The sequence below is a fragment of the Lepus europaeus genome, chromosome 7 (assembly GCF_033115175.1).
Source record: "Lepus europaeus isolate LE1 chromosome 7, mLepTim1.pri, whole genome shotgun sequence".
NCBI lineage: Eukaryota > Metazoa > Chordata > Mammalia > Lagomorpha > Leporidae > Lepus > Lepus europaeus.
The window spans coordinates 96762616-96864971 of NC_084833.1; the positions used below are offsets into that span (position 1 = coordinate 96762616).

At 41.9% G+C, this 102356-nt stretch overlaps 2 protein-coding genes, 1 non-coding gene and 1 pseudogene across 3 annotated transcripts; 2 read left to right on the top strand and 2 right to left on the bottom strand.

The window, feature by feature from the left end:
* Positions 1-391: 391 nt before the first annotated feature.
* Positions 392-57634, bottom strand: C7H11orf65 (chromosome 7 C11orf65 homolog). The gene is made up of 9 exons (XM_062198353.1): positions 57570-57634; positions 49780-49869; positions 41298-41390; positions 24198-24251; positions 23867-24067; positions 22687-22817; positions 7895-8065; positions 4181-4236; positions 392-540 (listed from the first exon to the last, which is right to left on the bottom strand). The coding sequence occupies exons 2-9, from the start codon at positions 49858-49860 to the stop codon at positions 392-394; spliced, it is 936 nt and encodes a 311-aa protein (XP_062054337.1). The 5' UTR covers positions 49861-49869; positions 57570-57634.
* LOC133763897 (membrane protein BRI3-like) lies at positions 56625-60108 on the top strand (annotated as a pseudogene).
* An 11735-nt stretch (positions 60109-71843) lies between these two features.
* On the bottom strand, positions 71844-96861 carry POGLUT3 (protein O-glucosyltransferase 3). Its single transcript, XM_062196968.1, has 8 exons — positions 96657-96861; positions 88710-88907; positions 82737-83023; positions 79073-79289; positions 77467-77663; positions 76057-76251; positions 74349-74453; positions 71844-72701 (listed from the first exon to the last, which is right to left on the bottom strand). The coding sequence occupies exons 1-8, from the start codon at positions 96859-96861 to the stop codon at positions 72576-72578; spliced, it is 1530 nt and encodes a 509-aa protein (XP_062052952.1). The 3' UTR covers positions 71844-72575.
* On the top strand, positions 82292-82399 carry LOC133764916 (U6 spliceosomal RNA). The gene has a single exon (XR_009866485.1). It is a non-coding gene; the product is annotated as a U6 spliceosomal RNA (small nuclear RNA).
* Positions 96862-102356: the final 5495 nt, after the last annotated feature.

The following is a 102356-nucleotide window of genomic DNA, read 5'->3' on the forward strand; positions in this document are numbered from 1 at the left end:
TTAGGAAGCATGAGAGAGGGAAGAATTAGTACTCTCTGGATGTGGGATAAATGCCCAAGCAGCTCTGCCTTGCACAGAATAAGGAGGGAAAAATCAGCAAATGAGATTTTTTGCACCTAAATAGTGTATCTTTATTTCAGTATAAATGCTAGGATACTACAATTTCTTAGGAATACCAGAAATAATTTCCATATCTCACTTGACCATTGTACTCAGCCCAATGTTCTGTTTCTGTTCTATTTTATTTATTAGGCTAGGATCTGGACTAAGTGTATGTGCGTACATATATACATACACACATAAATACACAGGTCATTCCAGTCACAACAACTGTCTCCTGGCTGTAATTGATGGGTTCAGGGCTTGGATGGCTATACCTAGGAAAGAATATTTATATTCCATATGTGGAATCAGGCGTTACTCTAAAATTTGGTTGTTTGTAAATATTTTCATAGAAATGATCATAAGGTACTTCCATTCGTAGCTCCGGTATATCTTCAAGATCATATGTATCTTTCTGTGCTTCCTCAAACCTGAAACCTAAAGAGAAATGACCACCAGTTAGAAAGATGACAGATGTGTAACACAGACACAGACTCATTCTGCCTGCTGCTATATAACAGAAAAGCCCTATTGCATTTCCCTTCTCACTATTGAACAGTTTTCTTTATATCCTATTTAAGTGAAACCATAAATGCCCCAGATTTTTGAGTTCATCCTATTTTCACTAACATATGTCATCATCCATCCCTACAAAAGGCTCTGCTAGACCTGAGTTTCAGGTTTGATCTACCAGTAAGGAGCTGTGTAAGTCGGTGCAAGTTATAAAACACTTAATCAGATCTCCTGTTGACACTCAAAAGCACCTTGCTGAATTCCCTCCTTCCTTCCCCTAATCTTCCCATTCTTACCAATAGGCTTCAGCCACGAAAATTAGGTTAGTAAATGACCATTTCTTAATTTGTTTTCACAAGTATCACCACCAAGCTGGCCTAAATCAGTTTCAGCTAGACTGAGACTGACCAGCTAAGTGCAAAAAGAAGGATTATGGCCAAAAATGATACTTGGGACCAAAGTGGTGGTCCCACCACAGAACCAAAACTTGGAGAATGAGTGAAACAGAAGAGCTAGCCAGACGGCCATAGGCAATGCAGGGTCTGCAGCTGAAGACATCTGATGATGGGGCTCTTCCTTGTCCCCATCCATACATCAGGAATTTTCTCCTGACCTGTTAGCATCCCAGCTTCTTTCCTTACTCCATAAAACTTTGCCCAGAACCCCACTGGGGAGGCAGACTGCAGTTTTTACCCTCTCTGTGTTGTTGGCCACATACACCAAGCCAAAGCCCTTATTTCATCTTTGTGAGAATTGTGATGGAGCCCCTAAAGAACTTAGCATAGTGTTTGACATTTAGTTAGTGTTCTGTAATTATTCACCAACAGGTCTTTATTCACAAATAAAGAGATGTCTCATCCTTCTCCAGAGCTAAGAGTTCCCAAATATGCTTGAGATTTGACCTTCTCTTGTTTCTTGAAAAAGTGGCACACTTTCTCTTCTCCAGTGCCGACGTCTTCACTGGCTCCACTACTTAAAATATCTTCCACTTGGTCTTACGCTCCTTCCAATTGCTATGCTGTATCTTTCCTTCTTTTTACTGTAATCTCTTGTCATATACACACATATATGTTAAGTATAATATATACATATATTAAATATAATATATATTTTATATGTATATGACTTGACTCATTTATATTGTTTCCAGTTTTTATAATTGTCATTCCTTTACATTCTTTGAGTTGCCATTGAGAAGCTACTAAGTGCTACAAACTGAGCATTCAGGAGCAAACAAAAGGGCTCCCTGCTTTAGATAGTTACCTAAAATTGACCTCTAGAGGCCATCGCTTCCTTTAGCCCCCAAAGTGGAAACTGCATGGTGTGTTGGAGCAGCAGACAGGCGGTCAGTGACATGGGGTGCTACAAGCGAGGGGAAGAGTGGCACATGCAAGGCTGGAAAGCTGGGACACAACCATAGCCAGAAGCCACTTTAGAATTTTCTCCCAAGTGGAAAGCTATGAGGGGCAGCAGAGCACAGGTTCTGAGCTAGTCTATCTCATTTCAAATCCTGGCACTCCCATGAACTGCGATGAAGTAACTGTATCCACTTTGCTCCTCAGTACAATGCAGATACTAGAGCTTGTCTCGCTGTGTAGTTTGGAACATCAAGCGAGTTAATATGTAAAGCACGTCTATGTCACAATTGCTAAAGAGTTTGTTAAATAAATCCAAGTGTTTCAATTGTGCCGATTTAAATTTGTAAAAGGTCACCACAGGGGCCAGTACTGCAGCACCCTGGGTTAAACCACGACCTCCAGCAATGGCATCCTGCATGGGCTTCAGTTCGAGTCCCAGCTGACCCCACTTCCAATCCAGCTCCCTGCTAATGCACCCGGGAAACCAACAGAAGATGACCCAAGTGCCTTGTCCCTTGCCACCTACATGGGAGACCCAGAAGAAGCTCCTGGCTCCAGCTTGGCACAACTCTGGCTGTTGCGGCCATTTGGGAAGTGAACCAGCAGATGGAAGACCTCTCTCTCTCTCTCTCTCCTATCTGTAACTCTGCCTTTCAAATAAATAAAATAAATCTTTTTAAAAAATCCTTTAAAAAAAAAAAAGTCACCATATGTTGTGTGGCGAATGGGCTGAGAAAGCATTTGGCCACCATACAAGCCTGTGGAGAGTTGATGGCATACTGGAGTGCTGGTAATGAGTTACAAACAAGTGGGTAGAGGGGCTGGCACTGTGGCATAGTGCGTAAAGCCACTGCCTGCAGTGCCTGCATCCCATATGGGCACTGGTTCGAGACCCAGCTGCTCCACTTCCAATCCAGCTCTCTGCTATGGCGTGGAAAAGCAATGGAAGATGGCCGAAGTCCTTGGGCCCCTGCACTCGCGTGGAGACTCAGAAGAGGCTCCTGGTTTCTGACTTTGGACCGGTGCAGCTCCGGCCGTTGCAGCCAATTGGGGAGTGAATGCCTCTCCTCTCTGTGTTTAATTCTAACTTTCAAGCAAAATAAATAAATCTTTAAAGAAAAAAAAAAGTGGGTAGATGGATAGATTAATTCTAATGATAGTGCACATTTATGGAGTGTATCACATCATGTGCGGAGCACCAGTCTAAGCTCTTTATGTCTATTACTCATTACTTTGCAACAACCTATGAGCAAGGTGCTACTTGTTGCTTTTATTTTGTAGATGAAAAACTGAGCAACTAGCTGGTCCCAGATCACACAGGCAGCCAACAGTAGAGCCAAAATCAAACCCAGGTTGTATGAAAGAGATTTCACAATTACGTCTCTACTTTACTACTTCTCAAATGATAACAGGACGGAGTTTGTATACTTAGATAATAACCACAAGTAGGCTATGTGGAACTATAGCTATTTCTGGGGGTGTGCTGACACACTTCCTAAAAATGCTGCCACTTTCAGATTTTAGTGTTGTGGACCACCAGTGGGACAAAAGTAGAATAGAACCCCAAAAATATTTTGAGGCACTTAATTTGCCAAATGAAATTTGCTCACTAAAAATTACTACTGAGAGGCCAGCGCTGTGGCACAGCAGGTTAAACCTCTAGCCTGCAGTGCTGGCATCTCATATGGGCACTGGTTCAAGTCCCAGCTACTCCACTTCTGATCCAGCTCCCGGCTAATGCACCTAGGAAAGCAGTGAAAGATGGCCCAAGTGCTTGGGCCCTGCACCCCTGTGGGAGACCTGGAGGAAGCTCCTGGCTCCTGGCTTCGGATTGGCTCAGCTCTGGCCATTGTGGCCATTTGGGGAGTGAACCAGTGGATGGGAGATCTGTTTCTATCTCTATATATAACTCTGTATTTCAAATAAAATAAATATTTTTAAAAATTACTACTGAAACCTTAAAATATGTAACCATAAAAGCATTCACTTTTTAAAAACTATTTTCTCCAACTCTAAATAAAATAGAATGTTTTTCTCTTCCCAAATAACAGTCTTACCCATAAAGGTAAAATGACTTGGCCAGTTCATTTGTATTTATACACTGGCAGGGTACTGATGTGGTAAAGGCTTAGAATATACACATGTGCATAATACATCATTTTGGCTCACAGGAATTTTCCCATCAACCACTGCTAAAAGTCACCTACCTTGAAAGTTAACTGAAGAGTTGCTTGTGGCAATTTCCTTCCAGTTGGCAATATACCTAATTAGATTATATAAGCATTCATTAAATCACATTGATTCATTAGTAAGTAATAAATTGATTTATTAGCATATACTTAGATTACTTTAATTATTCCACTTTCTCTTAGAAATCTAAAGTTAATGGTGACAAATTCACTAGTATCAGGGTTTAATTCTTAGGACTTTCTCGTTTCCTAGTAGTTTGCATGAACCTAAGGCAGCCTGCAAGACAAAAAGTTAAAGTAGGTATAAAAATGGAACCTGCCATCTACCTTATTAGTGTTCTTTTGTCTTCCTCTACCACATCTCATTTTATCCAGTTTCATTCCTACAAGATCATGTTCTCATGTGAATGCCTACTAATGTATTAGTTAATAATTCTAACTGTAAAATATAGACAGAAAACTCTCAGGGAAAAATAGCAAAAACTTTTTCCTGGGTTCTGGATTGTCAAACCTACTGTTTCTGATATCTCAAGGAAATGTAAAGCATGTAGTTTATGGCCTTATTAGAACAAGAGTTTAGTCTTTGCAGTATCCAGAAAATAAAAGGATAACATTCAAGTAGGGAAAATGCAGCTGTCAGCTCAGCTTCCCAGAGACTGACAAAGCGTAGTTCAGGAAGAGTGGAATATGGAAGAACTTGAGATGATGAACTGTGAAGAGGAGGGAAAGCTCCAAGAGGAGGATTCCTGAGATTTATCTCATCTAAGGTTCCATATACCTAGATGGTGTAACCCCTTCCAGGACCTCTCCATAGGCAGTTCAATTCACTTGACCTTAAACGTTGGCAGACTTTGTTTTCAGTGGTTGTTCAGGAACACTATGAAAAGCTGCCAGTCACCCTGCTTGCTTGGATTTATGTCAGGTGGGCTTCAGAAAGATCATGGAAAACACACAATGTAAAAAGGTCGTATATGAGGCCAATGCTGTAAGGTTCAGCAAGTTGAAGCCCTGGCTTGCAGTGCTGCTATCCCATATGAATGCCAGTTCGAGTTCCGACTGCTCTACTTCCAATCCAGCTCTTTCTGCTGGTACGCCTGGGAAGGCAGTGGAGGACAGCCCAAGTTGTTGGCCCCTGTACCCACATGGGAGACCTGGAGGATGCACCTGACTTTGGCCTGGGTCAATCCCCATCATTCTAGCCATCTGGGGAAATGAGCTAGCAGATGGAGGCTCTCTCTCTGTGACCCTGCTTTTCAAGTAAATGAATCAATCTTTAAAAAAGAAAAAAAAAAAAAAAAGGTTGTGAATGGATTTCAAGATTTTTAGCACAAAATAAACTCATCTTTATTTACATTTTCTATGAGCTTTTTGAAGTACCCTCATTTACTTAAGAGGTTTTCATTCTCCCTCCAGAAAAATAAGAAAGGGATTTTTTAAATAAAAGATTTTGTTTATTTATTTGAAAGAGTTACACAGAGAGAGGAGAGGCAGAGAGAGAGGTCTTCCATCCAATGGTTCACTCCCCAATTGACTGCAATGGCTGGAGCTGTGCCAATCTGAAGCCAGGAGCCAGGAGCTTCCTCTGGGTCTCCCACATGGGTGTAGGGGCCCAAGGACTCAGGCCATCTTCTACTGCTTTCCCAGGCCATAGCAGAGAGCTGGATTGGAAGTAGAGAAGCCAGGTCTTGAACCGGCACCCATATGGGATGCTGGCGCTTCAGGCCAGGGCATTAACCTACTGCACCACAGCACCAGCCCCAGAAAGGGATCTTGATCAGAAGTATACAAAGCCCTTGGGTGGGTATTTAACCTGCCATTAGGGATTCCCACATGCCATATCAGCATGCCTGATTTGAAGATAGGAAGGAAAGGAGGAAGGGATGGAGGGAAGGAAGGAGAGAGAAAAGAAAGGGAAAGGAAAAGAAAAGGAAGAAACACTGGCATTCCATATGAGTACCGGTTCATATCCTGGCTGCTCCATCTCCCATGCAGCTCCCTGCTAATGGCCTGGGAAAAGCAGCAGAAGATGGCCCAAGTGCTTGGGCCCCTACACCAGTGTGGGAGACCTGGAAGAAGCTCCTGACTTCAGCCTGGCGCAGCCCTGAGAGTTGCAGCCATTTGAGCAGAGGACTAGAAGATAGATGATCTGTCTGTGTCTCTTACTCTCTCTTTGTAACTCTAACTTTCAAATAAATAAGAAGGAAGAAAGACACAATGCAAGGAAAGAAAAGAAGAAATGAAGAGACAAAGAGAGAGGGATGAAGGAAAAAGAATATCATTAAATTCTTTGAATTTGATCCATGAACTATATTGAGTCTGTTAAAAAGTGAAAATTAAAATTAAAAAAAAAAATAGAAATGCCTGGTTTGAGTCCAGACTTACTCCACTTCCAACCCAGCTTCTTTCTAATGCACATCCAGGGAGGCAGTAGACGATGGCTCAAGCACTGGAATCTCTGCCGCCCAGAGACCCACATGGTGGACCTGTGCTGAGTTCAGGGCTCCTGGCTTCAGCCTGGCCCAGCCCTGGGCCACTGCGGCCATTTGGGGGAGAGATTCAGTGGACAGAAGAGCTCTGTCTTTCGATAGATAGATAACAAATGCTTTTTAAAAAAAAAAAAAAAAGAAATAACATCCAAAGATGGGAATTGCAATGCCTTGCTTTTATTTTTTATCCTAAGAGTTAAAATTATTGTGTGGAGAAGAAACAGAAAATGGGGTGAGAAGCACAGGAGGTCTACTTTGAATAAATTTCTGGAGATCAGATAGAGAGTTCTTGCAGATAAATTGTTGAAATCCTGCTCTGCTTTTCCTTTATACAGTTGGCTAATTCCCAAGCAATCTTCAGTGAAAGATTATAAAATATCTATGTCTGATATCCTGTAGTTACTGGGATAAAAAAAGAATCAAACAGTTGCATTTGAGGGAAAGAAACAAATAGGCATCTTTGTCTACTTAAGATTTTCCTCGCCCATAATGCCCTAATACCCTTCTCTGGTAGGTGATAAAGATCCATGATGGCTTTTTTTTTTTTTTTTTGGACCGGCAGAGTGGATAGTGAGAGAGACAGAGAGAAAGGTCTTCCTTTCTGCCGTTGGTTCACCCTCCAATGGCCGCTGCGGCCAGTGCCCTGCACTGATCCGAAGGCAGCAGCCAGGTGCTTCTCCTGGTCTCCCATGCGGGTGCAGGGCCCAAGGACTTGGGCCATCCTCCACTGCCTTCCCGGGCTACAGCAGAGAGCTGGACAGGAAGAGGGGCAACCAGGACAGAATCCGGCGCCCCGACCGGGACTAGAACCCGGTGTACCGGCACCGCAAGGCAGAGGATTAGCCTAGTGAGCCGCGGCGCCGGCCCATGATGGCTTTCTTACATCAATGAAACACTGTAACATTTTCATGCTAGAATACAGGTTGAAGAAATTATTTGTATCATTAATTTCATGCTTTTAACCTTCTTTATAAATCTCAAAGTGAAAACAAAGCAGGATTACATGAAGGTATAAAGTCTAAGAATAACGAACACCCAAGTCTAATTTGCTGTTTTCTATTTTGGAGTCATTCCTTTTTTTATCCTTTATTTTTCCCTTTTCTTTTTAGATAAGTGGAGAATATTTATTCCTTTTTAAAGATTATGTTTGTGGCCCTAAGATTCAACATTGTAAACAGGAAATGTTAGGAAGCAAAATTTATGATGACTGCCCTTGTCCCCAAGATCAGACAGAACAAGTACCCACTCATCAAAGTTCAGTGTATTTGTCCAGTTCAGCACTTCATCCACTTCCCATTCCATCACAGACTCTATTCCACCGTCTTCAACAGCTCTTATTAGTCCTTTTGTTGCTGTGTGAATTAAATCTAGAGTCTCATCACGTGTGGCCTTAGCTTTCAGAGTTCCTGCATAGTACCTAAACAGAGAATGAGAGACGGAAATCTCTTGAAATAGATGATTACAAGTAAAAGCAATTCAAATATATTGTTGTTATTTGCAAATAAAAATTATTTGTACTTTAAATCACATTTTCATCTTATATAACACTATGTATCGATTCCAGTTTTCTTTCTTACACTGAGATGCATCTAAACCAAGACCTATGAGATAGGATATTTGGTTGAGGCAAGGAGAGCAAGTAACTTCATCACACTCAACAGAGACCTCACTTAAAAATCACTATTCAAAAAAAATCACATTCTTTTGATACAAAGTAAAACTAAGTTATTAAATTATCAAATCATGGAGTTACAGAGTAGAAAGGATTTTAACAGACTCAACTACTCCACTCACGTTACAGGAGAGAAAATAAGTCCTGCAGGAGTTGAGTGACTTACAAAGTCATGAGGCCAATGGCAAGTGGCAAAGGGGATAAAAGATGAGAAAGAAGATCAGACAAAGGCTACACAGACATGAACACCTTTGTGCAAGTAGTTTCCACCCATTATCTTTTTTAATTTTCTTAAAAATGGACACAGCTATTGTGACAGCTGTTTTTGTTATGCTTTTGGATAGACAAATTGAAACTTGGTGAAGAACCTGTTCAAGAGCATGTTGGTAGTAAATACACACCAGGGCCAGTATTCAAACCTGACTAAGCCCAGCCTCCTTCAGCAGCACTACCATTCATTTGTGACAGCAATTGGATTAACAGAGCCACTGAACACGAGCGAATAGAGTGAAGTCAGAAGGCCTTGCCATGAACACTGGAAAAGTCATGCGTTGTTTACCACAGGGGATGTTCTGAGAAACATTCTTCTCTATTAAGGAAAATCTTTCAGTGCTGGGGGGGGGGTGTCCTATGTTTTTAAACTTTTAAAAAGGGGAGTTCATTGTAGGAACATCACAGTGTGTTTACAATAACCTTGAGGGTGTAGCCTACTACTCACCTAGGCTGTGAGGCCGAGATGGCACACTGCTGTACTAAATATTGTAGGCAATTTGAACACAATGTAAGCATTTGTGTCTCTATACATAGAAAAGGTACGTAAAAATATGGTATTAGAGAAAAAAAATGGTGCACCTGTATAGGGCACTGACCATTAGTGGAGTAAGCGGGACTAGACGTTGTTCTGGGTGAGTGAGTGAGTGAGTGATGAGTCAGTGAATGTATAAGGCTGTGGACATTACTGTAGATTTCAAAACACTATACACTTAGGCTAAAGTAAAATTATAATAAATGTTTCAGTAATAAATAAACCTTAGCTTATCTATGACATTTTTCCCTTGTAAACTTAGGTTAGAACACAGACACATTGTATAGCTATACAATAGTGTTTTCTTTTATACCCAAATTCTAAGTTTATTTTGTATTTCAAAAATTTGTAATGTTTTTTAGTTTATAAAATTTTGTTAAAAACTAAGGCAATAATCTACCTTTCTGGGCCTCAGTTTCCTTAAAAAAACAAACAAAAAGCCTCCTTTCCTTGAAACGGTACTCACAGTAGCACCCCCTCCTAGCATAAACCACGTAAAGCATTTAGAAGAGTGATTAGCACACGGTGAGAGTTCAATCAAAGAAGGTTCACACAATATGTGGTGGTATGAATATGACAGGGACAGAATGCATCCCTGCCCCCTCATGAAATTTCTGCATGGTTGGACTGCTAATGAATAATGACCCGTGAGAGGCAATGTATTTTATAAGAAGGAGCATGGCTCTTGATTCACAGTTCTGTAAGAACAAAAACCACGAAAGTATGATTTTCTAAGAAAATACTATAGTCTGTACTTTTTATGCACTTATTCATTCATTTACTATCCATAAAGTGTCCACCATTTTTTAAAAAAGTGTTATTTTATTTGGAAGAGTTAGAGAAGCAGAGGCAGAGCGAGAGAGAGAGAGGTCTTCCATCCATTGGTTCACTCCCCAGATGGCTGCAACGGCCGGAGCTGCGCCGATCTGAAGCCAGGAGCTTCCTTCAGGTCTCCCACATGGGTTCAGGGCCCCAAGGACTTGGACCATCTTCTATTGCTTTCCCAGGCCATAGCAAAGAGCTGGATCAGAAGTGGAGCAGCTGGGACTCGAATCGGCACCCATATGGGATGCTGGCACTGAAGGTGGTGGTTCTACCCATTTTGCCACAGCGCCGGCCCCTGAGTGTCCACCATTTATAAAGTGTTACATGTTTATAGTGATGAAGGTCCCATGGGACTTGCAATATCCCAATCTATACTCCATTGTCTGAACATAACAGGCAATCAGTAAGTATGTGTTAAGTAAATTATTGAACTAGTGGAAGTACTCACTGGTTCAGAGATACTAAACTACTAATGCCCACTCAGTAGCGAAAATGCATTTAGAACTTGCAAGGGCCGGCATTGTGGCATAGCAGGTTAAGCCACCATCTACAATGCTGGCATTCCATATGGGCACTGGTTAAATTCTCAGCTGCTCCACTTGCAATCCATCTCCCCACTAATGCACCTGGGAAAGAAACAGAAAATGGCCCAAGTGCTTGGGCCCCTGCACCCATGTGGGAGACTAGGAAGAAGCTTCTAGCTCCTGGCTGCTATCTGGTCCAGCTCCAGGCATTGCAGCCATCTGGGGAGCAAATCAGTGATGGAAGATCTGTGTCTCTCCCTCTCTCTCTGTAACTCTACCTTTCGAATAAATAAATCTTAAAAAAAGAGACAAATTTGTGGAAAGCTGGGAGGTGAAAACATTTTTTATAGATTCCTCTTTTTTAACCTCCCCAAATATGCAAACACTTATGGTTGGAACTAGAAACCTGAATGATATTATTTTTCCTTTTGCAACAATGACATATGATAATTTAGATATGTATTCTCTTATTAGGGGAGAATAAAAGAGGTACTTTGTTTTCAGGAGTCCTAACAATTATTTTAATAATTTAGTTTTCAGGTTTTGAAGTCTTAGTCACTATTGAAGTGAAGTGATCTAAATAGCACTAAGACAGTAACAGGTTATCAAGTGGGCACAATATTTCAGATATAATACTAACTGGAAATAAAGAATGTTATAACAAGTTGTCTCACAAATAGAGATCTTTAAAAAACAAAATAGAGCAGATGGCGGCTGAGTAAGATGCTGCACTGATTATCTCCCCATAGATCACCAATTCAACAACTATTCATGGACTAAGCCATCTTCACAAGAGCCAAGGAAGCCAGGTGAGAGACCACAGTACCTGATATTTATTATAACAATAGATACACTGAAGAAATCAGAAAGGAAAGAGTTGTCCACATCGCCCCTACCCTAGCTCCAAGGTGTACAGTGTGAACAGACATATTTCACCTCCTCCTTAGGAGAGGGGGAGGGGATTAAGTCCAGATCCTAGACCTCAAACCCAGTACTAGGCCCTCAAGACAGCAACCAGTGCCATGCAGGGCACTGCTCCCAAGGCCAGTACCTGTAGACTGAGGCTTAGAATCCTCCTTAGCCAGGTAGCCAAGGGACCATCTCTATCACAGTTTCTTAACCTCCAGCAGACAGCAAAGCAAGATTCCAGCCACTAGAGACTAGGCAGGAAAGGAAGCTTGGCACTTGGCCTTGGAGCTCAGAACCAGCCCTACCATTATGAAACCCAGCACCTGACGAAGCAGAAAGGCCTCTATCCCTACTCCAGTGCTCAGAGCCTCCAAGGCTTACCTTCACATCAGGCAGTATCTTGTGCTCTGATAGGCTGGACCTGTTTTAAAATGGAACACTGCCAGTCTTGCCTGGGCCTATCATGCATCCTGAGGCTGCACAGGGCCTGATGACTATGAGACCCAAGTAGGACCCTAGCTTTGTGCTGTGCTGGACGTCTAACAGGTTGCTTTTGCCACCTCTCCCCCAACCCTGGGCAGACTGCAAGGAAGCACAGAACTGTCTTGGAACTCAGGACAAGGATAGTAAAACACAACACTGGGCAGATCTTAATGGTTCTGTCCCCAGCTACAGTCTGTCAACAGAGCCTCTAGACCTGGTACAGTCCTAGGTGGAGTTCTGTCACTTATGTCCCAGTCAGCATCAGCTGTCCCTGGCTGGAGTCAGTCAGGCTGTGAGCCTACCTCAGCAGTGCCGGCTTTGGTCCTAACTCCATGGTGTGCTGGTCTCTGACAAGATATGAACTCCAGGAGTAATCTACCATGGTTGTGATGGTGATCACAGAACTAAGTGTCTGGGCCTACCCCAGTTCCAGGAAGAGGTTTGTAATGAACTACCCAGGGCCCGGCGCTGTGGGTAAAGCCACTGCCTGCAATGCCAGCATCCCATATGGGCACCAGTTCGAGTCCTGGCTGCTCCACTTCTGATCTAGCTCTCTGCTATGGCCTGGGAAAGCAGTGGAAGACGGTCCAAGTCCTTGGGCCCCTGCACCCAGGTAAGAGACCCGGAAGAAGCTCCTGGCTTTGGATCAACCCAGTTCCGGAATGCAGCTCTGGTTGCAGCCATCTGGGGAATGAACCAGCAGAAGAAAGATTCTCTTTCTTTTTCTCTTTCTGTCTCTCTCTCTCTCTCTCTCTCTCTCTCTCTGCCTTTTACCTCTCTGTAACTCTGCCTTTCAAATAAATAAGTCTTTAAAAGAACACAACCTGCCTTTATGATTAAAACTCATTAGGAATAGAAAGAACATATCTCAACATAATAAAGGCCATATATAACATGCTTAACAAGTAACATCTTACTGAGTTAGGATAAGCTGAAGACTTTCTAAAATCTGGAACAAGACAAGGATGCCCACTTTCACCACTTGTATTCAACACAGTACTGTAAGTCTTAGAAAAAGAAATTAGGTAAGAGAATGAAATAAAGGGCAACCAAATTAGAAAGGAGAAAGTCAAATTATTTTTTACAGATGACATGATTTTATATGTAGAAAGCCTCAAAGACTCCACTAAAAATTATTAAACTAAGTTAGCAAAGTTGCAGAAAACAAAGTCATTGTATAACAACCAGTAACTTTATTATATGCCAATAGTAAATTAACTTAAAAAGCAATAAAGAAAGCAACCTTATTTCTACTAGCTATAGAAACATAGAAGTCTCTACAACAAAATCTAAAATATAATGCCAGAAATTGAAAAGGGCACAAAGAAACAGAAAGAAATCCCATGTCCATGGATTGGAAGCATCAATATTATTAAATGTCAATCCTATCAAAAACAATTTACATATTCAATGCAATCTCCATGTAATATCAATAACATTTGTCACAGAATTAGAGGAAATACTACTAAAGTTGCATGAGACCAAAAGAGATACCAAAAAACTAAAGCACATGTTGAACAAAAAGAATAAAACAAGAGGCATTACAATATCCAACTCTAACATATACTACACAAATGTATGGTATCTTAAAAAGAATGGTACTGGCATAGAATTAGTTGCTTATAATTGCATGGATTTGCTTCTATGATCTGTATTCTGTTCTACTTGTAAATCCAGGCATTTATATTCAACTGATTCCCAACAAAGATACTAACTGTACATATTGGTGAAAGGACAGTCTTTTCAATAAAATAAATAATACAGGGAAAACCTGAATATCCACATGTACAAAGAGTGAAACCAGGCCCTCCCCCAAGTTTTATACAAAAACCAACTCAAAATGGTTTAAAGACCTAAATAAAAGTCCTGAAAATTCAAAACTACTAGAAGAAAACATGAGAAATGCATCATGACATTAGTTTGGGCAATGATTTTTTTAGTTTAGATCCCAAAAGCACAGGACATAAACACAAAATAGACAAACAGGATTTCATCAAACAAAGAGCATCTTCACCGTAAAGGAAACAACAGAATGAAGACACAATCCCCAGAATGAGAGAAAACATTTATAAGCTATTCATCTGATAAGAAGTTAATGACCAGAATACATAAGGAACTCAAACAACTTAATAGCAACAGCACAATCTAATTTTAAAAAGAAAAATGGGAAGATCTAAATAGACATTTTTCAATGGAGGATATGTAAATAGACAATAGGTACACAAAAACAAAGTTCAACATCACTAATCATCAGGAATATGCAAAGCAAAACCATGGCTAAATATCACCTCACACCAGTTAGATAGGCTATTATGAAAAGATAAAAGATGAAAACAGCACTGGTGAGAATGTGGACAAGAGGGGACATTTGCATACTATTAGTGGGAGTGTAAATTAGTAGAGCCATGTGCAAAATATTATGGAGTATCTTCAAAAAATTAAAATTTGAGTTACCATGTGGTCCTGCAATACCACCGTGGGTATAAATCCAAAGGAAATGAAATTAGTCTGTTGAAGGTACATCTGCACTCTGGTGTTTAAGGTGGCACTAATACAATATCTAAGAAATGCAAACAACTTAAGCGTCTATCCACTAGGGAATAAAGGAACCATGTTACATATATATAAAGTAATACTATTTGGCTACGAAAGGATGAAACTTTGTTTTGCAACCACATGTATAGAATGTTAACTGAAATAACAGAAATAGAAATACCATACCACATCCTCTCATATGTGGAATCTAAAATGTTGATCTGACAGAAGTTGAGTGTTGAATGGTGGTTACTAGAGGCTGGCGAGAATGGAGGTGGCACAGGATGAGGAAAAGTTATTTAAGGCCCTAAGGTATAATTGGACACAAATAATATTCTGCTGTTCTATAGTACTGTAGGCTAACTGTAGCTAGTGACATTTTATTGGAATTTTTTCTTACAAAAGAGCTGGAAAAGAGTATTTTGAATGTTTTCAGCATAAAGAGATGACTAATGTTTGAAGGATTAGGTATATTTGTCCTACTGGACATTATACTATGCGTACATACATCTAAACATCCCATGGGACTCAAACACACGTTTAACTTTGACATGATGAAAATTTTAAATAAAAAATCAATATAAACTTTGCCCTTATGGATTTTATCACAATATATTTTCAGCTGTAGTCACTTCAATGTGATTTCTTCAGAATATTCTTTCTAAACTAGGAAGTTCAAAAGGAAAGGACAGCTAAGTGGTGTTTGAATCTCCCAACAGGGAGAGATGTTAAAATACAAAGATCTGGGAACAATCAAAGCTTAACTTGCAAAGGAGATCAAGGAGAGCTAAGATCTGTAGGTCACAGAAAATGCCAGATTTAAAAACCAGAATTCTTTTAGGAAGATGACTTTAGAAAAATCAACCATGGTGATTCTCAAAATTATTCATTCTCAGCGACATAGTGAAAAATGTTTAAATGGATCCATGAACAAAGCGTACAAAGTAAAATTTCTCAAATCCTGCAACCTCATAGGAATTCATTCATTCATTCATTCTAGTAACAGCACATACTCACTAAGCACCCACCTTGTCTGAGGTGCTGTGCAGGAGCCCAGGTAGAGTGGGAGTCAAAGACACAGATAACTGCAGAAACATTATAAATGGGTATCTAAGTGATCAGTGGGCACATTAAAAGAACATGCCTAACTGGGGCAAAGCTAAATAGGTCAGGAAGGCTTCAGGAAGAGAGGTTTGAGCCAGGTATGGAAGATGAAAATCTTATTGCCATGGAGCCGAGCCAGAAAAGAGCAACCTGGTGAGAGGAACTAGGATGCAGATCCTGCAGGCTAACGGAGAGCCCTTAATATGTTTAGCTAAGAAAGCGATTTTTTATATACCTCACTTCATTGTTCATACTGTGATGAGGAAAAAAATAAAAGACAGAGACCAGTTATAAAATGGATTCAGAAGGTGAAGTATAGATGAAAACAGATGAGCTAATACAGTGGAGAATGGAAGAAAACATCAGATTTGGCAGACAGTTGGAAAGTAGAATAGAGTATGATAACAAATTAAATGTATGAGTTTATGGAAAATATCAAGTCTGAGATAACCTCCAGACTTCTGGATCAGATCCCAGGGAAAATAAGGTCATAAACTGAGTCCAGGAAGAATACTGAGAAGAGGCAAATTTTACAGTGTAGAAATTCAATTTTCGACCACTGAGCCTGAGATGGAAATGCTGATATAATTAGAAACACATGGGCTGGCAGTGTGGCGCAATGGGTTAAGTCGCTGCTTGAGATGCTGCCAGCCCAGCTTAGAGAGCCAGTTTGAGTCTCGCTACTCCATTTCCAATCCAGCCTCCTGATAATGTGCCTGGGAAGTGAGTGGAAGATGGCCTAAGTACGTGGCCCCTTATATCCATGAGGGAGACTAAGATGGTGTTCCTGACTCCTGGCTTTGGCCTGACCCAGATCTGGCTGTCCTGGTCATTTGGGGAGTGAACCAGCAGATGAAAGGTCTGTTTTTAAAAAACACATATAGTTATAGATGAGGATTGTTTTAAGGGTGAATAAATATAAGAACAAATGAAACAAGATTACTATTCACAGGTGTTATCTCAGCTGGTAGCATGAGTCAGCTTCAAGAGGCCACACCACTACTGTCATATCCAGTTGTTTCTAGCTTATGGCATATGCTAAATGAATTTTGTTATTCTGAGCACATTACCAAACTTAGTTTGCCATAAATAGGTCCTCTGGTTAGAAAAAGATGTTATATGAAATAAAATGGTAATTGATAAGGGGTTCTATAGTGAATGGTATTACTGACAGGAACAATGCAGGCAGAAAGAAAAGAGTATTTGTCAGAGAACAAATGAAGGTCTCTATTATGGAGAGTGTCCAATACAATCAGCCTGTCACCAGGGAGCCAGCTTATCTCACTAGTGGGGACAATGCACTGGCTCTTGTTACACAGTCAGTTGTGACTACAGCCCTCTAGGTGAGGGGAAGAGTCTGTAGGTGAGTCTATTTACCACTTCCCTCCCTGTTACTGTGGCATTGTGTACACAGCTCCATGCACAACCACTGAAGTGTCCTGGGAAAATGCTAACAGACACAGGCTGAATCATCTTGTCCTTGGGATTACTGAGGGCTCTCTGCCTCATATCAGCCTTTCGGAGAGCACTCACACAGGGTATGAATATTCTTTCAGCCCATTCGGTATACGCCTCTGCCCAAACCTAGCCACATTTTCCAGTGTTCTTTCTACTTGCCAGTCAGCTGAGAAACTATTGGCTGCTGCCCACTGTTAATAAAATCCATACCATAAGCTATTTCCCCTTCTACATGAAGTAGAAAACCAAATGGAACTTGGGCCCACTGGAAGGCTCTCCTTTGATCATTTTCGGCGACAATTGAGGACTGTAAGTGACTGTCCATTTTTGCATGGTGCTAACTTCCTGTGTAGATTCATGGTGAATTAGGCTCAAGATTCCTATTCCTCCTCCGCTGACCTGCCACAGGGGACTCCCTGTGTGGAGAAGACACTGAGGCAATGGGTAAGTATTGGTTGAAGAGGTCTGAGCCACTTGCTCACGCAGCTTACTTAGGCTGGATATCCAGACCTTCTTAGACTCATTCTCACAGGAGTACTTCAACAAGTTGATGGAAAAATGAACTCAAATAAAATTTATTTTGCTACAAAATCCTTAAAAACCCATGCAAATTTTTTTTCATATATGTATTTTCCATGAACTCTGAAGACCCCATATATGCAAGGATTTCAAAACTTTTGCAACAAAACAAATTCATCTTTTAATTCCATTTTTTACATCAACTTTTAAAAATATCCTAATATATACCACATATTTTATACTGAAACCATGCTATGTATTCTCAGTCCTATAGATTAACAGATTCACTAGACCCAGCTCAGTTCATCATCATATGGCACTTAGCACCTATTGGCAAGCATCCAGTCCCTTCCAAGGTCCACTAACAAGCCAGGAACTGATTTTCAAAAGGCAATAGTTTTTGCTACTACCTTATTTTAAAACTCTAGTGCTCTGTGCCATGCTTCTTCTACTAGAACTATTCAGGGACTCCACACCGTATTTCATCATCGTCTACAGACAGTTCTCGCACTGCTGGAAATTTTGGACTGTAAATCTCAAGTGATGGAGCAACTTGACTACATTGTGGACCAGCTATAGAGGTCTTTCTTGCTCGTGTCAAGTGTGGTGGCCATATTCACATCACCTGGCAAATGAGTTGCTGTGGCCTTCCCTCATGGGTATTATTTTACCTCCCAAATCAGAAGAGGGCCTCTGAGAACTGTGCTTCTTCAAAGTGGTGTAATGTGTAGTAACTTACCTCATGCTTTAAAAACTATACCCTGGGGCTGGTGTAGTGGCTTAGTGAGTTAAACCATTGTCTACAGCACCAGCATCCCATACTGGTACCAGTTCGAATCCCAGCTATTCGAATCCCAGCTATTCTACTTCTGATCCAGGCCCCTGCTAATGTGTCTGGGGAAGCAAAGGAGGATGGCCCAAGTCCTTGGGCCCCTGCACCCACATGGCAGACACAGAAGCAGCTCCTGGCTTCGGATTGGCCCAGCCCTGGCCATGCAGCTATTTGAGGAGTGAACCAGCAGATGGAAGGTATCTCTATAACTCTGGTTCTCAAACTAATTAATTAAAAAAAAGTATACTCCAAAATATCTTTTAAGCTACAGCCATGTGACAGACCTTTACATTTTTGCAAGGTTTATTGTCCCCTCCCCACAGTGGGCATTGGTCCTACTAAACCATCCAGGGAGCTGTTATTTTCTGCTCAGTGCATCCAATTAACATAGGCCAACCATGCAACAGACAGGTATGATGTTCTGTGGAAACAGATGCACAGCCCCTAGGGGTAGAGCAGGAATGCTGATTTAACTTTGAGACTTAAATGCAAAGCTAGCATCTGTTCTTTCCACTTCAACACTGTTTCTTTTTGCTTAGTGATTGGACTGGGAAAAAACACATTTACCAGTTCAACAGCAGCACAGCAGATGCCAGAGACTACTCCATTCAAGAAGCCTAGCTGTAATTTTTGTCACCTCCAGACCTGCACATGACTTCAAAGTTCCATTATTCTCAGTGAACCAAAGGAATAGATGCCATCACAACTTTCTCCACTGTCATCTCCAGCCTCTAAGGGACAACCATCACAGAACTCAAGAGCTCTGCTGCTCCTGTCACTAATCCATTTCTCAGTAACTCAATGGAGAGGCTTTGTGAGGTTATGGCTTGTACATGGTTGAGTAGATTGCACACAATAGAATCAGATATACGCATTCCCCTGAGCCACCAGGAACACTTTCCTACGGTATACCAGGGAAGTCTTGGCAGTTTGTAAATAGGTCAGAGGTTGAATTTGATTAGCTAACCTAAACATTATTAGGAGCATTTCTGGATACCAAGCTAACATACTAAATTCATAGTTCCAGGTCAATGTTTCCATTTCAATGAATTTGGCATAATTAACTTTTTTTTTTTTTAATTTGATAGACAGTGAGAGAAGAGACAGAGAAAGGTCTTCCTTCCATTGGTTCACTCCCCAAATGGCTGCTATGGCTGGCGCTGCGCTGATCTGAAGCCAGGAGCCAGGTGCTTCTCCTGGTCTCCCATGTGAGTGCAGGCCCCAAGCGCTTGGGCCATCCTCCACTGCCTTCCCGGGCCACAGCAGAGAGCTAGACTGGAAGAGGGGCAACCGGGACAGAATCCGGTGCCCATATGGGATGCCGGCACCACAGGCAGAGGATTAACCAAGTGAGCCATAGTGCTGGCCCCACAATTAACTTTTTAAGCAAGATTTATTTATTTGAAAGTCAGAACTGCAGAGAGAGAGAGACAGACAGACATCTGCAACAGCCAGGGATGGCCAGTCCAAAGTCAGGAGGCTGGACACTCCCACTGCTCCCCTCTGCCACGTTCCACCAGGTCTTCCATGTGGGTTGCAGGGGCCCAAACACTTAGGCCAAATTCTGCTACTTTTCTCACGCCATTGTCAGGGAGCTGGATTGAAAGTGGAGAGACCTGAGCCCAAATGCGAAGATTGTATTGCAGGCAGCAGCTCTAACCACTATGCCACAACACCAGCCCCTCAATTAACTCTAACAACTTCAGGATCCACCTTCACATCATGCTTCTGAGGCTCCTTCGGTTGTGTCACTCCTGGAGTAGACCTGCATCTCTGAGCTGTCCTGAAATTCAACGCTCAGTGAAGGATGCGGCAATGAGAAGTGGTGGTGGTGGTGGTGGGAAACGGATCCTGTGGAGAAACAGCTCAAGTGTGTGCAGGAACCAGGCCAGTGTGGTTTCTGGGAGGCTCTTCTGTGGAGGAAGGATTCTTCCCTCTAAAGGGGAGCAATGGTTCCTTCCGCCAACAAGGGAATTCGCATATTTATAGTTCTTAGTTTTGTTTATGTTCGCCCGACTGTCCTGATTCCAGATCTCAGGGTTTTACCTCCTCCCTGGTAGTGTCTTCATCTGAGTGCAGAACCTGTGGCAGGGCTGAGAATTCGGTAGTACCACAAGTACTGGTCCTCTGTAGCCCTTGCAACTGGAGCCCGAGTTGCTCTCTACTCTCCCTACAAGTACAGCAGGTGAAGGGTACTGCCACAGAGATCTTCTGAGTACCTATATCCTTCAAATATGGGTTTCTATAACTTTATTGAAGTAGAACTCATGTACAATAAATCATAAAAAGTGAATTAAATGTGCACGGTTTGAAATCTGGGCATCTGTATATGCCTGTGAATCCTCTACTACAATAAAGAAATAAATATATTCACCATCTCCCAAAGTTCCCTTGTTAATCCTTCCCTCTTCTCCTGACACCTACTGATCTGCTTTGTGTCAATTTAGATATGGTTTTATATTCTGGAATTTTATTTACATATATTTTTGACTCACTTCTTTCATTTGTCATTATTTTGAGATTCGTTGATGTTATGTGTATCAACAGTTCACTCTGTTGTATTACTCAGTAGTATCCCTCTGTATGGATATACCACAACTTGTTTTTCTGTGGATAGACATTTGTGCTGTTTCCAGTTTGGGGCTAAGACAAATAAGCCTACTTTGGGGCCAGCATTGTGGCATAGTGAGCAAAGCTGCTGCCTGCAATGCCAGCGTATCTTATCGGTACTTATTCATGTCCTGGTTACATACACTTCCAGTTCAGCTCCCTGAGAATGGACTCAAAAAGCAGGAAAAGTGTTTGGGCCCCCATCACACATGTGGGAAACATGGAAGAATCTCCTGGTTTCGGTTTGGCCCAGCCCTGGCTGTTGGGCCATTTGGGAAGTGAACCAGCAGCTGGAAGATCTCCATTTCTCTCTCTCTCTCTGACTCTGCCTTTCAAATCAAATTTTTTTAAAGCTTATCTGGAGCATTCATTTTTGATCAGTCTTCAAAAGGTTCTATGGAAATTACATATTATAAAAAAATGCATGGATTTCAATTTTTTGTACAAAAATAAGATTATCTTTTAATTTCATAGTCTACATTTTCAAGTACATCATGCAGTCTTTTCTGGAAATACACTTTTACTCCTCTTTGGTAATATACAGGGACAGAATGGCTGGGTTTTATAGTAGCTGTGTTGTAAAAAAAATTGTTAATGTTTTCTAAAATGGGTTTATTTAGTTGCATTTGCTCACATTTCTTGCCAACAACTGGTATAGCAGACTATTTAAGCCATCTGAGTGGTAATGTAGTGGTATCTCAAGTTTTAAAATTTTCTATACATATATCTTAATTTATGGACTGTCAATTTTTTATCCAATATTAGATTGTCTCCTTGAGTTTGAGGTTTTTCTCAATTGAAGATTTTCTCAATTGAAGATCTTTGTTACATAGTTTGTAAATGTTTTATTTATGGCTTCAAGTTTTGTTTTTGTAACAGATTGTATAAAGAATAAGAGTTTTTAATTTTGATTACATGTAGTTTAATAATTTTCCTTTTATAGTTCATTTTTTCTGTGTCTTATTTAAGAAATACTTGCCAAAACCCAAGTCATTAGAACTTTTCCTTACATTATTCTTAGATACTTTATGGGTTTTGCTCTTGCATTTACATCTATGGTTTCTTTTTTTTCTTTCTTTCTTTTTTTTTTTTTTTCTTTTTTGACAGTCAGAATGGACAGTGAGAGAGAGAGAGAGAGAGAGAGAGAGAGAGAGAGAGAGAGAAAGATCTTCCTTTTGCTGTTGGTTCACCCTCCAATGGCCGCCGCGCTGTGGCCGGCACATCGCGCTGATCCGAAGGCAGGAGCCAGGTGCTTCTCCTGGTCTCCCATGGGGTACAGGGCCCAAGAACTTGGGCCATCCTCCACTGCACTCCCTGGCCACAGCAGAGAGCTGGCCTGGAAGAGGGGCAATCGGGACAGAATCCGGCGCCCCGACTGGGACTAGAACCCGGTGTGCCGGTGCCACAAGGCGGAGGATTAGCCTATTGAGCCACGGTGCCAGCCACATCTATGGTTTCTTTTAAGTTAATTTTGTGTATAGTGTGAAGTAAGAGTCAAGATACATTTTTCTGAATTTGAATATTATATTTCTTGAGAAGATTGTTTTTCCCATTATATTTTCCTAACACTTTTGTTGAACATTAATACATGTGTGGGTTTATTTCTCAACTACATATCTTATTCCATTGATCTATATGCCAATACCACAATATGAGTATAACAACTTGGTAAAGTCTTGAAATTAAGTAATGAAACTTCTCCAATTTTTTCTATATATATGTAAATATATCTTTAGTAATTCTAAGTATTTGACATACTTACATTTGCCTCATCCATTCTATTTTTCTAATTTTTCTTTTCTTTTCCAAATCTTGCCTTCTCTTCAGTTTAGAGAAATGGAACTCACTTTCCTTTTTTTCTTCCGCAATTTCACTTTCAGTAGGTATCCAAAACTATTGAGAAATGAAAATGCAAGTATACAAAAATACAAACATACAAAATTTTGAAATATTGATTGTGAAGTTATTTAACTACAGGCAAAAAATTACGTGTGTTCGACATGAATACACCAAAATAGAAGTACCAGCACACTGAGGTGATGAGTAAATATTTGCTGAGTGAATAAATGAACAGATATATTCTGACAGTCCAATTTCTCACATGAATATACCTAGCCTACTCTTGGTGGTGTTCCTGTTGATGACTCTAATCCACAAGCAGTATAGGCAGCCAGCTCCCCGGGAACATATCTATTCCTTTGTAGGTCCCCAGCGTGCATTTCCCCTGTATGACACTCTTTGCTAACTGGTTACCATTTTCCCTGCTTCCAATTTTTGTCTCCTCCCACCCATATCTCTCTGTCATCTCTGTGTGTGTGTATATATATATATATATATATATATATATATATATATATATATCCCCCTCCTATTCTCTCTCCTCTCCAAACTCTGTCTTTGACACAAACACACACACACACACACACTAGATAACAAGGAGGAGAGTTTGCTACCCCGTGCCCAATACTGTGCATCTTCCCCCATTAAGCCACTTAACATTTATTTAACCACACTGAAATATCCTGTTTTATACAATACCTCTCTAATTAAGAAGTAAACTACTTAAGGGAAGAATTAGCTTTTTAACCTTGCTATCTCCAGCAACTACAATACCTGACACCCTATGTGCAATCAAGTTTGTTGAATGAATTCACACCTTGACCACTTTCAATTTTCATGCTTGATATGAAAGCAAATCACATTCTGCAATCTGTATACTTGGTATATAATCTGAGTACCAGAGTATATCTAAAGATGGCCAAGATATGAAGCTGATGATTAAAAACAGAAGTAAATTGAGAAAAAAAATCCATAAAGTGCTCTACCTTGAAGTATTACTAACCCCAGAATAGTCTACTTAAATCTTATCAGTTAAATTTAAAAAATTTAAAATTTTCAAAAGGACAAATGTAAATATAATATTTATTCTTATTTCTATTTACTTTATCAGAAACAATTCTCCAGCCATTGTTTTCTATCCGACGGTACCAGCCACTCTGATCTTCTTCCTGAAGGTGGTCACTTGTATTATGAGATGTATATTTTGCTGAAAGTTTTGTGTAATCTCTAGGACTATTGGCACAAAGATCTTCAACATGTCTGTGAGTAAAAATTTTATAGTATATATCAGGTGGAAATTTAGCCTGCAGGTGGAAAAATTCAAAGTATCATTGTAATGCAATTACAGAAATGGTACATATTTTTAAAATTTCCAATTTTAATGTCATATAAATGTACTTTAAAACCACTAAATAAGAATTTATCAATACTTACTCCACCTAATCTGAATCGTACATGAATTCCAGCTGCAGCATCTAGGAGTTCTGCCTATAAGAAAATACATTATTCAACATCCTATATGTGTCAATATACTATTTGTCATAGTTATCTTAAGTCTGTACAATACAGAAATATAAAGCCAATCACTTCTTGGCCTTTTGGCTAAGATCAAGTGTAGAAATATAAAACCAAGTGATTTAATCGTCATAAAGTAGAACTTTTAAGTATATCTTTAAATATGTGAATTACATTTAAAAATATTTTAGGAAAACTCAGTGAAAAAACTGACCAATCCGCCTGACTTCAGCACCAGAGGACCCCTTCATAACTGGTTTTGACTCAAAAATTCATGTTCAAATTTCTGTAAGAAGTGTATAAAATAGGTTTTCCAAGTTTTAATACACTGTATCAAGTGAAAAGTACAGACCAAAATGCTTGGTCTCCTATTAGAAGACAGTTCAACTTCTTGATAATGTTAGTTGAGAAAATGGATATTATCCTAAGTTGTCCAGTCTGTAAAGCTTGAAAAAGATTATTTGCTTTGTAGGATTTTGTCCTGACTAAAAAGTTAGTGCATTCAAGTATGAAGTGTGAGATTCTTTTATAAAGCACTTTTTCATATTGAACAGTGACATTACGCTACCCTTTCCCACTAAAGACAAGTTTTTTTATTTTTATTTTTTTTATTTTTGACAGGCAGAGTGGACAGAGAGAGACAGAGAGAAAGGTCTTCCTTTTGCCTTTGGTTCACCCTCCAATGGCCACCGCGGCTGGCACGCTGCGGCCGGCACACCGCGCTGATCCGATGGCAGGAGCCAGGTGCTTCTCCTGGTCTCCCATGGGGTGCAGGGCCCAAGCACTTGAGCCATCCTCCACTGCACTCCCTGGCCACAGCAGAGAGCTGGCCTGGAAGAGGGGCAACCGGGACAGGATCGGTGCCCCGACCGGGACTAGAACCCGGTGTGCCGGCGCCGCAAGGCGGAGGATTAGCCTAGTGAGCCGCGGCGCCGGCTTTAAAGACAAGTTTATAGAATGTAGGTGGCATAGTACCATTTTGAGTCCCTGAACCTATTTGGGCCCATTACAAAGGACTCGCCCCAATATGTAGAAGGTGACAAAGGCCCACAACCAGTCAGTCATGCCACACCTAGAGCCACCAGTAAAACTTCTCCCACTCCCAAGAAAGCTGCAACGCAGCTGGTGTGAGTATGCCACAACCTCTGTAGACAAGACCATTTCTGTAATGTTGATGACAGATGAAGAAGCTACATAAACACTACCTTAAAGCAGCTGTCTGGAACCAAAGCCAACACAACCTACCCAACAGACGTAAGTTACTGGTGAAAACCACCCCATTGGGCCAGCGCCGTGGCTCACTAGGCTAATCCTCCGCCTTGCGGCGCCGGCACACCGGGTTCTAGTCCCGGTTGGGGCACCGATCCTGTCCCGGTTGCCCCTCTTCCAGGCCAGCTCTCTGCTGTGGCCAGGGAGTGCAGTGGAGGATGGCCCAAGTTCTTGGGCCCTGCACCCCATGGGAGACCAGGAGAAGCACCTGGCTCCTGCCATCGGATCAGCGCGGTGCACCGGTCGCAGCGTGCCAGCCGCGGTGGCCATTGGAGGGTGAACCAACGGCAAAGGAAGACCTTTCTCTCTGTCTCTCTTTCACTATCCACTCTGCCTGTCAAAAAAAAAAAAAAAAAAAAAAAAAGAAAGAAAGGAAAACCACCCCATAAAATTTGTAGAGGCAACTGAATCTCCAGATGCACAAATATCCATTTAAGGACATAAGAAAAATGGAAAAAAAAAAAAAAGCAAGATGTGACATCTCCACAGAATGATAAAAGATGTGACATCTCCAAAGAAAAGGAAACTGGCAAATTGATATAGAATCCCAAATAATATTTTACTTATTTATTTATTTATTTATTTATTTATTTAGACAGGCAGAGTGGACAGTGAGAGAGAGAGAAAGGTCTTCCTTTTTGCCGTTGGTTCACCCTCCAATGGCCACCGCGGTAGCGCACTGTGGCCGGCGCACCACGCTGATCCGAAGCCAGGAGCTAGGTGCTTCTCCTGGTCTCCCATGGGGTGCAGGGCCCAAGCACTTGGGCCATCCTCCACTGCACTCCCTGGCCACAGCAGAGAGCTGGCCTGGAAGAGGGGCAACCGGGACAGAATCCGGCGCCCCGACCGGGACCAGAACCCGGTGTGCCGGCGCCGCAAGGTGGAGGATTAGCCTGGTGAGCCGCGGCGCCGGCTAGAATCCCAAATAATATTTTAAGGAAATGTAATTTGATCTAAGAAAATACACATACAGACAGAAAATTCAATTAAATCAGGAAGAACATTTAAAGAAATTCAGTTAAGAGAACCAAACAGAAATCTTAGAGCTAAAAGAACTGAAAATAGGGGCCAGTGCTATGGCATAGCAGGTAAAGCCATTACTTGCAGTGCCAGCATCCCATATGGGCGCTGGTTTGAGTCCCAGCTGCTCCACTTCTGATCCAGCTCTCTGCTGTGGCCTGGGAAAGCAGATAGAAGATAGCCCAAGCCCTTGGGCCCCTGCATCTGCATGAGAGATCCAGAAGAAGCTCCTGCCTCTTGGCTTCAGATAGGCTCAGCCAAAAGGAAAAAAAAAAAAAAATCAATGAAGAAACGTCAAAGTCAAACTATACTATAGAACAAATGCCTCTAACAGACATTTATAGAATATTGACTTCTATTCAGTACATAAAATATTTTCTAGCACCAAGCATATATTAGGCCACAAAGCAAGTATTTAAGTTCAGAAAAACTGAAATCATAGCATGTCTCAACTCTGAACATAATGGAATAAAGCTAGAAATAAAAAAATTTAAGAACTGTACAAACACATGCAAGCTATTTAATATTATCAGGAATGAAGGAATGAAGAGTAGGCCAAAGAAAAAAATCCAAACAGAAATTTTAAAATTTCTTGAAACAAATGGAAACTCAAAGACAGCATACCAAAACCTGTGAGACACAACATAATGAGTACTCAACAAGAAAGTTCATAGCAGTAAGCATCCACTGCTACATTTAAAAAAAAAGGAAGGGGGGACTTCAAATAAACAACAATGCAACTGCTGGAATTACAAAAGGAAGAATAAGTCAAACCAAAAATGAGAAAGCCAGAAATAAGATCAGAACATAAACAAAATAGACAGAAACACAGTATCAATGAAATGAAGAACTGATTTTCTGATGAGCAAAACAGGCGAAATTTTAGCTATACTAACAAAAGGATAAAAAAGAGGAAACCCAAATGAAACCCGATGAAAAATTAAACATTACAAATGATATCACAGAAATGCAAAAGATCATTAGGACATATTTGAATCGCATGATCAAAAAAAAAATTGGAAAATCTAGGAGACATGGACAAATTTCTAGACATATAACCTACTAAAATTGAACCATGAAGACACAGAAAACCTGACAAACTAATTAGAAGGAACAACATTGAATCAATAACAAAATATCTCCTCACAAAAGCCCAAGATCAGATGGATTCAACTGCTAAGTTCCACTGAACTTTCAAGAACAAACTAACATCAGTTCTCAAACAATTCTAAAATGTTGAGATGGAGTAAACTCTTCCAGATCCATTTAATAACCCAGCATCATCATGATGGCAAAACAGATAGGAACCCAACAACAACAACTAAAAGGAAATTATTGACCAATATCCCTGATGAACAAAGTTGCAAAACTTCTTTACAAAATACTAGCATATTGAATCCGATAATATCATAAGAAGTTTGTACATTATGATCAATCAGGATTTCTCCAAGGGATTCAAGTGTGGTTTAACTGACACAGGTCAATAATCATAAATCAAAAGAATGAAAGACAAAAACCATACATTCATCTCAATACACCATAAAGTCTATATGGCAAACCCACACTTAACATCATACTGTATGAGGGAAGCTGAAAACATTTCCGATAAACAAAGTTCACTTTTATTACTTATTTTCAATATAATATTCAAAGTCTTAGAGTAATGAGGCAAGAGGAAGAAATAAAAGTTAGCCAGGCAAGAGAGGAGGAAATCAAATCATCGCAGTTGACAGATAACATGATTTTATGTATAGAAAAACATAAGGACTCTACCAGAGACTATCAGAAGTATAAATGAAATAAGTTGAAGGATACAAAAATCAACACACAAAAATATGCTTCAATAAGAAAACTGCTAGCTTTGGAGAGTGAGGCGAGACCAGTCTGCAGCAGCCCAAGCTACTGGTGATAAAGCTGTGAGAAGAGCCTGGTGTGGGCCCAGCTTAGAGCCCTGTGAGGAACAGTATACCTGCATAACAAGGAGAGGAAAAGGGGGGGGGCACATTTCTCTCTCCTCAATCACTCTGCACCTGCACCCTGTAACTAGCTGAGAGGAAGTGGGAGCCATTTTGGACATATGTAACAGTTGCACCAGCTCCTGTCCATGAGTTCAGCAACCAGCTGAGAGGAGATGCCCGAGTCTGGCTGGGAGAATTGACAAGGGGCTGGGTGCTTGTGATGGTGGCAACACACACTCAGGGATCCCCGACTCCCGGGTGAGGGTCATTGCTGCAGGACCCCTGCTCACACCAAGGACTGTACAGATCCTCTGTACGGTTCTTGTGGCAGCATGGATGAATACACACCCACTGGGGCTAGTGCCAGGCATTGGTCTCCTTGGAGGATAGAAGGTGAGTGTGAGACTACACCAATAGAGCAGAAAAAACCTCTCCTCTGATTAAAGAAAAAAAAAGATAAGAAAACATTTGCCATGCCCAATCTGGGTGTCACCTTGGACACTCACTTCACCCTGGAGCACTGAACTCACTAAGCCACAGAATCATAGTTCAAAGATAAAAGCCATCATAGGGAAAAAAACAAAACAAAAAAGAAACCAACAAGTATCTTTACAAATGCCGAATGATGAACACAGCAATTCAAGAAACAAGAATAAAGAAGACAACATGACACCCCCAAAAGAACACAACACTTCAGTACTAGAATGTAAAGATGAAGAGATTGAAGAAGTGCCAGAAATGGAATTCTAAAAATTGATCATTGTATTAATTAGAAGTAATCAGAAAGAAATCCACAAATTAAAGAAATCCGTATATGACATGAAAATTTTTCCCACGAAATTGAGATCTTAAAAAGAAGTCAAAATGAAATCGTAGAAATGAAAAACTCAGTAGAATGAATAAAAAATTCAGTGGAAAGCCTTAACAAGAGATTCAGTGAAGCAGAAGAAAGAATATCTGGCTGGCACCATGGCTCAATAGGCTAATTCTCTGCCTGCGGCGCCGGCACACCGGGTTCTAGTCCTGGTTGGGGTGCCGGATTCTGTCCCGGTTGCCCCTCTTCCAGGCCAGCTCTCTGCTGTGGCCTAGGAGTGCAGTGGAGGATGGCTCTGCACCCGCATAGGAGACCAGGAGAGGCACCTGGCTCCTGGCTTTGGATCAGCGCAGTGCACCAGCCACAGCAGCCATTGAGGGGTGAACCAATAGAAAAGGAAGACCTTTCTCTCTGTCTCCCTCACTGTCCACTCTGCCTGTCAAAAAAAAAAACAAAAACAAAAACAAAAACAAAAACAAAAACCTTGATTTAAAAGACAAATCAGTGGAAATTTTACAGTCAGACAAAAAAAAAATCAAAAAGAAAAAGAAATTAGAAAACTAAAAAACACCATTGGGGATCTATGGGATACTATCAAAAAACCCAACATATGGATCTTAGGAGTTCCTGAAGGCATGGAAAGAGAGATTGGATTAGAAGGCCTTTTTAGTGAAATAATTACAGAAAATGTCCCTAATTTGGACCAAGAAAGGGACATCCAAGTACAGGAAGCACATACAACTCCTAATAGACATGGCCAGAAATTATCTTCACGACACATTGTAATCAAACTCACCACAGTAAAACAAAGAAAATATTCTAAAATGTGCACAAGAGAAACACCAGATTACTTTCACAGGATCTCCAATTAGATTCACAGCTGACTTCCCATCCGAAACCCTACAGGCTAGGAGAGAATGGCGAGATAGAGTCCAAGTCTTAAGAGAAAAAAACTGCCAACCAAGGATACTGTAACCTGCAAAGCTATCATTTATTAATGAAGATGAAAGAAAGAGCTTCTGTAATAAACAAATTGAAAGAATTTGTCACCACCCATCAAGCCTTACAAAAGTTGCTTAAGGATGTACTACACACAGAAATATGGTCATCACTGTGAAAGGAGGTGAAGGCAGAAAATCTCCCAGTAAAAGTACAAAGGAAATCCAAAGGAAACAATACGAATATTTATTTTGAAGAGGCAGGGCAAAGTTGTTACCTACCAATAGTCACCTCAACTCTCCAGTTAAAAGATACAGACTGGCAGAATGGATTAAAAACCAAAACCCATCTATTTGCTGCTTATAAGAAACACATCTCACCAACAAAGATACATACAGACTGAAAGTGAAAGGATGGAAAAAGATATTCCATGCTAACAGAAACCAAAAAAGAGCTGGTGTAGCCATCCTAATATCAGACAAAATAAGCTTTAACTCAAAAACTGTTAAAAGTGACAAAGAAGGACACTAATTAATGATTAAGCAATCAATTCAACAGGAAGATGTGACTACTATAAATGTATATGCACATAATTAAAGAGCACCTGGCTATTTAAAAGAAATGTTAATCGATATAAATGGAGATACAGACTCTAATACAATAGTAATGGAGAACTTCAATACCCCACTTTCAGCAATGGACAGATTATAAACAAGACAGAAAATAAGCAAGGAAACAACAGAATTAACTGACATTATAGACCAAATGGACCTACCTAACAGATATCTACAGAACTTTACATCCTATAGTCGCAGAATACACATTTTTCTCACCAGTGCATGGAACTTTCTCTAGGATAGACTACATGCTAGGCCATAAAGCAAGCCTCAGCAAATTCAAGAATGTCAAAATCATACCATGCATCTTCTCTTACCACAAAGGAATGAAGATGGAAATCAACAATTCAGGAATCTCTAGAACATATGCAAACACATGGAGACTGAACAACATGCTCCTGAAAGAACAGTGGGTCATAGAAGGAATCTAAAGAGAAATAAAAAAAAATTCTGGAAACAAACGAATATCACAATACAACATATGAAAACCTATGAGATATAGCAAAAGCAGCATGAAGAGGAAAGTTTATATCAATTGGTGCAAACATCAAGAAATTGGAAAGGCACCAAATAAATGAGCTATCAGTGCATCTCAAGGACCTAGAACAACAACAGCAAAACCAAAACTAGTAGGAGAAAAGAATTAAAATTAGAGAAGAAATTAACAAAATTGAAACAAAAAAATCAGCAAAATGAATAGCTGGTTTTTTGAAAAAATAAACAAAATTGACACATCACGGGCCCAACTGAGAGAGAAGACCCAAATCAATAAAATTAGAGATGAAAAAGGAAATTTAGCTAAATTTAGCCAAAAAGCTAAAGCAATCTTATACAACAAAAACAAAGTGGGAAGCATCACCAGACCTGATTTCAGAACATACTGCAGGGCAGCTATAATCAAAACAGCCTGCTATTGGCATGAAAACAGAAGGATAAACCAATGGAACAGAATAGAAACTTCAGAAATCAATCCACACATTTACAACCAACTTATTGTTGACAAGGGAGCTAAAATCAATCCCTGGAGCAAGGACAGTCTCTTCAAAAAATGGCGCTGGGAAAACTGGATTTCCACATGCAGATGTATGAACTGAGACCCCTACCTTACACCTTATACAAAAATCCACTTAAAATGGATTAAAGACCTAAGTCTATGACTGTATAACATCAAATTATTAGAGAATACTGGGGAAATCCTGCAAGACATTGGCACAGGCAAAAAGTTCTTAGAAAGGACTCCAGAGGCACAGGGAATCAAAGCCAAAATTGGCAAATTGGATTACATCAAATTGAGAAGCTTCTGTACTGCAAAAGAAACACTCAAAGTGAAGTGGCAACTTACAGATTGGGAGAAAATATTTGCAAACTATGCCACTGACAGAGGATTAATAACCAGAATATAAAAAGAAATCAAGAAACTCAACAACAAAACAAGCAACCAACTTAAGAAATGGGCAAAGGACTTAAACAGGTATTTTTCAAAAGAGGAAATCCAAATGGCCAATAGACACATGAAAAAAATGTTTAAGATCACTAGCCATCAGGGAAATGACAATCAAAACCACATTGAGGTTTTACCTCACCCTGGTTAGAATGGCTTTCATACAGAAATTAACTAATAATCTCATAGCTAGATTCACATCGCCATCAGCGAAGTATACAGTAAGTAGAAAAAAAAAACCTCCCTTTCAGACCAAAGGGAAAGAAAGTTTTAAAGTGAGAATATAATTTTCCTCATGGGCATTGTCTACCTTAGAAAAACTACTACAGAACATGCCTGTGACTATAGACTTGTAGTTCAGGCCACCAAAGATTAGAGATGGAACACGGGCACTCCCTTGACTTGCATCGTCTGGTCTGCTTTAACACAAACCAGGAGGAAAAGAAAGCTAGGCATCAGAAGCAATGGGTGGCAGGCCTATTAATGGCTGATCTGTACAGTGATCTGCCCTCAAGGAGACCCAACAGGCCAGTCCACTGCAGTGGCTTTCAATGTGGTAAGCCTGGGCTTCAGCAGAAGTCAGCTTGTGAAGAGCCCTGGCAGCTCTGCCAAGAGTTGGATCACTGGAAATGGACCTGCCCTGGAATCGAAGGATGCCCAGGTCAGAGCCACAGATCTTATTGGCTCCAAGCTGAAAAGCCCTTCACTCAGCCCAACTTCCAAAGTGACCACTGCAGCTGAGGGGACAGCCAAGTAGGGTCAGCAACATTGCAGGCAGAACTGTAAATTTCTTGTTAGAGATGCCCCCTGCCTTTACCTGGCCAGCTCTCCTCCCAGGCCAGCCAAGTAATGAAAGTCAACAGAGTGCCTTCCCCTAGGAGGTTCACACCTCCCTTAGGATATACCCCATGTGAAGAGATAGATAGGTCTGGGCCTCTTAACTTACAAGGCCTAAAGCCCAACAGATTATTATCAACCCCTTCTATCAAGTTCTATTTGCCTCTCAATCAGAAAAATTACTTGTAGCTTAGACAGCACCTTTCTTAGCTCCTCTAATAATGACTCTGTCCTTTGTTCTAGACCCTGTCTAGCACACTTGGGCCTCATTCCTTTGTAATCATAACCTCTACTCTACCACCAATGGCTCTACTCCCAACCTGTGTGTACTGATGGTCCTCTTCCCCACTTAATGCTGTATAATTGTTCAGACCTGGTTAAGGCCACTCTTAGGATCATTGGTTACTATCCTCAACCTGTCTTTTATGACCTTGTCTAAATATGATCAGAGTCGGGGAACTTGGAAGGCTTCCATAGCCTTGGCAACTCATGACGACAGCCTAGGGTGGTTACTGGCGCCATAAACTGGAGTGTCAATTTGTTGGGTCAACAACAGGAGCCACTGTGCGCTTGCTCCTGATGTGGGATCTCTGTCCTTAATGTACTGTACATTTTGATTTAATGCTATAACTAGTACTCAAACAGTATGTTTCACTTTGTGTTTCTATGTGGGTGCAAACTGTTGAAGTATTTATACTAAATTGATCTTCTGTATATAAATAGAATTGAAAATGAATCTTGATGTGAATGGAAAGGGAGAGGGAGCGGGAGAGGGGAGGGTTGCGGGTGGGAGGGAAATTATGGGAAGGGGAAGCCATTGTAATCCATAAGCTGTATACTGGAAATTTATATTCATTAAATAAAAGTTAAAAAAAAAAAAAGAATGGCTTTCATACAGAGATCAACAAACAACAAATGCTGGCAAGGATGTGGGGGAAAAGGTACCCTAATCAGCTGCTGGTGGGAATGTAAACTGGTAAAGCCACTATGGAAGACAGTATGGAGATACCTCAAAAATCTGAATATAGACCTACCACATGATCCAGCCATCCCACTCCTGTGAATCAGCATATGAAAGAGTTATCTGTACCTCCATGTTTATTGCAGTTCAATTCACAATAGCTAAGACATGGAATCAACCCAAATGTCCATCAACTGAAGACTGGATCAAGAAATTATGGGTTATGTACAACATGGAATACTACACAGTGGGAAAAACATGAAATCTGGTCATTTGCAACAAAATGGATGAAATTGGAAAAAATCATTCTATTTTTCCTGACCTGTGGTAACTAATAGAGCACCTAAAAGGCAATCTGTAGAAGTGAAATTGACACTTTGAAAAGCAATGACTTTTTTTAAAGATTTATTTTATTTATTTGAAAGACAGAGTTAACCTGCTGTACCACAGCGCTGGACCCAGGACTAACTTCTAAGGGTACAGTTTAAAAACTTGTCATGGGACTCCAAATCCCATTAAGCTGGGTATTAAAAATGTCATTTTTTGTTTTTGGACAGGCAGAGTTAGACAGTGAGAGAGAGAGACAAGAGAAAGGACTTCCTTTTCTGTTGGTTCACTCCCCAAATGGCCCCTATGACTGGTGCGCTGCACCGATCTGAAGCCAGGAGCCAAGTGCTTCCTCCTGGCCTCCCATGCGGGTGCAGGGCCCAAGCACTTGGGCCATCCTCCACTGCCCTCCCAGGCCACAGCAGAGAGCTGGACTGGAAAAGTAGCAACCGGGACAGAATTCAGCACCCCAACTGGGACTAGAACCTAGGGTGCCGGTGCCGCAGGCAGAGGATTAGCCAACTGAGCCGCGGCGCTGGCCAAAAATGTCATCTTAAGTGTTAAAGTGATCATATTAAGCATTAATGTGCACATATGGATAGGATTAATTGTTAAAGTGACCATATAAGTAGGATCAAGTGTCAAGTAATTATAATAGAATTTAAAAGGAGAGAGTGTTCCAGCATGGGAAGCAGTCCACACATCAGACTCATAGAATGACAATTACTTTAAATAGCACTCTGACCTCAGAATCAGCACTTAAGGCTTCCTGGTCTGGCTAAAAAGCCCTTGACAGCATTTTAGGCATAAAAAGCCAAGACACTGTGGCAAAAAACATTCTACTTCAAGGATGTCTGTGAGTGAGATCTCAATGGAAAGAAGTGGCCAAAGAGTGATGAACTTTTCTCTAAAGGGAGCAAACTTCTACTTTGCTTATGGCCTTGTCTAAATACTGATGGAGTTTGTGGGTTCAAAAGGCTTCCATAGCCTAGGCAGCTCATGTAAACAGCCTCGGGTAGGCACTGTCATTATACATAAGTGTGTTAATTGTTAAACTGACAACAAGAGTCACTGTGCACTAACTTCCCATGCAGGACCTCTGTCCTCAAGGAGTTCTATTATGATAGTTACTTGTGATACTTGTCCTCAAATAGTTTGTGTGTGTGTGTGTGCATGTGTATGCAAATCATTGAAATCTTTACTTAGTGTAAAGTTGGTCTTCTGTTACCAAAGTTAATTGAAAATGAATCTTAATGGAAAGTGGTATTGGGAAGGGGTGAGGGAGAAGAAGGGTAGGAGTGTGGGTGGGAAGGTGGGTATCGTGGGAAGAATAACTATATTCCTAAAGTTGTACATACGAAATTTGTATTCCTTAAAAATAAATAAAAATAAGGTCAGAGAAGGTAGAAAAATGATGGAAGACAATATCACAAAACATTAAGTGAAACAAAAAATAGGCTGGTGCCGCAGCTCACTAGGCTAATCCTCCGCCTATGGTGCCGGCACCCTGGGGTTCTAGTCCCAGTTGGGGCGCCGGATTCTGTCATGGTTGCTCCTCTTCTAGTCCAGCTCTCTGTTGTGGCCCAGGAGGGCAGTGGAGGATGGCCCAAGTCCTTGGGCCCTGCACCTGCATGGGAGACCAGGAGAAGCATCTGGCTCCTGGCTTCAGATTGGCGCAGTCCTGGCCATTGTGGCCAATTGGGGAGTGAACCAATGGATTGAAGACCCCTCCCTCTCTGTGCCTCTCCTCTGTGTAACTCTCTCAAGTAAAAAATAATTTTTTTTTTAAAAAAAGCTAAATTATCTAAATCTATTCTAGAAAACAGAAGCAAAGGAAACATGTTTTATGAGGCCAGAATTACTGTCATATCAAAATCAGATTGTCACAAGAAAACTACACACTAGTAACTCTTATGAGCATAGGTACAAAAATCCTCAAAAAGTATTAGTAAGTCAAACAACAATGTATAAAAATTATATACCATGACCAAGTGAAATTTTCATAAAGCTATGGGTGTTAAGACAGGAGTAGGGGGCTGGTGCTGTGGCATAGCCTGTAAAGCCACTGCCTGCAGTGTCAGCATCCTATGTGGGTAATGGTTCAAGTCCTGGCTGCTCCACTTCTGATCCAGAACCTCCTAGCTCTGGGCTTTGGATAAGCGCAGCTGTGGCCATTGCGGCCAGTTGGGGAGTGAACCAGCAGATGGAAGACCTCCCTCTCTCTGCCTCTCCTTCTCTGTGTAACTCTGACTTTCAAATAAAAAAAAAATAAAAAAGGACAGGAGTAGAAAAATACAGAACTTGAAAACAGATCAGTAATTAAATGGTCATTGTTCTAATTATAAGACACTACATAGCAGTGAGACAGACAATTGTCTCTTCAATAAAGTGTTTCATCAACTGGATATGTACTTTTTTTTAGATTTATTTATTTGAAAGTCAAAGTTAGAGAGAGAGAGAGAGGAAGAGAGAGAGAGAGAGGTCTTCCATCTGCTGGTTCACTCCCTAATTAACCGCAACGGCCAGAGCTGAGCTGATCTGAAGCCAGGAGCTTCTTCCAGGTCTCCCATGAGGGTGCAGGGGCCCAAAGATTTGGGCCATGTTCTACTGCCTTCCCAGGCCATAGCAGAGAGCTGGATCATAAGAGGAGCAGCTGGGACTTGAACCAGCGCCCATATGGGATGCTGGCACTGCAGGTGGCAGCTTTACCCGCTATGCCATAGCAACAGCCCCAGATATGTAGACTTCTATTTCACACTATATACAAAAATCAAGCCCAGGTAGATTATAGGTCTAAGTATGAAAGGCAAATCAATAAAGATAAAATAAACAAATGCTTTCATGAGCTTATACTTGGAAAACATTATAGAAAAGGACTATCCATATAGGAAAATATCAGTAAGTTGGACTTCATTATTAAGAATTTTGTTCATCTAAAGATGTTACTACTTCAAAACAACCTAGGAGTTGTAGAAAGTGGTAGAGGTGTGGATAACACAGTACTTGTTACGAATTGCTAGTTGTTGAATCTAGATAACGGGTACATGGTAGCTTGTTTGAGTCTTTTCAACTTTTGAGTATATTTAAAACTTAAATGACATAAAATTCGTACATATTTGTGGGATACTATGATGTTTTGATACATGTATGCATTGTTTACTATCTAAGTGAAGGTCCACATACCTTAAGCTTTTTATTTTTCATTAACAAATAGTAATTGTACCTATTTATTAGGGGTACAGTGTGATATTCAATACAGGTATACAATGTGCATTGATCACATCAGGGTAACAAGCAAATCTATCACTGTAACCTTAATTGAAGTGCCTGTATTTTCTTTTCTGTTCTCACATTCTGCATAACGAAAGCTAATTGTTGACTCTGACTGATCAGACCTTTTCTTTAACCCAGTTAAATAATGCTTAAGAAGTCCAGGGATTTACAAGGAAGTGGCTAGAAATCCAAGAACTCAGATAGAAATGAATTTGCATCCACAAACCCCAATGTCAAAGGAACCACTGCATGGACAGAAATTTATCACTATCAACTGCAAACAGTGAAACTTCTGTTCAAAGGGCCTCTATCTAACTCATGCCATGAATATCAGAACTGAGCTTGGGAATGTACCTGACCATCTACTAAGCCCATTATTCCTCCCTAATGGTCTACTCCCCACTCTTTCCTCCTATAAGAAGTTCTCTGGCTAACTGGGAAGACCTCTTTTGAAGACAGAAATATCTGTACCCCTTACCCCCAAGACTGCTGGCCTCTTGAATAGATTTGATTTCCTTGCGTCCACCCTTGTCTCTGGTAAACGGGTCCTCAAGTGGTGAGTAGAATGGGACTTTACTTCCTGGTAATCTCACTTCAGAGGTTTCTCAAGTTGACATTTAAGAAATTCAGAATATTCAAAATCCTCTCTACCAGCTATTTTGAAACACATTGACATGTTTCATAATATGAATCAAAGGTAGGACTTTCTTCAGAGTGACAAATCAAGTCATGGAGTGAAGAAAATGTATGTGCAACACAAATATCTGATAAAGGGCTTGAGACCAAACCCATACAGCAGGACCCAGACTCTCATCTGCCTCCCTTAGCACAAAGGGTCCTTGCCTGTCCTTTATATGAAAGAATTCATTGAATTGTGGGAGTGATACAGCTGGCCCAACAAAGTTCTAATTACCAGACTCAAGAAGTCATTTGCTTCCCCAATAGATAAAACTTTGTTGGCCAGTATTGTTCTGAGGGTTTTGTTTAGGGGAATTTCAGGTCCAAGTAGGAAAAATCCCAGGTCTATTACAAAAGTTAGCTACCACTTGTATGTAACTCCTGAGACCAACTGGATCCCACCTGGCCATCATAAAAATTTCCTTAAGAGCATGGCATTGCCAATCAAAGCAAGGTGACAAGTACCACTGAGTAACCAGGTACTTGGACATGAGGTGAACTCGTACCTCTCAGCCCCAGTTTCAATGTATAATAAGACTGTTGCCTCCAAACTTCTTGGGGAGCCCAGGTATTAAACAACAGCTGCCTATCCCCTTGCTCTGTGCTTTGCAATAAATACCTCCTATCTTCCACCACTCCAATGTCAGTGATTGGCTTTCCATGTATTGGGTGAGCAGATCGAGGTTTGAAGATTCTATAGCAACACCTCCAACTAATTTGGGAGGTTGTTCTACAACAGACTAGTACAAAGATGACAAAACCACTGCACATCATTGGTGGGAATATAAAATGGTATAACCACCATGGAAAATACGAGTATTGTCTAAAAGTTACAAAGAATTCTCATGATTCAGCAATTCTACTTTCAGGCGTCTACTGATGTTCATAGCAGCATGAATCATTATAGCTAAAATGTGGAAGCAATACAAGTATCCCCTGAAGGATGTATTATACCCAAGCAATAGAATACTATCAAATCTTAAAAAGGGAGGAGATTCTGTAATATGCCTTGACATAAATGAATTTTGAGGATTTCATGCTAATGGAAATAAGCCAATCAGAGCTGGCAGAAAGCAGAGCAGTGGCTGCTAGAAACTGGGTAGAGGGTAAAATGGGGAGTTTTTGTTATTTGGCTTAGAGCTTCGGGTTTACATGATAAAAATATGGAGAGGGATGATGGTTGTACACATTAGGAATGTATTTAACACCAATGAATCATATACTTCAAAGTGGTTCAGGACTCCTGTATCTCACATCAGAAAACCTGGGTTCAATTCCCAGTTCCGGCTCCAAACTGTGGCTCCCTGCCAGTGCAGAAGCTGGGAGGCAGCAGTGAAGGCTCAAGTCATGAGGTCGCTGCCAGTCCTGTAGGAGACTTGAATTGCATACCTGCCTCCCATCTTTGGCCCTCCGAGGGCCAAAGACAAATGTGAACACACTTGCAGAGGGATTCAGTGAATGGGAGCTTTCTATTTACCTGTCCCTCTGTCTCTCAAATAAAAAAAAAAATGAAGAATATAAAAATGTTTATGTATCATTTTCCAAAATTGAAAAAAAAGTTAAAAATACAACACACTGTTAAAAGCTGGTAAGAATGGGTAAGACAATGTATACAAATAAGACCCTTAAACAAGCACTTCACAAAAGATGCTCGATCTCATTAGTTTCAGGGAAATGCAAATTCAAAAACTGACAATATCAAGTGCTGGTGAGGATATACAGCACTGAGAATTCACAAAACTACTAGTGCAGATATAAATCAACACAGTAACTTTAGAAAACAGTCTGACATTATCTCCTATAGTTGAAGATAGAACCAATTGGTAAGTGATGAGTGATCCTAAGTGGAGTAGAAATATAAAAGAAATGTGTGCATGTATGCACCAGGAGACATGAGTAAGAACATCTACACAAGGAGTTATTATAATAGCCACAAACTGGCCAGCCATATTCCCTATTGGAGTGCCTGGGTTCCAGTCCCGGATCCACTTTGAATTCCAGTTTCTTGTTGATACACACCCTGGGAACTATCAGGTGACAGCTCAAGCACTTGGGTCCCTGTCGATATGGGAAACCAACCAGGAATGAGTTCCTGGCTCCTGGTTTTACCCTGGCCCAACTCTGGCTGTCACAGACATTTGGAAAGTGTATTAGTGGATAGAACGTCTTTCCTTGTCTATTTCTCTCTCCCTTTCAAATCAATTAAAAAAATTTTTAACTACCCAGAAAGCTAAAATGCAGTGTTAGAACTCAAGCTAATGGTTATCTTTTGGAAGAAGGGAGTTGGCTGAGATTTTCTGGGCCCCTGAAGGGGGTGATTTCACGAATAAAATCACTGAGTTGAGTTCATATACAGGTGTGTGCTTCTGATGATGAACTGAGCTATATATTTACTTTAGGAACTTTAAACATGTAGGACTACAATAAAGTTTTAAGAAAAAAAAGACAAATGTGGCCGGCGCCGTGGCTCAACAGGCTAATCCTCCGCCTTGCGGCGCCGGCACACCGGGTTCTAGTCCCGGTCGGGGCACCGATCCTGTCCCGGTTGCCCTTCTTCCAGGCCAGCTCTCTGCTGTGGCCAGGGAGTGCAGTGGAGGATGGCCCAAGTGTTTGGGCTCTGCACCCCATGGGAGACCAGGATAAACACCTGGCTCCTGCCATCGGAACAGCGCGGTGCGCCGGCCGCAGCGCGCTACCGCGGCAGCCATTGGAGGGTGAAACAACGGCAAAAGGAAGACCTTTCTCTCTGTCTCTCTCTCACTGTCCACTCTGCCTGTCAAAAATTTAAAAAAAAAAAAAAAAGACAAATGTGAACACACTGAACTGGTAGTCAAATTTTTAATTTTTAAGATAAAAATAAGATGTTAAATTAAGAATGTCCTTACCTCTTTAGGATTGATATACTTGACTACGTGACGTGGCTCCCCTTGTCTTCTTAAATTAATCAGGCTTTTAAAGTGCTCAAACACAGCAATATTCTAAAGGTTCAAACACATAAGATTTTATGGTCAAAACTAGATTTTGTATTTCTAATTATCTTTTTGCCTAAGTAGGGAAAAAGGAATAAAAACAATAGAAGAGACATATGTACAAAAGCTGTATTTTAGAAATATTATATCCTTGGAGTTTAATTTGACAAGCTGCATAATATTGGTATTATTCTCAAAGACTTTTACCATTGAAATTCTTATTATGTCACTATCAACTATAAATACTCAAAACTTTAGTTGTACTACCTATGTACTCTCTGTAGAGTAATCTAGGAGAAAAACAAAGTACAGCTTACTCAATAAGAATACGAAGTATATCGGCCGGCGCCGCGTGCCTTACTAGGCTAATCCTCCACCTGCGGTGCCGGCACCCCGGGTTCTAGTCCCAGCCAGGGCGCTGGATTCTGTCCCGGTTGCTCCTCTTCCAGTCCAGCTCTCTGCTGTGGCCCAGGAAGGCAGTGGAGGATGGCCCAAGTGCTTGGGCCCTGCACCCACATAGGACACCAGGAGAAGCACCTGGCTCCTGGCTTTGGATTGGCGCAGCACGCCGGCCGTAGGGGCCATTTGAGGGGTGAACCAATGGAAGGAAGACCTTTCTCTCTCTCTCTCTCTCTCTCTCTGTCTATAACTCTCTCTCACTGTCTAACTCTGCCTGGCCAAAAAAAAAAAAAAAAAAGATACGAAGTATGGCATATTATCTGGGTTCAATTATTAGTACTTCACAGTTGCAGAACTCTGAGCAAGTTGCTTAACCTTTCTGTGCTTAGTTTTTTCATCTGAAAATGGGAATAGTCAGCTATTTCACACAGTTATGATGAGAAACAAATGAGTTAATATTTGTAAAGCACTTTGGGTACTATCTGGCATAAGAGAGCATTCAATAAATACAGTCATTCTCTAGAAATTACAAGGCTTCTTAATCCTTGTCATGGATTCCTACAGTAATACTTATTCTGCATTCCACTGGTCAAACTCAAGTGCCAGTAGGATACAGGAAATCAAGTACATGGTGTGACTCATAGGAAGTTCTATGCATAGCAGAGCCTCACTTAGAGGTGGCCTGAAGCTCAATGGTGAAGGGACATTTTTCTATGGGTAGAATCTCAAGTAATAAACCTGATTGTCTATTATATCTGAAAGGAATATGTAAGGCCAGAAGTATAGATCTAGAAAATTGGTGGTGACTGATATTTTGGCTGGGAGATCAGGTATTTGGAGAGAACATAATTAGAAATTTGATGACAAAAAGATCTACTGAAGAACATGTGCACAGACCTGACTTCTCCAAATGGACACTAAGTGTGAAGACACTTGTACGCATGTTCACTAACAATCTTAGCAGAGAAGCATCTTAATCAGGTATACAACATGACATGTTCTTTGGCATTGGTCAACACTTTTCCTTAGCTACTGTTAACCTTGCCCAGTGGGCTCCTGAACAAATTGGGCATGGAAGTGGGAATGGAGGTTATCCATTGGTTCAACAAGCAGAGTTTCTACTCACCATATTTGGCTACTGCCAAGGCAAAGTTCAACAGTGAGCCCAAACTGCCATTATCCTTTGAAGGAATTACCCAGTTTCTTTTTAATAAATCAAATATTTGTGACACTTCTAAGATGGAAAGAACAATCCTTTCTTTTCATTTGAATTGACACTTAACCCTTCTATGTGCATAAGGCTTCCACAAAAACCTATGTGCTTTCAAAAGGCTTTACTTACCATCATAGTATTCCATGAATCATTGCATGACTATTACACTTACACCAAATGTAATACACTAATGGACCTATGCTTGTGAAATTAACTAATCTTATGTTGTTTCCAATCACCCTAAGGTAACTGGTTTGATAGAATGGTAGAACAGCATCTTATAGACTCAGTTACTGCCTGAGTGCCAATAACACTTTGTTTTGTCTTTGGTGTTATCATAAATGCTTTGAATCATCAACCAGGAAACAGTGCTATTTCTCACACAGCCAGCTTTCATCAATCTGGGAATCAAGTGATAGAAATAGAAGTGATACACTCTCTCCCTCCCTCAGTGATCTACTGGTGAACATCTTCCTTCATATCCTTATACTTTCAGGCTTCATAGACATAAACATCTTGTTCCCATGGAGGGAATACTTTTATGAAGGTACACTTTTCTCTATCCCCCAATCCAACAGCCAGTGACTTCACTGGGTAGGCGGGTGAATTGTGAATTTGAGAAAATGTTATGTTAATACCAATGGGGACAAGGAGAAGTATGTCTGGAATTCAAGTGATTTTTTTGGGGGGTGTATTTTGTAGTAATCCCATGTTGTAAAGAAAGGTTAATGGCAAGTTTTAGCAACTCAATACAGGTCGAATTGCTAAAGGTCTAGATCTTTTAGAAATAAAGATTTGAGTCAAACTCCTAGACACCACAATTAGTTGAGGTGATTGCTGGAAAAATCATAAGAATATGGATAGACACACAGAAATGGAAACACCTTCCACATTTGTGGATGGAAGAATTAATATCCTCAGAATATCCATACTATCCAAAGTACTTTACAGACTCAAAGTGTTCCTAATCAAAACACCAAAGATATTCTTGTATCTAGGAAAAAAATGCAAAAATTCATATAGAAACACAAGAAATGCCAAATAGCTAAAGCAATTTTAAACAAAAACAAAGCTGGAGACTTAACAATACCAGATTTGAAGACGTACCATAGGGCAGTTATAATTAAAATAGCCTAGTAGTGGTGTTAGATAGGAAGTCAGATACGAGCTTATGTGTGTGTGACAAAGGCCTAAGGAGACATCCAGGTCCAGCATATGCATCTCAAAGTCATCCCCATAACCTTTCAGCGGCTGCCCAGTATTTGCATCCTGCCCTGCCTCTTCTACCGGATAACCTGCCAGGTGAGGGTCCCGCCCCTTCTGCCTGATAATCTTCCAGGAGCAGCCCAGTATTTGCATTTCAAATATCCTGCTCCTGATCCTGATCCTCCAGGGGATCCTGCTAATCCTTCCTCTAACCAGCGCAGCACCAGCCAGGCTTCCTCCTGTCTGATAACTTCAGGGGGAAAACTCAGAAAAGAATCTTTAATATTTACATCCAAAAAGTCCTTTGTTCCAGGAAGAGAAGATGTGGGAAGACAAAGACCGATCCCCTTAAAAACCTCCGGCCTCAATGGCCTCAACCAGACTGCGTGCTCAGCCCTCTGCTTCTCTGCTGAGCCGCCTGCCTGGCCTGCCCAGGTGTGCTCTCTCTACTCAACCATGTAACCTCGCTCTCCCCTAGTCTGAGCAACTGGGCACTCTCTCAGGTTGTGTCTGGAGAGGTGCCCATCCATTCTTAGGGATGTCCCTACCCTAATAACCTCTCTGTCTAACACCTGAATTCTTTCTTGCGCGAAGACAAGGACCCTGCTGTTCTCCGGTAACAGTGGCACAAAAATAGACATGTAGACTAATGGAAGAGAACAGAAACCCATGAAACTAATTCATACGTGTACAATCAATTTACCTTTGACAAATGAGCTAAAATCATTCCTTGAAGAAAAGGCAATTTCTCCAACAGATGGTTTTGGGAAAATCAGAGTTCTATATGCAGAAGTATCAAACAAGATCCCCTGTATTATACCCTATACGAAAATCAACTGACAGTGGATGAAGGATATAACTCTATGACCTGATACCATCAAATTACTAGAGGAAAACATTGGGGGAAACTCTGCAAGACATTGGCATGGGCAAAAATTCTTGATAAGACCCCAGAAGCACAGGCAATAAAAGCAAAAATAGACAAATGGGATTACATCGAGCTAAGATGCTTCTGCAAAAGGCACCAAAGGAAACACTCAACATTGTCAAGAGGCAGATGGCAAAATGGGAAAAAATATCTGCTAACCATATATCTGACAAAGGATTAATACCCAGGATGTATAAGGAGCTCAAGAAACTCAACAGCAACAAAACAAACAACAAAGTCAAGAGATGGGCAAAGGACATGAACTGACCTTTTTCAAAGAATGCAATCAAATAGTCAACAGATGCATGAAAAATGCTCAGGGTCACTAGCCATCAGAGAAATGCAAGTGAAAATCACATTATGGTTTCACCTCACCCCAGTCAGAATGGCTATCATCCAAAAATCAAAAAATAACAAATGCTGGTGAGGATGAAGAGGCAAAGGCACCCTGATACACTACTTGTAAGAATATAAATGAATATAGTCATTATGGAAGACAGTATATGGGAGACAGTATGTAGAGTCCTCAGTGATCTGAAAATAGATCTACCGTATGACCCAAACATCCCCATCCTGGGAATTTACCCTAAAGAAATGAAATCAGCACATGAAAGAGTTACCTGTAACCCCATGTTTACAATAGCTCAATTCACAATAGCCAAGGTATGGAATCAACCCAGATGTCCATCTGATGACTGGATAAAGAAAATGTGATTATATATGTATATATGTGTGTGTGTGTGTGTGTGAGTGAGCGAGCTAGCCATTAGAATAATGCTCAGTCATAAAGAAGAATGAACTCTTGTCTTTTGCAACAAAATGGATGCAACTGGAGACCATTATGCTTAGTGAAATAAGCCAGTCCCCAAAAGACAAATATACATTTTCTCTGGTATGTGGAGGTATGATCTGTGAATGTATCAATATGTATGAATGAATGTGTATGAATTTCAGGGACATCTTATGATTTGATTATTGATTACATCCCTTGTCTATATGCCTGTGGAACAGTGGTCTTTCCGTTTTTCACTTGTTGAACATTATAGTTAGTGGTGCATTAAGCCTTTGATTATAAAGTGAATTGAAATTATGTTATGGTAAAAATTCTAGGGGAAGAAAAGAAGGAAGGCATAGAGGGAGGGGAAGGGAAGTATGGTTATTTTCTTGAAGTACTGCCTATAAAGTACATGAAATCTGTTCTCTTCAGTAATAAAAATTTTTAAATGTCAACAAAGCAGAATTATTATTGAAATTAAAGACACTAAAAAAGACATCCCAAATTCACGGGATAAAAGATTTAATATTTTTATGTCAGTATCACCCAAACTAATCCAAAGACTAATAAATTTGCTGTATAAAATCAAATGGCACTATGTGAAGAAACAGAAGAGCTCATACTAAAATTCACATGGAATCTCAAGGAACCCTGAAAAACAAAGATAATCTTGAAAAGTAATTTAAAATTGAAAAGTATGAAGTGGAAAAGTCAAACTTTCTGAGCTCAAAACCTACCAAATATACAAAGATCAAAATCGTTTGGAATTGACATAAGAACAGATATGGAACAAGACAGAGAACTCAAAATTACATATGTGATAAACTGGTAAGAGTGCCAGAATTGCTTAATGGAGGAAGGACAGTCTTTCCAACAAATAGTACTGTGAAAGGTGTATGTTCATAAGTAAAATAATGAAATTGGACCCTTATCTTACACCATATACAACCATAGTTCAAAATGCACAAAGGACCTAAATTAAGGTTAAAATCACAATATAGAGGAATAAAAACAGAGCAAGAGTTCCATGACATTGGACATAGTAATGATTCATTTGATATAACACCAAATGTAAAAGTAACAAAAAGAAATTGGACTATATAAACAAGTAAGAATCTTAACAGTATCCTATATGTATGATAGTGTTTCTTCGTTCTTTTTAATTCTTTTCTCTTTATTTTTGTCTGAGTAATTTCAAAAGTTTTGTCTTCCAGATGAGAAATTCTTCCTTCTGTTAGGTAGGAAGTCAGTTATGAGCTTATGTGTGTGTGACAGGCCTAAAGAGAAGACATCTATATGCATCTGCATCTCAAAGTCATCCTAACAATGTTTCAGGGGAAGCCCAGATTTCGCATCCTGCCTGCCCTGCCCCCTTCTACCTGATAACCTGCCAGGTGGAGGCCCTCACCCCTCCTGGTTCCTGCCTGATAAATCTTCCACAATCTCCCAGGTGCAGCCCAGTATCTGCATCTCAAACACCCTGCTCCCTTCCTCAGGTCTGATAACATTTGCATCCATAAAGTCCTTTGTTTCAGACCTTCAAGAGAAGTTTTTCTATTTACATCCAAAAAGCCCTTTGTTCCAAGAGGAGCAGAGGTGGGGAAGCAAGACCCATCTCCTTAAAAACCCCCAGCCTCAACTGGACTGCGCGCTCAGCTCTCTGCATCTTTGCTGAGCCGCGCCTGGCCGGGTGTACTCTCCACTCACCCATGCAGCCCCCCCACCCCAGTCTGAGGGACTGGGCACTCTCTCTCTAGGCCCTGTCTGGAGAGGTGCCCATCCTTCCTTACAGATGTTCCTTCTTAATAAACCTTGCTATTTTACCTCCCACTACTCTCTGTCTCACGCCTGAATTCTTTCTTGCGCGAAGACAAGAACCCTGCAATTTCTCCGGTAACACTTCCACTTGGTCTATTCTGCTATGGAAGCTCTCAGATATATTTTATTTCCTTGACTTTGATTTTCAGCTTCAAAATCTGTTTGGTTCATTTCACTCATTTCTATCTCTTACTGAATTTCTCATTCCTAATATCTATTGTTTCCTTCAAGTCTTTAAGTGGTCTACCTGTATTCTCTTGCATATCATTGTTTTGCATTTTTTAAAATTTCCTTCAGATCAGAATCTATTTCTGGAAAATTATTAAGTTCTTCCTTGTTTCTTCATGTTTCCCGAGTCCCTACGTTGGCACCTACACATCTAGTATAATTGTTCCTTTAAAAAAAAGTTCTTAAAAATATTTTATTAGAAAGGCCAAGTAACAGAGAGGAAGAAACACACACACACAAAGGGAGAGAGAGAGAGAGAATGAATGAATGAATGTATCTTCCATCTACTGGTTCACCACCCAAATGGCTGGGGAAGATAAATAATGAAGGCGGCTCCACCAAGCAATCACTTTTTCTGTGTGGGCAAACAGTATTATTTGAGAAAGATACCATTAACACTTTCACAGTTAGAGAGGAAAAGTCTATGCCTGGCTTCAAAGTGTTCTGAGTCTCTTGTTAAAGGATGCTGCTGCTGATCACTTTACGTGGAAGGAGATGTTCATTTACAATTTTCAAAATCCTAAGAAACAGGATTATTTCAAGTCTATTCTGCCTGTACTGTAGGAACGGAAAAACAAAGTCTAAGTGACAGAATTTTTTGTTTTTTTATTTGACTGGTAGAGTCATAGACAGTGACAGAGAGACAGAGAGAAAGGTCGTCCTTCTGTGGGTTCACCCCCAAATGGCCGCTACGGCCGGCACTGTGCCGACCCGAAGCCAGGAGCCAGGTGCTTCTTCCTGGTCCCCATGTGGGTGCAGGAGCCCAAACACTCGGACCATCCTCCACCGCCCTCCTGGGCCACAGCAGAGAGCTGGACTGGAAGAGGAGCAAGCGGGACTAGAACCTGGTGCCCATGTGGGATGCCGGCGGAGGATTAACCAAGTGAGCCATGGTGTAGGCTGTGACAGAATATTTTTTAAAAACATGCTTACTGAGTATTTTAACCCCAGTGTTGAGACCTATTGCTCTCTAGTTCTCTTGAAAATATGATTTCTCACTAACAATGCACCTGATCACCCAACAGCTCTAATGAAGATGTACGATGAGATTAATGGGGCTGTTATATGCCTTTTCATATGAAATCCATCCTTCAGCCCATGCACTAATGAGTAATTTCAACTTCCACATCTTACTCAAGAAACACATTTAATAAAGCTACTGTTGCCACATACAGTGACCCTGATGGATATCCGTTAAGTTAATTGAAAACCTTCTGGAAATAATTTACCATTTTACATGCCATACAGAAGAGCAAAGATTCAAGAGGAGAAGTCAAAATACCAACACTAACAGGCATTTGGAAAAGACTGGTTTCAATCTTCATGGGATGTTCAAGATTTCAGTACAAGCAACTGCGGATGTGCTAGACATAGCAAGAGAACTAAAATTCAGAGTTGGAAGATGTGACAGAATCGTTGCAATCTCATGATAAACTTTAACAGATAAGAACTTATTTCTCATGGATGAGTAAATAAAATAGTTTCTAGAGATAAAGTCTATTCTTGGTAAAGATGCTATGCACACCATTGAAAGTACAGCAAAGAATTTGGAGTATCCCATAAGTTTAGTTGATAATCAGCAGCAAAATTTGTAAAGACTAGTTCAAGGTCTAGGAGTTCTGCCATTGTACTAGTACCTGGCCCAGATGAGGAACTGAAATACTTCTGAAGCTAATGAAGTAACTTTTTGAAACTTCTTTAGAAGTGTGCCTCTAAAGGGATGGTATACAATTCTGTAAATATACTGAAAACAATTCAGTTGCATAGTTTTCAACTGTTAAGTTTTATAACATGTAAGTTTCCTCTCAATGAAATTGCTACATAAACTTACAAGAAAGCGTTTCCAAGCCTTCTGAATGACTCTGGCAGCTTTATCCTCCTTCATTGATTCTGTTTCATGCTTCCTGGGCATTTTAAAGTCCTAAGAAAGAGAAAACAAAAAGGGTGTATTTTAAATTACTTTATATGTTGTTTTAAAACTGTTACTACAACTTGTAGAAATTTAATAGAGAACTGTTTAATAAAACAATGAAAATGAGATTTTGAACCTAAATAATTGTAATAAAAATCAAAATAGTCACTTATTATTGATTGTTTAATACATTGCCACTCGTTTATATTTTCTATGTCCAACAACTATGCATAGCTGTTCTTACCATTATGCTTGTCATAGGGACAAGACTAAGCTTCAAGGCCTAAGTTCAAACAGTAACTAAACTAGTACTGAGCCTAAGTCTGTCTTGAAAGTCTGATCTTTACATTTATATAAATTGTTATGACTTCAATAAACATTTCTCTATATGTAGAGACGTAATTGCACCTATACAATTTCCCAGGTTTCTGACCTAGACTTAGAGATGATTATAAACTTTTTCAGTCTTTTTTTTTTTTTTTTAAGTTTTATTCATTTGGAAGAGTTCCTCAGAGAGAGGAGAGGCAGAGAAAAATAGATACCTTCCATCTGCTGGTTCACTCCCCAATTGGTTGCACCGGCCAGAGCTGTGCCGATCTAAAGCCAGGAGCCATGAGCCTCTTTGGGGTCTCCCACATGTGTGTAGGGGTCCAAGGACTTGGGCCATCTTCTACTGCTTTCCCAGGCCATAGCAGAGAGCTGGATCGGAAGTGGAGCAGCCAGGACTAGAACCAGCACCCCTATGGGATGCCATTGCTTCAGACCAGGGCGTTAACCCAGTTTGCCACAGTGCCGGGCCTTTTCAGTCTTAACTACATTGATTACTTAATAGCTTATGCATTAAGTTATCAAAAACATTGAAGCTGGGTTATGAAGCAGCAAACTGATGATTTGATTAATATTGTCAAGTATGTACTAATAGAGAAGTCAGAAAAGATTATAGTTTAACTGCTTTCAAAAAATCACATTAAGGGGGCTAGCATTGTGGTATAGCATGTTAGGCCTCCACAATGTCAGCATCTCATATGTGCACTGGTTCAAGACTCAGCTGCTGCACTTCCAATCCAGCTACTTGCTAATCCACCTTGGAAGGCAGCAGAACATGGCCCAAGTGCTTGGAACCCTGCACTCACATGGGAGACCCCAAAGAAGCTCCAGACTCCTGGCTTCAGCCTGGCCCAGCCCAGCCATCATGGCCAAGATCTCTCTCTCCTCCTCTTTCTACAATTCTGCCTTTCAAATCAATAAAAAATAAGCCTTTAAAGAAAAACGGCACATTGAATTCAATTTCTACTTACGCTGTTTAAACAATTATTACTCTAAAAACATCTCAATCAAAATAGAAACTGTTCCAGTACTGCTCCAGTGTTCTACGAGTGAAATAATCTATACATTCTGGCATATTATGTACTACAGTTTTACTCATTTTTTTTCAGTATAATTAATGCAAGTAGTTCATAGTTTTCTTGTAGGGTTTTTTTTTTTTTTTAAAGATTTATTTATTTGAGAGGCAGTGTTACAACAAGGGAGACAGAAGTCTTCCATCTGCTGGTTCTCTCCCTAAATGGCTGCAACCACCAGGGCTGGGACAATCTGAAGCCAGGGGCTTCTTCCTGGTCTCCCATGCTGGTGCAGAGGCCCAAGCACTTGGACCATTTTCCACTGCTTTTCCAGGCCATAAGCAGAGAGCTGGATTGGAAGAGGAGCAGCCTGGACATGAATTGGTGCCCATATGGGATGTGGGCACCAGAGATGGAGGCCCAGCCTACTGTGCTACAGTGCCACCCACTGCAGTCTTACATATAACCATAGAAACAAGACTAAATTAATAGACTAAAGATGTGCTTTAGTTTTTTTTAAATTTTAGACATAGCTTAAATATTGATAGACTTCAATGTCATCCTTTGTAAGAAAGAATTGCAATTAACTACCTCCAAAGGTACTGTCAGTTTCACAATTCTGAGTAAAAAAATTCTGAGTAAAATGGAATATATAAATCAAGAGTAAAAATAAAAGAAAAAAAGGCTCTGTACCAGAGGAAAACATGTTTTACTTAATCTCAGAATAGTTCACAGCATAAATAATGCTACATTATGTTTACAGCAATAATTTTGTTCTCAGATGCTTTGTTACAGTTAAAGGTGAGTAAGTTTTGCTTAACATTTTATTAAATTCCTAAGTTTTACTTATAAAACACAAAATGTATGATTTTCAGGAACCAAAGCCCTCAAAACTATTTAAAACTCTGCCCAAAAAATGAGTAATATTTAGATAGAGACCAAACAGGAAAACTATGTGTCACTTTCAGGAAAAAATTAAAGAAAGATCTGTATATTCTCTTAATTTATATTTTCTCTTGATTCTTAGTGTTTGGAAGCTTAAAACTAAAGTTACCTTATTGTTGATCATGTTTGTCATGGAGTTGTAAAAATTGACATTTAAGCATAAGGAGGAGTTTCTATAGGCATACAGTTTATCTTTTCTTTCCCTACATATTATTTTTTAAAGATTTATTTTATTTATTTGAAAGACAGAGTTACAGAGAGAGGTAAAGACAGAGAGAGAGGTCTTCCACCCGCTGGTTTACTCCCCAGATGGCCTCAACGGCCGGAGCTGCGCCGATCCAAAGCCAGGAGCTTCTTTGGGTCTCCCACGTGGGTGCAGGGGTCCAAGGACTTGGGCCATCTTCTACTGCTTTCCCACGCCATAGCAGAGAGCTGGATCGGAAGAGGAGCAGCCGGGACTAGAACTGGCGCCCATATGGGATGCTGGTGCTTCAGGCCAGCGCTTTAACCCACTACGCCACAGTGCCAGCCCCCCTACATATTACCTTAATACAGGATGGGCAGGGAGACAGGTTGTATCCCTGGGTCTGAAGGATGATACATCAGGGGTTAAATCTTAGCAAATTCTACCTCATACTAAGCTGTATGATCTTGTGTAATAAGTTACTTAATTTACTCAAACCTGAGTTCCCTCAGTTGTAAAATTCAGGGAGTCATTGCATCTACTTCATAGAATTGTGAGGATTAAATCAGATAACGTAGGTAAGATGTTTAGTACAATTCCTAGCCTACCATAACCACTTAGTAGATTGTATTACTGCAAAAAAGTTTCCCAAAGTAAGACCTATTCCTTTCATTATTGTCATTAAAAAAATTATCTTACTTAACCGTTTAAGCACAATTATTCTCTTAATTTACAAAGAACCTATTAGAACAAATGAGGGTAAAGAATGATGCTTAGGCCTTAAAAAGATCTCATTTTGATCAAAGAACAGTATTTTTACAAATGCTGTTTCTAGCCAGCAGGTGGAGAACTAACAAAGGAAGCAAGTAGTTTATCTGTGTATTTCAGGACACAGGAGGGAAAGATCTTTTCTTTGTGAATACTATGATAAGTAGCCTTAATATTACTCAAGTCCACTATAATTATATCACTAAAAGATAGCCTAGCCATTTGAGATTAAAAATCTTACCAAATTTTAATTTTAAAACATAGCAGAAGGGCCAGCATCTTGGTGCAGATTAAGCCACAGCCTGTGACACTGGCACCCCACGTCATCCCATATGATCTCCAGTTTGAGTCACAGCTTTTCCGCTTCTGATCCAGCTCCTTGCTAAGAGCCGCTGGTTCATTGTTTTCCCAGGTGTAAACACTTGGGCTCCTGCACCAACGTGGGAGACCCAGATGGAGTTTTAGCCACCTGGCTTTGCCCTGGCTCAACCTGGGCTGTTGTGGACATTTGGGGACTGAACCAGAGGCTCGAAGATCCCTCTCTAACTTTGCTTTTCAAATAAGTTAAGAAATCTTAAAAAAAATGAGGGGAAATTAATGAATTTTGAAACATGATGGTCACATGAATTCATAATTCTTTTGTTTTTCTTTGTTTTTTGACAGGCAGAGTGGACAGTGAGAGAGACAGAGGAAGGTCTTCCTTTGCCGTTGGTTCACCCTCCAATGGCTGCTGCGGCCGGTGCACCGCGCTGATCCGATGGCAGGAGCCAGGTGCTTCTCCTGGTCTCCCATGGGAGGCAGGGCCCAAGCACTTGGGCCATCCTCCACTGCACTCCCTGGCCACAGCAGAGAGCTGACCTGGAAGAGGGGCAACCGGGACAGAACCGGCACCCCGACCGGGACTAGAACCCGGTGTGCCGGCGCCGCAAGGCGGAGGATTAGCCTAGTGAGCCACAGCACTGGCAAATTCATTATTCTTGTTCATGTTCTTTTCCACTGGTCATCATACAGAATAGGGATGTTTTGATTATTCTCAAATAATTATGGAATCAATTAGAAAACAGTCTTAGAGGCTGGCACCATGGTTCACTAGGCTAATCCTCCGCCTGCAGCGCCAGCACCCTGGGTTCTAGTCCCAGTTGGGGCACAAGTTCTGTCCCGGTTGCTCCTCTTCCAGTCCAGTTCTCTGCTGTGGCCCGGGAAGGCAGTGGAGGATGGCCCAAGTGCTTGGGCCCTGCACCCACATGGGAGACCAGGAGGAAGCACCTGGCTCCTGGCTTCGGATCAGCGTGGTGTGCCAGCCATAGTGGCCATATGTGGGGTGAACCAACGGAAGGAAGACCTTTCTCTCTCTCTCACTGTCTAACTCTGCCTGTCAAAAAAAAAAAATATATATATATATATATAATGAGTCAGTACCTATTGTTTTGTTGTCTAGAATTAAGAAATGGTCAAAATAAATGTTAGTAATATGGATTAACAATGTGTTGAATATTGTCACTATTACATTATGATATCATAAAATATTAAGTAAATGTCTTTCAATATTCAAAATTATTTGGTTCAGAAATAAGTCACATCCTTTAACAATGAAATTCCTTATTTCAAGAATGATAACTCTTAATTGTGTCAAACATTTGCTGGATGGACAATTAACTTGAGAATTAAGAATTACATTAGCCCAGACAGAGGCTTCAACAACCTTGCTAAGTAATGTTCCAGTTATGTAGCAGTCAAAAAAAAGTCTGGGATGGATTCAGGCACTGAGAAAGTTAAACCACTGAAGTACAGTACAGTTTCTTGGGGGTGCTATAGGCATCAGAAAGACAGAATGGTAGCAGGAGGGTGGGAATGGATTTGAGAGGTTTTTTTTTTTTTTTTTTTTTTACTATAGGAGATTCTAAACCAATGTGGTACAGAGGGATAAATTAAAGCTGCAAGAGAGGGCAAATTAAAGGGTAAAACACTCAGTAGTTTTAAGAAGACACAATCCAGAGCAGAAAGGGAAGGGGAGGGAGAGGCTGCAAGTAAGATAGATTTCACACAGTTATTATGAGCTTCCAAATAAAGCAATAGTGAAAGTAATTCAGATGTTTTAAAGATACTAAAAGGTACCATCAAACCACTGCCAAGCAAATGAAGTAACTTACTACATCCAGGTACCACTTGCAAATACAAAGATAAAAGATGTTCCTTGCTCAGTTGGACTTGCCCCAAATAGTGGAGTTAGAAATGTGCCAGGGGATGCCAATACAATCCCATCAAGTTTGCATTTACCAATGCTATCTCACTAGTCCAAGTGATCAATTTCAATTCACAACTGATCACACTGATAGGTTTAAGAGTCAAAGGGATCACACAAACAAGACTAGTGTCTGCAAATACTAACTGATAGAATCAAAAAGGGAGAGAACAATCCAACATGGGAAGTGGGATGCACAGCAGACTCGTAGAATGGCAGATGTCCTAAACAGCACTCTGGCCTTAGAATCAGCCCTTAAGGCACTCGGATCTGGCTGAAGAGCCCATGAGAGTAATTCAGGCATGGAAAGCAAAGACGCTCTGGCAGAAAAAAAAAAAAAAAAAAAAAAAAGAGGACCTAAATGAAAGGTCTCTTCGAGTGAGATCCCAGTAGAAAGAATGGGCCATCAAAGAAGGAGGTACCTTTCTCTGAAGGGAGGAGAGAACTTCCACTTTGACTATGACCTTGTCTAAATAAGATTGAAGTCAGCGAACTCAAGAGGCTTCCATAGCCTTGGAAACTCATGACTGGAGCCTAGGGAGATTTCTGACGCCATGAACAGGAGTGTCAAATTGTTAAGTCAGCAACAGGAGTCACTGTGTACTTACTCCTTATGTGGGATCTCTGTCCTTAATGTGTTGTCCAATGTGAAGTAATATTATAACTAGTACTCAAACAGTATTTTACATTTTATGTTCTGTGTGGGTGTAAGCTGATGAAATCTTTACTTAACATATACTAAATTGATCTTCTGTATATAAAGAGAATTGAAAATGAATCTTGATGTGAATGGAATGGGAGAGGGAGCGGGAGATGGGAGGGAAGTTATGGAGGGGAAAAAGCCATTGTAATCCATAAACTGTACTTTGGAAAATTATATTTACTAAATAAAAGTTTAAAGAAAAAAAAAAAAAAAGATGTTCCTGTTACCCTTATGGGAGATGTGTATGGAATTCCTGGCTCCAGGCTTCAGCCTGGTCCAGTCCCTGCTGTTGAAGTCATTTGGAGAGTGAGCTGGTGGATGGAGGATCTCTTTTAGTCACTGCCTTTCAAATAGACCAACGATTTTGCAGGCATATTACCTACTTTGGGAGACACTATGTCAAATCACCTGTAACTTACAATTCTGCCATTTGTTATAGGTGAGGGAACAGTGATCAGAGAAGGAGATGCAGGAAATACGTCATACACCCTCCCCACAGGTTTGACCCTAAAACTCCTCCCAAGGCTGGCAATCTGCTGGCAAAGCTGCTCCCAGAACCCCTGCCTGCCCCAAACATGCAACATGGCCGCCCACTATGTTCCTGTGGTGACCAACAGCCTACTGTATAGTTGAAAAAAATTACCAAGGCTGATACTCCTACTTCCATCATGTACCTGATGCCCTAACACTTGGTAAACTTCCTAACGATGGCCAGAACTAGACAGTCACAAGATTCCTGGATATATCTACCCTGTCCTGCAAAGCTCCACCAAAAGCACCAACCCTTATGCTTTGAAGTCACTTATAAAGGGATGACCCCAAGGTCGAAGCTCACTCTAGAATGTGCTTTAAGTCATCTTACTCTTCTCATCTTTATCTCCCCCTCTATTTTCTCTGGTGTGGGAGCGAAGAGCCTGGACCCCTGGCTGCCAACACACTCGTCTTTTTCTGAATCAAAGCCACCAAGATGTGTTCCAACTCCAAGACAATCCTAAAATTTTCTGTGATCGGAACCTCTACTTCCTGTCGTTTCCCACACTGAATTTTTACTGACTAAACAAATTTGATTCATGGTTTTTGTCAGTTTCATAGTTTCACTTTTCTTTTTACCGTGTGGTCCCTTGCACTAAGGGTAGAAGAGAAACAAGTATTAACCTACTTCTTAAAAAGTTCTTTCCTTTTCCCATCTCTAAGTAATTAAATTTAATTACCTAATTTAATAGACCTAAAGCCATTGTATGCGTTAAATAGCAAAATCTTTCAAACTCCGGGAAGCACATGAAGCATGGGAACTGGCTAGTGCTGGCACCGGGAATCTGAGCTCACAGGGTGGGCAGTGAGTGCTTTTCAATCAGACACAAGCGTTAACCGCAGACAGTCACAGACAGGATTATATAACTGTAGGCTAGGGGCCCAGGGGGAGACTTCGGGAGAGCAGAACCTGGGACATTGAAGATACTGGAGTTTGGAGCACCCCAACAAGAAAGGATTAAACAGCCGCCAGACAAAGAAAGATACTAGCAGTACCCGATTAGACGGAGACGCCACCACTTTCTTCGTCCGCCAAATGGGACTGGCCCAGGATCCTCTGGTTTCCTTGGTAACTCTGCAACCGGAAATGACGTAGACCTAGTTCCATTCAGCCCCGCCTCCCAGCCAATGGTTTTTCTGTGTAGCAACCTTTCCAAGTCGCAGGGATCCCAGAAGGATAGGCAACGTGGTTGATGCTGTTGGATCCTTCATGTCGTCAATGGCTTTAAGCCAACGATTTTGAAAGCAAAACGTGAGTGATTATAACATATTAGGCCCAACCTGTTTTATGAAGTCTGGTCACTTCAAGCAAGACTCTTCAAGATGTTAGAGAACATTTCACTATCTTCTGTTTAATTAACTTATTTGTAAATAAGAAAACTGTTCTGGGGCTAGAGTGTGGTTTAGCTGTCACCTATGATATGGGCATTGACTTAATCCCAGCTGCTCCACTTTTGATCCAGCTCTCTGATGATGTGCTGGGAAAATGGAGACTAGTTCAAGTGCTTGGGCCCCTGCACCCACAAAGAGACCCAGAAGAAGCTCCTGGCTCTGGCCTGCCCTGGTCTTGTGGCCATTTGGGAGGAGAACAAGTGGATGGAAGACCTCTCTCTAACTCTGCCTCTCAAGTAAAAGTAATTTTTAAAAAGATTTACTTATTTATTTGAAAGGCAGGGTTACAGAAACAGAGGGAAAAAGGGAGGTCTTCCATCTACTGGTTCACTCCCCAAATAGCAGCACACCACTAGGGCTGGGCCCCACTGAAGACAGAAATCTAGAGACGTCTTCTGGGTCTCCCATGTAGGTGTAGGGGCCCAAATACTTGGGTCATCTCTGCTGCTTTCTCAGGTACATTAGCAGGGAGCTGGATCTGAAGAGGAACAGCGACGAGTCATTATCAGCACCCAGATGGGATGGCAGCACCGCAGGCAGTGACTAAACCTTCCATGCCAGAGCACTGGCCTCTCAAATTAAACAAAATAAAACTGTTCCTTCTAGCAGTTTGCTAAGTTTTGCTGTAGAGCAAAGTAAGTGACATGTGACTTTAGTTCAGTGCTATTTCTAAAATCAAGGTCCTTTTGATGGTAAAGCCTAAATCATCTTTAAGTGAAAACAGAAGACTTCTTGGGTTTTCAGATAACCTTAAGTTTGGTAATGACTGAATTGTAGCCCTGTGGGTTAAGCTGGTGCTTGGGATGCCTGTATCCCCCATCCTAGTGCATGTTGTTTGAGGCCATTTCTGATCCAGCTTCGTGCAAATGTACACCCTGGGAGGCAGATGATGGCCCAAGTATTTGGGTCCCTCTCACCCATGTAGGAAACCCAGTTGGAACTCCTGGTTCTCAACTGCAGCCTGGCCCAGCCCTGGTTGTTCTGTCCTTCGGAGAATGAATCAGAGATGGGAGACCCCTCTCACTTGCTCTGCCCCCTCCCTTTTTCCCCCTCTCAAACAAATCAATTCTTCAAGTTATATCAACACCGCTTATCAAAACCAAGTCGATATGCTTGACTCTGACCTACTTTGCCATTACTTTTGTAAGTCACGTATTATGTTTCATTCAGAACTGCCCGTTTCTGGCATTTCCCTCCTATATACATGCATGTAACTCAGTTTGCAGGGAAGATGATCACCTAAGGGGAGGAAAGACACCAAGAAAAAAAAAATCCTCTATGATAAGGACATTCATACACAGCAGATTCCCTGTGGGGCTAATCTGGTGACTCAACAAGCTTCTAGATGTCTTTAAATCACATCACACGCAGTCCTAAGCAGGAGGGTGAGCTTCAGTTCTCATTCCTGTAGTTGCCTCGCTGCAAGAGTACACAGTAACTATGAAAAATCGTGCAGAAGTGTAGTCATGGAAACATTGTGAATACTTGCACCTCAGTTTTAACCTAGTTGCAATTGTGTTTAAAAATTTAATTTTAGAACTATGCAACAATGAGAATGTATTTGATTCCACTGAACTGTATACCTTGAAGTGGTCAGAATGGCAATGTTGTATGTATTTCAGCATCACTTGGAAAATTAAAATTATAAGCCATAAAACAAAGCCAGCAAGTATTTCAGAACAAGGATTTCTACACGCGCCTTCCTGGGACCTGAGCGCCCGGGCCTCCACTGCCTTTGTCCTCACCACATCCCCGCAGGGTGAGTGAGAGAGAGCGCAACCTGGCCAGAGCAGGCAGAGGGCCAGGCCACCCTCCTACAACCTGGAGACCGGCCAAGGCGACTGCGCGTGCAGCCCGCAGGGCTATGGTGCCATCCTCACCACTCCCCTGCCGCCGCCGTACCCCTACCTTGGCACAGGGTTACCTACCCACCACCCCAGGGTCGACAACATCCACAGCCGGGTCAACTCCGTTGTTGTGGGGATGCTGGAGGAGGGCTTCACCTGCCTGGGCATCTTCTTGCCCGTCATCCCGTTTCCCTTCGGGTTCACGGCTGTTTTGCCTTGAGGAGTGGAGATGCCCCAGCTGTGGCACGACCTTTGCTTTGAGGGCACACTCGGGCTCTGAGGCCGGCCTTTGCTAATGTAAACGTGCACAATAGGTCTATTGGTTAAGCTTCGGGACAGTTTTGTAGGCGGGGTGGGGTTAGAGGGGGTATGTGGAGCCCAGGTCTCTGTGGAAAGGCAGTGACCAGCTCAAGAAAGCACTGCTTTTATTTTTTGCAGTCTTCAATTTGAGAGGTGAGAAATATTGTTTTAAATAAATGAGCTCCATACCATCAAAAATAAAAAATTTCTAAGTGGAGAGCATTAAATAACACATTTAAGACATACTGTGTTGTCTATGTAATATTAGAAGACTAAGCCCCACACATTTTTAAGGCAAGTGCCTGTCTGAAATATTACATACACACAAAAAAAATGACACACAGGTGCCTATATTGTGGCACAGTGAATGAAGCCACGGCCTGTGATGCCAGCATCCCATCTGGACTCTAGTTTCAGTCCCAGCTGCTCCACTTCCCATCCGGCTCCCTCTAACGAGCCTGGAAAATCAGTGGAAAATGGCCCAGGTACTTGGGCCACTTCTACCTTCCTGGGATACAGGGATGGAGTTCCAGGTTCGTGGTATGGGTCGGGCCCAGCATGCCCATTGCAGCCATCTGGGCAGTGAGCCACTGGATTGGGGAATCGCTTTCTCGCCCTCTCCCTCTTTCTGTAACTCTGCTTTCAAATAAATAAGACAAACATTTAAAATAAAACAAGATTTAAATTAAAAATGTAAAATCTAAGATTTTATTATTTGAAAGGCAGAGTTACACAGAGAGAGGTCTTCTGTCTGCTAGTTCATTCTCTAAATGGTCACAATGTCTGGGGCTGTACCAGGCTGAAGCCAGGAATCAGGAGCTTCCTCTGGATCTCCCACATGGGTGCAGGAGTCCCATGACTTGGGCCATCTTCCTTTGCCTTCTCAGGTACATTAGCAGGGAGCTGGATCAGAAATGGAGCATCTAGTACTTGAACTGGTGCCCATATGGGATGCTGACACTGCAGGCGGTGGCTTAACTCGCTACTCCACAACACAGGCCCCAATAAATAAAATCTTAAAAAAGGACACAATACTTATTATTTGATTACTTATGTTATCTCTAACCTGATCCAGAAGAACTCAGTAATTTCTAAGTCTTGAACTTTTTCTGTAATAAATGTAAATTGCTTTCAATTCTTCAAAAGAAAAAGTACCTTTCTTCAAAGTAGCCCCAGTGTATCATTAAGATGTAAAACCCTCAGTTGTTCTGCTTAGTCACTTAAATGCACTTGCTTAAATCTACTAATAGATTACTAGTACAGAATTCAGAGGAACTTCCGGGTGGTTTCTTCAAAATCCTACCCTCTCTCTGCTTGTCTTTTCATTTTCCCCCTCAATATAAAGGTCTTCAAAAAGTTCTTGGAAAATTCAATTAGGATATTTGGAGAAAAATCCCTGTGTATTCATGTTATTTTATTTGTTAGTATTATGTTTATAAATATGTTTGCTTTCCAGTTAGAAGGCAAGCACTGGGGCTGGTGTTGTGGCATACAGTGGGTTGAGCTGCCACCTGAGATGCTGGTATCCCAGATGGGCGATGGTTTAAGTTCTGGTTGCTCCACTTCCGATACAGCTTCATGCTAATGCACTTGGAAAAGCAACGGAAGATGGCCTAAGTATTTGGGCCCCTGCCACCCATGTGGGAGATCCGGAGGAAGCTCCTGGTTCCTGGCTTTGGAAGGGCCCAGCTCTGGCTGTTGCAGCAGTTTGGCAAGTAAGCCAGCAAATGGAAGATCTCCCTCCCTTGGTCTCTCCCTCTGTGTTTAAATCCTGTCTTTCAAATAAATAAATTTTTTAAAGACAAGGATTTATATCTCTTCATAAGCCATGTAAAGTAAGAGATAAGGACACAAATGAATTGGTATGGGTGAAGGAAATATTTGTAGTGCAGAGGGAGAGAAATCACAATTATTTAACCCATTTCTTTGCTCCACCACTTTGGCACTGGAACAAATACCACCAATGAACAAGATGCCCCTGGATGTGAACACTGAATCTAACTGTGGAAAATATCTCATAGTAGAAACCCAGTATGCCACACATGCAGAATGGGTATGGATCAAAAAAGTCATGCAGTGGCCTAATGGAGGCCAGAGGGACCAACACTCTGGCCTGGATTCTCCTTCTGAGGTTTAGTAATTTGAAGATGAGGATAAGGGGTTGGTATCTTTAACCAGTGGCTTCCATAGAAGTTCATCCTCCTTACCCCTACAACTCTTAAGTTTTTCCTGTTGCTTTCTTAACAGGGGCTTGCCAATCTACAATATTAGCAGCAATCAATCATTATACAAAGAATAAAAAGGATTTCTGTATATATGTGTTTAATATTTATATGCAATCAAGTTAGTTTCATTCTTAATATGCTGAGTGACACAGGATTCTCTTCTGTAGTACAATTTGTTTCTAACTAAAGAATTACATATTAGTAGTAGTGATATTTTGGTAAATTACTCTTAAAACTTCACCACCAGCACAATTCCCAATTTGTAGCATTTGACAATTTTTGGTGCTGAAAATACTCTTACTATGGGCAATTTTAAGGTGCCAGTATGGTGTCTCTAAATGAGAAGTTTGAAGCAAAAACCACTGGAGAGCAGGTAGGAGTGGGCTCATCAGAAGCTTCTGTCCCCGACTGCAAGCTTGCCATCGAAGCACCCTTCCTATCGGATCCAGGCACTTAAAAGAGTACTTTCTAGCACTGTTTCCTCTGAGGTGAGATAACAGAGTCTAAATCGCACTTAGCACATTCTTACACTTAACACATTCCAGAGTCTACAAGTGCTAAAGGAAAATTCTTTAGACCAATTAAACTTAGTAGTGTTTATTCAAGCTGGAAAAAAAAAAAAAGCTATGCAAATCAGGCAGCTCCCAGAATCCCAACAGGTTCTGAGAACTCCAATCAACATTGATCTGACAGCCTTTAGAGAAAAATATAAATGAGGCATAGCCAATTGTTTAATTGGCTACAGCCTAATCAGTCAGTTGATTATAGCTAAACTAGCTATTGGCTATTTAGTTAATTGGCAACCAAAGCTCAGTTACTGCTTTTAAACTCTATTAGTTTGTTCTGTTGGGTCCAGTGCTGGTGCCTGGTGCAAATCCCTTGCCTCTCACAAAATTTAATAATTCTCCACATTGAGTCATGTGCTCAGAGTGAGTCTGATTAAAATTTAGGGCATCAGCCCTACTCTAAGTCACCATCAACTTGGGTTTCCAGTGTTGATACATCATCCATAGGTTATGGTGTCCTTATCATGTATTTCTTTGGGCTCTTAGCATCCCAGTTGAAGAGAGACCAGTTAGTATTTGGCAGATGGTAGTACGTGGACATTTATGGGGAAACTGCTATTTTGATTAGAGGGTAAAAGCAGGAATGTGGAGTATGTGCCATAGCCAATGTCTCCATAAACCAAACCAATCAAGATTTGATTGGTCAAAGAAAGAGCTGATAAGGAGTTGTTCATGTTGGCAAAGTTTTTCTGGGGGTAATGGAGTCTCCACAATACCCTATGTATCTATCCACATGCAATTACAAGTAATAGCTACTGCATAGACGCCTCCAATGTTTAGCTATTAAGTAACCTAGCACTCTACAACCTGGTTGAAACAAGGAAGTGAGATCAGGTATCTACCAACTAAGCTCCTAGTTTAATATTATCAAGCACAAAAGTGGAGGTTCAAAGGAAAATTATGAGTAACAGTCTTATCATGAGAGTTTTGTTCCAATGTCTTGGGAAAAATTGTTCCTGTGTAAGATGTTGACTTGGGGAAGCTTTACCTTCAAGTGTCTAATAGGTATACAGTTCTAGGAGTCCAGAGGGGGCTCCCTTGCATTTTGATATATGGACCCAAGTTTGTAGGCCCCTAAGTTTACTGCAGTGTGGGAGTTGAGTGCAACTAGGTATGGTCCTGTCTAATGAGGTGTAAGAACAGTTTATGTAAGCACTGACTATTAAACAGGCCACCAAAAGAAATGAAATTATATCAACCTTAATGAGTTTATTTTACTTGCACATCAATAATTTTAGCTTTGGTTAGGCCACCATGAAGAGTCTGCCCAATCATTTCTCCAGTATTCCATCAATCCCTACCCCACCAGATGTGGATTAGCATACTCATGAAGTCTCTGCACATCATGTCTAGGAATTCTTACACAGTCAAATGGTGTGATCTCAAAGCTATCAAAACCTATACTCATCCTTTCCATGAGCTTTCTTGAAGACCAAGTCATCTTTTGGACCACAGCTGATTGCTAAGACTTTTAGAAAAGAATTAAGGTAACTGAGTAATAAGACTTAGAATGGCCATGACAAAAATCAAGTGAGAGTTCATTTTAACTAGCAATTGAGAAGGAAACTTGTTGTTTCTACACACTGAATACTTTTTCAGAAAACATCTAAAAATTAAAAAACAAAACCAGGAGTAATAGATTTCTCTGCATTTTATAAAATTCCTAGAACATATTAACACGTTCATACAAACAAAAATTTAGCATCACGTGACAATGCTTCCCATGGTATTAAACCTATAAATATCAAATAAACCTAATTATTTGTATGTCTTTCAGATGTTCCAGGAGCCGCTCTGGAATGCTCCAAATTTAGGTAAATCTAAAGACTTTACAACTTGACATGGGGAAGTTTGTTAAAAATAAAGGTTCAAACTTTCTATTAGCTTAGGACTGCAGATCACAAGTAGTTACTCAGAATGGTCATCAAAATATTTAAAAGGCAAATACAGAAAGCCACATAGCCATAGGAAAAACTTCAGTTGTCTGAAGAGATGATTAAGTTTTCCTAAGTAATCATCAAGACTCAATAAATCTCTGTTGTGTTAAGAAGTGATAACGGCTCTCTATATGGCCTGGGAAGGCAGTGGAAGATGGCCCAAGTGGTTGGGCCCCTGTACCTGCGTGGGAGATCCAGAAGAAGCTCCTGGCTCCTGACTTAAGATCAACCCAGCTCCAATCATTGTGTCCATTTAGGGAGTGAACCAGCAGATGGAAGACCTGTCTCTCTCCCCCATCTCACTCTCCCCCCCACTACTGCTGTCTCTGTCTCTGTCTCTGTCTCTCTGTCTCTCTCTCTCTCTCTGTCTCTGTCTCCCTGTCTCTCTCGGTCTCGGTCTCTCTTCTCCCCGCCTCTATCTCTCGCTCCCCCCCCACCTCAGTCTCTTGAAGCCTGGTTACCTGAGGCTTCCAGGGGTTCACCAGACCTCTGTGTCAGATCCTGCCGGCTACTGCCAAAACTGTTAAAAAGAATATTCCTTAGACTAGTTTAGCTTAGCGTAGTTTATCTGCGCAAAGCAAAACAAAATGTTTCACAAATCAGACCACTCTTGGTGTAGAGGAAATAAAGCCACAACTAGAGACAAAGAAAGAAAAGCGGACCCCCCCCCCCCCCCAACACACACACCAACCCTGAAAAGTGGCTACTCACAGTTAAGCAGTGAAACCGCTGCGCACTGGGGTCTTGGGAAGGAAGATGTCCTAAGCTCTGTTTCGGTAAACTCCAGTCATAAATCTGTCCTGATAAATCCGCCCTTGGCATCTCTTTCACAAATGTACTGGACCCACCGACCACTGGAAGTGTGGTCCTGAGTCACATGGGCGGCAACTTAAACCCACCAATGCTGTAACAGCTAAGGTATGGTGCTGATGAACCTATAAATACTGGAAGAAACTTGGGATTGTTGCTCAGCTCTCGGGAAATGATTCCAGCTGAGCCCGCTGGCGTTAATAAACTGCTTTGATTCTCCACCTTCTCTGGTGCCTGTTTGAACAAAGGGACTTTTCCCTCCCCAGGTTTCTGTAACTTTGGAAGCAGAGCAGGTTCTGAGAATGCTAACTAATGCTCATCTGACAACATTTATAGAAAAACAGAAGTGAGGTGTAGAAAATAACTTAATTGCCTACAGCCTAGTCAACCAGTCGATTGGTTTTCAGCTGAGCTAGCTAATGGTCTACAGCTTTATCAGTTAATTGGCTACTGGGCCTTCTGCAACCAACCAAAGCTCTGTTACTGCTATTAAACTCTATATTGGTTTCGTTGGCTTACCCAGCACAGGTGCCCAATCCAAGCTCATGGCCTGCTGCAAATTTTATTTAACAGAAGAACAGAAAACTTTCATTGTGGCAACATTGTTATTCTCTGCTTTAGAAGTTTTCATGTCACTCCAAACTATTCCCATTCGGGGAGTCACTTGATGAATCATCCTAACTTTAAATGATAAAAACATGGGCAGTAGCCAAGACATTTTCCTTGTAGATTCATTTAGCTCCCACCCAAGAAGGTAGTGCTGATGATGCTATTAAGACAAATGGTGTGTTAAAGCTCAGCGGTAGCCAATTGAGTCTAAAACAACTGGGTTCCTAGGCATTACTGAAAAGTTAAGTAGTCTATGTGTTATCTGTTAACTGAACAAATGATAAAACTATTTATGCATTACTCCCAAATGGATTTACATATTGTGATGCATGAAGTATCTGTGAGCTATTGTTATCAGCAGCATTTTGCGAATGTATCTACTTGCTATTGTGATTAATAAAACTATATTTAAATATAAGTATTTTAAATATATTTCTCAATTATAGGATGCTAAAATAAAAGTGTTGTCCTATGCAAAAAAAGAAAAATTCAAATGGTGTCAGAGTTTCCTTCCTTCCTTTTATTTGAAAGGCAGAGTCTCTCTCTCTCTCTCTCTCTCTCTCACACACACACACACACAGGGCCGGGGTGGGGGGCATCTTCTATCTCTTATCTGCTGGTTCATTCCCCCAAATGACTGCAATGGCATGGGATGGGCCAGGCCAAAGCCAGAATCCTGGAGCTCCATCAAGGTCTCCCACATGGGTGGCAGGGACCCAAATACTCGGGCTATCTTCCACTGCTTTCTCAGGCACATTATTAGAAACTAGATCAGAAAAACCACAGCCGAGACTTGAACTGGCACTCTGATATGGGATGTCGGCATCAAGCCAAGGCTTACGCACTGCATCACTTGCTGGCTCCAGAAAGGGTTTTGATTACTCTTTGGAGACAAGAAAGTTCAGCAGATGGGATGGGATATGGAAAAACTACTTTCACATTTCTTTTTTCTTTTAAAGATTTATTTATTTGAAAGAGTTACACACAGAGAGGAGAGACACAGAGAGGTCTTCCATCCACTGGTTCATGCCCTAAGTGGCTGCAACGGGCAGAGCTGCGCCAGTCTGAAGCCAGGAGCCAGGAGCTTCTTCCGGATCTCCCATGCGGGTGCAGGGGTTCAAGCACTTGGGCCATCTTCTACTGCTTTCCCAGGCCACAACAGAGAGCTGGATTGGAAGTAGAGCAGCTGCTATGCCACACTGCCAGCCCCTCATGTTTAAGCCTGTTCATTGTCTCTAAAGCTTAGTACTTCTTGTTGCCCAGCAGTTTATGTTAAACAGGTGGAAACTAGCCCTTAGAAAGGATGCAAGAAAGCTTACCATCTCCTTTAAAAAAAAAATTCCCTTCTACCCACTACAGATCCTGTATTAAATTAGATGGGAGTTGGCTAATGCTTATTCTCACTGCAAGACTCAGGCATTCGTCCCAAACCTCTGGGAGTGGCGGTAATACTTGTATTGCTACCTGGTACTCTTAAATCAAGCTTCATGGTTTCAGCAGACCTCAGTTCCCAAGCCCTCAGGAAAGCTGTGGCATTACACTCTGTCTGGTCTTTAAGGTGTCTGATTCCTGGCACAGAGCTTCAAAAACCTTTAGAATTTCCTGAGAGAAGTGTCTTTGTTGCAGTAATGATTTATTTTTGTGGTGGGCCTCTAGAGAACATCAGAATGAGACATGGTTCCAGAAAACCTAAGCACGAGATTAGAGAGTTAGGATTTTCAACAGCCTGCATTCCAGGAGAAGTCAGGGACTGGAGACTGAGTTAAATCATATGAACCATAATTTAGCCAATCATGTCTATGTAATCTGATTTGGATAAAATTCTGGGCACCAAAGCTCTCTGGTGCTTCCTGGTAGGTGAACCTATTGATGTACTGTGAGGGTGGCGAGTCCTGACTCCCCGAGGAGTTCTGCATGCCATTCCAGACCTCATCCTGTGTGTAGCTAAATTAAAATTGTCATCATCAAGTACAGATACTTCCCAGCTTATGACAGTTCAATTGAAGATTGTCTGAATTTACAATGGTGGGAGAGCCATATGCATTCAGTAGAAACTGTACTTTCAACCTTATCTTTTTCTGCTGGGGCTACCAATCTGCTGTAGGATGCTTTACTGACCTTGGGCCGCAGCGAGTTGCGGCTGCCAGTCTGCTATGTGATCATGAAAGGAGAAAACCCACACTCCACAGTGTACTGTGTTGCTAAGCTATGACGTTCAGTAAGTTAAGTGTACTAAATGCATGTTCAACTTATAATACTTTCAACTAAGAAACGGTTTATCAGGATGGAGCATCATCACAAATTGACTAGTTATCAGTTTAAAGTCAGTCATTCCCTCTACCACACAACTCTGTTGAGAGGACTTGGCTTAGAAAAGACTTTGCTTTGGTCCCAGTGTCAGCAATGGCTCCTCAAGAGGTAGAAATTAGGTAGTGGAAGTAGTGGTTGGGAAAGTGTAAATTCTGGATCTGCACGTAAAAGAGGGATTTTTATCCTAAGGCCTTGTTAACTGTTTCCTCAACTAATTCAAGTCACATACCTCATCTTCAAAAGGATGATTTTCTACCCATTAGGGATGGAATGGTGGTTCATTTATTCATGAAGACATAATAGTATCAAAATTAGACTAACTCTGTCATGGAAATACCAGGGCTATAGGTGGTGGCATTCTCTCTCTGTACCAAAAAAACAGTATCTTCTTCAAGTTTTTATTTATAAAATTTACTTTATTTAAAAAGGATATATAATATGTCCCATGATACAAAATGCTAGACACAGTTTTTTTTTTTTTAAACAGGCAGAGTTAGACAGTGAGAGAGAGACACAGAGAAAGGTCTTCCTTCCGTTGGCTGCTACGGCCAGCATGCTGCGCCGATCTGAAGGCAGGAGCCGGGTGCTTCCTCCTGGTCTCCCATGTGGGTGCAAGGCCCAAGCACTTGGGCCATCCTCCACTGCCTTCCTGGGCCACAGCAGAGAGCTGGACTGGAAGAGGAGCAACTGGGAGAGAATCCAGTGCCCCGACCGGGACTAGAACCCAGGATGCCGGCGCCGCAGGCAGAGGATTAGCCTAGTGAGCCGTAGACACAGTTTTTAAAACAGCATAATGGAAAATATAAATACCTGTTTTCTTTTCCTAATTTTATCTTTTGTGCATTTATTATCTTTTCCAGGGTTGTCATTTTTCTTTCACAATGTAATTCATTCTTATAGTAAAACCAACTTAAATATAAAAATATATGTGACAAGAGGTGAAACTTCTTTTTCTCCATCTCTTTCTTCCAGATTTTCAACTACATGGATACATTTTTGTGCTCTCCATACACTTTCACAACATACATGCTCTGCATCTTGCTGTTCACTGAACACTCACTGTTATGGCAATCCATTTGATGGGAAAAAAGACACATATAGGAATTACTAAAGTTTCTGCTGGAGATATAAAGTTGATATTTCTTATAAGGAATGTAAATTTATTTAAGATTTATTTATTTATTTGAAAGTCAGAGTTATACAGAGAGAGAAGGAGAGGCAGAGAGAGAGAGAGAGAGAGAGAGAGAGATCTTCCAGCCACTGGCTCACTCCCCAAGTGGCCACAACAGCCAGAGTTGCATGGATCTGAAGCCATGCTGATCTGAAGCCAGGAGCCAGGAACTTCCTCTGAGTCTCCCATGCAGGTGCAGGGGCCCAAGGACTTGGGCCATCTTCTACTGCTTTCCCAGGCCATAGCAGAGAGCTGGATCAGAAGTGGAGCAGCTGGCACTCCAGGCGGTGGCTTTACCCTTTATGCCACAGCACTGGCCTCAGGGAATGTAAATTTTTAATATATGAATAAATTAGAGTCTGTGTATAAGAATGTAAACTGCCTGACAGTATACAATTAAATTATAAGTATCTTCTGGGACTCCTGCAAATCCAAGGCCTTGTGTTATGGTATTCACTCATCACTGGAGTTAATAGCAATAAAAGGCAAGAGGCAAAATTTCAAGCAAAGTCCACTTGGGAACACAAGGTGCTCGTTAACATGAATGCCTGGCACACAGCAAGTGCTCAATAAACTTTCACTGATTCCCACTCATAGAGAAAAGCTCTAGGAGGCAGGTATTTCAGGAGTTGGAGGCACCTAGAACATAGGCTGCTTATGATGAAGACAGAAGCAGCTCTGGGGCCCCAATTTTTCCCCCCAAGTGTCTGCATTGGCAGAAAGTTTGAGCCAGGAGCCAGAGCTGGGAATCAAACTCAAGACACTCTGATGTGGGACAAGGGCACCGTAGCCAGCATCTTAAACACTGGGATATACGCTTGCCCCACAGCTCTTGTTTTTAAGAGCATATTCTTCTGTGAACTTAATCTTGGTTGATGGTACACAGGGGGTGTGTAATGGATTTCTGAGCTAGGAATCCTAAGCCTTGAATGTTACCTATAGGTTGCCCTCATGTACGAGAGTACTTTTAAAAGTTCATGGAAAAATGGGATTAAAAGGTAAGTTTACTTTGGTGCAAAAAAGCTTTGAAAAAAAGGCAGTTTTTTTTATTAATATGAAATCTTTAAAAACCCCTTGTACGCATGGATTTAAAAAATTTTGGCACCAAAATAAGCATCTTTTAATTCTACTTTGCAAGAACTTTTTGAAGTACCCATGTATATTAATAATTATGTTGTCCTTCACATGTATAACTCAGATCAATTAGAATTTATTAGCTTAAGGCAGTTTCTCCTTCATTTTGACTCAGGCCTGGTGAATAATTAAAGATATGAGCATTAAAAAAAAATTCCCACCACAGTCTCCATGCTACTCTTAATAACAGTCACCCTCTTCTGTAATTGATCTTATAGGCTCTTCCCAGAGGAAGCTACTATTAATTTTTTTTAAAGATTTGAGAGGCATAGTTACAGAGAGGCAGAGGCAGAGAGAGAGAGAGGTGTCTTCCATCTGCTGGTTCACTCCCCAGATGGCTGCAACAGCTGGAGCTGTGCCAATCCAAAGCCACGAGCCAGGAGTTTCTTCCCAGTTTCTTATGTGGGTGCCAGGGCCCAAGCACTTGGGCCATCTTCAACTGCTTTGCCAGGCCACAGTAGAGAGCTGGATTGGAAGTGGAGCAGCCAGGACTTGAACCGGTGTACATACAGGATGCCAGCGCTGCAGGCAGTGGCTTTACCCACTACACCAGAGTGCCAGTCCCTACTTTTAATTTTTAAGAATTTTATTTATTTATTTGAATTTTTATTTTATTTTATTTTATTTTTTTTTTCAATTTTTGACAGGCAGAGTGAACAGTGAGAGAGAGAGATAGAGAGAAAGGTCTTCCTTTGCCGTTGGTTCACCCTCCAATGGCCGCCGCGGTAGGCGCGCTGCGGCCGGCGCACCGCGCCGGTCCGATGGCAGAAGCCAGGTGCTTCTCCTGGTCTCCCATGGGGTGCAGGGCCCAAGAACTTGGGCCATCCTCCACTGAACTCCCTGGCCACAGCAGAGAGCTGGCCTGGAAGAGGGGCAACCGGGATAGGATCGGTGCCCCAACCGGGACTAGAACCCGGTGTGCCAGCGCCGCAAGGCAGAGGATTAGCCTATTGAGCCGCGGCGCCGGCCTATTTATTTGAATTTTATTTAAAGGAGGGGAGGGAGAGAAGGAGAGAGAATGAGATCTCATGTACTGGTTTACTCCCCAACTCCCCAAATGCCAGCTAAAACTGGGGCTGGGCCAGGCTAAAGCCCAGGAACCCAGAACTCAATCCAAGTCTCCCGCGTGGGTGGCAGAGACCGACGTACCTGAGCCATCACTTGCTGCCACCAAGGGTGTACATTAGCAGGAAGCTGGATTGGAAGCTGAGAAGCCAGTATTCAAACACAGCACCCCGGCATAGGATGCTGTGCACCTGTAGAGAGGCCGCCATTACTGAGTGTCAGAAGCAGCATACAAGAGGAGAGATTATGCAATGGGGGACGTGGAGGACCCTGGGCAAACATTTTCTTTTCATAATTGGAAGTGGAAGAGAGTGAACAAACGTAGAAAGAAACTAATAAAAATAATCAAAACAGGTCCATAGGTGTGGCTTGCATTTTGGCACAACTCGATCTGCTATGATCCCCAACTTTGCTTTTTAAAAAACCACGACGCTGATAAAAGTAATGTTTACCCACAAGAAAATAGTATTCAAAGATATTTGGTAACAGTTGCTCAAATACTGCTCTCCGCAGCCACGTTACATAAAGCTACCTAGAGCGCTAGGAGTCCCCTGGTGAGGTTCCCACAGTGTCCTTCACAGCCGGCTTCCCTGCAGGACGGAGCTGACGTACACAGGACGGTGAGTGTGGGCCGACTTAAAGCTCTTCTCTCAAAGGCTTCTTCCTGTGGCACTGGCAGATGGAAGTGTCGTCAGCCGGCTGAGGCACGAGTTCCATTCCCTCACGGACTTTGGGTTTGCTGGACTGGCGCTCGGCGTATTTCTGAAACACGTATTTGAAGGCAATGGAAAGATTAGTCCACACTTCACTGCACTGCCTCCCCCACCAAACCCCCGCACCCAGTCATTGTCATCTTTTCTAGTTCCTGCGTGGCTTCAGGCGGAAACTAAAGGCCTGGCTTATTCCATCAGACTAACATTGTAACTTCAGTGATGATTGGCGCTACTGCAATATTTCAGAATCTAGCATAGAACCCCAATCCATGATTTTACGTGTGGGTAGAAGGGAAGGGCCAAGCTTAACATTTCTGTTTGAATCAAAGAGCAGCTCTCAGTATGTGCCCCCACCTGTGAATGGAAGATTAGCTTTGTGCAAAACTCAAATCAGCAAAGATGATATAAACCTTTTCAAAATAAAGCCGGTGAGCTCACACATCCCTCCCTGTAGGCCTGCAGTTGCACATAACTAAAAATGGTCATGGGCCTCTGACATGCTCTCCCACTCTGGCCATGGACAGAACTGGATATTTCATTCAAGGGCCTTGTGTGCATTTAGCGGCACATTCCCGGTACGGGGCCAAACCCGAGAAAATGGTGACGTGAACAAGTGAGTTCAGCAGATATTTTAAGGAAAAACCTCTATTAAAATTAAAGCTGAGGCCGGCGCTGCGGCTCAATAGGCTAATCCTCCGGCACACCGGGTTCTAGTCCTGGTTGGGGCATCGGATTCTGTCCCGGTTGCTCCTCTTCCAGGCCAGCTCTCTGCTGTGGCCCAGGAGTGCAGTGGAGGATGGCCCGCATGGGAGACCAGGAGAAGCACCTGGATCCTGCCTTCGGATCAGCGTGGTGCGCTGGCTACAGCGCACCGGCCACGGTGGCCATTGGAGGGTGAACCAACGGCAAAAGAAAGACCTTTCTCTCTGTCTCTCTCTCTCTCACTGTCCACTCTGCCTGTCAAAAATAAATAAATAAATAAATAAATAAATAAATAAATAAAATTAAAGCTGGACAGGGGAAGAGGGGCTGCTTCTAGGAGATGGTGTAATTTGCCATTTTTATTTCTCTACAAGAGGGTAGCAGCCAGTGGCATCTGAGCAAACTTATTTTGCCAACAAAGATATAATTTTAGGTTACAAACAAATACATATTTTTTTTTCTTTCTAGAGAGATTTTACTGAGTAAAGGACAAAATAGTCACTCAAAGGACTGATCCTCAGGATCCTGCAGGACTTGGGGCAAGTTGTTAGAACATTTCTCATTGCTGTGACTGCTTTATACAGACACCTTAATATTTGCTTTCCACACTGTACTTTGATAGCAAAGGTATGGATCTTCAATTGCATGGAGAATAAGGAGGGGAAATGTCAAGCAGAAAGAGAGGTTAACGATCTCGAGTTCAACCTTCTCACTTTCCAGATGAGGAAAGATGCGGAGGGTCGGGAGACTCCTACATGGAAAGTCCATAAGGCATTCAACAAAGCGAGCACAGCAGATTACAAAAAAAAAAAAAAAAAAAAAAGTGGAGGCCACAATTAGCACTGCTCCTGTCTTCCCATTGGCTGGTTCTTGGGTTCAGCAACAGTTTCACCAGGTGACTCTCTGAACCCTTCAGGAATCATTAAGCACAAAGCGCTCAGGCCAAGCGGAGGTCTGCGGACACCCGATGGGCGGAGGGACGCTCTGAACAGACCTGGAGGACTCTGTAGTAGTAGCAGTACAGCCGGTGTGGCTGCAGCAGCTCTCTGGCCATCAACTGCCCTTCTTTTGCAATCTTCTTGGCTTCTTCATCATTTTCCTAAAAAGGTTTTTAAAACATGAATGAAAATAGCTCCTGTGGCTCCTAACAAATCCAGGGGTGAGTGTGAGGTGGGACAGACGTGCACAGCAGGGGACAGATGGAACATAATGGAAATAAAACTTAAATGGAAGTGTGAATTTTTTTCGAAATTTTTGTTTCCTTGAAATATCTCAAGAATCAACATCAGAATCATTCTGTATATTCTTAGATTTGCAGTCTACTATTATACAGAATATGGATTTTTAAAAAAGATTTATTTGAAAGGCAGAGATATATATATAGAGAGAGAGAGGGAGGGAGACAGAAAGAGAGAATTTCCCATCCACGGGTTCACTTCCCAAATGGCAACAATAGCTGGGGCTGAGCCAGGCCAGAGCCAGGAGCCAGGAGCTTCTTCTAGGTCCCATTTGTGTACAGGGGCCCAAGCATTTGGGTCATCTTCTGCTGCTTTCCCAGGTGCATTAGCAGGGAGATGGATCAGAAATGGAACAGCTGGGACTTGAGCCAGCTCCCATATGGGATGCTGGCACTGCAGGCAAAGGTTTAACCTTCAACGCCACAGTGCCGGCCCCAGAATATGGGTTTTCTATATGAAGTACTCTTCATGCTTACACAAACAAGAACATACAAAATGTAAATTACAGACTGAGAAGACCAGAGTGAAAGTGTTTCATGTACAAGAAAACCTTTCAGGCATTTACAGTTATTCATTACTTAGAGAAAAGATGCAGGATAAAAAAAGAAAAAAGAAAAACACAGGTTCTTTTTTTTTTTTTTGACAGGCAGAGTGGACAGTGAGAGAGACAGACAGAGAGAAAAGTAAAAACACAGGTTCTTAGCATGCTATGTTCTCTCGTAAGAATTACAAGTTTCCCATAAAATAGGAATTCCTTTCTTTAAAAGGGAAAGTATTAAAACACTGTTTTTTAAATAAAACTATAAAATTTACCCTCTCATTGTAACACTTGATTCTATTTCTAAGCTGCCATACTTGGTAATGGAAATAACTTGATGCCTAAGGCAGAATTGTTTTTGTGACCCTTTATAGGAGGCACAACTGCTTGGTAATGGATTTTCCTATGGGCAGCATGGCAGAAAATTAACTATTTTCCAGAAACATAATTAGGTAACTTGACTATTCCCAATGCTGGAGGAATAGTCCTGCAGTACTAATGACCAAATTTTTTAATTACAACAATATAGCCTTTAACAGCTGTTGTTTTATAACAACAATTTGGCTCTGACTAAATCCTTAAATGAAGCTTTTAAAAGTTTTTACACCATGAGAACGGATTCATTCTGTTCTCAAGTGGAGAGGCTAGGCTGGGCAGTCAGGGGAAGAACCCCAAGCTCACTTGCTAGGTGACTGAGGAGAAGCCCAGATTGCCCCAGGTCCTGCAGAAGGGCTGTTGCACCAGGGGAGAAGGGGGCTTGCTGGGACTGTGGAACAGAAGCCAAACATGCACGGTCATTTCTCTTTGACAGAGACGCTTATCAATGCACTCTTCATAGCCTTTGATTCCATTGTGCCGAATGAAACTGTGTTGTGATGGGATTCATGTAACTAATACTGGTGGATTGAAAATCGCAAGAAGCATACCTTGGCCCATTTAACCTTCTCTAGTAGATCACTAAGATTTCTTTTAATGGGAACATAATGCTTCCAAGGCTTCAGTGCCACGTAGAAATGTTCATAATATGGTGAGTCCTGCTTCAGAACCAGGCTGTCTCCCAGCATGAGATATGGATACCTGTACGCAGCCACAGTCCCATCCACATTCACCTGATACTTGTACTGCAGGATTTAAAAAGACAAATATAAACCAGCAAACACTGGCTTCTCGTCAATACTAAACACAAAGGAATTATTTTACATTTTCCAAATAGTGTGTTTGAAAATTTTATTTTGTAACATACTTTCTTTGTACTAAAATCCCAAGAAATCTTCAGTAGATTGGTTTTAAGAAATACAATACACTTAAAGACAAGCTAATAAATAATCTCAGGCAATAGAAATGAGTATCTGCTCCAATTACATCTACATAATGGAGAATCCAGATTTCTATAATCAGGTATTAAAACCAATTATTAAAAGTTACTAAAACTGAATACTACTAATAATGCGCATTTTCATTAACACATTATTTAATTTGTTTCTTGTTCTCAACCTATGAGATAAGAAGACATCATTATCTTTATTTTACAGCTTTAAAGTTGAAAAGACAGAAATCTGGGAAAGTTCTTAACTCTATATATTTATTCCATCAATACATTTTTATTTATATTTCAAAAGCACTTTTCATAGACATTAAACCTCATTCAACTATAATAATATGAAACAAATATTATTAACGCTTTCTACCACTTTGCAAACAAGAAAACTGATACCTAGAGAAATTTATAAACCTCTATTCTCTGAGTCCAAATCTCTTGATCTTCTTATTATGTCATACTGAATTGAAGCGGCTATCCTCCCAGATTTGGTAATTAATTATATATTAAATAATTTATCATAATATTCATATTTATATCTCTTTTGAACTCATGATAATGTCCTGTGGAGTTGGGCAGTTCAGAGACCACAGACACTAAGAACCAGAGGTCCTACTGCCAGTGACAGGGCGGGATAAGAGGCAGGACCTGAACCCTGATTCCGTCTCGTATCTTCTAGATGTGGAATTTATACTTTGTTAACAAAAGACATCTGAAATCATTTCATGTAAAATACATCTCTATTCCCAGTTTATTGAAACCAATCCACAAAGAGAACAAGAGAAATAAATGCATCCAAAACCCAAGTTAACCCTTGTACTATAGTTTGAGCATTAAAGATCTGAATTATTTGCTGGACAAGGTTAACAGTGAAGAAATGGAAATCACAAAGAGCACCTTAATTTCCTGTGTCAGATAAAAGAGCATAAAAGCAAGTGTCGTTCACAAGACAGGAGAAATTTGGACTTTCAACACAAGTTCATCCTTTATAGCCATACAGGAAGACTGAAAGGCATACCTTAAAAAAATCAAAGAAACCTATCAACTTGGCTTTTCCAAGTTCCTTTTCTTTCTCTTGGAAAAAGAAATATCCTGTAATTCCTGCATCTAGTAGCTGCGGATTCTCTTTGGACAGCTGTACCAACTGGAGCCTCTCCTCTCGGCTATCTCTACCTCTGAAGAAAGCTTTTTCTGTTTTATTGATCCAGGAAGGGCCTAGAAGTTTGAGGCCATAAAAAAATTATGATTATGAAGTTGACAATTATACAACCATCTTTAATTTACCATTGTTATTTAAAATGTTAAACCCCTTTTATCATCAACTTATTTTCAAATGTGGATGTTATTTCCCAAATATATGGAACTAGGTCTTAATTTGCTAGATATGCTTTGAAGCTTAGACTTTCAAAAAGAGTCCTTTTATTTGCTGTATTAACAAATGCTCTAATTTCACCCATTTGTCTACTAATGAGAGCTTGTACAAGAACTGGTACTTTCTATTGTACAACACCAGGAAATACCCAAAATAATGCTGGACTAAGTTCAAAGCAAAAACAGATTTAATGATTTGACCCACTCACAGAGGCATTAGCTTCTTCCACCTTTTCTGTTTCACAATCACAAACGAAGTAGGCTTTAGTTCTTAGACAAGGTTGCCAGGAAAAACTGCATAACTCAGTAACATCCACAAAGCTTTAACACTCAAGACTGCTCAGCATTCTGGATACAGGAAAGACTAATATGCTATTAAGTACATAAGATAAATATATCTTATCTTTATCAGAAGGCAACTAATCTGGCAGAATTAATTTAATTATCTGTTTTTATTATGCTAAACATACAAGTCTTGGTTAACACCTGTCAGTGTCCTAAAGAACATATCATAAAACAGAACCTTTTATTATTTTAGGACACTCCTTAGAAATCTAGTCATCAAATTAAAAGTAAGTTTTCACTTCATCTTATATTTTACAAAAAAGTATCTAATCTTCTCCACCAAATAAGTCTACAAAAACAAAATAAACGGCAACCAAGGCTATAAAAACAAGGAGGGGTTTGTTCTACTCAGGGAGTTTGCGTTAACTAAAAGGTGCACCGTACTGTGCATTAGTGCAAGGCCATCAAACAGGGGGAAAGGAACTCAGACATTAAAGGATAAAGAAGGCAGAAAAGGAAAGGGGAGAATTCCTTACAAAATAGTAGAGGCAGTAACATCAAATTTGCACTATTATCATTATTTACAGATCATTTATTATTTTAAAAAATTCTTTCATTTCACCCAACATTATAAAGGCAGTGGAATCAGAATTAAAAGTGAGAACTTTATTAAATATAAATTTTTAAAATGGGATTTACAAGTAATCAACTCAAAAGAGATTCAGTTAAAGCAGGTGTGGGCATTACTAGCCCAGACCATGTATCTTTAATTTCGGGATTAGGAGAATCCTAAGCAAACCACTTCAGGGTTTAGGGTACTGTTTCTCTTTTTTTCTTAGTTAGAAAATAAGAATGGTTATTTAGCTATATACATTTACTCTCTCTAACTGGACAATGCCTTCACTTTTTTTTTTTTTTTTTTTTTTTTTGCCTCTAGACTTTTTCTTAGAGAATTCACTTTAATTTACCTGTATTTCCCTGAATAGAGAGGAGATCATTTGTCACACCCCTCATTGCTTCAAGTGTGGAGTGAGTGATGTCGTATGTTGGAAGGATAACATCTCTTGAATCCTGAGAGCCACACCATGAAATGATTGGTATAGGGCCAGGGGTTTCATTCACTCTTCGATGCTCCAAGGGCCAATCTCCAAGATTGATATAAAATTCTAAGTCTGGGAGAAGGACCTAAATAAACAAAAGTATCAACATCAGTGCTGATGTCTTCAGTACGAAACACTACAGTTCTTTGACTTTTTAAGTATTCCTGATAGAACAGACCATTTGAAAACAGAAGAGAACACTTTGCAGCTATCAGTAGTATCAGAGAACCATGGCTGAGGACAGTACAAGGCAAATTCACTTAACCAGCTGTCAGCTCCCTCTGTCTACAGGGGTTTCTACAATTTAGCATTACAGCAGTGGAAACGAGGTAAAGCGGTATGAGTAGCTTTGAGAACCCTCTCCACCAGCTGCCCAAGAGAGAATCTACAAGTCTCCTTCAGGATCCCCTTCTTGACCACACTGACCTGTTTCTGGGATCTGCCACCCCCTATTTTCACGTCCACAGTCACTGCCTTGGTTTAGGCTCTTATCATCTCTTGCCTCAACTGCTACAATAGCTTCCTTACTAAGTGTTCTGATTCTGTCCTGTTCCCCACTCCAATCTATTCTCTGACCAAATTTATAAAACCCAAATTAATGTCACTGCTAATCTTAACATTACCCTAAGCCCATGGACAAGGAATAACTCTGGCTGGAATTTAAGTTCTCAAGATCTTACTGTAGCTTAGCTTGAAATCCACTTGCCTAAGGACCAGTAAACTTCATGCCACTGTCTGAAAATGCCATCCATTTACTGTGTCATTCCCTTTGCTTGGAGTGCTCTTCTACTTACTCAACTTGTCAGTCCCTTTTCTCATCTGTCAAGCCGAGATCTAACCTTACTTCCTCCATGACTTTCTCTCCTCTATGACTTGAGCCCTGGGTCCCTGCTTTTCCTAGAGGCCTATGAAGCTGTGGTACAACTTTGAAATAACAAAAACAAGGCCCACTAGAGTAGGCTGCTTAAAGACCAGGTCTGAGTGCTATTTATCTTAGATTTCTTCCAGTCCACCTCAGCAAAGAAGCGGGAACAAAAGTGAAGAGTAAAGGATGTGAGAATTCACCCTCTTGCTTGTCTATCATCCACGCATTCATTAATAAACTGGTCATCAGAAGTTCTTAGTAGGCAGCAGGGTTTCTGATCCTTGCAGAACTGACATCTGGGGTTGGCTAATTCATTGCTGTGGGGGACAGTACTGCACATCATAGCGTGTTTACTCACCAGATGCTACTGGCAATCCTGAGTTGTGACAACCAGAAACATCTCAAAACACTGCCAAAGGTCCACAAAAGGATAAAAATCATCCCTGGCTGAAAGCTACTGTGATACAGGCAAGAACATGAGTACAGGACACAATACAGGGCAGAGCGACAGGTGGTAGGTAGCCTAGGAAGAGAGCTCTACCTTTAGGATCAGGTGCCTGTAATACGTTCATATGGACATATTGTGAGCTGGGCATAGTGGGAAGGTGACTGCTATTTAAAATAAGAGCTAACATCAGCCACACATTCACCATACTTGGGAAATTATATGAGAAACTTGGGGAATTCTATTGGGAATTTCCTATCAGGAAAATTGTCTTATGGTTTAGAAAATGGTCTTGATGGTCTCCCTGGGTAAGAAGGATAAAATGACCTGCCTCCATCCTTCACCCTGAATCATCAGGAACAAGAAAGAACAAAAGTTGGTTTGAACAGATCTGTTCAAGGGGAATTTAAGTGCAGCAATGGTGGAAAGGGGGGTGAATAATGGGACAGGAGAAAGTTGTTGGGGGATATGGAGAGCCTGAAAGACAGGAGAACCAAGCATATTTAGTAAGCGGCCAAGACCTGCAGGCCAAAGACAGCCAGAGAGAAATTCCCAGAGGTAAGAATGACTGAGAGTCTTATCAGTACAGGAATCTTTTTACTTTAAAAATATTTATTTGATTTATTTTAGAGAGAGAGAGACAGAGACACACAGACAGAGAAAGCTCTCATTCATTGGTTCATTCCCCAAATGCTTGCAAAAGCTTGGGGTTGGCCAGGCCAAAGTCAGGAGCCAGGAATCCGCAAGGACTCAAGTACCTGGGCCATCAGCTGCTGCCTTGCAGGGTGTGCATCAGCAAGCAGCAGAAATGGGGAGCAGAGCTGGGACTGCATCCCAGGTACTGCAATATAGGAGATGGGCATCCCAAACTGTCTGAACTGCCATGCCAAATGCCTGCCCACAATGTCTATTTTTAAATGTTAGGGGTTTTGCTTATTTTTAAAGTTGCATGAGTACAAAATAATCTCTATTACTCTAACCTTCCATAAAATGTGTCATGTACACTATTTTCTTTTTTTTATTTTTTATTTATTTTATTTTATTTTATTATTATTATTTTTTTTGACAGGCAGAGTGGACAGTGAGAGAGAGACAGAGAGAAAGGTCTTCCTTTGCCGTTGGTTCACCCTCCAATGGCCGCCGCGGTAGGCGCGCTGCGGCCGGCGCACCGCGCTGATCCAATGGCAGGAGCCAGGTGCTTCTCCTGGTCTCCCATGGGGTGCAGGGCCCAAGGACTTGGGCCATCCTCCACTGCACTCCCTGGCCACAGCAGAGAGCTGGCCTGGAAGAGGGGTAACCGGGACAGAACCGGCGCCCCAACCAGGACTAGAACCCGGTGTGCCGGCGCTGCAAGGCGGAGGATTAGCCTACTGAGCCGCAGCGCTGGCCATGTACACTATTTTCAAGAGGTGCTTGGGGCTGGTGCTGTGGCGCAGCGGGTAAAGCTGCCACTTGCAGTGCCGGCATCCCATAAGGGCACTGGTTTGAGTCCCGGCCGCTCCACTTCCAATCCAGCTCTCTGCTATGGCCTGGGAAAGCAGTAGAAGATGGCCCAAGTCCTTGGGCCCCTGCATCTGTGTGGGAGACCTGGAAGAAACTCTTGTCTCCTGGCTTCAGATCAGTGCGGCTCCGGCCGCTACAGCCAATTGGGGATTGAACCAGCGGATGGAAGACCTCTCTCTCTCTCTCTTTCTGCCTCTCCTTCTCTCTGTGTAACTCTTTCAATTAAATAAATAAATCTTTATAAAAAAAAAAAAAAGAGGTGCTTAAGACAAGTGTGCTCGCTTCAGCAGCACATATACTAAAATTGGAACGACACAGAGAAGATTAGCATGGCCCCTGCGGCAAGGATGACATGCAAATTCGTGAAGCATTCCATATTAAAAAAAATAAATAAGGAAAACGTATTCTACGTTCAAGTCATTTTGAGAAGAGGAGAACAGTGGCAGAAGGTGAAATCTGAATGGAAGGAGTATTCAACAGGAACAGAGAACTTAAAGAAGTGACTCTGAGGCTATAAACATCTACGCATTCACAGAGACCTTGGGAGTGTACTGTATGGATCAGCTACCTAGGCTGGAGGTTCAAGCCATTCAATTTAAATCTCACAGGAAAGACAGATCCATTTTCATCCTTTTGCCATTATAATTCTAAGCATTTAAATGTTCAAATGCAACAAGGCAACAATAGGATTACTGGGGTCAATTCATTCACTGTCTTACCTTTCTTGCTAGTGACAGCAAAATCTCATCAGAGAACATTTTGAAGTCTGTGTATTTCCCTAAAGATCTCCGGTAAATGCGATTATTGAGGATAGTGTAATGAACAATGGCGCCCCTCTCATCCCCAAACCTTTTGGGGACTTCATTTAGCATCTGCTGAAGATTGATGCTGGGGAAGGAAGCAAAATCTTTGGCAATCTGTGGTTCCCTGGTCGGACAGGAAAGAGTTTTCTGCCAGACGTGGGGCTCCTCTTCTGGACAGTCACAGTACTCGTGGTACACGGGTCCTAGGGGGACAAAACAGAGAAGGCCACGCTCCTTTAACAAGCACCCACACAGGCAGCTGTTTCTGCTTCCTTAATCAATTCGAAGGTTATCCACAGATAAACTCCCCTAGACAAGTCAGTGGTACAAGTATCTGGGTCAGGGTCAGATACTCCTGCTTTCTGTCCCTTTTTCCAAACACCCTGGACAACCTGGCAAGCACATGCACTCTCTTCAAGTAATCTACTCCAGGTCAACTGGCTGATAAACTCATTTAAGTGAGATATAAATGACTGATGAAAATAAAACAATTTGCCTTTCAACACGGTAAAAGAAAATATATTAAGTTTTAGCCTTTAGAATATAGTAAGGGTGATAATTTCTTAAAAACAAGATGGCTTCTCCTCCTCTGAACCCTTAAAATCACTTTCATCAGCACATCTCAAAGAAGAAATATGTAGGCCAGCACTGTGGCTCAACAGGCTAATCCTCCACCTAGCAGTGCCGGCACACCGGGTTCTTGTCCCGGTCGGGGCGCCGGATTCTGTCCCAGCTGCCCCTCTTCCAGGCCAGCTCTCTGCTATGGCCTGGGAGTGCAGTGGAGGATGGCCCAAGTGCTTGGGCCCTGCACCCCATGGGAGACCAGGAGAAGCACCTGGCTCCTGCCTTCGGACCAGCGCGGTGCGCCGGCCGCAGCGGCCATTGGAGGGTGAACCAACGGCAAAAGGAAGACCTTTCTCTCTGTCTCTCTCTCTCACTGTCCACTCTGCCTGTCAAAAAAAGAAAAAAAAAAAAGAAGAAATATGTAACCCTAGTTGGGGAAGGTCTGGTAGTATAACTTTAATTGGTCAATAATAGCATTTACTTTTTCCAAAGATTTAAAAAAAATTATGTGAATTTTATATCTTGTTGTAAGATATATATGTATATTTCACATAAGAATAATTGGTAAAATTATTATATTTCTTGAGCATTTGTACTTTAGGCCAAGATGAGCAACAGGGACTGACCTAGCTTTCTACCCAGGACTATAGAAAAATCCAGATGAAATAAATGAAACAACAGTTCTCAAGACACTGGACACCATGCAGTGTAGGACAGAGGTGAGTCTGAGAGTAGGAAAGAACTAAGGTGAGAACTGCAGTTCCTAGAGTTTACTGTTTAAAGGCTGCAGTGAGGGAAGGGAACTGTAGGTAGACCCTGGCGGCCGTGCTGAGAGTCCTGGGAGACCAAGGCAGCTAGAATTTGTAGGACAGAGATCTGAAAGAAGAGACCTGTGCGCATGTGCGCAGAGAGAACTCCAGAGATCCGCACAAGGCTCCTTTCAAGCGCATATTCAGCAGAGCATATGACCAGTGTGTGGATGTGCAGAAACCATCCAGACAGGGGAGCAGCCATCAGGAATAACTGCAGGGAAGAATACCCACAGTGCATAGAAGCCTCGGAATAGTGCTACTGGTGCTGGCCATGCTGACAGCCTCCTAATTCATGGGGCTCGAGGACAGGATGCAAAAGGTATTGCCGCAGTAGAGGGAAATAATTAGCCCTAGACTAAACAAGGTTCTAGTCCTATCTAACAAACTGTAAAGGCAAAACTCAAAAGAATTATTTCTAAGTAACTCAACCACATAACTTCGTATCCCTGGGAAAAGCTCAAGAGGATGAAAAGCACCAAGAGATGAAAAATACGATGTCTGGGATTCATGACAAGTTGGATATTACAGAAGCAAAGATTAGTGAGCTTGAAGACATAGCGATTAAAAAAAACTATACAAAATAAAATAGTAAGAAGAAAGAATTTTAAACAAATGGAAGCATATCATGAACCATGGGATGATTTCAAGCCTAACAAATGGGTAATCAGAATCCTCAAAGGGGTTTAAGTAGAACAGAAAAAATATTTAAAGAAATAGTAGTCAATATTTTTCTAAACTGAATGATAATTTTTCTAATTGGATTAAAACTATGAATTCAAACATCAAAGAAGCGCCATAAAACCCAAGCAAAGGGGGCCAGTGTCATGGTGCAGTGGCTTAAGCTGCCACCTGTGATGCCAGCATCCCACATGAGCACCAGTTTGAGTCCCATATGCTTTACTTTTCATTCAGCTCCCTGTTAATGTGCCTGGGAAAGCAGTGGAAAATAGCCCAAGTACATGGGCCCCTGACACCCATGTCAAAGAACTATATGGAGTTTCATCAGCCTGGCTCAGCCCTGGCTGTTGCAGCCACTTGGGGAGTGAACCAGCAACAGAAGATCTCTTTTCTTTTCTCTCTCCTTCTCTCTCTCTCTTTCTCTCTCTCTCTCTCTTTCTTTCTTTCTTCCTTGTTTTTAAGGATTTATTTATTTGAAAGCCAAAGTTAAAGAGAAAGGGAGACAGAGAGAAAAAGAGATCAATCTTCCATCCACTGGTTCACTACCCAAATGGCTGCAACAGCCAGAGCTGGGCCAAACCACAGCCAAGAAGAGCCAGGAGCTTCCTCTGGGTCTTCCAAGTAGGTGCTGAAGCCCAAGCACTTGGGCCATCTTCTGCTGCTTTCCCAGGTGCATTAGCAAGGAGCTGGATCAGAAATGGAGCAGCAGGGACTTGAACTGCCACCCATATAGGATGACAGCACTGCAGGTGGAGACTCCACCTGCTATGCTATGGTGCCAGCCCCAGAAGATCTCTTTCTTCCTCTCTCTCTGTAGCTCTACCTTTTAAATAAATAAATCTAAAATACAAAAAAAAAAAAAAAAAAAAAAAAAAAAACCAAAAAACAACAACAAAAAAAACACCAACCCTCCAAGCACAAAATATATGAACAAAATTAAAACTATACCATGGTATGTAATAAACAAACAGCTCAAAACAGTTGATAAGGAGAAAACCTTAAAAGCAATACAGAGGAACACTGATAACCATAATGGTAAAGTTTACTGTTGGAAACGACAGAAGTGAAAAGTCCGTGGGATAACATCTGTAGAGTACTATGAGAAAAAAACCCTGTCAACCTGAATTCTATACACAGAGAAAATGACTTAAAAATGAAGGCAAAGGGTGCTGGCACTGAGGTGCCAGCATCCAATATGGGTGCTGGTTCAAGACTTGGCTGCTCCACTTCCATCCAGCTCTCTGCTATGGCCTGAAAGCAGCAGAGCATAGTCCAAGTGCTTGGGCCCCTGCACCGGTGTGGGAGACCTGGAAGCAACTCCTGGCTCCTGGCTTCAAATTGGCCATTGTGGCCATTTGGGGAGTAAACCATTGGGTGGAAGGTCTCTCAGTCTCTGTCTCTGTCTCTGTCTCTGTCTCTCCCTCTCTCTCTCTCTTTCTGCCTCTGCTTCTCTGTAACTCTGCCTTCCAAATAAATAAATCTTAAAAAAAGCAAGCAAGCAAGCAGGCAGGCAAGCAGGGGGCTGGCACTGTGGCATAAAACTGCCACCTGAGGTGCCAGCATCCCATATGGGTGCTGGTTCAAGCCCCATCTGCTCCATTTCTGATCCAGCTTCCTGCTAATGTGCCTGGGAAAGCAGCAGATGACTCAAGTGCATGGGGCCCTGCACCCATGTGGGAGACCCAGAAGAAGCTTCTGGCTCCTGGCTTTGGATCAGCTCAGCTCTGGCCATTGCAGCCATTTGAGGAATAAACCAGCAGATGGAAGATCTCTCTCTGTCTCTCCCTTTCTCTCTCTCTGTAATGCTGCTTTCAAGTAAATAAATAAATGCTTTTAAAAAAAAAAAAGAAAGAAAAATAAATACTGCCAGACACTCAAAATCTTGAAGAATTCATTGTTAGTGTTCTTACAATAGAAGTAATATTAGTGGAAATCATTTAGGCACTTAGAAATTGTGATCTAAACAAAAGAATGAAGAGTATTGAATATGGGAATTACATGGGTAAACATATAATATATTTTTTCTTCTCACTAAATCTCATTAAATTACTCAATTTTTTTTCTCCTTAAAATTACAAGTTAAAGGGTAGGCGTTCTGGTGCTGCAGGTTAGGCTGTGGCTTGGGACACTTGCATCCCTTATTGGAGTATATGGATTGGAGTCCTGGCTACACTTCCAGTCCAGCTTCCTGCTAATGGCTCAAGTAGCTGGGATCCCTGCCACCCACATGGGAGACTCGGATGGAGTTCTGGCCTCCAGTCTGTGCCATGGGCCAGCCCAGCCCTGGTTGTTGTGGCCATCTAGGGAGAGAACCAGAAGATGGAAGATCTGGCTCTGATCTGCCTTTCTGTCATGTTGCCTTTCAAATAAATAAATGCAATATTTTATAAAAAAAAATCTCAAGTTAAAAGATCTAAATGTAAAAACTGAAGCTACGAAACTACTACTTGCACACCCATGCTCATTGTAGCTATTCACAAAAGTCCAAGACACCAAGATAGGCAGTGATGTTTTTTGTGATAAGCCTCAAAAGCACTGGCAATAAAAGCAAGACCAGACAGATGGCATGATGTCAAGTCAAGAGGCCTCTGCACAGGAAAGGAACTAATCAACAAAGGGGAGACACAACTGACGGAACAGGAATAAATATTTGTAAGCTATACATTCGACAAAGGGTTAATATCCAAAACAAATAAGTAACTAAAAACACTTCATTAACAACAAAACAAACAATCCAGTTAAGAAACAGGCAGAGGATCTGAATAGACACATCAAAAAAAAGTAATACTAAGTGGCTAACACACACGTGAAAAAATGTCAGTACCACTAGCCATCATGGAAATGCAAATCAAAACCACCATGACATGCCTTTCCACTCCAGTCAGAATGGCCATTATCAAAACTGCAAAAGATAAATGTTGGTGGGATGTAGAGGAAAGGAAACCCCAACACACTGCTGGTGGGAGTGCAAATTAGTACAGTTACTGTGGAGACCAGTATGGAGGTTCATGAAAAAATTAAAAATACATCTACCATATGATCCTGCTATACATTTGGGTATATATCCAAAGGAAATGAAATCAGCCTAAGAGACATGCACTCCCACGTTCACTGTAGCACTATTCACAATAGCCAAGACATGGACTCAATCTAGGTATCCATCAGTGGATGACTGGATAAGGAAAATGTGGTATACATATGCAATATAATATTATCCAGCCACAAAAACTAATGAAATCTTAACATCTGCAGTATAATGAATGGAACTGGAAATCATTGTGTTAAATGAAGCAAGACAGAAATAGGAAGGTAAGTTTTCTCTCATGTAGAAGTTAAAAGAAACCATGTATATATTTACTTGTATATGTATATATATACATACATACAATCTGAATTTGAGATAGTAATTACTGGAAGTTGGGAAGGGGTGGGGGAGGGGCACAGAAGGTGGTTAGCTAATGGGTATTGAAATACAGGTGAAGAACAATGGGGTGACTATGGTTCGTGATAATGGATTATACACTACATAAAGGGCTGGAAGAGAAGAGCTCATTGGCTCTGAACACAGTGAAGAGATAAGGACATGGAAAGGTTAATAGCTTGTTATGATCACTTTACACTGTGTATATGTATTCAAACATTGCAGTATACCCTGTAAAAATGTATAAATATTACATGTTAACTCAAAATTCAAAAAAATAAAATTAACAAATGAACTTCAACATGTATACAGTGTTTATTTTGTGGCACATGACTTCAAGGTCATCATAAATCATTCTAAAAGGCACGGGCCCTACAAATAAGACTAGCTCTGGATTACATAACAATCACTTACCTTTTAAAATGTACGGAGACTGAGCCACATGTTCACCACCATAAAGGACCTCTATCTTCAGCCCTTTGTTTACAGTTTCATACATTCTATATCTCATCAAAAATGTTCCATCATTCCTGTCCAAAGGTTTAGGGACATGAATCCGGACCAGCTCTTTAGATGAAAGAGATTTGACTACTACTTTGAATAATGTTTCACCTGAAAAAGGAAAAGAAATAAATAACTCTACTACTTAATGATTATTATGGCATCATTGGAAATGTCTCTAGATAGAAGCTATTTTTTCCTGTAGCATCAATGGTAAACCAGATGTTTCTAGCTTGGAAGAAAAGAACTACATCTGGTTCATGTCTTCAAACCAAGAATCTTACTCAACATTGGACACATCAAGTCCATAATGACTTACAGAATGAACAAAATCAATTCATAAAAAACCATTAAAGCCAGGATAGTTGAAAAATCTAAGAACTCTAAGAATGACAGTCTTTTATAGTATTTCAATTTTCTCCTTGTAAAATATACAAGCTTTCTTTGTATATCATTTAAATATCTAAGAATTCTCATTTCTGAATTTCTCCCTTATTAAACTCAAATTTCAAGTGATATTTTTAAGCCTATTCCTTTAGGTAAAAAGAGATTATATCTAGTTACCAGACTGTATACATACATACATACACACACACACACACAATTTACATACCTTCATAAATATTAGAGTTTACTTGATTCTGTTTCTTTACCTCGAAATGAAATAGTTATACTATGATATTCCCCTTCAACTCCCAAATTCTTTGGATGTTTTGTTCCAGGTAAAAAATTGCCTTCTTAACAAACATGCCCTTTTCTACTGGCAGATTTATTCAGCCTTTGAAACAATACTGCTGGGATTAATGCTACTGTGGTCCAGGAATATACTCTGCAGCCTCTTTCTGCAGAGTGCAATGGGAACACCATTCAGACCGTATCACAGGGCAACGCTCTAAAGGCGTAGTGAATCATCTCACATCCACTGCCCCAGCAAACAGCAAGTTGTGAGCAAATTACCTTTCATCTCACATTCATTCTGCTATGAATTAGGCATACTTCATGTGCCTTTTAAAAATTCCTGAATAGTTTTATTACATATTCTTGGTTTCCAAATCCTGTCAGTGTGAGTTTCTACTTTCTTTTGATCTTCAAGGGTTCTATTTTGTGTGTGTGTGTGTGTGTTTCAGAAGAAATGTTTCTCAGCCTCTTCAATTTAGTAAGAGGAAAGTAGTATCTAATACCTTGCCATTAAAAGCCAAGTACCAAACTTAGACGTTTTAGGATGACTTTAACAAGTAAGATAAAATTATGAAAGGAATTTCTAACATAAATGAATTAACATAATATAGAATAAACATAGAAGATGTTATAAAAAGGTAATAATTGAATGTGAAATTGAAATCCTATATGAGACACATTAATCATTGCTCTGCATCATTTCCCCCTGGCTTTGAAAGGCTACATGGTGCAGCAGACTGAAAATCGGGAGGGCAGAGTCTGGGAATTAGAAAGCTATTTCCATTGCTGTCTTTCCAAGCTGGAGAGATAGAAAAAGGATTTTTTTGTCTCCTGATCAAATATTCTTATTTTCCATAAATCTGCTATTTTAAGTAAATAAAACAGATATAAGACAAATCTATTACTGAGTGTGATTTTTTTGGGAAAGAAGTAGACTTACAGAACAAATTCTGTAAATATACCTCATTATTTGTAAATCGAAACTACTAACTACATCACTGGCTTCTTCCAATTTTAATACTTTTGTCTCTGAGACAGTACTTAAAAGTTATATTTAAAAACATATTTATGGGGCCAGCACTGTGGCGTAGTGGGCTAAGCCACTGCCTGTAGCACTGAAATCCCATATGGGAGCTGGTTCAAGTCACAGCTGCTCCACTTCTGATCCAGCTCTCAGTCAAGGTCTGAGAAAGCAGTAGAAGATGGCCCAAGTCCTTGGGCCCCTGCACCCACGTGGGAGACCCAGAAGAAGCTCCTGTCTCCTGGCTTCAGATTTGCTCAAGTCTAGCTGTTGCAGCCATCTGGAGAGCAAACCAGTGGATGGAAGACCTTTCTCTGTCTCTTGCTCCATCTGTAACTCTACCTCTCAAATAAATAAAACAAAATTTTTAAATAAAACATATTTATGGGGTTGGCGCTGTGGCATAGCAGGTAAAGCCACTGCCTGTGGCACCAGCATCCCATATGGGCACTGGTTCAAGTCTCTACTTCCAATTTTAATAATGTGCTTGGGAAAGCAGCATAAGATGGCCCAAGTGCTTGGGCCCCTGCATCCATGCGGGAGATCCGGAAGACACTCCTGGCTCCTGGCTTCAGAATGGTCCATCTCCAGTGGCTGCAGCTATCTGGGGAACAAAGCAGAGGATGGAAGGTTCCTTATCTCTCTCTCTCTCTCTCTCCCTCTCTCTCTCACTCTCTCTGCCTATCTCCTGTAATTAAAAAAAAAAAGTATTTACAATTGTAACAGTATAACAAAGCAATGGAAATGCAAATATATATTTTAATCATAATTTTTACTAATCTTTATTAGCATTAAATTATAAAAATCAACACAAAATAGTATTGATCGGGACTGAAATAGAAACACGTAATTGTAACCTCATAAAAGAGAAAGTGAGAGGAGCCTGCATTGTGGCATGGTGAGTTAAACTGCTACCTGTGACACCGGCATTCCCTATGGGTGCCAGTTCAAGTCCCAGCTGCTCCCATTCTGATCTAGCTCCTCCTAATGGCCTGGAAAAAGCAGAAGATGGCCCAAGTACTTGGGTCCCTGCCACCCACGTGGGAGAGCTGGAGGAAGCTACAGGTTCCTGGCTCCTGGCTTCGACCTGGCCAGGACATTGTGGCCATTTGGGGAGTGAACTAATGGATGGAATATCTCTCTGTGTCTTTCCCAACTCATCTGTGTATCCCTGCCTTTCAAATAAAAAAAATAAATAAATCTTTAAAGAGAAAGTGAGAAAAGTAAAGGATGAAATTGCTTCAACTAGAGAGAATGCGAATTCTCATTTGCTCTGGGGGCTAATAGAATCTAACAGAATTGAGGGGTCAGTGCCGTGGCTCAGTTGATTAATCCTCCACCTGTGGTGCTGGCATCCCATATGGGTGCCAGGTCCTAGTCCCGGCTGCTCCTCTTCCAGTCCAGCTCTCTGCTGTGGCCTGGGAGGGAAGTGGAGGATGGCTCAAGTCCTTGGGCCCCTGCACCCCCATGGGAGACCAGGAGAAGGCACCTGGCTCCTGGCTTCTGATCAGTGTAGCTCTGGCCATAGCAGCCTTTTTAGGGGGTGAACCAACAGAAGGAAGACCTTACTCTCTCTCTCTTTCACTGTCTAACTCTATCTGTCAAATAAATTTAAAAAATTAAAAATTAAGAATCAGAATTGAAATTCAGCTTGAGTTTTCTTCTCCATAGATTCAAACTTCATTTAGAGAAATAGCTAATAAGATGAGAGTGCAGTGACTGTGTAAACAAAAGACAGTATGTACAACTTACATCATTAGAATCAGAAATGTTGAAAATTACTGATTTGGAAAATATCAAAAGCATTTCTAAAAACTTACCTACTTAACCTCTATTGTGAACCAGGTCCTAAAACCAGTTCTTTCCTACATCATATGCATTTTTTTCTTATTTTTTTTAAAATAAGATTTATTTATTTATTTGAAAGAGTTACAGAAAGAGGGAGACACACACACACACACACACACAACAGAGAGAGAGAGAAAGAGAGAGAGAGAGAGAGAGGTGTCTCCCACCTGCTGGATCACTCCCCAGATGGCCACAATGGCCAGGGCTGGGCCAGGCTGAAGCCAGGAGCCAGGAGCTTCATCCCTGTCTCCCGTGTGAGTAGCAGAGGCCCACTTATGCCATCTTCTGCTACTTTTCATAAGCCATTAGCAGGGATGTGGATCAGAAGTGGTATAGCTGGGACTCAAACTGGTGCCTATATGGGATGCTGCTATCACAGGTGGTGGCTTTACCTGCTTTGTTACAATGCTAGACCCATATATATTTTCCAACTCCTTTATTTCCTATAAGAATTTCTGAGGTATGTATTTGTCACGCTCATTTTACAGGTCAAGAAACTAAGGCTCCAGGAAGTTAAGGAATTTGCACAATGTCATAAATACAGGCAGTGACTAGCAGAGTCAAACATCTGAATGCAGCTTGGCAGGATTCAACGTTGGAATGATGTCTCTGGTACTTCTAGTACAATGCAGTCATACTCCCACCCCCTGTACTATAGGAAATGTATGACAGCTCTTTGCAGCCACAACAAAAGTGCTGATGCTACATGGTCAAGGGAAGAGAATCCCAGAAGGCCAAGATGTTAGGCTAAGGCACTAAATGGAAATCCTTCAGAAGTGTCTGGCACCTGCTGGTCATGGACACTCGCCAAGATCTTACTGAGAACTGATGCTCCACAATCTTATCAAGGGTGACTTGGAAACAGGAAAATAGCACAGCAGCAGGAGTTCAAATAGTTGGGTTCCAGTCTTGGTTCTGACAATGTGAGTTCTGGGGCCAAGGGGTAAGGCATTCTAGCTTCAGTGAGTCCAGTTTCCAATACCTAAAGCGAGGAGAGTATCTATCCTTCCTACCTCACAAGACTATGAAGTAATAATACACGAATGTCCTACCCAACAAGGAGGGGAGGCTATTTCATGAAGATATCATTACTGATGAAGGCAGACAATGGAGTAGAAAGTAAGTACTTATAGCCCTCTTCTTGACATATTTCAACCCTCCCTCGCTCTGTCCTTCCTATCCTTCTACAATATTTACTCAGCCCCTCTGCCAGGCATTGTGCTAGATGCTTGGAATTTGACAGCATCAACCAGCTCTCCCTATATCCAGAGCTGAGGAAATGCTCACATTAAGTCAGACGTAAGAGAAAAGATATATTCAAAAAGTTCAGAGAGGGGCCGAAATTGTGGCTCAGTGACACTGGCATCCCATATGGCTCAAGTCCTGGCTATTCCTTTATTTTGTTTTTTTAAGATTTACTTACTTGAAAGACAAGAGTTACAGAGAGGCAGAGGCAGTATCTGACACACAGTATCTGACCCTTGACAGGAAGTTTTTCCAACCCCAATACACATTTATGAATTTGTCAACAGAATCTTATTTATTTATCCTATCCTAATGCATACAAAACATATGAAACCAACTGAAAACTTAGGGCCTGACAAGCATGTTATCAGAGTGATAATCAAAGACAACTTTGGGAATGGTGTTCTGAATCAAATGTCCATCACGAGCCACCAACTTGGTTAAGGAAGAGTCAGATTCTTGTTACTCCTCAGCTCAAAATTTTCCAGTGGGGGTTGGCACTGTGGCATAGAAGATTAAGCCTCCGCTGCAGTGTTAGCATCCCACATGGGCACAGGGTCAAGTCCCAGCTGCTCCACTTCCTATCCAGCTTTCTTTTCTTTTCTTTTCTTTTTTTTTTTTTTTTTTTGACAGGCAGAGTTAGACAGTGAGAGAGAGACAGAGAGAGAGAGAAACGTCTTCCTTTTTCTGTTGGTTCGCCTCCCAAGTGGCTGCTACAGCTGATGCGTTGCGCCGATCTGAAGCTAGGAGCCAGGTGCTTCCTCCTGGTCTCCCATGCAGTGCAGGGCCATCCTCCACTGCCTTCCCGGGCCACAGCAGAGAGCTGGCCTGGAAGAGGAGCAACTGGGACAGAATCTGGCACCCCAACTGGGACTAGAACCCAGTGTGCCGGTGCTGCAGGCGGAGGATTAGCCTAGTGAGCCACGGCACCAGCCATCCAGCTCTCTTCTAATGTGCCCATGTGAGTGACCCAGAAGATGCTCCTGGCTCCTGGCTTCAGCCTTGCCCAGCCCCAGCTGTGTGGCTGTTTGGGGGATTGAACCAGAGGATGGAAGGTCTCTTTCTCTCTGCCTCTAGCTCTCCTTTTCTGTAACCCTGACATTCAAATAAATTAATAAATCCTAAAAAACAAAAACAAAAAAACCTCTCCAGTGGCTCTCTACCTAGTTTTAAAAATCCTGTGCTTGATATTTAAGGCCCTTAAAGATTTCAGGCTACAATCCACAGCCTTTTCTGCTCAGCATCATTACATAACTTATTTCCAGGAACATCACACCTTCTCCTACCTCCGTGCGTCGCACATGCTGGTGCATCCACTGGCATACTTGTCCAGCAAACCCTCTCCTCCTTCACATCTTCGTCCTGCAGTCTTCCTACACTCACCTAGGCAGGCTGGCAGCTCCTCAATTGTTTCCACTGCACTCTTTTTTTTTTTTTAAAGATTTATTTATTTTACTTGAAAGAGTTACACAGAGAGAGAAGGAGAGGCACAGAGAGAGAGAGAGAGAGAAGAGAGAGAGGTCTTCCATCTGCTGGTTCAGTCCCCAATTGGCCAAAATGGCCAGAGCTGCGCCAATCCAAAGCCAGGAGCTTCCTCCAGGTCTTCCCATGCAGGTGCAGGGGCCCAAGGATTGGGGCCATCTTCCACTGCTTTCCCAGGCTATAGCAGAGAGTTGGTTCCGAAGTGGAGCAGCCGGGTCTTGAACTGGCGCCAACATGGGCTGCCTGCACTACAGGCAGTGGCTTTACTCACTACACCACAGTGCTGGCCCCATCCACTGCACTCTGTCATGCCTTCATTGCCCCAAATATACTTTCTGTGATTGGCTGTTTGCAAGTCTATTTGCCCAACAGAAGGAAAGTTCCTTGATGGGCAGGCATTGTCTTCTCATTCTTATATCCCTAGCAGAATACTCAACACATAGACAGCCAGTAAGAATTTGATGAATCAATGGAAAGTTTAAAAATTAAATCTAGGGGCCTGCGCTGTGGCACTGCAGGTATAGCCGCTGCCTGCAGTGCCGGCATCCCAAGTGGGAGCAGGTTCAAGTCCTGGCTGCCCCACTTCTGATCCAGCTCTCTGCTATGGCCTGGGAAAGCAGCAGAAGATGGCCCAAGCCCTTGGGCCCCTGCACCCAGGTGGGAGACCCAAAGGAAGCTCCTGGCTTCAGATCGCCGTGGCTCCGGCCGTTGCGCCCAATTGGGGAGTTAACCAGCAGATGGAAGACCTCTCTCTGCCTTTCAAATAAATAAATAAATCTTTTAAAAAATTAAATCTAAAAGTGAATTATGTTTGCATCTTAATCTCTGCTCTGCCTAATCTCTCCACGCTCCATCCCAAACTGGGGCCCACTTCCCAGTCTGGCTGTCAGAGGAAGGGACCTTGGCTTACTCTGATTGCCTCTTTGTTGATAAAGCACTGTGCCAGCTGGCTAGCAGCCCTAAACATAAGACATAAATTAGCAATCCTAACTGGCAACTACGTGAAACAAGCAAGGCAAGTCCTAAGAAGTTGCAAGATGTAAAGAACGTGGGAGGAAGGACCCGAAGAGAGGGATTTGGGACACGATCTACCCTCGGCAGAGGAAAAAAATCTGACTTTCTGCTGAGTTTCTCCAGTTCCTGTAAAATGCTTTCAAGGACTTAAAGCTAAGAAGAAAACGTAGCATGTAAAAAACTGCCTCCTTTTGGCCTTCTGCCCCGACATTTCGTCAGGGTGGCAATTCTTGTTTCAAACCCATCAGGCCCAGGCAACGTAATGGACCTGATGACTCACGCGGGTAGGCACGCCCTGATTGCTCCCACAGTTGAGGCCAAAGTCAGAGGCGGAAGCACCGTCCTCCCACACGCGGGCAGCCCATCCATCCTGCACAATGTGGCAGGGCCCCTGGACTCATTCATTCATTCCACAAACTTCTGTGGCCACTCCCTCCCGCCGGAGTGTCTGGGAGGGAGAAAGGAGGAGGAGGAAGAGAGAAAGGTTAGGCAGACCCCCAGAGAGGACGCCACGCAGGCCTCGGGCCGATTCCCGGGCGGCAGGGCGAGGGAGGCCCGCGGCTGGACGCTACCTGGGGGCGAGCGAGTGAGGTTCTGGCCCTCCGCGTTGACCGCCTGCACGTAGAAATAGCGGACGGGCAGCACGACGGCCGCCTGCAGCCCGGGCCCCCACACCAGGCTCCGCGGCGCGCTCACCCGCGCCTCCGGGGCCCCGGCGACCACCAGTAGGGCGAGCTGCGGCACCAGCAGCTGCACGGCCCGCGGCAGGCGGCGCATGGCGGCCGCGCCGCTGCGCTCGGGCTCCGCGGTGGCGGCGGGGAAGGCCCGGGTGCGCCGCGGGCCAGGGCTGGGGCCCACGGGGGCGGGCCTGAGCTGTGCGCCGCCGCCCGCCCCCAGCCGGCTAGGGGCGGGAACTCGGGCGGGCGCCAGGACCCGCGCGCCTCCTCCCTGCCGGCCCCTAGGACCCGCCACGGAGGGAAAGGGTTGAGAGTGGCGGCCGGAGAGACCGAGGGTGCCAGGGTGCGCCCCGCATGGCTGCGCGCTTGGCACGGCCGGCCCCCATCTCTGGTGGCTTGGCTTTGTCCACGGTTTAAGGAAACCCTTCGTAAAGGTCAGACCTGCTGCTGATCGCTTGGGGAGAAGAGAGCTCCATTCCCGTGCGCAGAGCTTCAACATCATGCAGAGCCAAAGTCACCTGCCGGCCGCCCTCCAGGCCGCTTCTCACAGCTCTGCGTTGACACCCGCGCCCGCAGCGGCCGCGTTTAGCGGTCGCGGTCTCTGCTCCACAGTCTCCCGCACTGGAGTGATTCGCTCCATTACACCCCATTTCCTCTCCGCCATTCCTTTCAAAACACTTGTCCTTAGCTTCCAGGGAGTTTGGGCCAAGACCCAAGTAGGCCCCGGGGGCAGCCGAAGGCAGAGTCTCAGACTGGCCTGAGCATGGTGGCTGGGATTCTCCTCAAAGCCAGGCGCCCCCGGACCCCCGTAAGGGGTGGGAGTTGTTGGCCTTGGCCTTCCCCGTCCCTGAAAAGCTGAAGCTGATCCGTACAGCCTGGCAGACTCTGAGGGCCTGTCTGCCTCTCCCTTCTGACCGTGTAATTCACATTTTGTTCATTGTTTGTCCTTTTCCTTGCATCTTCTTATGGTTTGAACCTATTTAGGGAAATGCAAATTCTTGGGCAGAGTGAATGCAGGGAACGCACCCTCCGGGAGGGACCCAGCGCTTCTGCACCCTCCCTGCAGGCCTCAGTCCCAAGCCAGCACCAGGCCCTGGGCCGCCCTCGGTGCCTCTCGCGGCCTCTAGTGTGCTGCCCAGGATCCCTGCGAGGACCAGGTTTCACCAGGGCAACATCTTTCCCACATTATCACCGGTTCTCCTCACCTGGCGGATAGAGCTCAGCGGAGGTTGTAGACATTGCTCTTTGTACTTTGGAAAGATGACCAGGAACTGGTAGTAAATCATGGACAGTTCCAGGGCTACAGCCATACTCGGTTTTACTTTTGTTGAAAAATATTTTCTGGAGTTGTCTGCTTGAACTGTTTAAAACACATTTTATTCACACTCTTCCAAAATAAGACTTAAAAAATTTCCAGGGAGATTATCTGAGGACTAGCTGGTACTGGATGACAATAAAATATAGCCTAATAAATTTTATAACAGTTGGGGTAACACCCAATCTTATTTTTTTTTTAAAGAACATCCAGGAAGCTATATAATTGTATCCGAACACTGTCATGTTCAGCAATACTGAATCTGTACCAACCTGTTTTTTCTCATCTTAATCCATCTCCAAAAAGCATATCTCTTTAGGTCAACCAATGCTTTATCCAGATTCTTCATCTTTATTGAATTTTATTCATTCATTCCACAAACATTCAATGCCTACTGTATTTTATACTTTGACTTCAAAGTGCCTGTGGTTTAGTGGAGAAGAAAACGAACATAATTTAGTTAGCATATAGGTGTAAAAATATGGATGAACTGTGCATGATCTGAGATGTTCTACCTACAAGCTAACAGATTAACCTGTTACTGTTTCATGGATGGCATGGAAAGGCACAAGACTCCTAGATCAGAGACAAAGTATCTCATAATTCAGTGTGAAAGTAGTAGCCAGAGCTTTATGCTGGTTGTGTTGGTTCCACAGGCCACCAAGTCCTGTGGGGACAATGCAAAGGGCCTGGATGCCTGAAGTGGGTGGTATTATAAAAGAAGACCACTGAGCTTAGGGAACATATACCACTTTTGTTTTTTGACAGGCAGAGTGGACAGTGAGAGAGAGACAGAGAGAAAGGTCTTTCTTTGCCGTTGGTTCACCCTCCAATGGCCGCCGCGGCCGGTGCGCTGCGGCCGGCGCATCGCGCTGATCCGAAGCCAGGAGCCAGGTGTCTTTCCTGGTCTCCCATGCAGGTGCAGGGCCCAAGTACTTGGGCCATCCTCCACTGCACTCCCGGGCCACAGCAGAGAGCTGGCCTGGAAGAGGGGCAACCGGGACAGAATCCAGCGCTCCGACCAGGACTAGAACCCGGTGTGCAGGTGCCGCAAGGCGGAGGATTAGCCTAGTGAGCCGCGGCACCGGCCAGGAGCTTATATCCTTGGCATTTCCTGCATGAATGTTCAGGTTTCGTAAGAGTGCCTCTCCCACCAGTGTAAGCGCATCACACTGCGCATCGCATATGAGAACCACTTAAGCTGGTCTTGGGGGGGCATCAAGAGAGGCACTCTGAAAGAGAAGCCGTCTGTGGCGAAGCATGAAGGCCGGAAAGGAATCAGCTGCATGAAGAGGGAAAGGAAGGCAGCCCAGACAGGAGAAAGGCCGTGTGTAAGACTTGAAGTAAATGACACACTTCGAGGAGTTCCTCATCCTCTTTCATACTCATCTCCGTATTGGGTTTGCAGTCTAAAAAACATTGTAATTTTAATCTCTGTGACTCTAGAAAGATGAGACTCAACACACATCTGTAAATTGCACTGGCCCCTGGAATCTTAACATTGTCACATTCAACTTGTAGCTAATTGTTGTCCATTCAGTTCATAACGGTTCTGCCTTTTCTAGTAACTTCTCCTCTGTTTCCAATCCAGAGTTCACACTCTTAACAGTGAGGCTTTGCAAACATGACCTTAACCTGTGGTTATATAGCTGACTGGCCCATGGTTTGGATCTTAACTCTTTTTTTTTTTTTTTTTTTTTTTTGACAGGCAGAGTTAGACACTGAGAGAGAGAGAGAGAGAGAGAGAGAGAAAGGTCTTCCTTTTCCGTTGGTTCACTACCCAAATGGCTGCTACGGGCACGCTGCGCCGATCCGAAGCCAGGAGCCAGGTGCTTCCTCCTGGTCTCCCATGCGAGTGCAGGGCCCAAGCACTTGGGCCATCCTCCACTGCCTTCCCAGGCCACAGCAGAGAGCTGGACTAGAAGAGGAGCAACTGGGACAGAATCCGGCGCCCCAACCGGGACTAGAACCCGGGGTACCGGCGCTGCAGGCAGAGGATTAGCCTAGTGAGCCACAGTGCTGTCCAGGTCTTAAGTCATGATGAGATAGAATCCTTTCCCTGGGAGTTTAAAATTAAGACTAGCAGGGGCTGGCACCATGGCTCATTTGGTTAATCCTCCGCCTGTGGTGCCGGCTCCTCTTCCAGTCCAGCTCTCTGCTGTGGCCCGGGAGGGCAGTGGAGGATGGCCTGAATGCTTGGGCCCCTGCACCTGCGTGGGAGACCAGGAAGAGGTACCTGGATCCTGGCTTCAGATCGGTGCAGCGCCAGCCGTAGTGGCCATTTGGGAAGTGAACCAACGGAAGGAAGACCTTTCTCTCTCTCTCTCTCTGTCTATAACTCCCTGTCAAAAAAAAAAAAAAAAAATTAAGGCTAGCAAATTTCAGCATGTAAATGACTGTTATCAAACACAGGTGATACAAAATTTCATTTCTTTTCCCCTTGTGGAGGGAAAATGGAAGAGAATATGGAGAACTCCCTGGGTTATCTACAGTGCACTAGAGCTTGGTACAGTTCATGAGTAATACCCTTGGTTTCTGAGACATCTCTGTGTCCTTATAATACATTCCTCTCTAACTTGAAAGAAGCATCTCATTTTCAATGTCATTAACAACTACCTGACATGGGCTTATACAAGCTTAGGTCCCACAAAATGCATAATTATTTCAATTATTCCAACAATATTTATTCGGTATTCTTTTGTACTCTTCAAGGTACTGGGGACATAAACTCAGTCCTTGTTCTTCCATATGTTACAACCTATGGGGTGGCTTTTAGATTGTGAGACTGACTATTCACTTGTATCTAGAACCTCATGGTTTAGGGGTTTTTCCTCCTAAAATGCAACTACTCATGAGTCCATTCTGAATCAGGCACTCACTCCCTGAACCAGTCAGTTATGTCCAGACTCAGAACGTGGATTCCTTCAAGTAACATGCAGCCTGGAGGAAATAGTGAAGAAATTATCTGGAGGCAGATAATCCTATTGTATCTACTACAGAATTCCAAAAACAGTTCTAGATGTACTTCCAGATTTACTCTAGACTGGGTACTAGCACAGGTGGGAAAGGGTGGCTGGGGAAAGAAAGCATGGACCTAGAAGGAAAAGTCTAGCATTTATAAAACACCAAGTTTCATAGAATCATGCATAATTATCAACTTTAAAAAATGAAAGTAACTTACTAAATATTCTCCTGGGAAGTAAATCTTACAAAAATTACCTTTTTTAAGTCTGTGTAGCCACTGACATATATTTCTACTTGTGTGTAATCATAATTATACACACATGTATATATTTTCATGTATGTGCATACGTGTGCTTATTGATTCTTTTTCAGAGGGTGTCTTGACTATCCCTTATCTCTTTTCTGTTTTTGAACACTGCCTCCCCCTCACTCCCTACCAACCAACATGGCCACAAAACAACAGATACTAATAGCGTAGTATATATCCCTCCATTAATACATATGCATATCCAAGTTTTTTTGGTTAACGTTTTATTAAAATGATTTTGCTTTTCTCACTCACCAGTACTCACAGAAATTCTCCTAACTTATCCAGGCCTTACATTTTTAATGATTTCTTAGTTTTACATATGTAGATGTTCCAGAATCATTTAGTTATTTCTTACTGGGTATTTCAAGCTTTTGCCACAGCAAACACTGTAGCAATAAAAATGTCTAAGTCTATACATACTGGTGCTTTTTATTTCTACAGGAGCGGTCTCTCTGCATCTTTATGGTCATGGCAGAGAGAGCAACTCCCTGGATAAGTCCAACTCAGTGGCATGGTTTTTGAAGTTGGTCTTGGGACTTCTACTAAATTCTATCTCTCCAACTCTACTAATGAGTTTGTGAGTAAAGAAATCGTCTATTTGAACCAGCTAGAGAATATTCTGTCTACCACTAAAAATCCCAGCTAATCAAATGTATTTTAATCAAGGACAGTAAAAATACCTTGAATAAAGCGCACCCTGGATGCATTAGGGGGAAGCTGGATTGGAAGCAGAGTAACCAAGATCTGAACCAGCACTTCAATACACGGCATGTGGGCTTCCTAAGCTTTGGCCTAGCACACTGTGCCACAATGCCTACCTCAAGCCAATGCTTTTTAAAAACTATCTATATGGAGAATCTCATTCGATAGCTACCAGAAAGGTTGGTTTGTATACTTCTGCTGCATCAGAAATGGAGCAGCCAGCACTTGAACCAGTGCCCATATGGGATGCTGGTGGCACAGGCATACGCCACAACACTAGCCCCTCTGCCCTGTTCCCTTTTAT

What these genes read in the sequence shown, in the direction of transcription:
- C7H11orf65 (XM_062198353.1), bottom strand. Translation starts at nt 49,860, where the DNA reads ATGCCCAGGAAGCATGAAACAGAATCAATGAAGGAGGATAAAGCTGCC. An exon ending in AGTATATCAATCCTAAAGAG is followed by an intron (nt 24,252 to 41,297) that starts GTAAGGACATTC and finishes ATTTTCTTATAG; the next exon opens with GCAGAACTCCTAGATGCTGC. An exon ending in AATACACTGAACTTTGATGA is followed by an intron (nt 4,237 to 7,894) that starts GTGGGTACTTGT and finishes TAATCTAATTAG; the next exon opens with GTATATTGCCAACTGGAAGG.
- POGLUT3 (XM_062196968.1), bottom strand. Translation starts at nt 96,861, where the DNA reads ATGCGCCGCCTGCCGCGGGCCGTGCAGCTGCTGGTGCCGCAGCTCGCC. An exon ending in CTCTATTCAGGGAAATACAG is followed by an intron (nt 77,664 to 79,072) that starts GTAAATTAAAGT and finishes TCAAACTTCTAG; the next exon opens with GCCCTTCCTGGATCAATAAA. An exon ending in ACTACTACAGAGTCCTCCAG is followed by an intron (nt 72,702 to 74,348) that starts GTCTGTTCAGAG and finishes TACGTGTTTCAG; the next exon opens with AAATACGCCGAGCGCCAGTC.